The 144,179-nt window shown below is 42.4% G+C and overlaps 2 protein-coding genes across 16 annotated transcripts; one reads left to right on the forward strand and one right to left on the reverse strand.

Annotated features, from left to right (window-relative positions):
• Positions 1-23,386: 23,386 nt before the first annotated feature.
• On the reverse strand, positions 23,387-36,291 carry THAP12 (THAP domain containing 12). The gene is made up of 5 exons (XM_082758349.1): positions 36,096-36,291; positions 29,384-29,504; positions 27,684-27,791; positions 26,667-26,703; positions 23,387-26,389 (listed from the first exon to the last, which is right to left on the reverse strand). Exons 1-5 carry the CDS (start codon positions 36,182-36,184, stop codon positions 24,441-24,443), a joined length of 2,304 nt encoding a protein of 767 aa, XP_082614475.1. The 5' UTR covers positions 36,185-36,291; the 3' UTR covers positions 23,387-24,440.
• Positions 36,292-48,584: 12,293 nt separating this feature from the next.
• Positions 48,585-88,437, forward strand: EMSY (EMSY transcriptional repressor, BRCA2 interacting). 15 transcript variants are annotated; one of them, XM_082784460.1, is made up of 21 exons: positions 48,585-48,735; positions 49,696-49,809; positions 53,292-53,391; positions 54,014-54,088; positions 56,348-56,523; positions 57,639-57,791; positions 61,075-61,334; positions 65,828-66,104; positions 68,037-68,342; positions 70,481-70,630; positions 72,187-72,360; positions 74,435-74,571; positions 76,079-76,252; positions 77,165-77,363; positions 78,245-78,409; positions 78,617-78,775; positions 80,622-80,681; positions 81,738-81,892; positions 83,289-83,852; positions 84,691-85,197; positions 86,724-88,437. In XM_082784460.1, the coding sequence occupies exons 2-21, from the start codon at positions 49,779-49,781 to the stop codon at positions 86,916-86,918; spliced, it is 4,017 nt and encodes a 1,338-aa protein (XP_082640586.1). In that variant the 5' UTR covers positions 48,585-48,735; positions 49,696-49,778; the 3' UTR covers positions 86,919-88,437. The 15 variants fall into 15 exon arrangements, with proteins under 15 accessions (XP_082640586.1, XP_082640577.1, XP_082640590.1 ...); XM_082784451.1 differs by having other exon boundaries at positions 49,696-49,804; XM_082784464.1 differs by having other exon boundaries at positions 49,696-49,804; positions 84,835-85,197.
• Positions 88,438-144,179: the final 55,742 nt, after the last annotated feature.

The raw sequence follows: 144,179 nt of genomic DNA on the forward strand, positions 1-144,179 counted from the left end.
TTTTGCAGACTCCATCCCATGTCTCCCCACAGGTTTGGGGTGCAGCCTGGGTGGCAGAAGGACATCACAGTGATGGGGTGGGGGGCACGAAGCTACCCTGGAGAAATGGTTCTGGACCTGCTAAGCCCCGATGGACCATGGGGTTGGAAAACCCCAGGCAGCCTCGCCGTGAACTGCTAGGGCTGGGAATGATTGCAGCCTGGGAACCTCATAAATCATGTGGAAGTGTAGAGTTAGGAGTTTCCTCGGACAAACAGGGCTAATTGCAGAGCTCTGATTGCTGCTGCAAGGCCACGTAACATGCTTAGATGCTGTCAAACCCGGAGCATGGAGGGGGGACATTGGCCTTGGGGGCAGACGGACTAAACCCCAGTAAGGAGCTGGACAGCTCAGATGAACCTAACTCTGCCCCGGGATCCTACCTCATTGTGCAAACCCAGAGCCCTACAAGTTGTCTGGAAGTGCCCAGGTTTGCTCTTTTCCACGTCAGGATTTAGAGAAAAGCAGCTCAAATTGCAAGGGAAGGTGGGCTTGGGGCAGGCATCAGCGGGAGCTCGGTGCTGCGAATGCTCCGGGCTTTGTGGTAGAGTGATCCTTGGGTTCACTCCCCGCCCGAGCCGAGTGACTCAGAGTAAAAATAATTAAATATGTTAATAATTATCAGGGGCCCCTTTGATTAAAACAAATAAAGCTTGTGGTGTGTAAGCAAGGAGGAATGTGGGGGTTTGCGGGGCTCGGCTCGCAACCAGGAGCCAGCAGCAGGCGCGGCTGCGCTGCCTGCATCGGGCAACGGGGAAGGAGCATGGGGAGAAGCTCAAGAGCAACCCAACTGGAGATCCCAAAAGTGCCCAGGGCCCTGCTGTAGCATTCGACCCATCCTTGATCCCAATGGGTAATCCCATTGTGTCTCCAGGCCTCAGCACCCAGCAGGTTTGGGTCCAGGAATTGGCATCACACAAGCCACTGGGGGAAGCTGGCAGGCAACACGGCGAGGCAAAGATATTAAATATCGTTAATTGCAGTCTGAAAGGTGTTCAGTCAGTAGTCCTGGGCACCCAAAGGGTGGAGAAGGGCACCCCTGAAGGGCGATTTGGGTCTCATGGGGCTTTAGGTAGGTTTCTACTTAGCACAGAGCCTGTAGGGTGAAGCTGTGCTGCTGAAGGGATTTCTGTGCTTTCCCTTGCCCAAATGCTGGTCCTGCTTGAGGTGGGATGTGGTGGGAGCTGTGCTGAGCTTGGAAAGTGATTGCAAAAGGAATTTGGAAGAGGTAGGCATGTCCCTTCTCTCCAAAGGCAGCGTCTGCACCCTCTAGGCTTTCAGGGTAGTGGCGATCTGCACTTTTGGCTAAAGGAGTAGCGGGTGCCAGCACAGAGCAGCACAGAGCTGCAATGGAAGAAACCTTTCCTATGGCTCTTTTGATCCCTCAAGCTTACAGGTGATAAGAATCAGGCCCTGACCCCATGGGGAGGGCATTTACAGGCAGAGCGAAACGCCCCTGTGGGGCAGGAGGGGGAGTTGGCACCGTATCGCTCTGGGGATCGGCGATGCTCTAGGGAATTAATACCAAAAACCTCCTGGCAAGGAGTGTGCCCAAAGGGGTGCTTACACACCGTGGCCGTGCTCCCCAGCCTTAGCTTCACTAAAGCATCAAAGCCAAGCTGAATGTGATGCCTCCACCACCCCCCTCTGCCATGCGGTCTGGGTCTGGTATTTTGGATCCTGCCACCCCTCCAATAAAACAACTGATGTCCTTGTGGTGCTTTCCAGGGGGAAACAGAAAATGCTTTTGATGTTGTTGTTGTTTTTTTTTTTTTTTCCTTTTTCTTTTTAAGCCCTGTATGAAAAAAGGGGAGGGAAGGGATCTCTGCAAGCAACACTCTTGCTAATAGCAGAGCACAGTGTCCTTGGTTGCTCATTTTTGTCCCACATAGCTTCATTTATTCCCTGGGAAGGGGAAAAAAAAAAAAAAAAAAAAAAGGAGGTTAGGTGATGCAGCTATAGAGTATAAAGCAGCAGCTCCTGAACACACGGTAGTTGTCGTGCAGCTGGGGAGAGGACATGTATTTGGGGAGGATACCTGGCCGGGGTGCAGCCAGCTGTGGGCTGATATTCGGGGTAACTGCGCCACCTCATGGTCCCCAGAGCCAAACGGTGCAGAAATGGGGCTGGGACTTCAAAAGTGGTGTGGGATTCGGCGGAAAGCATCCTTCAAGAGCTGCAGCAGCTTTATTCACCCCTTCTAGTAGAGCCAGGTGGGGATTTTCTCTGCTGGTTACTGCCTTATTTTGACAGTAGCCCCTGTAGTCTCCAAATGAACCACAATTCCTTCGAAAACAATGACCAAAATAAGAGCTAGGGATACAGACTGTATGGTTTACAATCCCATACAGACTCTGGGATTGTTCTCTAGAGGGTACGCACCGCTTCTTCCTCTGGTCCTGCTTTTAAAGTCCTGCTCCCTGGGGTTCCTGCTGCCCCCCTGCAGACGTGAGCTTCCATCCCATTACATCGGGTCCTGGAGAAGGGCTGTCCCACGTTATCACACCCTGCTTCCCTTTCCTTTGATCCACTCCACGTAATCTCTCTGGCTTGGCACCCCAGGCAGCCCTTCTTTCAGCCTCCTGTTCTCACCCTGCTCACACTCGCAGCTGATTGTGGCCCTTACGAGCTGTCACTCGGGCAGTCACGCCTGGATTTTCCCCTGTTTTCTTTTTTTTTTTTCCTCCATTGGAGGGCTGGATTTTTTTTTCACTGACTTGAGACTAGCACAAGATAGTCACCTAGTGCTCTCCCACAGTGAAAAGGGAGAGAGGGGCATCACAGGGGCTAAGCAAGCCCACCCCAGAGGTGGACATCTCCCCATCTCCCCTCTGGATGGATATCTGCCCTCTGGAAATACCTCTCTTGCCATTAGCACAGAGAGGGGCCTGTTCCTATGCCTATTAAAAGCCCTTAGATAGACAAAGCTGACCTGAATCCCAAATTAATGCATCCTATCTGCCTCCTGGTGTCCTCAGTGATGAGCACCCGCACCTTTTCCACTCCCCTTCATCTTTCTGGTGCTTCTTTCATGCTGCAGAGACAGCTTCCACTTGCCAAGCTGATGCAGGAGCAGTCCTTGTCTGCAGGGAGATAACCATAAAGGTCACTGGTTATTTATGACAAAGTTACACACACTGTGTGCCCATCGCTGGCTCTTCCTGGCATGGGTAGTGCCTGGCACTGTAAAACCCATTTTATTTAAAGTGCAGGCAGAATAACAAACACCTTAGAGTTTTACTGCATCCTAAATCCAGATACAGCTATTATTTTGTAAACCTTCCCCTCCAGCATCTGTTCTTAAAAGAAGGGCTTTGGGGAGAAGCTGGGATTTGCACCAGAAGGAATTTTGCAATGGGCTCGGAGCCCTTTATCATCTTTCTGCCTCGTTTTCCCCATCCCCTTTCCCCATCTCCCCTTTTTCTGCTGGTGCCTGTCTGCTTTCAGGGAGCACCGTGGCTCAGGGGGAGCTGGATGCTGGGCTCAGATGTGATGCTGCAGATCTCCAGGGGTGCAAGGAAAGGGATTTCCCTTAGGGAAAGGGATTTTTTCCTGTTTTGTCTGGAAATGCTGTCCCAGCAATCAGCAGGTAAGAAGCTCTTCCTAACAGGGCAGATTATTAAAAGATGGGGTGTACTTGTGGTCTGGAAATCTGATCTCTGGCTTGCCCCAAAACGTGGTACAGAACCAGAACAAAATCCTAACAAAGTAGCTTTCCTTCTGTACAAACAGTGTACGAGGAAAAGGATGGATGAGTTGGGGAAACAACTGAAATGCAGCCAAGGGAAATTATTTTGTGCCATTGAAGAAAAATCTCTTTTGCATCCTTGCCTTCAGCATGCACCCTGGGTAGGATCTCCTGCTTTGAGTTCAGCGGTTCTGCCTGGAGCAAAGAATCAGGGAAAATTGTAAAGCAGAGAGGAGTGACTGATGGCTTGGCTGCTGCCAAGCTGCTTGACTTCATGCTTCGGTGAAGCCGTGGGATGCAGGGCGTCTTTGGAAAGCTGCAGACATCAGCCTGGGTGAAAGTGATCCGCTAAAAGCTGCTCTGTTCCCTCCCCATCTCTTGCCCTGCCAGCCCGAGGATCAAGCTTTGTGTGTGACAAGGGACAGAGCTGAACGAACCCATGGAAAGGTAAAATGTTGTGATCTGTGCGACTCATCATACCAGAACACCTGGAGCAGACACTTTACTATCTCAGCTTTTTCCATGCCAGCAGAACGATCACTGCCAGTGCCTCTTTCCTGGCTCCATGGCCAGGCAAGAAGGAAGGGTCTGTACCAAACATCACTGAAAACAAGCAAATAAAAAACAACCAAACCCACAAAACCAGCTTGGTCGCACCCCATTTTCCCTTTACACTATTATTATTGGCCTTTTTAGAGCAATTATGACTGTCAATGAGCATCAGAGCATCCCACATGGAGTCCACATCTGTCTGCTGTCCGTGGGGGGATGGCAGCTGCTGGATGGGTGACCAACAGGGACAAGTAAAAGGCTGTGACACGTCCCCATTTGGGTCTCAGTGTTCTCCCCTGCCTTAATTTAATGAAGTAACGAGCTAATTTGGTTTCTTTATACCTGTGGCTTTAACACCTGGGCTCCATCCATGATGCAAGTGGTCCAGGCACTGCAGGTTTTGGAGCATCTTCTAAGAACCACTGAATAAAAGCCAGCAATCTGCATGATGAATTAATCAGGCTAGATAATTAAGCTAGACACATCTAGCCTTCAAAAGGAAAAAGTCCCCACATAACACCTTTTAAATTCTAGGGTAATTATCAGCTCACTATGGCAAATCCCAGATAATGCTATTAATGTCAGTAGTTACAACCATAAGCTGTCTTTTTTCTTTTTTTCTTTTTTCTTTTTTCTTTTTTCTCTTTTCTTTTTTCTTTTTTCTTTTTTTTTTCTTTTTTTCTTCTTTTGTTTTTTTTCCCATTTTTTTCTTTTTTTTTCTTTTTTGTTTTTTTTTTTTCTTTTTTCTTTTTTCTTTTTTAGTCTTTCTTTTTTATTCTTTCTTCTTTTTTCTTTCTTTCTTTTTTTCTCATTTCTTCTTTCTTCTTTCTCATTTCTTTATTTTTTTCCTTTTTTTTTTTTCCTTTTTTTCTTTTCTCTTTTTCCTTTTTTTCCTCTTTCTTTTTTCTTTCTTCTTTTTTTCTTTTTTTCTCTTTTCTTTTCTCTTTTCTCTTATCTCTCTCTCTTTTTTTTTTTTGTTATGAGATTGACTATGTAATTCCTGGGAATAGTCTCCATGCTGGCACATGATCTGCACCCACAACCTTACTAGTTCTCTTCTTCAGTGTGCCACAGGACCTCATGCAGCTCAGCATCCCATCCCCCAGGACTTACCACACATTTAAATATCCCAATCCCTTTCAGTCAATATTGATATTCTGTTTTAAGACGGTCGAACAGAAGAACAGGGATGCTAAGTGTGTCCCCTGCATCACACGGCAGCTTGATGGCAGAGTGGAAGTGAACCCTTTTGCAACTCAGAACGTCACTCAATATTATGCCTTTTTTTTTCTTTTTTTTTTTTCCTGACTTTAATCATAAAAGGCAAAAGGGGAAAGTGAATTTGGACTCAAAACCACACCAGTTTTAGGTACAGCTTGTCTTTTAGTGGGAGTAGATGAAGAGAAGGAAGAGGCACGCCAGCTCCCTTTCTCAGGTCTGTTATTCAGAGCTATGATATCAGACTCGGGGACCAGCCCAAGCTCTGGATCCCACCTTCTTTTCCTGCAGTCACAGGTTTTAAACTCAGATTTAACGTGTTGTGTCAGCTCAGGAGATACACCGACCACATCTGCCAGCCCCAGAGCTGATATCCCACGGTTGTTTGGCAAAGCCCCACCTATCCCGTGCAGCACTTCCCTTCTGATAACAGCTGCAGATACACGGAGCAAAATAATGGAAAGGGGGCAAAGCTCCCTAATTCTCACCATTATCTCAAGGGCAGCCTGTCAAAACAGGAGTTTGCTGATATCTTCTCCCAAGCTCCTCCCCTGAGATACGCCGCGGAGCATCCTTGGAATTTCCCTGCACTTGGCCACTGTCGTGGGAACAGGGTGAAATTGGGAAGGTGTTGTTTGGGTGGAAAGCTCCCTAGCTTGGTCAGGAAGGAATGGAAATGCAGAGCTGTCAGCTGAAAAAAAAAAAAAAAAAAAAGAAGGAAAAATGATGAGGATTTGTTGAAGCCCTTTGCTGAGCTTATTGTAATGGTGGAGATTGTAGCCCTGAGACTTCAAGTTCCCCCACAAAGCTTATGCTTTGCATAAGCCTGCTCCTGCCTGTCCTGGGGGGGAGAAGGACTCTTAGGGCAGGAACTAGTCCCTATAGTGATATCAATGGAGGAAAAAAAGCCATTTTGGACCAGTTTTCAAATCTTGAGCACAGGAGCTTGGAGCCAACACCTTCCCCAGTCATACAAGCAGTTCCTATGACATTCCTTATCTGTTTGCACCTAACAAAAGGGTGCCTTGCTCGGACACCCTGAGCTCTATACGACATCCTACAGCCCTTTGTGCTGGCTACAAGATGCTTTGAAAGAAATGCTGCCCTTAGTCCACAGCACATGTTAAGTGTGCATGAGATCCAAGGAGAACAACCCCCTGGAAAAAAAAAAGCCAAGAGACAAACAGGGAAATGGGAAGGGGATGAGAGTCAAAACATCAGAGTAAGCAACAAATGCTCCAAAATAGGAGCAAGGATGGATGCCAGCATGTGTTTTATTCCCACTCTAACAGCTGAAAAAAGGGAGATAGCTGAGAAAGTTCACCTGGACTTACAACACGAGGACTACCTCTGTCTTCCAACAAGACATATTATTAATGAGAACCAAAACCCTACAAACTACAGTGACAAGCAGGTTTGGTCACAGCTTGATTTCCACCTCGGTCTCTGTCCGACTCATGCAGTGCACTGTGAAGCCAGCAGAGACATCTAGTGGCAAAAATAACACAAAGATGTGCAGGGGAAAATATGGGAGTGTTTGCTTCATCTCACCGACAGCTCGATTATCGCCAGCTTTCCAGGACACATAAAAAAGACCGGTTGAGGGCTGAAGGTTGTATTTTTAACTGATCTGTTGAAAAATGTATTGGAACGATACTTTCCTAATTCTCCCAAACCCCAACTTTATGGAGATAAAACACCTCTACAACTACTGTGCTTCCTGTCTGTCCTCAGTCTCCCAGAACATTGCTCGCCCCCATCCTCTCTTGTTTTTGGAGGAGCTTGGAGCTATGGTGTCTGGTTCTGGTTATGTTCTTTGCTCATGTGTGAAGGTTTCTGTATGCCATTGCTGCTGGGCTGATTGATGTGATCTTGTTATCCCTTCGCAGAACAATTTTTTTTCCATCTGTTCTTCGCAAATATGTTTTTTGTTAAGAGCTTTTCAGATTTTGGCTTTGATGGCACTGGGTTTTGTTTAAAGACTCACATTACCTATTATGTTGAACATCTTTGTGCAGCTGTTCCATTTAGTCCCAGTCTGTTCTGCACTGGACACAAACCAGCCACTATTCAGCTATGGCAACTTAAAAAAAAAAAAATAGGAAAAAAAAAAGAACAAAAAGGAACATTATGAGTATAATAAGCAATGGCAAAATTCAACTTCTTAGTGGAACAGGTATTACAGCCAATTTACCTGCACTGAAAATGTGGCCAATCTTCATGAAAGCCTGTGGTCCTTAGTCTAGATTTATTTTACAGGCACAGAAAATGGATTAAAACATAAGGCTGCAAACTAAAGATGAAAGTCGTGAATGTAACCTGCCAGTCTAGGTATAAATTTCAAGTTTTATGGTGAATTTGCATATTTCAGGTACATCTCATGAAAGACATTTGGCCAATGACAGGAGATCGTTGCTGTGACAGTAAAACAAGACGAGAAAATCAGGACCCTGATGTTTATGGATATGCAGCCGTGTTCCTACAGTGCCTGGAGGATTTAGGAACATCAGAGAGTGAGGATGTGACTGTAAGCATCCAAGAGCTAAAGGAATCAACCTAGCAGCTTGCTTAGCAAACCCCTGCTCATCACCTGGGCTCCAGCACCCAACCATGCGTGTGGTCCTTCCCCGACCCATGTACAGAGTTTCAGGTCTTAGCTCATTGAATGCCAATCACCTGCAGGCTCTCCCACGAGTAAATCAGTTTTGAAAAGCAAATTCAGGCTCTGAAGTCAATTAGGCATCACGAAGTCAGACTCTGCAACACCTAATCTCCTGCTGGTTGGGCCAAAGGGGGAGTTAGGGATCTCCAAAGTAGTTGAGACCAGATATTTGATTTGATTCCATACCAGCTGTGAAACATTAGAAGGTTTGGAGGATTCAGTGGAAAATGAAGGCAAAATGAGATTTTTTATTTTTTTTTGAGTTACCCTTTCAACTTTGGTAGCAATTTTTTTGGAGGCTGGGGTGGCTATTTTTGGTAGTGGTTGCTGACACGTTAAGTTTCAAAGAAAAGCATCACTTTTACAAGTAGCATCCACATCAAATCCACAAAGCAAATGATGGAGACCATTTTAAAATCACTTGAAAGCTTTCAGCCACGCTCACAGGTATTCTATCAAATATTCTGATCTAGTAAACTACTGCATGGACACTGCTGCCTTTCCCATCAAGTCCTTGTCCCCAAGCCTGCTAATTCCAGCAGCATTTCTCCGTAGGCTGTAATCCAAGAACAGGGTCTCTGCAGCTCAGAGCCACACACTATTGATGCCTACATCTCTTCTAGTAGCTGAGATGATTCAGCAACTGTTTTCTGGCCTGGAAAAGCATTTACACAGCACAGTCCATCTCCAAGCACCCAAATACTCACCAAAACACGGTGGTTTCAACTATGCCAGCCTAGAAAGTGTCAGAAAGTAGAGACAAAACCACACTGCCCTCCATCCCAGGAGCAGAGACCCTGCTTGTACAAGTTTTTTCCCACTCTGAGCCTGCTTGCATCTCATCATGCCAGCCTGCCTCCAGCTGCTTGCTGTATTTCTTTGCATTTAGAGACTGTTTGCACAGCAAAAACAAGGGTTGGTTTGTTATTGTGGGTCTTTTGTTTGTTTGGTTTGGTTTGTTAAGCTACCTTTGGGTTAGGCGCGTGCCAAAAATACAAATAAAGAACCAGTGTCACAACCCTTTCTAATGCTAAGCTGTAAAATTGCCATTCAGGGACAAATTTAGAGAAATTCAGTGCTATTCCTAATGCATTAATCTGGAACCAGCTTTAGCAATCAATCCCTAAAGACAGGCAAAGAGAGAACCGACAGACAATCTCTGAACCTTCAAAATCAGGCCATTTCTCTAAGGATTTAGATTTGGGTACCAAAGCACACAATCACTCATTGAACAGCGAGAAAGCGATAATTTTATTCTCATTTCTAACCCAGTAAACCCCACTACTACTATCCTTAAGCCCCTTTGGGGGTGTCCCAGTGCTGTGATTTCTCAGAATGGCTGGAATCCTCAGAAATCTGAAAACACATGAAAACAAAACAAAAAAAAAAAAAAAAAAAAAAAAAAACACATTTTGATGGCAAACAATTTCAAAGGCAGTAGCCACGAACGTCTAGAGAGAAAACCTTTCTGCAAGGGCTGCAGAACAACCAGCTGAAATCCGAGGCATCCACGATCAGCAGGCTCATAAGAAAATCTGGATGCATTTGCCCGTGGCAGATGCTGTCCTTCCTGGCTTGCCGAGAGCATCCCCACTGCTGCTGAGCACATTTCGATTAATGCAAAGAAGGTGAATGTGTGTAACTGCAGGTGGCTCTCTGTGGTAGGCAGACAGCTCCACGGAGCCACGCTGAAGGCTGCCAAGGAGGAATTCGGAGTTGTCTCTGTTTGCACAGAAGGCCCTCAGTGACTTGGAAAGCGTAGTAGAAGGAAATGTTTTCCCCGTGACATACGAGGGGCTGCCTACGAGCAGCATCCTTCCAGCAGCTGGGCTTGAGACACGTTGTCAGCAGCCTGGGAGTCCTGTTGGGCTCCCAGCATCCAGAGTGAATTTGGAGCAAGAAGGCAGGGACAAAGAGCCCTGTACCTCTGGTCATGCCTCAGCGAGTCCTCGTGGAACTGGGTTGGAAGACTGAATCCTTTAGAATATATTTAATTTAAGCTGCTTATGGCGAATAATGGCTACTTTCGGAGAAATATAGTGAGAGAAGACAGCGCTGGGTTCCCAGGTTGACATTTCCACCGTGCTGGGACATAGGGAATGAATTTGCTTTTCAGTATTGCCACGTTCAGGCAACATGAAGGGGTGGCTTGGAGGTGCTGCAGGACACACGAGGCTCTTTCCAGTGTTCCCATCGTTCACAAAACCCACCTAAGGGGGGATCTGAGCCTTCTTTTTGAACCAAAGCTTTAAAAGCAGTTTGTTTTGGCCTCCTCAAGAGCCGCAGGCCAAGCGAGCTACAGGCGTTTGTTCCGAATCCATAAATCTCACAAGCCATAAAGTGGTTTCCTAATCCTTTTATTTTACAGGGCACACATTTTCCCCGCGAGCTGTGCCCCTTCTTAGCTGCGATTTGGGGGAAATCTGCAGAAGGAAACCGTTCCAGCTGTTGGAGCTGGCTTTCTCCAGCTGCTGCATTTTCCTCGTTTTCTGGGCAGCCTGCTTGCACAAATGAGGTGCTCCAACCTGTCACAGCTACCCTGCAGGGGGAAAAAAAAAAAAAAAAAAAAAAAAAAAAAGCATCAGCAGCACCACAATTGAGTCAATATTGGAGCCAAATAAAACCTGCTGTGGAAATTCATTTGACAAATCTTTCTCCTTAAAAAAAAAAAAAAAAAAAAAAAGTCTGAGAAATGAAGCGTTTTGTGGAGAAAAAAAAAGGGGGAGAGGGGACACACCTGAGCAAACAGCTTTTAAGATCCGTGGGTCATCTTCCCAGTAGGCAGGATCAAAGTGACTCTGTTGGAGTGCCTGATGGAAAAGCCACACATAAAATGGGATCCTGGAGGTTTAGGAAATAAAAAAAGAGAAAAACAGGGAAGGGCTCTGCTGAAGTTCCCTGTGACCATCACTACTGCAGCAAAATCTTGCCCTTACCCAACTAACTAAAGCCCTATCTCCCTTCCCATTTCTTCCCCTGACCCCGTGTGATGACACTTTGTAAAGAAAAAGGGACCCACCAGTAATTCTTATCCACAAGGGGATACGGGGAACACTTACTCCATGAAGTAAAAGCAAACAGATCCAAGAAAGAGCTGGAAAGGAGCCTGCTGAATACAGCACTGCCTGCTTTGCCCTCGATTGCCACAGTTGTGTAGTGCCCAGAGTACTTTAAAGCACTGCAAAACTTTAAAAGTTGCTGCAAAATTGGTGTCGTTTTGAAACATTTGTAGAAGCAAACGGTCTTGATCACTAAAACGTCTTTTGTAAAGCAGTGAGGGCTTTATTTTAATAATTCCCTACCCTGCAGTGTGAGTTTGCATGTTCAGGAACAGCCAAATCTTTGAGCTGAATCATCTATTAGGAAGTGGCAATGAAATAACACCACACAATGAAGATACGCACATCGTTTTTATGCAGCAGACACGAGCATAGCAAAGTGCTGAGAGCACAGAAAAAAAGTTGCCGTTTCCCACCCGGCTCTGCTGATTTGCATCCCCTTGTACAGAACCCGAAACGTGGTGTAACTTTACAGAAAGACTTTCAGGGTTTAATTGCAGCATCTGGAAAGTCTGTGCAGAAACACGTTCGTTTCAAGGACTCCAGGAAATCTGCACACACAACCACTTGGTGTTTACCTTGGACCTCACCTGCGTGGGAAGCAAAGCTCATTCGCCCGTTGCACTCCTTCTGAGAAATTGTTGTTGCCCTCTTTTTTCCTAATACACAATTTTCCTTCTTTGCTTTTTTAATATAGGAACGAAACATAAGAATGTCAGGTCTAAGGTGACTGCTCTGTAATAAAACACGTGCTTTTATTCCACGTGGAAAAGGAAGGTCAAGTTGTCCAAGTACCAACAAATGGTCTTCCCCGCACCCTGATGCAGTAACATTCAGAACTGTAGGATCACAGAAAGGTTTGGGTTGGAAGGGACCTTAAAGAAGGGACTTTCAAACTAATTCCAACCCCCTGCCACGGGCAGGGACATGTCCCCCCAGCGCAGGCCCTTGGGCACTGCCAGGGTTGGGGCACCCCCAGCTCCTCTGGGCAGCCTGGGCCAGGCCCTCAGAGGGCAGAATTTCTTCCCAAGGCCTCCCTGAAGCCTCCCCCCTGCAAGGCTCCAGCCGGTGCCCCTCGTCCTGTCCCCCCAGCCCTGACCAAGAGTCCCTCAATCCCACTGGCCATGTCTCTGACAAAGATATTAAACAGCGCCAGTTCCAACACCAACCCCTGAGGAACAGCACTTGTCACTGGTCTCCACTTGGACATCAAGCCATCAACTCTTTGAGTGCACCTGTCCAGCCAATTCCTTATCCAACAAGTGCCCCATCCATCATTTGTAACATATTTATGAATAAACTACGCCAAAAGAAAAGAAAAACCCAACCTCAGACAAAAGATTTGCTCACTGCTCTGCCATGCACTGCCTCTAATAAGATGAGCAGTCTAATAAATTGAAAAGGAAAACAACATGAAAGTAAGCTTGTCTTCATCTTTACAAACATCTTTAATTTTTTTTTTGGGCCCCTCACTCCCAGAAGGACATCGAGGCCCTGGAGCGTGGCCAGAGAAGGGCTCCGAAGCTGGGGAAGGGCCTGGGACACAAGTCCTGTGAGGAGCGGCTGAGGGACCTGGGGGGGTTTGGGCTGGAGAAGAGGAGGCTCAGGGCAGAGCTTATTGCTCTCTGCAACTGCCTGAAAGGAAGGGGTGGGGAGCTGGGGGGCGGCCTCTGCTCACAGGGAACCAGGGCCAGGAGCAGAGGGAACGGCCTCGAGTTGTGCCAGGGGAGGCTCAGGTTGGCAATGAGGAGACATTTCTGCTCAGCAAGAGCGGTCAGGCCTTGGGACGGGTTGCCCAGGGAGGTGGGGGAGTCCCCGTCCCTGGGGGTGTTCAAGGAGAGGTTGGACGTGGTGCTTGGGGAGAGGGCTTGGTGGTGACATTGGTGGTAGGGGGGTGGTTGGAGCAGGTGATCCTGGAGGGCTCTTCCAACCTTCATGATTCTGTGGTTTCATTATCATGTGATTTCATTTCTTTCTCATTATGAAAATGAGGTGGATTTGGGCAGTACAGACATGATTTTACACCATATTCATCCAAGGTTTTCAGCTGAAACTTTCAGTGAACTTGGAAAATGATCTGTGAACTGCTGTGTTTTCCTGAAGGGTTCACGTATAAATGAAACTCAATGCTTTTAAGCTGAATTATTTTATTTTGATTATATCCAACCACACAAGTTTGTTCTAATATGCCTTCAATTTAATCTTGATAGAGCTAAAAATTATAAAATGATGTTTCACACTAGATTACGACTGTTTATTTAAAAGACAGCATTTTTAATTATTCAGGGTTATTCTAGAATCAGAAGTATGGATTATGTTATAGCTTTGTTCTTAAACTTTCTGTCAGCCCAGAAGACATCACTCTGTGATGGCTATGATAAAGTCAGATACCCCTAAATAATAAAAATAAAAAATAAAAAAAAAAAAAAAGAGAGAGAAGAAACTGCAGACTTGTAACTCTTTGTGTCTTTAGCACATTCAAACATCTACCATGCAGCAGCTCTGGGACGAGCAAGGAATGCAAGACATATTTTTATCTAACCTAGCACAACTCTTACATGTAATAAGATATTACCAGCATGTCTGTAAATGAAAATCCTTGTGGAGTTACGCTTAGCTCAAGGAAAGTATCACAATACTTCAGGAAATGCTGATTTGCTGAAAATGAAGAAAAGACCATATTAATTTTTTTGTAATTAGATAAACACAGGAGGTAGGTTTCTGAGGCAGCTGTGGATATTGAGTGTTTTGAATGGATTTTACCAACCCGTGCTCCTTTCCTACACACATTTTCCTGTCTCTAACCTGTTCCCACCTTCATTTTGGCAGAGATGCTCAGTTTTAGGATGAGAGTGTCAGTGCAGTGAGGAAGATGTGAAGTGGAAACATTCATAAACCGCTGTCACTGTAAGAGGAGACAGTCACAGGAGGCAAAGATGCTTACGTAACCAAAACCACATGGAGAAAGTTTGAAAGATTCATCCTCTGCTGGTGATCCTTCCTTGTCCTACACTGAGTGTGAATCCAAAATGATACTCATGTTAGAAGGGATTGTCATCTTTTATGAATAACATGGATTGTACGTTCATTTACCCCAAACTAATTCCCCTGCTGCGCCTTCTGCTTTATACTTCATGTCTTGTTTTCACTGTCTCTCATCATGTCATATCTGTAAGCCTCCTGGACTAGAGACATTTATTATGGCACTAGTCAGGACTTAGGGAAACCTTAATTTCATGTCCTGATTCACTGACATTTTTTCACGTGACAAAGATGTAGACAATAATAACTTCAGGTATCTGATAATTGGGCTTTATATCCTAGGGATTTTATGCAAATAAATAGCTCAATGAAATTAAAAATATTTCAGGAATGGAAGTTGCATGAATATCCATGACTATGTGCATATGGCTTTTTGTACACAAAAGAAAATGAGTTCACCTGTGTCTCCAGCCAACCAGCAGTCCTGGAGCTTCCTGATTTCCAGTTTGCTCGGAGCGTGGGCAGAGCACGGGGTGAAACCTGCCCACAAAGACCAGAGACCTGCACAAGACTGCAGGCCAAGCACTGTGAGATTCACAATTTATGCAGATGAGTAGGAGGAGGAATGTGATGACAAATCAACATTGTAGAAGTTGAGAGTCAGCATGGACATGACGACGTGCAAAAAGCAAAGTGTATGGATCCATAGGATCTGATATGTAACCCAAATCCTCATTGCTGGAATACCACGTTGACTGTGTGACCAGAGTGGTCAATACTCTGCAACACCTCATAACATTGTTGATCTTTGAGCAAAGAAGCAGAGAAATGGAGCAACTAAAATGTTGCTAAATGGCTAAAAAGACATTTGTGAGGGTTTGCTATGTCTTTAATTTAAACAACAGGTAATTACAAACAACATGGTGGTAAACCCAAGAAGCAGCAAACAAAATAACAAGTGCTCCATGTACATCCAGGCTGAACAGGTTGCCACAGTCAGTGGGCAAAGCATTCCTTGGGTTTATACCATTTAGGATTGTAGTTTACTAATTAACATATAATACTTTCCTGTACTCACAGCAGAGGATTCACACAGGACACATTCCAGTGTAAAGCCTAGAAGCTTTATTCATCAGTCCTGGTTGTTTGAAGGGCACCTTCTCCCATAGGACTGTAAGAGTTATTCTCTTGGCTGGCTTCCCTGCATAGCCAAGGTACAGAAGGAAAGCACAAATCTTTACAGCTGGTATTGGAAGAAGAATGAAGAGGAACTTGCTGCTTTTCTAAAAGCGTGATCTGTAAAAGCAGTGGTTTAGGATGGGGAAAAAACAGGAGGCTAAGTGAGAAAATAGGTTATTTTGTTTGTTTAAAAAGTGACTCTAACCAGAATTTTCACAACTGGAAAGAAATGAGAGCACATTCAAGCACTAAAGATGAGGAGTACTAAATGCCTGCCTCTTCTGGGAAGTCTATAACATCTCATAAAGCCAAGCTGAAAGGACATAATAGCACTTACTAAAAGCCAGCACTAGAAATATGTAGTGTTTTCAACAAGCAGTGCAATTCCCAGCTACACAACTTAAGAGTTGACCACAAGACTTGTTCTGACAGGGCTGAACATGGTTGCTGTGGAGAGAGACACAACAGGACCTGGAGCAAGGGAGTTTTCTTGTAGATTTTGGTCATATCACTTCCTCTTGAAGTTGCATGTACATTTTTAAGGATACTGTTTGTTGGAGATTCAACTACTTTTTCATCTCCCTTCCTAGTTACCAGCCATATCCAAGAGATCCAAGAAATGTGTTTATATCTCTTTAGTTGTTAGCAGCTCATCTAGCAACCATCATGAAGTAAATACACCCTCTATATAAAAAAAAAAACTACAAAAACTTATTGATTGCTCATCAACTTGCAATTTTATCATGGTTAGAATAAAAGAGTTCAGTAAAGATCAGAAGCAACTTGAATTAGAATTGAGAAGAGAATGCAACTTTGTGGACAAAAAGCATGAAGGACTGTTGGGCTGCATTTGGGAAGGACAAAGTAATTGAAGTAAGAATAAAAGAAATAACTGAAGAAAAGTAAATATAGTAAATGAAGAAAAAAATAGCACATTCAATATTTAATATCAAAAATGGAATTCAGTGGAGTTCTTCTATTCTCCAAACCATAATTAAAATGGGAAGATGTATTAAAAAATATCAAATTTTGGGGGAAAGATATTGTCTACTTTATTATCTACTGAAAACCACATGGGAAATCCAACATAATACCAAGATAGCAAAACAAATACAGACCCAGCGCTCTCCTCAGCTGTTGAATTTTCTTCCTATACCAAGATTCTCAAAATCTGTGCGTTTCGGTGCCTTGAACTGCATCTGGCCAGCTTGAAGCTTTAAAGCTTCTTTTCACAGAGCAGGGTAATGCTAACCACATTCTAAAAATCACAGCCTCGAGTTGAGAAATCTAAAGCACAGGCATGCAAGAACTCACTTTTGAAAAGCATGGCTTTAAAGGATAGCAGTGGAGGCCTAAAACCACGGGCTACATGGGCAGAAAAATTGCAGCTGGCTCTGGAGAGACCTGTCCTCCTTGCAGCTCTTTGCATATCAGTGTTGGGAGGAAAGACGTGTGGTACCTTAAGCATTCCTTGCAGAAGCAAATAGTGCAGGAAATGGCTGTGTCAGCATTCTTCTTGTCCTTGAAGAGCTTCGCAGGAGCAATGGTGTGCTCCCAGCTGGGCCGTTACATCCAGGTTCTTTTTTGTCCTGCCTGAAAGGTGCAAAGACTCAGGATCAGAGCTGCGAATCTGCTCCATTATTCCCTTTTTTTTTTTACAAGGAGAACGTGAAATACTCTGGAAAGTGCAGGAATACCTGAAGTCAAATTATACATGTTACAAGTACTTTCCAAATCCAACTTTTATAGTACTGTAGAAGGGCACTTTTACGTACATTAAAAACCACACTGAAACCACGGGTTTCTCAATAAACACATCTACAGTGATGATACACTTGTGGGATTAAAGTTTATACCAACAGCTAAATGGGGAGAGCTCTGCTCACCTGCCAAGGAGCAATTCCTTCAAGCTTACTGCCGTCTCTGCTGACATTGAACAGAGCACCCTGCCTTAGGCATGACATTTGGAAGGTGTAGCTCTGCATGGCGTACCTGAAAACATAGTCATTGCTCACTTCATCTCTTCCATCAGCGCGGAAACTATGTGATAATTAACATTTAGGTTCATGTGTTTTGCTAATTGTTGTCTGCTCAGCTCTTAGGGTACAGGGTTCAGGAGGAGCTGTGCAGTGTGGACAAAGCCTTGCAGGAATGAGGTGTGAGCACTTCACTGTGGGCTTGCTTCTTCTTAATCATAGCTGCTCAACAACGTTGACATCTGCAAGACAAATGAGTAACTTCTTTACATCTGGCTTTGTATATTTTAGATACATATATATATAGAGAGAGAGACAAAAATGAACCCAAAAATGACTTAGAAGTGCTTATTCATTAGGCAAAGTTCTCCAGGGTGCAAAGACTCTTTTCTCAGCGAGGTTCCTGGCACTCGTGGCTTTCTGTTACTTTTTTATTATTAAAAAAAAGGAATTAAAACCATATTTTTCTCATTTCAATAAGTACCTTTATGATGTCCAAGCAACTCCAACAATGATATCATCTGTCTCTTTCCTCAGGAGAGGAATTCAGGCCAGACCGTGATATTCCTGCTTATTTCTGGAGCACAGAGCCTTACACCGAAGTGAAGGCAGCAAGCCTCAATCCTTGGAGGGGAAATGCATGTCACAGCACCGTCCGCTTAATACCGTGCCTCCTAGAGATCCCTCCCTCTTCTGGAGAGCTGTTCAACGCTATAAATTAAGAGCTAAGGCCTGAATCCTGTTAAGCTGATCTGTGCGGGCAGATACCCAAGGCTGTTCTTCAGCGGGACGTGCTTACCAGTAAGGATCAGCCCATATGGATCCCATTTCTCCACGAATATTCCTTTCAGGATATGTACAACATGTGGCATAATTGGGCTGCGGTCCTTGAAGTGGCCTCCGAGTTAATAAAACAGATGATTCACCTTCAACTTGTTAAGTCCCCCAGCTTAGGTCAAGTGTGCCTTCGGCTGGCTGCCTGCACGATGGTGGATCCACGGGGATGTAGTAAGGGTTTAAGTTCTCCAGGTTTAACTGCTCCAGCACCGTCAGCCTCCTCATGGCCGCTTGCCTTCAACATGCTTTGTGTGAGGGAGCTTTCCAAAGCTCTCCAGCCCAGTTCTGGGCTGCCTGATGCCACTGTGGGCTGGTGGATGGGGATGGAGAAGGCCAGGACCTCATCTGGCCTTGCGTAGTGCTCCAAGCCTGCGTGGCATACACCAACTAACCCATACCCTTGATCAGCTCTCCCACGTACCAACCCCTCTCCTGCTTTCTCCACGACCCAAAACCAATTCTCCCTCCTCCCCAATAGCTCATAAACATCTTTCCTCACCACCAGCAGTCCACCTCCCTTTACACTAGAAGGTAAGGGACTGCAAAGCCAGTTTCCCAAGCAGCTTCTCTTTCCTGAAGGCACTGCCTGTTTAGCTGTGGTCCCTTCCTCCTGCCCTTTCCCCTCTAGACGTGCTGTCTTGAGGATGCCCTTGCACGCTGAATCCTGGATTAGGCTGAATTTTGCCCATGCCTGTTGTTGTTCCTGGTGTATGGCTTCTGTGTAGGGGAGAGAAAGCAGAAAAAGCCACCAAGAACCTTCAAGATACAAATCAGAGCTTCCAGCATCAACACGGCAAGTAGTTTTGCCATCCCATCTCCCAGATTTGGTAAATGTAAAGATGGTATAAAAAGAAAGTAACAAGGATGCCTGCAAGAACATTCGCCTGATGGGATACAAGAAAGACATGGTTTCCCCATTTCCCTCCTCATTACATGCTCCCACCCATGGTTACGCTAATCACAGCCTCGGCTGCTGTCTGAGAGGCTCCAGACTGGGAATTTGACCAAATAACCACCAAATGAGGGCTTGAGCCAACTCATCCCTGATCCCTCCTACCCCTGGATGTCCCTAAGGACGTCTCTCAGGCCCAGCCACTTTGGCCAAGAGCTCTTCCTTAATCCCCCTTGGGTGTCGTTACAGGCCTGATGCTTCGGGGTCTGGTGAGCGCTGCCGTCAGCCTCCGAGCAGCCAGAGCTGGGCTTTTTCCACCAGGTTTTAACTGTGGGAGAAAAGACAGCGGTTGGTTCTGCCTGGAGCCTCGAGACACAGTGTCCTATTCCCCAAACCAGCCCTTCCCAAAGAGAGATGGAAGAAACGAACCTTCAGACCACTGACCTGAAGAGGTTTTTGATAGGAACCAGCTCCTGGATGCATCCTGCAAGCATCTGACGCTGGATTTGAGGGATACAGAATAAAAATTGAGGTGAGTCAATTACACAAGGAGCATTTTCTATCAGGTGTGCATCCACCAGGCGATGAGGGAAAGAGACCACTGGGGGGTGACCTTGTATTGGTGCCTCCCATCTTTATTTCTCAGAAATAAATGCCTCCTTGGAGATGTTGGAAAGCCTCCTGGACACAGTTCTGGACAACCTGCCCTAGGCAGGATGGATCAGATGGACCCAGAGGTGTCTTCCCATCCCAACCATTCTGTGATAATGATCATCTGGGAAATCTTTACATACAAATAAAGATGTTTCCTTGTTCCCCCAGCCTCCTTCCAACATCCTCATCAGTTTGAGCACAGTACTAAGGGAGATGGGTCAGTGCAGCCAGTTGTATGCCAAGAAGTAGGCAGTCTCCATCTGACAGATTTTGGGGGAAGAATTCAGGAAAAAGTACGCAGGGCTCTGAGACGTGTCCTTAAAGGGCAAGGTGTGCCTGACAAAGATGAAATTCACCTGAAGGCGAAGTGCAGTCCACAGTCATGACAGAAAGCACCCCAAGTAGCTGTTAGGGAGAAAGACAATGATAGAAATTCTCACTGGATGGAAGAATCCTGTTGCTCCACCAGGATCCAGCCATGAAGCTTGAAATTCCTCGGTGCTGGAAATCAGAGGGGACAAAAAAGCAAGCTGCTGGTGTTACATTCTTCACCCTCAAATGCCACGTCCCATCGATGGTAGATGCTGAGGTCTCTTAGCAGCCAGAATCTACCTGCCAGACAATCACACTGCGGTTCTGGGGCCGTGGCAGGGGTCTCATCTCACCAAGCTGCCCTTCTGGGTGTTCTGCCAGGAGAATTTAAGTCCTTTCAGTTAAGTCCTTTCCCAGATTCGGAGATATTTGCTGGCTGAAGCAGCAGTGATAGAAGCTAGGTTTTTAGTAAAAAAACAACCTTTGCTATCCCTGCACATTTTTATGTGGCTCATGGAGCATATGGCAGCTCTGAGACCATCCTGCAGTCCATACCCCAAGTACCATGAAGTGGCTGGGAACCTTTTGCAGAACAGTTGCCTCTGCAACACAAGAGCATCGACATTTACTGTCAGATCACTTGGGCATTCACACTGCCAGCTTACTCGATGACTCGTTTAACTTTGGGACACTACAAAAAGAGAGGAATAGGGTGCTATCGCCCAATAAATCCTACTAGCACCTTCCTACGAGGGCACTTCCAGAGGTTACCGTGTTATCAGCTAAAACAGAAGACGCACAAGCTTGCTACATGAAAATAAATAATAGAAGAAACAGACAACTAGGGCAATAAAGCAGCAAACAATTACTGTGCTGTGGAACAAGCCCATAGACTTCCCTTTGATTAACACAACCTTATTGTGCACAAGGCCAGCTTACAATGAACACACACGTATTTTATAACTGCTGTAGGTGTCTCCAGTAATTTCCAGCTCTATTATTTGTGCTGATGCCTCACTGCATATGTACACGCACAACAGCGGGGAGAATGCTATTCTGTATGTTGTTTTTTTTTTTTTTCTTAGGGAAGCTAGGGAGCATTAAAGGCCTGGCTATTATTGAATGCTAAGCCTACTTTGGGATAACACCTATTGTTATGCTAGGTTAGGAACCGTTTCCTGAAAGCGATCCAGCAAGGAGATTTATTTTCATCTTTTCAGGGTAATTTGGATGTTTCTGGCAACGCTGAGATTTGCAGGGTTTCACAGAAACAGGGTGCAGGGGGAACAGGATAGCTGCATCCAGAATCATTAAGCGGTTCTGGTCCTCTGCTTCCTCCCAGCAAAACCTTGGCAGCCAGACAAGAAGTTACAGGGTTTCTACAGCCAGCAATAGAAAAAGCACTGCAGGAGACAAAGCTACATGCGACTTTTCAAAGCTATAGTACAGGAATTTTGTGCATGGGAAAAGGAAAGAATGTATAGTCTTAAGACAAGCGTTGCTTTCACAAAACACCATCAGCTGAGGAAAATCCACTTTCACTAAAACCTACCAGTCTCTGAGGAAGGATACTTAAAATAATTTAAAGCAGACACACTGCCTCATCACATGGAATATTCCAAAAAGCAAGGTCAAAGCAAAGTAAGTACCTCAGGTGCATCTTGGAAATACACACTGCCCTGTATTGGTAGGATTATTTAAGAGGACAATTCCATCTGTCTCAAAAATCTGTTACAAAATTGAACCAAAAATTACTTTCAGTGATTATTTTTCCCATTTGCACATACATCTCTATCAACCTCTGGCCTCTTCTAGCATCAATGTTGTCTTTCAAATCATTAGTGGATTCTCGTTGGGTCATAACCTTTATTTGCACCCTCAGCAATAAGATGGGAGCCACTGTATTTTTGGTAGATGGTTTTCTTCCACGCAATTCTCCTAAATAAGGGGGGGTACCTACCACTGCAATCTGCTAGCCCTGTGCACCATGCAAAGCCATCACTATTCAGACTTCCTGCTACAGGTTAACTGATGCACTGAAATGCCTAAAAAAAAAGGAAAAAGAGAAAAAAAGAGGCATTCTACAGCAAAGGGACAATTCAAACAGCCTAAGTAAGGAGCTTTTGATTGATTACAGCAGCCTAAGGATCTCTGTGAAAGGCAGTGCAATGATCAAGCACAGCAAGCAATTGAGGTGCTCAGAGCCAGCTAATTAGCAAAGCTAGCCACAATTCAGCTCCAGAAGATTCTGGTAGCTAAAGGGGCATTTTACAGCATTTCTCTTCAATTTGTCTCAGTGCATCAGTCAAAAGATCCCATTTACATAGAGTCTTCAGCTCCTTTGGCCGAGTAGATGGCACTGGGTATCAATTTTCCTTCTCTGACTACACCTAAATCTGGACTCATCCAACCTAACTGTGCCAGCTGCACTGCAGTATTTGTTCTCTCTGCATCATCAGCGATGAAAAGTAGACAAACTGGAACAAACAATCAGAACAAACCAGAGAGCACCCTTAGAGAGGGCTGATGAGGCTCACCATCTCGTATCTCAGAGGCCACCACCATCTCACATTGCTGTGTTCATTCAGCAGAGGAACTCAAACACTCCCAGGGTGGAAAAGCTTTTTTTTTTTTTTTCATAATTTTAATTAAAATTGTAATTGAGATGTTCTTTAAAATAAAATTAAAAAAAAAAACACATATTTGTCTGAATTCTAATATTAAATTTTCTTTTTAATAGAAGTCAAAGATTTTGTCTATTTTCATATAGCCAAAGGAAAAGAACAAGCTATTAGTTAGGACACTATTTACTGGTTGAGGCAACAATTGCATTAGCAGGAAAGCATGGTAGTTAGAAAGCAAACACAAATAGCAGGGGAAGAAAAGATAAACGCTTTAAAAGAGTAATTTTTAACTACTCCCATGTAAATAAAAGCTCCTGAAAGCATTAAGACGCACACAGCCACTTTAATATCTAAGTTTGTTGTAACTCAAGTGTTTTGTTTTCTTTTCTTCAAATTTATTCTTATTGTTTGACTGTGCTAAAACCCTGAGAGTTGTATTTTATCCAAGTCTCTACAAGCAGTTTTCTGTTGCTGGAGTTTTTCTCCACTGTAACAGGAAAGCGAGTACATAAAAGGACAACTAAGTGATAAAATTGGCATGCATCAGGATAGCTGCAAAACTGCTAACTTCTCAGCCATTTCAAACGTAAGCCATTTCCACCTGTCAGTGTTTCAGTTGGACAAAGTTTCCACAATTAAAAGCTCTGTATTTAGAACCATCTCAAAATAGTTTAAAAAAAACCTTCAGCAGAACCAACAGACCATAAGCACTATTACACATTTTTTTCTCGTGTCTTAAGACAATGCCACTCACTAGGATTGTGAAAACAACAATAAAAACTAAAAGGTACCTTACAAAAGCGTAGGCATTCTTAAAGAGGCACTACTTTACTAATAAATTCAATACTACATAAAAAGCAATTCACATTTTATTTAAATTGCATTAAACTGTACAAAAATGTTTTATTCTTGCCAAAAATATCAGCAGTATTTTCAATCTTACTTCTAGACAAACAGCAAACTTTTATTTTATTCTTTCCAGGGTGAGTTTACAAGTAAACAAATAATAAGATGCAAATTTTTTGCGTTGAACAAACAGACTTCAATGTGGTTTTTTTTTGGAATAATCTTGATTTTTAGTGTCTTTAAGGAATTTCATTACTCCTGCCATGCCTGTTAAAAGCCTAAAGAAAAAGGTTGTGTGTCTCACACAAAGGAATGTAAACAGTCAAGAGATTAAAGAGGTTGACTCTTCCAGTGAAACCTTAAACGTACCTCTGTACCACCAACATTCGCTTTACGCAAAGACCAGTCCACAGCATGAGGCTTGTGCGGTTGCTGGATTCACTCTCCAAAATGCCAATTGAATGCACATCAGTTAAAGACAAGTTTACGAAAAAAAATCTCTCAGTAACAGAAGTGAAATGGATTATACCCTTAACATTTTCAGTTTTTTTTCTTACCCTAATTCATGAGCAAATATGTAACAGCCCCATCAGATCTACATCACCACAACGTTCTTTTGCCAAGATGCAACAAAGTAAGTACCTAGTTAAGTCGATCAGATGCAGAAAGCACTTCTGCTAAGAGCATGGGCTTATTTTCAGGCTTGTTTGTTCACATCACATATTTAATGCAGACTAACAAAACGTGATTTGGGTCACAGAACACACCTTCTTAAATCTGAGACCTAAAATGGAAATACATTTGCAGTAATTTATTTATTTGTGTGTTTATTTATTGGGATTTCAAAGTCATTTTTTCCTTCAGCCTTGAAATCCAGCGAGCAAAAAGCTGTTTCACCAGGCTGGCTAGAGCTTAAAAAATTAAGCATCTTTTGTTACTTCGGAGTTGTTTGAGGGAATAAAGTCTTCTTGAAATTCAACTTTATCTGGATAGAGTTTAATGTAGGTGTCCACCATTAAATCTAGGTCGTGTTTTATATCAAAGTTTATGTTTAACAAAGCTAGGTTGCTGGACCTTTGCTCTGTCAAGGTGTTTTTCAGGTACGCCTTTAAGCGCTTCCGTCCTACTTCGTATTTCTCGTTCTCCACCTTCATCACTGGAAGTATGGACAAGACTTTAAGCAACGCGTAAACGTTAGGGAAAAACTTTATGTCAGGCAGGTGAAGTGCTTCATAAATAGTAGATGGAAGTTCAATATCTTTCCCTCGGTGCTTCCACTTGATTCTCCAACAATGAAGCTCAGCAGAGAGAGTGTCCGGATTAGGCAAGTCATTTTTGTACATGTCAGCGTGATGCTCCTCAGACGTATTGAATTTGAGCTGACCCATGACTGAGGGCACTAATGATAAACATTTAAGAGCTTTTAAATGTTGTTCTGAGAATATATCTTTTAATTCTTGAATTATATGTTCCAACGTGGGGATACTAAGGACCTCCTTGTAGTAATTCTCTGATGTTATCTCAGAGTCCAAGTTACCCTGTTGTGCTCTGCGAAATTTTCCAGGGAGTTTAATTTGTACATCCAGTTTTGTAGCCAAATTTGTTGCTTCCTCAAACCAAAACTCATGGTAAACGTCGACATTCTCCACCACTTCGTTCAGAGAATGCAACACCGCCGTTAGGCTGCTAGCTGCAAAGAACACATCTGACGTTTGCCCCTGGAGGTTTCTTCCAAATGCTCTCGTAAAAGACAGAGCATGTTTCAGAATTACAATAGTCACAATGAAGTCAAAATCCGTTATTGCGCTTGAAAGTACAAATGCTCGACCGGCAATGAAGTTGTTCCACCTGACAGACGTGTCACTGTTTACCGCATCCAAACACAGCACCAAGGCTTGTATGAGGTCCACTAACACCTCAAAAGTATCGTGCCTGCCTGTCCAGTGAGAACGGCAGATCTCCTTCAGCTCATTGCTCTTCTCCTTATTGTTCTGAAAAAGAACAGAAATTGTATTGTCCAGTTCTTCCAACAACTGCGGGGACTGCCGAAAAAGACAGCAAACTTCCTCGATTGTTCCCAGTGCCGTGGAAACTCCAACAACAGGAACGGATTTTGCCAACCAGACGTTTAAGGCACAAGAGGAACACAGCGTATAAACGGCTTGCGGATACTTCTCCAAGAGTCTTGTAGCCACAACTTTCATTTTAGAAGCAAACCCGCTGGAGACAATGTAGGCTTGACCTCGACAGTACTCCATGTTTAGTCCCCACTTTTCAGTAATAGTCGTATGGAACTTAACAGCTAAAATGTCAGGATCAGCCTCATAAGGTAAAAACCCAATGAATTCTTCTCGTAGATTGTGAGAATCATCAACAAATCTCACCAAGACTGGCAAGTGTTCCTCTCCTGCTATGTCTACCACTTCGTCAGTAACAATAGAAAAGAAGTGCGAGTCTCTTACTTCCCTCAGTGTCTCTTCTCTGATACAGCTCTCACAGATCTCAAGCATTTGTTTCTGCTGAGTTTTTGAACAATACTCCAGATTGACCGCAGTCATCTCAAACCGTTTCCTCAGAACTTCATCTCCAGAATTTATTCTACATTCCAGCAGAGCCTGAAAGTTATCTGAGGCAAAAATACCTTCTGGAAGCTCATCAGCATTATGGCCATCCAAGGGAATATTTTGTTTCCCCATTAGGATCAAAATTTCAAACAAAGATTTAAGGTAGTCTTTGTTTTCTCTTTCTTCCAGTGTTAAAGGAGTGGCTTCTTCTTCTTGCTCTTCCCCGCCTTCCTCTGAGACAGTGTTTTGTGCATTGCTTTCATTCAGCTCTTGGGTTGCCTGTTCCCGTTCAAAAGCTTCATCAACTACAAAACGTAAAATACCGTGTTAAGATAACATGACTAAAACATAATATTTGCTTTTCCCTACTATCCCCATTACCATTAAGTTACTGGAGTTGAGACAATGTTTCCACTTGAAAAGTGAATGAGTTGGAATGAGTTTAGACTGGCTACTTGAATCAAGCAGCAACTCAATTATCCTCCTGCTATACATAAACTTAAAGTTACATTTTTTACGTTACCTTATTAGCCTTAAATTTTTCAACATAAAGTTTTTCAAACAATTATTTTGCCCACTTACTCTTTTGCTGCTTCAGTGTTCTTATTTCATCTTCACTCTTAAAAAAAATAAAATAAAATTGATGTCAATGTCTACCACATGACCTTAAGATACTAAAACACATCAAAGATACGAATATTGTAGATGAAACCATATTGAGATTTTTAATAGTTAAAAAGTGCTAGAAGGTCTAAGAGAAGGAGGTTCTTTAGGTAGTTTATTGCTGTCACAACATAACTACTAACAACAAAGGAATACTTTGTTGCTACTACTAAGGTTCCCATACTTGTATTAGGAGTTTGTTGAATCTGAATTATGAGCAAATTCATTTCATTAAGGAATTCTGTTTCAGTAGGAACACGCACTATGCCAACAGAAAGAACTGTCTTAATCGTTTCCTAAGATTCAGTTAAACAACAGACTTATTAAACTCATGAAGAAATATTTAAAAATCATATTTCTCTGACATACAAGCTGAGTTTAGGAGTTGAATTCCTCATAATTTTCAATATACTTAAATCCAGAGATCCATAGACATTTTGTGTAAATGACACAAAAGAGCCATTGACAAGTCACAATTACATGAGAAACTGCTTGATCTTGGTTTTACACATGATCATCTTTTGAAAACAATAAGCTAAAACATGCACGTCTGAATTACTGCAGACTTCAGAGGAGAATCAGGTGAATTGAAGATGAGAGTCATCACATAGCCAGAATTTCAGGGTAGCATGCCTAAGTTGTATTCAGTTAGCGCTGCATTAACAAGTAAAAGGAAGTTATACGCTTGCTTTCGAAGACAGGATCAGTTCTCATCTTCCAAATTATTTTATTAAATTTTTCTGAGTAGGTAAGAGTTCTACCAGTGCAATACTTGGGTATTTAACTTACTATCAGCAAAATTACACCAGAATAGCAGCACAGAAACTGCAAACACCCAAGTGCTACGTATTATTAGACATTATATAGTTTCATATGAACTTCCTTGCCTTCACTTTTATAACATAAAACAAAAAACCTTACATAAAAAAAACTTACCAGCTCTTTTATCCTTTTTCTGTGTCTGCTGTGGGGATTGTTCAGGTGACTTGTAAGATCAAATATAGTTGGCACGGCATTATCCCGTAAAACTGTTCTGTAAGGACTCTGTGAAGAGACATCTAGATTAGCGATGCCTTTAGGAAATGAGCATGGCCTCTGAAATTGTGTTTTTCAGGCAGCATGGACAAAAAAATCCATGGCCTCTGTGTAATTTCATGTTTTTTGTGATGTGCGTACAAAGAGCCTATAAAATTTGGTCGGTACTCAGAATTTTTTTCCTGTTTATTATTTTCACTTTCTGATGCATCAGAACAAATAGGAAGTTGTGCTATGCAATTCGCATTTCAGGGATTTCATGGGAACACTGAAAACTAGAAGAGATTTAAAAAAAATGAAGACAAAGCACTACTACTTTTTCTTCCCCTTTATATTCACATCACAGATTCCCAGTATCATAATTCCACTTTACTTGAATATTAAGATTTTCTAAAAAATAAATATTCTGGACATACAGACACCTATGCCTCAGAAAGCAAACTGTTTATTACTAGTGCTTTGTTTATCATCACTTGTTTCACAGTTCTAGAAACAATCACACAAACAATTTTGCAACGTTCATCTGCTTCTTTACATCAAATTATACATACCCACAAAAAACTCCAGTGAATGACCATACTGAAGGAAAACACATCTGTCAAATGAGTAGGAAGAAGGCTTCCATGTGGTCATGTAAATGTTTCTAGCAGTTAAAAGTGTTTTAAATAACATGTATTTGAATATGCTGTGAACTTGTGTCATCTAAACTGGGCCATTTCCATCAAGCACAGACCTTTGACTGATCGTGTTTCTACATGTCATTAGACTGAAGTGGATTTCAAACAGAGTTTCACAAAGCTTCATTTTGCATTCAGAATTTCTTCCAATATTCATCTGTTGGTTTGTTTCTGGGAAGCTGCCTAATCAGAGACCCTGTCACGTGTAATACCAACAGGGGCTCCAAGTTTGACCTACGTATTTTAATTACCCCACAGAACCGACTTTATGTCTTTCAGCCTAGAAATCAAGACTTGGTACAAAGCCACAAATCCATTGGTTCCTACTGCTAAGCAAGTTATTAAAATCAGCATCAGTTTAACAAGAAGAATTGAAAGCTATTATTTCATTAACAGGAAACGGTAACATGATTTAACTGGATAGAATACAGCAGGAACCAGAAGCCTGACAAACATACGGTGTGTGTAAACCTCATGGTCACAGCCGAGTGCAATTTAACTGAATTACACCACATACTCACTTCAGTAACAGCACATTAGTGATTTTAAGTAATTAGGGGTATGCAAGCTTACATTCTTACACGGAATACATTATATAATGTTGTAACGTCTAGTGACAGTAAACAAAATAAGCATGGTTTTGCAAGAGGAAAGAACTGCAATGAAGGCCACAAACAGATTAAATCAGCTGAAGCAGTTTCTCTTCCCAAACTGCTCATTTCCACCTCATCCTTTGTGCCAGTACAAACATCTGTGAGTCTGTGCGGTGCCCTGGACCATGACAAGGATGTCACTTAAGACAAGGAGATTCATTTTCCCAGGGACCACGTACCCAAGGGACCAAAGATTAAAATGCAGCATACTGATTAAAAACCTTAATTACATTTTGCAAGGTGCAATAAACAAATGCTTGGTTTTACTCACACTTCTGCATATCATAGAAGTCTCAAAATGTTTAGCGCACAGTCTGTAGTGCTTGTTGAGTTGATCTGGAGTTTTATCTTCCAAATCTGCCCTTCGACAGTTCTCCACCCATCTTTGACATCTGCAAGTAAGCAAAAAGAATAAATTAGTTTTCAGTTTAAATAAAATCCCTTTCAATTTCAAAACTTACTCACAACTGGAGTGCAGCAATCCCTGCCCTCCACACAGGGCTGAGGAAAGCTCTGTGCACCTTCTCCTGGAAAGTACCATGACATCTTTTTTAAAATCTGCTTTTCTCCCTTTGTTCACCATTTAACAGCAAAGTCATGAATCTTCTTCCTCTTGCCTTTGTCTCATACATACAACATGGCAATGCAATTGCTCACGAAGCCCAACCATCTAATTCTGAGCAAGAATTACATTCAAAAAAAAGCTTGTAGACTAGATACAGCCACGAATACAGCCATGGTTTTTCAAATCACTGTGAAAATAGTTATATTATCTGCCTACCTTTAAAAAAAATGATTTTTTTTTCCTTATCTATTCTGATCACCTGGGAATTTAGAGTTGAATTTCAGAAGGTGAAATAATAAAAATTCAAAAGCAACCATTCCACAGACAGCGAAGCCTGAAGTAAGTTTTCATTAGATTTTTATGACATTTGTTTCTGCTTTAGATTAGTTCTCCGAGATAACAACACAAAGCTAAAGAAACATTTTACCAAGTAATAGCGCTCCTCTTAGATATGCAAGATAATTTTTCCTCTGGTGAGTAAACGACTTTCAGTAATTGATGCAAGTGTATTAGCCAGCTTGTATTGCCCCCAAGGGGGTCTGCACAGTTACCTCTGAGCAACACCACGCACAGACTGACTCTGTACAGCTACTCCAGTACAACTCATCTATTTTATCTGTGCAGTAAATATACACATATAAATTAACGAGATTCCAGCAGCCATTAATATCTCAGTATTTAAAAGATAAACCCAATCACTTCCGTCCTGCAAAAATCATTCCCTGAAGCATTATTGTCATGTACACGCACCTTGTGGCATCACAGATCGACCACAACAGCACATGAGGAAATACAGCTGAAAACACAGATGATTAAAACCTTCACATGAATGTAGCTGATGATTTGATCATTGTTCTAACTACGTAATGAGGTTGCAGAAGCTCCCGGTCCTTCTAGGCTAAATCTCCCCCCTGTCAAACACAAGAAGGCCAGGGACAGCTACATGGTAAGGAATCCTGATGCTATCACAGTAATGCTACATGAAAAGTGAGGAATTTTCATTATATTCTTACTGTACTTTACAACACATCTCTCAGCTACATACTTCTCAGCTTTTCAACTCAAATTTCTTAGCTAATAAATTGCTAGAAGCTATAAGTAAATCTATTATTCTTTTTCACTACAAAAATGAAATTATTGCTCACAGGAGCAAGGAAGGAGAACAATAATGAGCGATTTTTCAATAATTTAGGGATGACAGTCGTTTCTCCAGGTGTTTTGGTGGGCGACCTAAATGAAGAAACCCACAGCTCTGTGTGGATTCCCCACCACATCTACTTTAACTGAGTACCTAAAGAACAACTGTGCAAGTGAAAAAGGAATCTTGGATCCTGCTCCCAGCACTGTCTGTGCATTGTAACTTTAGCTCATGCAAAACGTAAAAATAACACTGGCAACAAGTACCATAAAACAGGGATAACTTCTACCCGATTGTTATTGTAGATCTATACATAATATCCTGAATTATGGCTTAAAAGAAAAACATCTTCTCTTGCTCAGCCTTTTGGCAGCACGGACCTTGCACTCTTGCATTCTTCGTTTCACCAAGCAGCATAAACACGGACCTCTCACATGGGACACCTTTAATGTGCAGATTATACTGAATCTGGCTTTAGTACTTTGAGCAGTTGCTCCAGTTACGAGCCAGTTAATTAAAAGTAATCACATCAGGCTGCCACACAGGCTGATGAACCTTCCTATTGCGGTGAGGGCTTCAGTCCAGAGCAAGAGCTTGACCTTGGCAGATTTTTTACCTGCCTCTCTCCAAGGACTCAAGGAAGCCATGGAAGACCACCACGGAGGAAAGTCAAAGCTCCTCATGTTACTACTCCTCTGAATCACCTCCTGGCAAACCCACGGCAACAAACTGGTGGCAGCAATAATGTGTCTGCAGCACACGTCCCAGAACTGCCCCATAGTTGTTGTGGACAAAGTCAGCCTGAATCCCTTTACCTCTGATGTTGCCATCCAGAAAACAAGTTAAGAAGATGGTAGCAGCAGCTAGGCACCAGATCAAGAAAGATACCAAAAGCTCCTCAGAGGGGTCTCAGGAAATGAGTTTCACAAAGATAAAATCAACCTCCAAATACACCTCTCCCTTCCTGACTTCTCTCCCAGTTATATTAGAGCAGCTGCTGCCTTCTGGGCTGGTCAACTCTGAGCACAGAGTCCCAAAGAAGCCTTAGCACGTACAGCCTGAGTTTGTGGATCCTGATCAGGCACAGGCACCAGGCTCCTCAACCTGCTGGAGCAGAAGATCAGTAAATGGAGCTCCAGATGTCTAGGAAACTTTACTGGCAAAGGCTGGAGTGCTGATGTTTTCTCAGGTAGCCACAGGATAAAAGGGAGATGGTGGAGGTTAAATGACTGGACCCAAGCTCTTGGATACAAACTCCATCTGAGACTGCAATTGGCACCTCAGTCAATCTACGAGTTTGTCTCCTCAACAAGTTCTCTCCAAAGAATGAGCATAAGAACAAAGAAAAAAGAGGTCAGATGCCTGAAAACACACAGCGTAGCTGTGCTGCTTGGATAACACCATGCAATTAGAAAGATTTTAGAATAAAATTAGGTACAAAACTTTCTTTGCTGTTTAAGCGTTCAACTAACTCACACTGTACACTGTGGTGCAAGTGCTTCAGTTGCAAAATATTCAGCAAAAATTAAAACGCATTGCAGTACAGTATTTTGCACCACTGTTTAGACGCCATTCATCAAGTTTTAAGGAGGTTTCCTTCAATCACAGATTTAACATTTTATTCAGAGATCTGCTGACACCTGATAGAAGCTCAAATGGCATTTTATTTAGGTGCCGATAGAGAAAATCACTTCTATTACCTCAGCATTGGTCAACGAAAGAACAGTATCTCTGTTGTGTTAGAAAGTATCTTACATTTTGTTCCAAATACACCTCACCCTGCCACCTTGAAGAGTCAGAAGCACAGGTGGTGGTTAAACACACAGATCCTACTGTCTGCCTGGGCTGCATGAAATGATAAAATACCCTTCCTTACTGGCATAACAGAGGCTGCTTACTTACTTACACTCATGTTTGATGTGAAAACGCTAGACACAACCCATTACATTCGATTGGTTCTTTTCCAAAGCCTAACCTGTGCACCTGCTCTTGCTTTTCTCAGATAGCAACAAGCAGTGAAGCCAGTCTTAAAGTTGTGCCAGGGGAGGCTCAGGTTGGCAATGAGGAGACATTTCTGCTCAGCAAGAGCGGTCAGGCCTTGGGACGGGTTGCCCAGGGAGGTGGGGGAGTCCCCGTCCCTGGGGGCGTTCAAGGAGAGGTTGGACGTGGTGCTTGGGGACAGGGCTTGGTGGGGACATTAGTGGTAGGGGGTGGTTGGACCAGATGATCTTGGAGGTCCAACCCTAATGACTCTAGGATTAGAGCTCTTAGCACTGAATTGGAAAAAAGTAAAGGCAATTACTCAGTTATTGTAGAAAACCTGAAAGCAGTAAGGTTGTACAGACGATTCACCTAGAATTATGTATTTCTCAATGATTTTTTTTATTAAAGTTTCACTCTAATTCTGCTAGCTGCCAAGAGCAAACCACATTTTTGGCACGAACTACTTTGTTTCCCATTCCCATTTGACCTACAAGGGTAAGAGGTCTCTATGACAGCAAGCAGCACTGCAAGGCCACAGCAGTAACATCGCCTGACATCTACAGTTACTTGCAGAGCAGTGCTGCAGTTCATGTTAATAGTTATTAAATTGAATATACGATCATTTTGGACATTTTGCTACAGGTTTGGACATAAAAAGTAGAAGGTATTAGGGAAAAAAATGTAGCTAGCATTGTAACTGCATGTTTTTAAGAGCACAGCAGACAAAAAACGCTAGAAAGAGCTCAGGTATAGGCTCTCCTTCCTCTGGAAAGAAACTGTCTAGATCATCCTTCAGGGTTGATTTTACCTATTTTCTGCTACTCCCTTAGAGGAATGTTAATCATTTTAGCCTGAACTACTTCACGGGGATTATGAAGTAGTCATGAAAAGAGAAAGCTCGCCTACCAGTGCCTTTGTAGACACGTAAGCCAGTACACCCTGCCTAAAACCACATCCTTGATCTACTTCTATGGATGTTTCAGTAATTTATGTTGTTTAACTTAACATAGATGATGCACATTTTTGGATATATTTCTGTCATATATTTCTGTGTATTTCTTTCAGATGTGTCAAGCACCTGGAGGAAACCAGCAGGTGTCACGTATCCATCGCTGGAAGTTCAGCCTTAACTGCCTGCTGTTAGAACTGCCGCTGCTCTAGGGATGACACCTTCGAAAAGCGCGAGGAGCAAGTGAAGTCAAGAGGTGGCAGCTAGACACGGTGAGCTTCAACATAGGAATTTCTACACCTAAACGCAGGATTTATTTCTTGCACCTGTCCCACTCCTCTCACCCATTGTCCCAGCCCACCTCACGTGGACTGTCCAAGGGGCTTCCACCACCTGACGCAGTGCTGGCCCTGTTCCTGCACCCCTTCGCACCCCCCCACACACGTGCGTCCCCCCAGACCCCATGTCCAGGCACCCCCTGACACCCTCAGCCCCCCCAAATCCCAGCTTCCCCCTACACCTGCCCACAGAGCCTCAGCTCCCCCCAGACAACCCCCCTCACACTCTCAGGTCCCACCCCCCAGCCTCAGCTCCCCCCAGACCTCCACACACACACCCTCAGCTCTCCCCCAAAAAAAATCTCAGCTCCCCCTACACCCCCCACACACGCCCTCAGCTCCCCCCTCACACTCTCAACTCCTCCCAGGCCCCCCCTTCAACACCATCAGCCTCCCCCAAATCCCAGCTCCCCTACACTCCCCTCACAGAGACTCAACTCCCCCCAGACCTCCCCCTTCACACCCTGAGCTCACCCCCCAGGCCCCCTCCTCATCCTCTCAGCTCCCGCCCAATACCCTCATCTCCCCCAGGACCCCCCCCACACACCCTCAGCTCCCCCCAAACCCCCTCCTCATACCCTCAGCTCCCCACACACACACACAGAGCCTCAACTCCTCCCCAGACACCCTCCCAACACCCTCAGCTCCCCAAAGACCCCCACACACACCCTCAGCTCCCCCAGGCCCCCTCCTCACACCCTCAACTCCCTCCCCCTGCCTCAGTGCCCCCCAGACCCTCTCTCACACACCCCCACACACACAGAGCCTCAGCTCCCCCCAGACCCCCAAACACACACCCTGAGCTCCCCCCCAGGCCCCCTCCTCATACTCTCAGCTCCCCCCCAACAGCCTCAGCTCCCTCCATGACCCCCCACACACACACCCTCAACTCCCTCCCCCAGCCTCAGCTCCCCCTACACCCCCCCTCACAGCCTCAGCTTCCTCCCAGCCCCCCCTGGACCCTCCCCTTTACACACTCAGCTCCCCCTCATCCTCTCAGCTCCCCTCCAACACCCTCATCTCCCCCAAGCCCCCCCCATAACCTCAGCACCCCCCAAACCCCCTCCTCATACCCTCAGCTGCCCCCTACACACACACAGAGCCTCAACTCTCCCCCAGACACCCCCTCATACCCTCAGCTCCCCCCTAGGCCCCCTCCTTATACTCTCAGCTCCCCCCCAACACCCTCAGCTTCCCCCAGACCCCTCCTCAAACCCTCAGCTCCCTCCCCCTGCCTCAGCGTCCCCCACACCCCCCTCACAACCTCAGCTCCCCCGAGGCCCCCACCTCATACTCTCAGCTCCCCCCAACACCCTCATCTCCCCCAGACCTCCCCCCACAGCCTCAGCTCCCTCCACGTCCCCCTCCTCACACCCTTAGCTCCCCCCAACCCCCCCCCTCATACCCTCAGTTCGCCCCACACACACAGAGCCTCAACTCTCCCCCAGACCCCCCCTTCACACCCTCATCTCCCCCCAAAACCCCTCCTCATACTCTCAGCTCCACCCAACAACCTCATCTCCCCCCAGACCCCCACACACACCCTCAGCTCCCCCAGGCCCCCCCTCACATCCTCAGCTCCCCCTAGACCCCCCCCCAAAGACCCTCAGCTCCCTCTCCAGTCCCTCATCTCCCCCACACACCCCCTCACCCCCTCCAAATCCCCTCTCCCCCATCTCCCCCCTCACCCCTTTATCTCCCCTCATCCCCTCACTGCGGGGGGGGCACCCAACGGCCGTCCCGGCGCATGCGCAGCCGCCCTCCCCCTTCCCCCCCTCAGGCCGGGGGGTCCCGCAGCGCCCCGCCCCGGGCACCACACGGCGGGCGGCCTCCACCGGGAGCCCACAGCTGCTCACAACCCCTTTTATTTTTTTATTTATTCCCTTAACGCTCCCCCTTCTCCATTTTTCCCCCTTTTAGGATGAGGCCGAGGTGTGGGGGTAAAAAAATAAGAAAATAAAGGAGGTGAAGCCGCCCCCCCCCCCCTCCTTCAAATCCCCATCCCCTCACCTGACGGGGTCGCGGGGGAAGCGGAAGAAGGCGAGGTCGGACTGCGTGCTCTTGCGGGTGCAGTTGGGGGCCGCGCAGAAGTTCGGCATGGCCACAAAAAATTAAAAAAAATAATTAAAAAAATAAAATAAATAAAGCCCTCCCCCTCCCCCCACGCCGATAGAGGAGGAGGAGGAGGAGGGAAGCGGCCCCTTTAAATCCGAAGGGGGGGGGGGGGGGACAGGGGGGGCGGAGGAGGAAGAGGAGGAGGAGGAAGATGAAGAGGGGGGCGGTTGGGGGGGGGGGGGGAGCGGCTCCACAGTGCTGTGAGCGGCCGGGAGGATTCACCGCCGGGACGGGGCGCGCGCCGGGGCCGCCTCCTTCCCACAAGGCGCCGCGCGCCGGCGGGGGCGCTTCCCGCCGAGCCGCGCGCCTGCGCGGTAATGGGTAAAGGGGGGGGGTGTTGCGCGGGAAGATGCGCGGCGCATGCGCGGAGAGGAAGGGTGAAGGCAAAGTGGGGGTGGGGGGGTGAGGGCAAGGCCTAGGGGTGTTAATAAGGGGTTAAATCCCTAATTAATCCTTCCTTAATCAATAATTAAGGCTCTAGGCTGCTTGTAGACGCTCTGTAGGCTGAGGAAGAGCGAAGACTAACGTGGCAACCCCCTCCAATGGGTTAATTCCTCATGGCCAATAAATTCAGGCTCCTGAGGTTTTATCACCGAATCACAGAATTTCTAGGTTGGAAGAGGCCTGAAGATCATCGAGTCCAACCTCTGACCTAACGCTAGCAGTCCCCACTAAACCATATCCCTAAGCTCTACATCTAAACGTCTTTTGAAGACTTCCAGGGATGGTGACTCCACCACTTCCCTGCGCAGCCTGTTCCAATGCCTCACAACCCTTTCAGTGAAGAAGTTCTTCCTAACATCCAACCTAAAACTCCCCTGGCGCAACTTTAGCCCATTCCCCCTCGTCCTGTCACCAGGCACGTGGGAGAACAGGCCAACCCCCACCTCGCTACAGCCTCCTTTAAGGTATCTGTAGAGAGCGATAAGGTCGCCCCTGAGCCTCCTTTTCTCCAGGCTCATCACACCCTGAAGTTTATCTCACTAATGAAACTCATCCATTAAAGCCACAAAAATTACTTTTAATACCTTTTTTATTATTATTATTATTTTAAATAAAAATTAAGTATTGCTGGTGGTCAGTTAGCTAATCCTGGTCACTCTTGGTTCCCAGCTCCTTCCATTGGCTGGCACAGCCTGCTTTCCCTGGGAGGCAATTTAATTAATTAATTCCTCTATTCACTTAACTGTGGTGCCTTCAAGAATCACAGTGCTTAAAATCAAGAAATCTGCACTTGATACTAGATAAACAAGTTGATTTATTATAGTTTCAGCTAGTTTATAGTTTGCAAGTGCAAACTGTACAGACAATATAAGTAATACTCAAACAATATGAATAATGTTCAAGTATGTGCTATATTGAGTAAGTTTACCCTAAAAAATGAACTTCAGTTGCAGAATGAGGTCATGACCTTTTTATCTGGTGTATCCTGTTTTCTCTTTTAGGGAAGTGTTAATCCACAGCCTGGACAGATATTGAGACAAGCCAAGAGCTGAAAAAGAGTATTATAAGTAATAAAGTAAATGAAACAGGGAGTATACCTACTGTGAAGACTTCATCAGCTCTATCATAGGCAAAAATAAAACAGAGCTTAGAGGGAAAAAATAATAATAATAATAATTAAAAAAAATAGGAAATAGAAAAGTAGATAGTTAGAAGAAGAGGCTCATTCACCAAGAATGGCCTGCTGGTAATTTGAGGAATTAGACCCAGCAGCTCTGAAATGTATAAATGGTGATGTCAAACAAGAATTGTTTCAGATACAGTAGCACTGTTGTGCAAGAGTTTAGCTTTGATGTAGACATCTCTTACATACCTTTAAAGTCATGTGAGAAGAATCCTGACAAGGAAACTTAGCGGGATTATGGAAACATAATCTATATATATGAAACGGGCAAAGAATGTGTCTTTCAAAACAGTGAATAAAGTTGTTTGTTTGTTTGTTTTTTAAAGAAAAAAATGTGGGAAAAAAAATTGATTCCTTTTGGACAGCCTCAAAACTTTTCAGCTTATTTTGTTAGTGTGAGTTGGAGAAAAATTGTCTTTTAGGTAAGGAAACCTTCAAAAAGCCCTTCAAACTAGGAATATAAAAACATATCTTGTTGGACTCATTTCAGTAGCATGAATTTATCGGCATGTTAATTCTTTGCCAGAATTCTAGCTCAGCTCTGATCATTCCTTTTGAGTAGTTTTGAGTAGTCAATTTAAACTGATGCTAAAGATACATTTAGCTGCAACTAATTGCTCTTGCTTCTCTAGACGATCACAATATGCATATACATTGAACATTGTTAAGAGAGTTAATCAGGTGAGAAGTAACTTTTTAAAATACACTCAGTTATCTTTAATAGGTCGGTTCTAATTCAGGTAAATTTGTTCTTTGATTTCCTATGCAGATTGCATGAATGTTCATGCTCATGCAGGAGAGAGCAGGATCATTTTTGGTTGAAGAAATAGTTGAGGAGCATGAATGTACAATGTTAAGGTGAAGCTCTGTAATTTAAAAACACTTTTGAAACCTGATTCAGCATGAAAAAATAATTCTTCACCCTTAATTAATTAAACTCACAAAATTGTGAGTTTATTTTACCCAAGAGCAAAGGGCCTTTTTCCTTTCAAATTGATTCACCAAACAGAGGAATTGTGTGTAGAACCTACTTCTGAGGATTCTGAAAAGCTGAACGAGAAGATTATAATGGCTGCATTAAAAAGAAATTAATCCTGGCACGTATTTCTAAATGGCTACTTCTCGTCAAAACTTCAGTTCATATTCTATCGTTTCAATCACCATAGAAGCATGTTGTAGCTGTTACGTTCTGGATGTGTATATATATGTATATAGGATTTCCTAATTAAGTGGGTGGAATGGCTTATGCTTAAAGTTAACTTACTGAAGTTTGCTGGATGGTACTTTTATAAGGAGAGCAATTTTTTAAATGATTTCCATTGAACGGAAACAAAAATCAATTGTTTTAAAAAAAAATATTACTCAAAGTATGTTCTCTTAAAATCAAATTAGTTTACATTACTACTTAGACGGAAGTTCCAAAAATTAGCTTCTGTTGTGGAGTACAGACATCATTGACACCTTTTCTGTGTAGCCTCTGAAAACTGCATGCATAATTTGTATGTTGATTTAAAAAAAAAAAAAAAAAACTTTAGATTATTCAAGTATTGTTCACAATTACATTTCCAAACTTATCTCTATATTCTCTTCACATTTAATAGAGATTACGTACTGTAGTAGTAGTGTTGTGCAAGTCATCTGTATAAATTATTAAAGGAATTGTGTGTGTTCATACAGATTTTTAATTGCTTCATTTCTCCCCTCTTAAAGTTATCTGTCTCTTAAATCCTGGACTCTGTGTAACATTACAGTGGTTGCAAAAGAATCTCTTTAATGTATTTCTGGAAATGAGCTGGGTGTCTCTTTGACAAGGCGAAGCTTAGTATGCCTTCATTTTCTAATAATACCATTCAAGTGTGATTGTGGTGTTCTGGAGGCTTCCTGTTAATAAAACTTTAAAAATGCTTTACAACAGAATATTTGTAGTCTAATTTGCTGTAATGATTCTTTGTTACATAATCTGTCACAAGCCCTACAGCCGCATTGTTGGTGGGATGACCTGTGTGTAGGAACTGAAGAGACATCAGGTTTATCCCACAGATGTATCTGTGCTCCCCTTTGAGACAGGCTGAAATTTGTGATGGCAGGATGAAAAACAAGATCCTCGTGTCTAGGGCTTGCTTATGATTTTGGAGAACTGGAAGGCAAAGGTGGGGAATAACCAATTCTTACGTACAAGAGGACCTCTGAGACCATGCTGGTGGTGTACACACAACATAACTGCAACTGTAAATTGGAGTAATGCAGAATCCTGGCACCATCATCACAGTTAGCTTTTTGCAAATGATAGTTACAATATCTAGGATGACATTTTAGGTCATCAGACCCATCTCCCATCGCATTTTCCCTGTTTTACTGGAATCTGTTTCATGGAAGTCGTGGCTGATTCAAAGAACACTGGGTTTTGAAGGTTTAGTATCACGTCTTTGATACAGGAAAACACAGAGGGTGATTGGCTTTGTGCCACTCAACTTTTAAGCAAGGGTGCAGTCTGTCAGTGAGGGTCTGCCAAAATAATGTGATTTTGTGTGCTGCCATAGGTTTCCAGATGACCTGTACTGAGCTATTTACTCCAAGCTGCCTGTATTCTGGACTACAGCTCTTCATCCCCACGTAGGATGCAGCCTTCTCAGTTATGCTCTGTGCTCAGTCTTCACTTCCACCTCAGCTGCTGCAATTTCTGAAGCGTTCCTCCAGCCAAAGCAGACGATTGCAACGTTCTGTGCTGCTCTGTGGGCAGCGCATGCTGGCGGAGCCGTATCTAGCTTCCTGGCAGAGATGCACAAAGCAGCAACCAAGCAAATTCCTGCCCATCTGCCCCTGTGTGCAGGCGTTCATTTTTAATTGTTGATGCTAACCTTAATTTACAGCCCTTGATTTTCCTCAATACCTTGTCTTGATTGCACAATATATTGATATGAGTACATAGAGACAGAAAAACTTCCAAAACAAATAGTAGCTAATCAGGCACTGTCGGATGTGTGTTTAATACGTGTGCCACAAGGTATGTTGCCATTTGGCCAAGTTCTTTTCTATATCTTCATCAATCCGTTTTGCAGACTCTGCACCAATGTGTTTCCTGGAGAAAAGGAGGCTCAGGGGCGACCTTATCACTCTCTACAGGTACCTCAAAGGAGGCTGTAGCGAGGTGGGGGTTGGTCTGTTCTCCCACGTGCCTGGTGACAGGACGAGGGGGAATGGGCTTAAGTTGCGCCAGGGGAGTTTTAGGTTGGATCTTAGGAAGAACTTCTTCACTGAAAGGGTTGTGAGGCATTGGAACAGGCTGCCCAGGGAAGTGGTGGAGTCACCATCCCTGGAAGTCTTTAAAAGACGTTTAGCTGTAAAGCTTAGGGATATGGTTTAGTGGGGACTGTTAGTGTTAGGTCAGAGGTTGGACTCAATGATCTTGAGGTCTCTTCCAACCTAGAAATTCTGTGATTCTGTGATTTTCTTTTCCATGGGTGTTTTCATCTTGCCTCAATACCATGTGTTTAAGTAAATTTTCATTTGGAAGGTGTTCTGGCATGGAATCCTCCAAAATCAGCTGGACGTAAACAGTTTATAAGTGATCATATTGCTAGGAAAAATACGGACAGTGGCTGTCCAGATAGGGAAATGCCTGGTGTCATCAGCCATTAGGTATTGCAGTCTTTAACCATTTCTCCTACGGTCAATGGAGCTGCTTTAGTTGTGCAGTCTCTGTAACGTGATCGAATATATCCTTTACAGTGGATACAATCCCTTGCTTCTCCAGAATTCATTTTTAGTGCATCCAGCCTTGTAAAAATATTTATGTCTAAACTGGGAACAAGTCATTCAATCACGAGTTGACTTCAGCTTATAAGCAATGCCAAGTGTGCTGGGTGAAAAGTGCAGCTGGAGAGAAGGTGCAAGCTTACCTAAAATACAACACGGATCAGTTGCTATAGTGGCTAAATTCTGCTGCATGCTAATCTGGGTTAAATGCCCTAAATTGCAGCCGTGTTACCCACAGTTTGCAGTACATGTATGTGGCCACAGGAAAGGACACGAGTTACAGTGTACCAATATCTTTAATAATTTGATTTTTTCCATGCTTTCTCTCTTGAGAAGTGCCTTTGCTCCTTTATACATTCTTAACACATATTGAATGCTACAACGAGAATGGAGATAAGCATCCATCTCTCTAGATTGCAGAGGGCACTGACTTTAATCTGCTCTTCGACATGCTGCAGAGTGACACGATGAAGTTTTTTTTTAATATTATTTTAGGTTATATAATCAAGTTTTTTGCCTCAGTGTAGCGAAGTGTTTAAATGGGTGCTTAACTTGACGCAAGGTGGCGTTTGGATGGGTTTAAATCTTGCTGAATTTGGCTGCTTTCAGCACTGAAGTTCTTAAGATTTGCAAAATAAACATATGCATTGAATACAGCATGTCTTGCTCAAAACAGGCAAAAATCTCTATTAACTGGCAATGCACAGCTACCTTCAGGGAAAGAAGGTGAAATACTGTTACGGATTTAAGTACATCTAGTCCTGGGCCCACAGTGACAATCCCTGCATCTGACAAGGCTGCGTATAAAAGGGCTCCTCTGGCAAGCTGCCAGCGACTGAATGTTGCTGAGGCTTCTGTTCTTATCTTAGCCGGGAGAAAAATGTGACAGGAAAGGGTTTAGGGAAGAAGAAAGAGTTTAGGAGTCTAAGGGTGACAGAATAAAACTAAAATGGAGATGCTTATGTCAGGAAAATGTATCGAGCCACTGAATAATCTCTTAAGAGAAGTGTGAACTGTTGGCTAGGCCAAGAAAATTGACCAAGAAAGGATTTCACTTTTGTTAGAACCTGGGCTGACTGTTCCTCTCCTATACAAAATATAGAAGATATTTTAATAATAAATTTTAATAATAATATTTTAAAACATCTTTAAATTCCCTAAAATTTTAAATTGTCCATGATGTTGCATTTATCTTAATATAAGAGTGTAGTGGGAATTTGGTTGCTAGCAGTCTGATAAAACCATTTTCTTGATTTTCCAATTTTACTTTTGAACTTACCAGTGTGAAACTGGAAAGTCGAAAATTTACAATTTACAGCAGAAAAGCAGCAGCTGCAATAGCTGCGCGTGTTCGCCCTGTAGTAGCGAGCTGATTTTATTTCTGCTCTACCCTCAGAAGACTGTTCTGAAGAAAAGGGGTATTTCGGGGTTTGTAGCAGTCCAGTTCTAGCTTGGATCAATGCAAGTCTGTCAGCTGGGTGCCACAACGAGAATGGAGTTCGTAGTGGCGTGAGTCGAGGTGTAGTTAATAATCCAGCATGAGCTGCAGTGAGGCTGCTGTGCTCGTTTCGTATGAGCCCCCAAAGAGCTGAGAGGAACAGCTTTGCTGCTGGTGACCTGGGCTGCATACAAATTGCATTCTCCAAGTGAAAATCATCCTCTCTCCCCTGAGCTGTGCCATCTCACTGCCGGGTCCGAAACTACAGTGTGTTGTCTTCTCCCTTCCATCGCCTTGCATGCTAGAGGGAAACATAGTGAAACACGGATTATTATTTAAGCTCCCAGAAAGTCTGTAATTAATTAGAGCAGTGCCTGTAAGTGATGAGAATCAAATTAGTTAAACTAATAGGGGATCTGAGGTTGTTAGGTCCTGGAGAATATGAAACAAAGTAGGAGTTGTTGGTGGTCACTATATTTCTTACTGGAACTGTTTCTTCAGGGGGACAAATTATCCTTAAATACATATAATTGTGCAATTTCTTTAAAAGATGAGCAGTTTGCTGTTATCAATGATAATGCATGGCTCTTGTATATCAGTCTGCCATTAGGCTTTTAAATTCTTTATAAAAGTGGGAAACAGAGGCACAAGAAAGGTGAAACAACTTGTCGGTGGGTCCCCGTCAGATGAAGAATCCTCCAGGTCCCAATGAGCTCCAGTTTTATCTGTGTCAGTCGGCTGTAATAGGAAAGAAAACAGCAAGCTGTTGTTGACACGTTTATACCTAAGGAACCAGTTTGTATGACCAGCTCCTGAGTCACTTGTTGAATTTGGTTGGACTGTCAGTAGATTTACTGCTTATCCTGGGGCAGAACTGGCAGGCAGCACAGTTGCATGAGCCTTGCTCATGGAAATAAGGTGAAACGGAGCTGCTGTCAACAAGTTTCTCTCTTGTTTTCCTTTTGGAAAAGTCAGAAAGCGCACTGTAATTTTGGGTCTCCTTAACTGGTGACTCAATCAGTAACGGAGGATGTAGGTAATGGGAGCTAAGCAAGTGATTCATGGAACAGATCATCTTTATGGAACAGGTCATCTTGAGTGCAATCACACAACGTGTGCAAGATAACCAAGGGATCCAGCCCAGCCAGCAGGGGTTCATGAAAGGCAAGTCCTCCCTGACCAACATCATCTCCTTCTGTGAACGGGTGACTCTTCTATGAACAATGAGGGAAAGGCTGTTGATGTAGTCTACCTAGACTTCAGCAAGGCCTTTGACACAGTCTCCTACAGTATTCTCCTGGAGAATCCAGTAGCCCATGGCTTGGATATGTACACGCTTTGCTGGGTTAAAAATTGGTTGGATGGCCAGGCCCAGGGAGTGGTGGCGAACGGAGTGAAATCCAGCTGGTGACAGGTCACCAGTGGTGTTCTCCAGGGGTTAGTGTTGGGGCCCAGCCTTTTTAATATCTTTATTGATGACTTGCATGAGGGAATTGAGTGCACCCTCAGTAAGTTTACAGATGACACCAGGTTGGTGGGACATGTTGATCTGCCAGAGTGTAGGAAGACCCTGCAGAGAGAGCTGGACAGGATGGGTTGATGGGTAGAGGGCTGAGGTCCAACATGGCCAAGTGATGGGTCCTGCATTACTGATTGATGATCTCCTGAACATGAGCCAGCAGGGTGGCCAAGAAGGCCAACAGCATCCTGGCTTGTGTCAGGAGCAGTGGGGCCAGCAGGGCCAGGGAGGTGCTCGTCCCCCTGGGCTCTGCTCTCTGAGGCCGCCCCTCGAGTGCTGGGTTCAGCTTTGGGCCCCTCACTCCCAGAAGGACATCGAGGCCCTGGAGCGTGGCCAGAGAAGGGCTCCGAAGCTGGGGAAGGGCCTGGGACACAAGTCCTGTGAGGAGCGGCTGAGGGACCTGGGGGGGTTTGGGCTGGAGAAGAGGAGGCTCAGGGCAGAGCTTATTGCTCTCTGCAACTGCCTGAAAGGAAGGGGTGGGGAGCTGGGGGGCGGCCTCTGCTCACAGGGAACCAGGGCCAGGAGCAGAGGGAACGGCCTCGAGTTGTGCCAGGGGAGGCTCAGGTTGGCAATGAGGAGACATTTCTGCTCAGCAAGAGCGGTCAGGCCTTGGGACGGGTTGCCCAGGGAGGTGGGGGAGTCCCCGTCCCTGGGGGTGTTCAAGGAGAGGTTGGACGTAGTGCTTGGGGACAGGGCTTGGTGGTGACATTGGTGGTAGGGGGTGGTTGGAGCAGGTGATCTTGGAGGGCTTTTCCAAACCTAATAGTTCTATGATTAACCTTTGGAAGGCAACTAAGAATATATATATAAAAAAAGCTAGCATTTTCACATTCTGCATTTTCTTCTTTTACCCACAATGAATCAGTCTATTTCATATGAATTTGCTGAGAAAATTTCACCCATGAGACATTTAGCCATGTTTCTGTGCTAATGAAGTCTAAACCACCCTGTCTTTATTTTCATTTTTTTTAGTATATAATTGGAAGACTCTTGACATTTTGTTCATCGGACGTAAAGAAATTCTGTCAAGTATTGGCCTCATTTGGGCAGCCTCCCTGGATTGCTAAAATACCCTATGCAGTCATTCTGAGTCAGGGTAGCCTCTTATGCTTTTCAGGATTCATTATTTATGTTTTCTTTTCTTCCTTGTCCACAGTATCTCGGCCTCCCCATTGTTACAGGTAATGGACAATTGATTGTAGCTGAGTAGGTGGGTCTGAAGTAAATGGCAACTGTGCTGCTGTAACTACAGGCAGAATTTGGCCTTCAGACTTTCTGGACCTCTCCTGCATACTTCTCTGTCTGGGTCTTTATTCTTAATGAAAATAAGAAGTATTCTTGGAAATCGTGTTATGACATCTGCGAAAACACGGCAGTCACAGCTTCAAGCAGTTCATACATAACTGGCTCAGCTTTTACCTCTCTTTTGTTCTGTGCACAGAAGGAAATGAAGCGTGTATGATTTTCCTGAGCACATACATATGTATTCATGTGAGTGTTGCTGTGCATTTGTCATACCTCGCCTGGAATAACCTGATCCCATTGGCCAGTTTAGTCCTCATCTGGAAGAAAATCAAAGATCTAAAAAAAAAAAAAAAAAAAATTACCTAAGCAATCTCATTAAGTTTAATGAAACTGCTGATCCAGGCTGAGAAAACACATTATTAATGCTTTCTCTGAGAAAAGGTGAGCTGTGTTGTTAGCAGAGATTTCACTGGAGAGTGTGTATGAGGACAGAGTGCATTCATCAACACACAAACTTCAAGAAAACATTCATCTTACAACTTAGATATATTTTGTTTCTAAAAAAAAAAAAAAAAAAAAGTTGAAGTAGTTTCTTGCTCAGGGAACAATTTACTCTACAAACTTAAGGGACAGCTGTTAAACACCTCATGCAATAAAAATGATTCTCTGCTAGAGCATCACAGTTATGACTGATGACTAGACCTCAAAAGGGCTATATTATTCTGTTAAGCACTGCTCATATTGAACAGGATAATTGTACTAAAAGTCACATTTCCAGGCAGGTTTGCAGTGGAGCCTCTGATCTGCAAAGGAAAGGTGCAAGTTCTGGCACCATCCTTGTCTGCCTCTTCCTCAGCTCTGTGCAAAGCTTATGGCATTTGGTTTTGTTAGGCAATATTATGCAGGGATGATACTATTTGCCCTCAGCCACTTCTTATTTAAGAAGGCATTGAAAAAGAAAAAAAAAGGAAAATTGTGCTAGCTCTTCTGTACCATTCAGCATAATTATTTTCAGGTACTTGAGATTTATACCGCTGTGGAGAACAATAGGAAATTGCAAGTGAGAAAACATTCATCAATGATCACAGGGAAGAAACATTTTTATTTTTTTTTCTGTAGTTAGGTGGAAATAATAGCACTTGCAGATCTGAAAATAGGTGTTGCTGATCAAAGCGCACCATTCGCCTTGTCTTCACCTCAAAAAGCTTCCAGCTGTTTCTGGCCTTCTGAAAGGAAACTATAAAATGAGATTTTATTTCCTCGCTGCAAATTGTGGGCAAAATTTAGATTTGGGCTGCGCCTTAGAGATTGCTCATTTCTAAGATTTTTTTTTTTATTATTATTTATTTTTTCCTGGAGAACTATGGAAGACACCGTACCCAGCATTTACCTTGTGGCCACTGACATCGAGAATCCTTCCTTGCAGTGCTGTGAAGCATATCAATGAGCCCTCTCTCGAGCAAGCCACCAGCTTCCCGAGCACTGCATTATACACTTCCCCAGTAAAACGTCTAGACAGGAACAAAGGGAGTTTCTCCTGCTAGCATTTCCAGCAGAAGCCTCCGCACAGTGGAGCTTTCAAATTATATAGGTGGAAAAAAAAGAAAAAAAGGCTCGATTCCTTTCGTTTTATGTGATTTCCTGTTAAAAGACACACCACGGGTGAGGCAGCTGGTATTGAATTTCCGTAAGGCAATCAGGGCACGGGTGTGTTTAGTGCAGGTGTGGACCCAAAAGCAGGAGATTTATGCAAGCTGGAACACCCATGGGATGGGTGCCACGAGGCGGGACACCTTCCCTCCTCTTCATCCAGCCCCAGGGTGCACATTTCCTTCGTAAAATCAGAAAAGCCGCGAGACGAAGGGCGGAAAAAACAAGTGCACATGGCAAAAATGAAGCCCTGGGGGCCAAAGCTTGTCCCGGTGGTGTGTTTTTTCAGCAATTGCTTCACAGAAAGTTTTGTGACCAGGCTTTTTTTGTTTGTTTTCTTGTTGTTTTACCAATAGGCTTTTTTTCTTCTTTCTTGCCGTGACACGGCAGCCACAAACTGACACCACATCACCTTCAAGCCTCAGCTGTGCCCCGGAGATGGTTTCTTTTCCTATTTCTAATCTGATCTAAGGACTGTTTAGAAGATATAATTTATTGTGTTTTGTTTTATTTTGTTTTGTTTTTCTGTGAAAACCACGGATGAACCACCCGTGGGTGCTACCAAGCCCAGACCTCCGGATCCATCCCTCACAGCTTTTGGGCTGCGGGGCGGGTGAAACGAAGCCGTGTTTTGGGTGCTTTTGGGGCACGCACTTTATTACCACTTTATTTGCACAGAATCGGGCTGACTGATCGCCACAGCGAACCGGTGGCGATTTTACGCCAGAAAACGGCCGGACAGCCTCCACCTCGCCACATTTCCTCGCACAAACAGCGGTCGGCGGTTAAAACCCGAGCTCTGCGGGGCGTGACGAGCCCGCAGCCCGCCGCCTCGGGCTCCCTCAGCGCCTCAGCAACGCGCGCGGGCTTTTTGTCCCCTCTCGCCACCCGTCCCCAGCCGCCGGGCAATGGCGGGACGGCCAGCAGCGCGTCCACAACAGCGTGTGTGCGGCGAAAGACTACAACTCCCATGAACACCCCGCGGCAGAGCGCATGCGCACAAACACCCTGTGTCCATCTCACACCCCGCGTTTCTCCCATCTCAGCCGGGGAAGGGAGGGGAGCGAGGGGACTACAACTCCCAGCGTGCCCCGCGGCGGTAGCGCATGAGCAGTGCGGCGCGCCGCCATCTTGGTCCTGTGAAGCGCTGCTGCCGCCGCCGCCGCCAAACAAACCGGAGCGCGGCACCGGGAGGAGGGGGAGGGGAAGGGAGGAAGAAGAGGAGGAGGAGGAGGAGGCAGCCGAGGCCGGGCCCTGCCTCTGAGGAGCCCCCTTCGATGTACCGGGCACGGCCGGGCAGGTGGGTCCTGCTCGCCGAGGCTCCGCGCTCCCCGCGGCTCCCGGTGCCTTCCTCCGCCGCCTCACCTCAAGGCCCGGCCCGGCGGCAGCGCCACGGTCCCAGGCCGCCCGTTGCTCGCTGAGGGGGTCCCCTCAGGGCTCTTTTGCCCTTTTTCCCTTCCCAACCCTCTTTTTCCAGCCCCTCCGGTTCTCCTCCACCACCCCCCGGTACCGGGGAAAGGTGGGCGGGGGGCTCCCGGTGGCGGCTGCCCCCTGAGGGGAGCCAGCAAGGCGCTGGGAGCTGCGGTGGAGCCGGGGCTTTTGTTCCCGGTGCCCGCCTCCCGCCGTGCTGGCAGCTCCCCCCCCCCTTCCCTTCCTCCCGCTCTCCTCCGGTCCTTTTTTCCCGTTTATTTTCCCCGTTATAACGAGGAGATGCCCCCCCCTTTCCTTCTCCTTTCCTTCCCCAAAACCTCGCCGCCATGCAGTGGGGAAAGGGGGTGTTCCCGTTTTGGGGGGGAAGGCGAATTTCACCGTGTTTTTGCTTTGCTGGCATAGGAGAGGCTCGTGCTAAATGTGTTCCCCGAGGGGAAAGGTGGTGGTGGTGGTGTGGGGGGGGCGTGCGGTTAGCTGGAAGAGTTCCTATAATAGGTGCTCTGTGCATAAAGGGAGGGAGGAGACTGGAGAGCATCGATTCGGGGAGCGTTTCGGCGTGAAAAAAAAAAAAAAAAAGGGCTTGAGGAGGAGATGGGAAACTCGGGAGAAAGGCTCGGGCTGGTGGATCAGAGGAAGGGAGGATAAGAAGCCCGTGCCCTTGCGGAGCCCTGGATTCCTGCACGGTAACACATGCCAGCACAAAAGCTGGAGCCGGAATGGCAGCGAATGTGTTGGTGGAGTTGTGAGCAGACAGTGGAGTTTGCGTTCATCAGCCTGGGAGCTGGATAAATGGTGGCCTCGCGCTGACTGCATTTCTGTTCCTTTTCAGCCAGGCCGAGCTCTGGGGGAGCACAGAGGCGAGGGAAAGATGCCTGTGGTGTGGCCAACTCTCCTGGATCTCAGCAGAGATGAATGCAAGAGGATCCTTCGCAAACTGGGTACAGTAAGATAACAGTCTGTGGGTCTGTATGTTTGCCCTTCCCAGATCTGCCTGCCCGCTGCTTTCGTGAAACACTTTAATGCGTCTACAGGCAACTTACAAGTCATTTCCTGCCTTTTGCATGTGTCATTGGTTTGACAGCCTGGGCTTAAAATGATGGTTGGCAGATGCTCTGCCTGAGCAAAAGGAGTAGAACGGAATTGGTTTGGTTTGGGTGAATCTCTCACGGACGTCCTGGTCCATCTCTGCCTTGAAGTTGCAGTGCTGTATTTTTCATGGCTATTAAGGTGTGAGAGGTCTTCGTTTGCTTTTCAATTCTTTATTTGTACCCCAAAATCATGGAATCCTACTTTGTTTGATGCAGCGAGATTGAGCACAAGTAGCAAAGGTTCTGGTGTAAAGATCTGAAACAAGAACCCAACAACCCGTGTGATAAGTTGTGATTTTTCAGTCTTCGGGTACATGGATTGTCAGGGAAATGTGAAAACAGCGTTATCACCTCACTACAATAAGCAGCAGGAGCTTTTGGCATTGTTTCAAATCTAGCTCAACATCTGGGTACCTTGCCCAACAGGAAAATAAATATATTGTGAGATTTTTCACATTCCATTGTTGTAAATATATGAGTACAAGGAGATACAGCACTGTCTATATAATAAAAATATTTGCTGTTTCCAATACACACACACACACACCTTTGGGTGTCACAGGGGAGGAGATCTTTTGTTAGATCAATGATCTGACGAAGCAACGTGCTTCTTGTATTCTTCAGGAACTGAATTTTTGTATTTAGTTAGTTTTTTTTTCCCCAGTTAAATGATGCATAGGATTAGAAGGAAAGGCTGTCCTCTGAGGAGCATAATGTAGGAGATGATGTCAGGAAGAAAGCTGAGACTGCCACAAACTTCCTGTGACAGTTGAGTCACTTAGCTCCTTGTTTGTATTTTACTTGGAACTTAAAAGCTTGTGTGCTGTGCTCCTTGGCTGTGCAAAGGTTCTCAGACGTTATGAAGCCACTGACTTTATTTTCTGAGAACTGAGAAGTTATTTTTTCTTGATTTCCTCTTTATTTCTCTTCTCGGGAATCTGGGATTCGCGTTCTGTTGAAACAGACAGTGGCACAGACGTTGTGCACAGCACCAAAATGAAGCTGTACGTCCGTTGAGGTGACAGCTCTACGTCTTAAGCAAGGCTCAAGAAGTACAAAAACTAGGAGAAAGTGCGGGATGCCAAAAAATTCAGACCGGATCTGTGCTACTGAATTGTGTTCACGTAGATCTGCTGGCTAGAAGCGTGGAAAAAGGAAAAAAAAAAAAAAAAAAAAAAAAAAACAACTTCCACCCCAGCTGATGGCGGTGTGCTGGCAGAACCCTGCTGGTGCAGCTGAGCCAAACAGAACTGCAGCTACACCTCCTTCAATGACATAACCTAGGCTGACAGGAAAAAAAAAATAAAAAAAAAAGCTTTTTTTTTTTTTTTTTCTTTGCTGGCATGAGCTGTGTCCCCACAAGGGGGCCCTGCCAGCGTAACAGAGGATCGCAGCTTGTAGCAGCCGTGGCTCTTGGAGGGTAGGTAGGAAAACTCTGGGTTTATCCAGACACAGCAGGAGGCTGCAGGGGGAAGGAGCAGGGGCAGGGGGAGCGAAGAGCTGTCTGCCAGCCGTGCAGCAGATCGATATTGCTGGATGCAGAGCCCTGCCTCGCCAGCTCCACACAGCTCCACGAGTGAAATGCCACGGTGTAGGTGAGGCTGAAACGCATCTCCCAGGCGTGCAGTACCTAGCGGTGTCCTAGGTTCGTAACCTTGCACCTGAAATAATGCTATTTACTTGTAAAAGCCAATTTTTGAAGCTTTTTTTTTGCCTCTTTGACGTGTTTCATCTTGAAAAGAGAGCTCACCGGTTTGTGACCCCTATATAAGACAGAAGGGTGAGGAAGCTGGTCGTAGCTGCTCTGTAATTTACTTAGCTTACCAACTTCCCAAAAGCTGCAATGTGCATTTAAAAACCTTCGTGTGAAGCATCTCCATTGAAATTGCAAAAAGGAGAAGAAAAAAAAAAATCTGTCCTTGCTAAGTAATTATATGGTTGTATGTGGGGATTACTTTACGTTGTTAACAGAGGAAAATAATTAGTTTCTTAAATATTGTAACACGGTTGTCTAAATAAATGTTGATATTAGTAATAACCATTCCGTTAATTAGCAAATGTTTTATAACCGAAGCTGTAAATGCTTCTCTAGGTCACTCGGCATCCCTGTGCAGGCTGCTTAGCCAAAGCGACTCTGCTTTGGGTTTTGTCTGCTTAATCAGGACAGGAGAGCAGGGCTTCTTTTCAACACAATTCCTCAATTTGATTTGTAAATGAGCCCTTTGGAATCCTAATCTGGAAGCTTTTCAGAGCAGCATCCTCTTCTTTATTGTGCAGGAAAGTTCCAATGTGGTTTTGGGCCCTTGTTAGCTTGTGGCCTGCCCCTTTGATTTGTGTTTTTGGTTAACCTGGGATCTGTTGTGGGGTTGGGTCGGTTTGCTGCAGAAAAGGGGTGCTGAATGAAAGTCATCTGCAGAAGCAGCGAAAGAATTTGTCCTGCTGGCTCGCAGCGTGGTTCCCAGGAACATTTTCTTAAAACATTAACGCTAAGCCTAGAACAGCGAGTCATTCTTTGGGAATCTGGCAGGCTCCAACATCACTTGCACTAGGTGTGTTTTCACCCTTCCCAATAGGACAAAATCCAGAAATTCCAGTAGGCTTTAGAACTATTATTTTTTTGAAAACACTGATGGAATATTTCCATGAATCACCTGGTGTAATCGATTTGTTCCGTCAGAGTTATGTTTTTGCGTGCTGATCCTCACGATGCTTCTACGTTTAAGAGTAGCTGGATTGTTTCTTTCATGCTCTGGACAGGTTTAATTCACTCGCAGTGCATTGTTTTCAGATTCGAGCTGTTGTACGTATCAAATAAATGGGCATAAAAGATAATGGTGAGCATATTTAACAAAGCAGAGCTTATGTTCTCCATGCTAATGAAGGAACAGTGTTAGGAAAAAATCATTTGCTCTCTTGGTAGTGTATTTCCTCTGCAAGCCAGGCACTTCCATGGAACTGTTAATAATAAGTTAATTCATTAAGTTTCTTCTTCTATTGTTTCTAGAGAATTCTAAGGTACCGTCCAGGTTCAGGGACTGTTTCTTCAAGGTCCCTGACTTGAACTGCCAGCTCAGAGCTCGAGATGTTCGGTTGGGTGTATAAACTAGATAATCCTCTGTGATGATAGAATTGTTTCATAGAAAAGCTGTCCACTGCGGCGTAATTGACTGAGAGAGTTCTAAACCATCAATCTCTTTTGAAAAGCACTAAATAATTGAAAGACGTGTTCCTTTTAATGACTTTGAAAATTAATGGAAAACTGTCAGTAATACTGAAAATAATGTTCTTCCTTTGCTGCGAGCGTTAAATAGAAATACCATTTGCTCTAATTCCTCAGAACTGGAGGCATATGCAGGTGTCATCAGTGCCTTACGTGCACAAGGAGACCTTACGAAAGAGAAGAAGGATCTTCTTGGAGAGCTCTCGAAAGTGCTTAGGTAATCCTGACCTTTTTAAAATAAGAACAAGCGGCCCGTTCTCTTTGAAGGTAGTATGTGCTTTTTCTATCACTCACATCCTAAAGCAAATCTTCATTTAGAGAAGTAATTCTCCATCTTGTGGAGCTTTGATTCCAGTTTGGCTTTGAATAAAGAAAACAACTGTTCCTCTCTAGTTGAAGATTTACTGTTTGTTGATGGTTTTGGAGATATCTAGCATTAGAAGCATCACAGCTAGCTCGTGAGTGCATGCTGGCTCGGATTTTATTACAGGTAGGATTTGAAGATCTTCAGGCTCAGGATGCAGCAAGGAAGAACGCTGCATGTTTGCTGCAATTTTTTCTACCATGTACTTTAAATTTATTGCACTGTTTTGCAGTGGTACCCAGTGAACAGTAATGTTCTCTTCATTCTTCAGTAATACTTTGTGAACAATAACACATTCATTCTTTCTCTCTATGATAGCAAAAATTAAGTGACAATCTCTTAAATGTAACTGCCTGTTCCCTTTCGTCTCCCTGACTGGATTATTCATAAGTTTCATTTTAGCTGGAAGTTTTAGATAAATGTTCATGTCTCCCTCTGACTAAAATATATTGACTTTTTTTTTTCTTTTTAACAGTATCTCAACAGAGAGACATCGCGCTGAAGTTCGGAGAGCAGTAAATGATGAACGACTCACGACTATTGCACACAAGTAAGTTCTAGGTTATTTTCTACATGATTTCCAAAGGTGCCCATTATGCTATTAGCTGAATGATACAACTTTCAAAATTGATGGCAGTTTAAAGAACAGTAGTTAAAACAGTATATGGCCAAAGGAGTTACTGTATCTGATTGAGATCAGGGTGCTGGAAAGGATTATTTTAGTACTCATTACTCTCATTTGCTGCACAAGCACAACTTAGGAGACAGTCCTTTGTCATGAGGAGCTTTCCATAAAATAAACAGAAGAAACAGAATAGAGGGAAAACAAACAGCATGAACAGCTTCTTGTGTACAAATTTCATCTTTGTTTTATAGTTGTTTTTAAAATTTAATTTTATTTATATCCATTCGAAAACGTTATTTTAAAAGAGCCTTAACTGTAGAAAGACAAAGGGAAGGGAAGAGGTGGGAGAGAGCAGTGGAAAACAGTCATATATCAGCATAGAGGGGGGAAAAATGGTCAGAGTGGAGAGAAAAAAAAAAAAAAAAACAACACCCTGCAGCAAGCTGTCTGATGACATCAGTGTCCACTGTTCCCGGCTTGATGCAGCTGCTCTGCTAGCATCAGCTGGGCTCGTTCCTCCTTGCGTTTGCTTTCCCAAGCTTCATGTGATTTTGAGAGGTGGAGAGGAGCAAGGGGGCAAGAGGTTACGTATCTCTGGAGGTAGTTAATAACCTGACCTTTAAGAAACATGCTTGAAAAGTGATGGATTTTAAGTGTTTGTTTTTTTTTTTCCATATTTTTTTCTGTGTTATAACCATCGATTTTGAATTTGACTCATGTAGCTTAGGTGTTACGGGGAGGGAAAAAAGGAAATTGGGCAGGTAGCAGGCTGCTTGGAGTTAGCAGTTGTCAGAACTGAGACTTGCCAAAATCAGCATGCCTCTGTAGTGCTACAGAAGGACGCTTTAGTGTTTTAATGCTTATGTTTAAAGGGTTACAACTTGCTGTTTACCAAACAAAATCCCACCAACTTCTTTAGCGAAAGAGAAAAAATAATAACTAAGTATTTAATTGTCAAATCTGGATTATTTTCTTGAACCAAGTATCCTTTTTAAGTAGTAGTTCTGTTTTTAGCATTTTACAGAACAAGCGTACAGTTTGTCCTGATGTATCGAACTTCAAACGGATGAGATATTATAATCCAGACAAGGTGCAACTATAAAGTGCTGCATCTCTTTATTTTTCCTCTGGTAAATTCTTTGTAAGTGATGGTTGGTAATATAGTATTTGATTTAAATAATTCTCTAACTCACTAGGAAAGCAGTCTTTGCTAGCTTTGCTATGTGCAACATTTGTAGTCTTGTTTTTGATTTAAAAAAATGTATTTTTACCTCAGCTGATGCAGCTCTGCTTATACGATGTGAATATGTATGAAGAATGCTGAAGCATATCAGAATTTAACAATGGAGCAGATCCTCTGCATTTTACGAACTAATTTGTGGTAGATTTTGCTGCAACTTGCTTGCAATAGTTCATGTGGGAAGTTGGTTTTCAGAATATATTAATACATTAAACGGGTTGGTTTGTTTAAGAACGACATAACAGCATTGAAAAATAATCTGTAATTCGAGTTTTGCTGATTTAACAAATGACTGGTGTAAAACAGTCGGAAACAAACACCTCTCGATCTAGATGAGAACAGCATTTTTGGGAAGCATTCTAGTTTGTGTGTAAGTACTCAGGTTAAGAGAAAATCAGAGCAGCAGGTTGGTTTCTCTTGAAGAAGTCGCACAGGTACCTAAGTCATTTCATGTCCTTTTACTTTGGGACTACATGAATAAGTCTGAGAAACTTCTGCTGAGGTAAAACAAGATCTGCATTAGAAGCTGAGGGTTTTCTCCTGTGATGTGATCAGTTTGTGTAAAATTTTATGAAATCTATTGGATATCTATGTATTGTCATCTAGAAATAGTATATTAATTCTACCTGAATAGTAGATAATCTGGTGTGGGGGGGGTTTGAACATGACATCCACAGATCTCTGGCCCGTTAAGGGCTGTTTGTAAAACAACATTACAAATAAAAGAAGCAGCAGCCCTCAGGTTTGCTATGGGAGGATTTTGACAAATGGGGAAAAATGTATAAGTGCTTTCAAGAAATGAGGAAGGTTTTAGATGATTTCTCTAGTATGGCTTTAGTAACAGCCTTTTAAATTTTCATTGTTGCAAAAAGGAAGTTAAATAAGAGTACTTAAGCGTTTTGGAAAGTCAGCAGAATACTTAAAGAATGCGCATTTCTGTTTAGTATGTCTGGACCAAATAGCTCTTCGGAATGGTCTATAGAAGGTCGTCGACTGGTGCCGCTGATGCCACGACTCGTTCCGCAAACAGCTTTTACTGTTACTGCCAATGCTGTTGCCAACGCAGCTGTTCAGCACAACGCATCTCTTCCAGTTCCTGCAGAAACTGGAAACAAAGAAGGTGAGAGAACGCTGAGATTCTAGCACAAACTATGGGAATATAAAAATAATGTCACAGTATAAATTGTTTTCTTAGTGTTAGGTATTGAAGAAAAAAATGAATCTTTTTTATTGCACAATGTTTGTAGAAAAATGTATATATTTTTCTTTTAAATATACCTTTGTAGTGTGTGTAGTGTAAATCTGAGAGCTTTGTGTTAGTAGTGAGTATACAAGGAACTGGAAGTGGGGAAAAAAAAAAAAGGAAAAAAGCCACGAAGTGAGGAAATTCACTGCTTAACTTGTTAAGTTCTGTAAAGTATAAAACCTTAGGTTGATGGTTGAAGGCTCTGTAAAGTTCTGTAAGTCCAGAATATTTTGTTTTAAGAAGGTAGGTATAGATCTCTGTAGGTCTTGATGCAAGTCAAGGAAATTTTGTTGGCTTTCTTTTTATTTTTTAAAAATGGATCAAGTTAAAAGATTGATTTCCACTTTTCCTGTGGCTTGAAATAATGCTAGTACACATTCCATCTGATTTGGCTGGATGGGCTTGAAAGCAACTAGCGAGTGTGTAACACTTCTTGAAATAGGCTGCTTTTTTTTCTGTTTTTCTGAGAACTGTTGGACCACTGTGCTATTACTTGTAAGCAACATTTAAAAAAAAAAAAGCCAATTGTTCATTATTCAAGGAATGTTTTAGTTCCTCAATGGTACATCAGTTGAAGAAGAGGCACAAACTATTTTCTATCAGTTAACAGTCTAGATAAGCATTGTAGGTCACTTATAGAAAAGCAAGGATCAAATATTGAGTTAATAATAATTTTTAAAATACATCAAGCTGGAACGTAAAACATCTGATTATGATAAAGAAAAAGAAGAAAGCATACCATAGAATTGGCAGCACAAATTTCTGGGCATGGGAGAAGAGAAGGTTAGATTTCTACCTTTGAAGGCAGTTAATTCCATGGCCATGCTTAGGTCAAACCCGTGAGTTTTCAGCAGTAACAGGATTGCAGAGGCAGAGATGTGGATAATGACCCAGTAAGTTTTTGGCTTCTGTTTCAGTTGCTAAGCTAGTGATAGAATTACAGGATCCTGCACTTCAGTTATATGGAAGGTGTCTTTTCTCCTCTTCAGTGGTGGTTTGCTATTCCTACACAAGTACCACTTCAACCCCAACATCTACCCCTGTTCCAAGTGGCAGTGTAGCAACAGTGAAGTCCCCCAGACCCGCCAGTCCAGCCTCCAATGTAGTCGCCTTGCCAAGTGGAAGTACTCTTTACGTCAAAAGTAAGTGATGCTAGTAACTGATTAACAAAAGGGAAAGAAAAGGACAACCTTGTGGCTGAAGCATGGAGCGAGTTAGATGCTCTGGCCTGTGGCGAATCATTTAATGCCTTTATGCCTTAGTTCAGTCTCAGGACTGAATAAATTGATTCCCTTTCTCGGAGAAATTGTGTTCAGGATAAATCCACTGACTGTAAAATGCTGCAGGGAGCAGTAGTGGCAAGGATAGCAAGACTGGAAAGTATTTTGAAAGTAAAACATAGTCGTTGCTATATTTTCAGTGGATTTCTAATCCAGCTTGGTCAGGTGTTGCCTCCAAGGTGGCACTGCATGCTGTTCTTCAGAGGACTCCCTTCTTCCCTCTCCTGCTTAAGTAATGCATGGTTGTCATTTAGTTGAGTTAGAAAAGATCCCTCCTTCCCCCTTTCACTGTTGACCTAGACCTTTTCAGAACACAGTAGTTTGGAAACTATGCATGCCCTTATTTTAATTAGAGATTCAGGTATTGCGCTGTTCCCCAGGTGGTCAAATCTAGCCTTGTGCTGGGTAAGGATTTGGCTCTTTGCATACTATATGCAGCTAGAAGCTTGAGAGAATACAGAGATTTCTGAGTTGTGTTTGAACAAATTACAATATTTATAAGTCGAGTCATTTTGTGATTTATTTTGAAGCGGATTTTAGTGAAGTTTGCATACCTAGGCAATTATGAAAATCCCATCAGATATGAAATCCCATCAGTTACCCATCTTCACATATTTTTTATTTACTAGGTTTGGAAACCCAGGGTGTAATGTTTAGAATCAGTCTTTCTTCACGTTGTTTTGTTTGATTTTTTTTTTAATTTCTTGTCTAATAAATCAGCTAGTTCCAAAAGCAGAGTATGTCCTCATAAATATGTTCAGCTCATCCAAGATAGTTTTATCTAATAATTAAAAATGCATTAATCTGTCCTTATTTGAATTTTGGTGCCTATTAAAATGCAAATGATTTTTAAAAAGATTAATAGTGAAGTTGATCAGAAGTGCTATTTGCTGTTTTTGTGGATGTTGAAGACAGTTAATATTTAAAATTATAAATATTAATCTTAGTGCTATATGTGCATGTTTGTATAAACTTCTGGCTAGCCAGAAGTGTCAAATTGAACATAAACCCAATGTTAACTGCAAGCCATCATCTGTATCGGCTGTATCAACCCACAGAAGCCATTACGTTCAGATTTTTCATTTTTCTGATTTATTGCACTAATCACTTTGGCTTTAGTTTGAAGATTCGGGGGAAAATGTTCTTAACCTCTTAAAAATTTAATTTAGACTTCTGTTGAATGATTACATGGTAATGAGTATAAAACCAGTCTAGACGCACAATAGAGGGATGAAAGGTTCTCATTTTTATTCCATCCATTCCTAGATTTTTATCCCTCCCCACACACACTTGAAGTGCTTTATTCTATTTTTTTTAACGTAATTGTGCATCTTCCAGAGCATGTTGTTACCAGTCACATTTTAACCGATTTGGTTAAGAGCAAACCCAGGAGGCCTGAGTTAGGTTTAGGTTTGTTGTTTTACCTCATTCATGTCACAGTCTGATGGAGCTATTAACCCCTCCGTGCCTCTGCTTCCTTGCAGCGTGAGTTACAGCCCAGCTCTGTTACCTTTTAGCTAAGGGCTTGTGAAATATTTGGCTCAAGCACAATTTCTGCCATGAAATTACAGGAATAGCATCCTTACAAAATCCCAGCAGTGAAAACAAGGAATGAAACGAGCTGTACCTAAGAACAAAAGATAAATATTCAGCTAGCTTAATTTGCTGCTCCTTTTGTTTTGTGGAAGTCTACAAATACTTCTTACCTTCAGTATTTCTTTGTAACCCATCGAAGTACCAGCCAAGTTGCACGTGGATTTGTCATTCAGGTGGATATTTGGATGCTTTTTGAAGCTGAAAGCAAGCTCAAAGTAGAGCCTTGGCTTTTCTGTAGTTCAGTTTCATGATGCAACCTCCAGCCTCTGAAGTGTACCTGCAGATGAGCTGTTCCTAGACTAACGCAGAACGCCAAGTTATAAAATTGTCATTTTTCACATGCTGTGCCACTAGGCCTTCTCTTGTCCATATTAATTCCTGCACTTTTACTTTCTGAATACCAGAATATTTAGTTATTTTAATTAGAGATTGACCGTAATTAGATCCTGACCCTAATTAGAAGCTGACTGCCAACCAAGTTTGCTTGGGTTACCAGCAAGACTGTTTTTTACCATCATTTTCTGTCTGTAAGCCACAGGCATACAAAAGAAGGTCTTCAGTCTTGTTCTGTATAGGGGAACTGAGTCTTTCCTGCATATCTTTTGTGTTTGTTTTTTTTTTTAATTGTTTATCCCTAGGTGATGGTAAACATAATGCTTCCTTAATAATTGTAAGAGATTTTCAAGGTAGCTATACTGTGTCTTTTTCTAATGCATAACAATTAATGAACCCCTTGCTTGCTTAGGAAAGTTTAGTAGGAATTTAAGATCCCTAGATCGTGCTTTCTAAAGAGGTGTCTGTTGCTCAGCTGAGTGTTAAAACAGATTTGTTTCTACATGTGCAGAAGTTGATTGTGGGGATGAATGAACTACTTAAAGGCCAGACTCGCCTTGTTTTCCACAATTTGATGTTAGGTGATGTCTTACTGCTCCACACAATGCACCAAACAAAGCAGAAGCTTATAAAGTGAGGCTTGACCTTCACAGCTGTATGTTATGAAAAAAAAATTAGATCTCAAGATGCTGCATTGAGGTGAAAAGGAGGTTACTGTAACAATAAGCACGGCACGGAAGTAGGTGCAAAGGTTGAAATCAGAGAAAACTGCAGGAGGATAAACTTCAGTTGTCCAGTAAAACATAATCAATAACTGCAGGGTAGGGTAAAGTTTTAAACTGAAACATGCATGACATTATGCCAAATGTAGTGTTTAGTTTCATTAGACAAACTTCTGGGGACAGAATGAAACTTGTGTGCTGGCTCTAGTGTTCTTTTAATATCTTAAAAAGAACGAAGTAACCCAGTGGCTGACTAGCTTGGGTTCTGAGGGGTTGTTTCTTTGCTTTCTGGCACTGTAAGTGTGGTCTATATTAAGGACTAAGACCATCTGTGGTGTGTTATGGGTTAGTTGTGACCATAAGATGTAATTTATATATTTTTTTTTTCTCTTACTTTAAAGTGTGTGCAGGACTCAGCAAGTCTGAAGTGTTTTAGAAAGCACTGGGAACTGCAGAGGGGGAAAATATAATTTAGCAAAGCACTTCTCTTCCAGGTGTCAGCTGCTCGGACGATGACGAAAAGCCCCGCAAAAGACGGCGAACTAATTCTTCTAGTTCTTCCCCTGTTCTCCTGAAAGAAGTCCCGAAGGCAGTGACTCCTGTCACTAAAACTATCACAGTGCCTGTAAGTGGCAGCCCCAAGATGAGTAATATAATGCAGAGCATTGCCAACTCCTTACCACCACACATGTCGCCTGTGAAAATAACCTTCACTAAGCCCTCAACACAGACAACAAACACGACAACACAGAAGGTATGTGGGGGAAGCTGCCAAATGTTCCTTTATTCTGGTTTTATCAATGAATAAGATGTGATGTTTGACTCTTCCTTTCTGTGAACTGTCTAGCTGTTTTTTTAAGGATTGCGCTGGGGATAAGGTAATCCCTCTGTAAAAAGAACAAAGAGAAAACCGAAGTCTTGTATGAATTTAGTTCACCTGTGTGTGAAGGGACCTGGATTGACAGCCGTGGAGACTGAAGCCCTCTTTTTATCCACAGAACAGGTACAGCACAGGCAGCGGGAGTGCAAGCTTCCCCCAGACTGCCCCACCAATGTGCCTCAACCCTGACCTGAAGGGACCACTTCTAGGGATGAGAGGGGATTCAGTCTCCATGCTCATTCAATTCTTGGCCTCTCTGGTGAGACTGCCAACAAGGTTGCCAGTTAGTACCATTTGTGGTGTTGGGTTTTGTGATATGGACACTAGTCCACTGAGAACTGGATCACATAGGCCACTGAACAGCCTTCAGATGGTAACAACTATTGGTCAAAGGTAATCTTTCTTATTTCTATTTTCCTTATTTGTAATTATTCTTTGCAGTAGTAGAATTCCAGGAGAGGTGGCATGGACCTTCCCTTGTCATTCCTTTTGTCTAGAGACTACTTCCTGGGGGTCTGTAAGGCTTATTCTCGGAGCTGATCAAAGACAGGGGGTGGGTTTTATTTTCCTTTCAGTTCTAGTGTGCCATTTCTCATTCTACATTAACAGTATTATTGTGGTCAAAATCAACTTCATGAGCTCAGTGTGCCCAGGCTTTGTGAGAATGCAGAGTACAGTCTGTGGGAGAGGTTTTCCATAGTGAAATTTTGTACTGGACTCAGATTTTATGTGCCTGATCTATGGCACGGCTGTTTTCCCATGCTTTACAGTGTACTTCAGATGTCTCTGCTTTTTTGTCCTTGAGGTTTAAAAAAGATTAATGCGTCAGACCAAGTTAGTTCTTGGGGCAGTTATTAATTAAGGCAGACTTGGGAGAGGAAAAAAAATGAATTTGGCGTTGATACCGACAGACTGATTGTAGGCTGGCTGCTAACAAGCATTTTTTTCCAACCGTGAGAGTTAGACTCTTGAGCTCAAACCTTCACACACTGTTTGTTCTATTAGTCTTGTTAATTGTTTTATGGCTCTGTTTGGATCAGCGGAGTTCCCATGTCCTGATTTGGGAAAGTTGAAAGACAAGGAGAGGATTTACCTGAAGTAACGTGCAACAAAGAGGTTGCTTTCTGGCCTCTTCCCACTTCAGAGCTCTTTGTTTTCATTTGATTCACTGTGCTTTAACAGAGTCCTTAATCAAAACTCAGAACACACGCATAGAGGTTTGTCATGGAGCACACATCATCAACTAAAATGTCCTGCAAACACACAGCTGGGTTAGAGTTTCACCTCCCTAGCCTGTTGCTCTTCTTAGCCTCATCTTCTGTGCAAGAAGACTTTTTTTTGCCTTAAATGTCTGTAGTGTTATACTAACTATGCATGTTGTATATTGTGGTAGTTAAAGGTGGAGAGTGCTAAAGCTGTAAAAGGAAGAGAATGGAGTGTTAGTAGGGCCTTCTGCAGTTGTGCCTCTGCTTGTTCTGATATGGAGATTTTAGGTTTTGGTTTGTGTAGTATTTGACTCTCTTGCTAATCTCCTGATAGGAAAATCGTTTTGTTTCATTAGGGAGCCATAATAGCGTTTGTCTGAACTTGTCACACTGCCCTCTTTCGTTGTATTTAGGTATGGTAAAATATGTCACCGGATAATTTTGGTGAGCGAGATCCCTCTTAGGAGTTTCAAATTAAATGACAGACTTGTTAGACTCAAATTGGAAACGTACTATTTTAAAGAAGTGCAGTTGGGTATGAGTGAAGATCTTGGATGTGAATGTAATTCTTAGTTTCTGCATGCCAGCTTTCAGAATTGTTTTGACATCTCAGTAGGCTGGAGGAAGATTTGTCGTAACAACTAATAATGTCACAGCTCCAATTTCTGGATCCTCCTAAAATAAAGCCCTCTGTCTGGGACTCAGAAGGAAACTAATTGAAGCTTCTGGCCATGTAGTGTGTTTATTTCTCCAGAAACTAGGTTTTGATATTTCTCAAAATAGAGTTGGTGGGACAAACCTCAGTGTATGTAAGGGATTTATTTTTTTATTTATTTTTTATTTTTAACTTAACAGTTAAAATCAACAACAAAAAAGACAACTTGCTATTAAGACACTAGCCAGTCTTTTTGCTGTGGAAAGGTGTGATGCAGTTTTCGTACCTCTGACAAGTTCACTTCTAATTTTTTTGACTTGAAAATAGTATTTCAAAAATGTAATTGTGACTTGAGCTTAAATGTTTGTAAATTTTTCATCAGAAAATTCTGCTTTCTGGATATGCTTCACATGTGAAGATCACTAATTTTTATTCCATTTCTTCTCTAAAAATGAATATAACAGATCATACCGATCCCAACCTGCTCAGTCACAGGATAGCAATCAGTGTTGAACTATAATTCTTTACCAGCTTTTCTCCTTAAGTGGTTAAACAAAGTGTTATTAAGTGATAATTTCAAACTGGATGGTTTACCTCTGGCTTTGAATGAAGAACAAAGCTGGTCAGGAGCTGTGATGATGCCCAGAGGCATCCTGCGTATCTGTACTTAGGGGAGATGCTGAAGTTGTCCTGTTGCACTGAGTTTTGTAGGAAGGTTGGCGTGAGTAATCTGCCTTTTTTGCAGTAAACTGCAACTCGTCCTTTGTATTCCTCAATCACTGATCCCAGGTGGAATGGAGCTGGCCCTAAAATTCAAAAACTTGGAAGTATTTCTAGTGTTAAGTGACCATGTAAGACACAGAATGAAACTTCAGAGGCACATCCCAGGATCTTTTCACCTGCAGGATTAGTACCAGATTGGAGCTGTGCACTGCTCAGCTTGTGTGTTTGGCCATAGCCTAAGAGCAATTTCGGAAGTGTTTTGATTAAATCAAGCTTAGGCAGGAGGCAAAAAGAAGAGTGACACAGCAGAAATGTTCTCCCAGGAGAAAGCAATAAAGTGGTAGAGCAGCAGCTACGGAAACCTTGTCCTTCAGGCAGTGGTGAGGTGTGGTCAGCCTCCTGTTATTCATGGAGGTAATAAAGTTTTGGTTTTCCTCAGATCAAGATGTGAAAGGCTCAGCTAAGTGGCAGGTCCATAAAACTGGGCACAGCAGGAAGGGGAGACGCAGGCAACCATGGTGGTGAAATTTGCTGCTTTTATTCCATCCATGTGGTTATCTTTTTTTTTTTTTTTAATTTTATTTTTTTAAACAAAACTTAAACTCCTAATCTCTTCCTGTTTGGTTTATCACTTAAGTCTATTTCTGGTCCCATTATCACATTATTTCTTTTCTGTGTCAGGCAGCATTTCTGTAGTCCTGGGTAGTAGTGTAAGATTTTCAATTGGAGCTGACCAAGCTTTTCTTTCTTCCTTATGTAATCTTTTTTTTTTTCTCTATTTGATTTTGTTATGTGGAATCGTGAATAGGTTTTGAAGTTCTAGGATTTTACTAAATGACACTTTTATTGGGATAATCGCATTACTGAAACCATTTCTTCAAGTTCTTGCGTGGTAAACTGAATGTGTTGTATTTCTCTCCAGTGTCCTTTTCATTTTAACTGTGTTTTTAAGTACGAGGAGGTACGTGTAAACAGAATAAAGCAAACCTCCTTACATAAGCAGTCCCTGTATTAAAAATGTAGGAAATGGTTAGCTTTCTAGGTCAGTTGTGTAAGAGCAGACTTGTTCCAACGTTATAATGGATTCTATGTATTTCAATGTCAAATCAGATTCATGGGGTTGGAATTGTAACTCGCACTAGGAGTAACGTTCATTGTCTTCAGACAAATGTTTCTCAGACAGATAGGAAAGAATTTCTGTTACTGAGAGCACTAATTGAAGCAGAAATTGTTTCTGAGCCTAAACCAGGCTTTTCGCTGATGAAATATTGTTGTTTACAGCATTATGGATCAAAAATATTGCCCATTACTGACTCAGCAACTGTTTGTTAAAGAGAAAAAGACATCTCTATTCTCTTCATTGCTGTTTCTTGATATAAGTGCAGGGTTTGGGAGAATGGTGTTTAAAACTTGCTTTAAACCCCTGCTGTGCTGTTGTTGTTGGTTTTGTTTTCAAAATGGGCTTCAGGCTACCTGGCCCAGTTAAATGAATCCAAGCAGTTCATTCCTGTCTGTTTGTCTTCGAACATGAGATAATTCTACTTTAATTAATAGCAATTGTGTTTTTAAAAAGACTTGTAATTTTATGGAAATGTTTATTAGCTTTTTTCAAACCAAGGGAATTTTTTTATTGCCAGCAAACATTTGCCAGTCTCAAATGGTCATGAAAAGCATATATCCGTAAAACTAAACACTCATACACCGATATGTTGCTGCAATTTTATGCTTTGAAACAAGTGCAAAGAACAAATGAATTTCTTGTTGTTTTTCTTTTCTCCTTTCAGGTGATAATAGTAACCACCTCTCCAAGCTCAACTTTTGTACCCAACATCCTTTCCAAGTCCCACAACTATGCAGCGGTTACGAAACTTGTCCCGACGTCAGTCATTGCCTCAACTACTCAGAAGCAACCGGTGGTTATAACTGCTTCTCAGTCCTCTTTGGTCAGTAGCAGCAGCAGTAGCAGCAGCTGTTCCACTCCCTCCTGTACTGCAAGTACTATTGCAGTGACTGCTGTAGTATCATCAACGCCATCTGTCGTTATGTCAACAGTAGCACAAGGTATGGCAGTAACTGTGTGTGTGTAAAAGCTCTTTCACTGCTGAGTTAGACTTGGAGAACAGCGTAGAGACGTGCTTTGTGTTTACATGTGCTGAGTAAAGAACAGGATACATGAAAAAAGTCTGAGGAAATAAATCCAAAGTACTCCACAAAACGTGTTGTTGGACACGGCTCTTTCCCTCCTCAACAACTGATGTGCAAATCCAGTTCTTAAAGAGAATCTGAGATAGCGTGGCACAGCTTTTTGTTTAGTTTGAAAAAAAAAAAAAAAAAAACCTTCTTGTGGCATTAAAACATTAAAAAAATGGCTTTTGAGAACTTTATCTGATGCACAAAGGATGATCATTTCCAATATCATTTGGAAATTATTGTTTCCCTCAATGCCCAATTTATAGAAATATACAAAATTAACACCAGCTCACTGAAACTAACACTTGACATGCCTAATCTTAGGATACTTCTTGTGGTAACTAGTCTTGATGACAATTCTGAAATGTAGAGAAGTACTTACACCTTTTTATCTGTGTATTTTCTCAGCATCTTAACTTTCAGGTCCTTAAAATTAATACCTGAGTGAGCCTGAATTTAAAATTCCTGGTTTTCTAATTTCTAACTTCATCTATGTGCTAGCTTGACTGATTCAGCTGTAGAACCTCCAGCTGTTTGGCTGGGAAACTGTGGAAAAATGAAAGGACCTCAGCGACCAGCACTTACTGTGCCTAAAAATGACAAGTGTTACACACCAATTTTTCCTGGTCCGTTATTTTCTATTCTTGTTCCATTCCACAAAAAATTGGGCAACTCAGGAGGTATTCCACATTCCCTATTACTTTTACTTATTAGGTCCCAAAGGTAGCCCATCAGTTTACAGAGCATAAAAGCATACAATAGAACTTCAAATAATATGAACTGTGGATTTTTAGTTGGATTTAATCTTGGAAGAGACAGCTACAGTTCTAAAGTAACCCATGCAGTTAAAGATTCAATGTCATTACAGAAAATACTGATGAACCATTGTGACAAACGAATAATCATTTCCCCTGTGAAGCAAGTGAAATTTGTGAATGTAAACAGCTGAGCAAGAAAATTGAGAATCTGTCTTAAGTGATGTAGTGAGAAGAAGGCTGCTTATTTAGATTGCCAGAATTGTAGCTTATTATGGCTGTTAGCACTGACACTGCCATCTATAAATATAGAGAAGTAAAAGAGGAGATTTTCTTTCAATGTTCCCCTTAGGCAGTTTTTAACCAAGCCCTTGCCAGTGTAAGACATACTTTGTCTTTTTTGGTGCTTATGGATGGGAAGCTTAGATAAAGCCAAAATTAGTTGGAAATGTTGTGACAACAGTGCAAGACCTAAGTATTTATGTATGTGGGAGCTTTGTTTTTGTATCCTATTGCTTTTCTTTATTACTTGTAAGATTGTTTAACCTATCAGCATAAAAAAATGTTCCACAATTTTCTACGTAACATGATTACTTGATTCATTCCTGTATGGTGACATTGTGTTCACTAAGGGATACTCCCTTATATTGATGGATTTGACATTTGTCATCCCTAAGCTTGTTGCAGTCTTCATTGTTTTTTTTCTTACTATAAATATTTTGCTTTATTGAAGATTAAAGTCTGGCTTTGCAAAGATTAGTGGAGTTATTTGTACTACAAAAAGTGCAGGAAGGAGACTAAGACTATTGAGTCTTTGCATTAGCTGCCGTAATATGTTTTACTGTCACGCTGAAAATCTGCATAAAGCTCCCTTGACTCTGTACAGAGCGTTTCTGATACAAGTAGGAGCTTTTTTAAGTAGGAGTTTTTTTTTAATGTATATTTATTTGCACCTTTCAATAGTAGAGGCAGTTTAAATGCAAAAGTATACAAGAAATTGTAATTTTATATCACATAATTCAATCTTAAACTATTTGCTCTTTTACAGGTGTGTCTACGTCGGCGATTAAAGTTGCCTCTACCAGACTACCTTCCCCCAAAGGTTTGGTTGGGAATCCAACACAGATCTTAGCACAGTTCCCCAAACAGCATCAGCAGTCCCCCAAACAGCAGCTGCACCAAATACAGCAGGCTCAGCAGCAGCAGCAACAGCAGCAGCAACAACAACAACAGCAGCAGCAGCAGCAACAGCAGCAGCAGCAGCTGGCACAGTCTTCTGTAGCTCAACAGCAGCCACAGCAATCTCAGTTGCCACCTGGCATCAAGCCCACCATTCAGATCAAGCAGGAATCAGGTAGTTGGAGTTAATCTTTGGTTGTATTGCTGATTGATGAGGTCTAACCCCACACCTCAAGAAAGCAGGGCTGAATTCTGTCGTGAATGTACATGGGGAGCTGTCATTAAGGCACAAGTACCTGTGTACTGGATTGTGCATTAAACACAAAAATAGGTAGTAAAGGATATCTTAATGTTTTCAGCTAAAAATAACTGAAGAATTAGGTTCTGTCATTCTTCTTGCTTGACTCAGGTATTGCAGACTATGCTTTAGGAATTAATGTTTTTATCTTTAGACATTTAAAGGTATGTAAATATCTTCAAAAGTAACTTGGTTGGCAACTTGAAGACACCAGTTTCCTGAAGATCCAAGAGCTGTTCAACTGTATCGACTGGAAAAAAAAAAAAAAAAGTTAATCTGCGCTTTAATTATTTTCTTGTGTCCAGAAATTGAAATCTATTTCTGAGATATTTGTCACAGCAAAAATGCAATTAGATCTGAGACTGGGAGTTGGACTTGATTCTTTTTATAACATTGATCCGTTCAGTTGGCTTTGGGCAAGTCGCATAATCTTTCTGCCTTGGCTTTACTCTGCTGTAAAGTGCAGTTCTTAGTGAGATGTGGTAAGAACTGATGCTTGCAAAGTTACCAAATTCTAAAGCAAGAAGTGCTATAAAAGTGCAAAGTATTTTTATGTCCATATTTTTAGATTAGTCATGTGGTCAGTATTTGATTATTTTGTTTGTATTATCAGGCCATAGAATGGGGAAAAAAACAACAAAGCAAAGCAAAACAAACAAACAAAGAAAACAACCTTACCCCTATCCTTTAATAAACTTCCTCTTGGATTATAGCACCATTGCCTGGGAAAAAAATATCCACTAATGAGGAAACATAGGAGGCCTCCATCCTCCTGTTACTGGTCAATACTTGAGCAATAAGAGCTTCACTCTGTGCATTCTACTATAGTTTTAGGCTCAGAGTGTTTTTTAGTTAAAGTATCTTTGGAAATAACCATTTGATACCTACTCTGTGAAAGATGTGAGCTGATTTTCATGGAGACTTGGCTTTTTGCACTGTTCAGACAAACTGGATAAAGGCTTTGGTCTTCCCAGCTTCATTATGACACTTAAGTTTGGAGCTTACTTGCTTTGTACTGCTTTTATGGTCAACGTAGAAAGAAGCAAATATCTCTGGAAGATGTTTCATGTCCTGAATGGACAAAATTGTTCGCCTAGAAATAATTGTACAAATATAAATGTCTGCATTTAGATGGGCTTATTTCAGCCTGGGTGTTTCATGACATTTGCCCAACACAATTCAATTCATTTATCTCAACATGAAACACCGCTTGAGATGCAAGTGGCCTGGGGGTACTTCTGAAAAGTCAACGTGAATTGTGGTTTGCAACTGAGAAGTGAATCTCCCACGTACACTACTCCTCTACACAAACTGAGAGAAAGCGAGCAGAATCCTTGCCATAATAAGGTGTCCCCATCCTTTTGTTCTTGCTGCTTCTACTTAGTTTATTTCATCCCAATTCCTTTGCAACTTCAAGATAACCAATAAATCAAGAGGAGAGATGATAGTTCACTGAAAGCAACCTTGTGTAGCCAGTGTCACAGTTGCTTCCTTATGCACATCAGTACTCGGTGTGCAGGAAGCTTTTGGTTTCACAGGGATGAAATTCAACTATGCTCTTAAAGGCGTATTAAAATTTACAGGCTAAATATGTGAAGAACTACTTCATTTTTAGATCCTTCACTGTATACAATCCAATTTGGTATTGGTTGTAACCTGTTGGTTCCTGGGAAATGTGTTCTACTTTTTGAGTCATGAAAAAAATTGATATCCAGAAAAGATCAATAAAACAAATCAATGATGGAATGGAATCCCATGCCTCAGTGGGAGTAGCTAGGAATTGAAACAGGCACGTGAAAGGCAAAGATGATGATTGTCTTGTTATTTGCAAAGAAATCTGAAAAGAAAAAAAACAACAACAACAACAAAAACCATTTTTTTCAGGATCAAGAATACTTGGTCTCAGAATAAAAGCCTCGTGAGGCTACTTGCCCACTAGGGCTTGGTCTGAGAAAACATTTCAGAAAGTAACTTTTCGTGCCTGTATTTTAACAGTGACCTTTCTCCTTTCCTAGGTGTTAAAATAATCACTCAACAGGTGCAGCCCAGTAAAATCCTTCCCAAACCAGTTACAGCGACCTTGCCCAGCAGTAGCAATTCACCTATTATGGTGGTTAGCAGTAATGGGACTATCATGACAACTAAACTGGTCACTACTCCCACTGGTAAGTTATGGTTCTGAGAAGGGAAGGGAGGGTAAACCCAGACATGCAAATAATAAAACAAGGTTTACTAGGGTTACAAAAAAAAAAAAAAAAAAGCACTTCTCTCTTGTAAACAGTGAGCACAACAGTGCATTCACAAACGTTGATAATTGTTCTAGATTAGGATTTGTAGCATTGAGTGCTCTTTTATTCCCTTATGATCCCTTTAAATTGATTCACAAAAGCATGAAAATTCCATCGCCATTGAGTTTGTTTTAAAGGAAGTTTTCTTGCAATTTACACCAATACTTTGCACTTCTGTAGTATCTTGTATTACATAATTTACATTAATTATTTTTTTTAGGTGCCTTAAGTAGATAGGTCATCGTCATTCCTAGTTTACATATGTGGAGTTTAGAAGACAGATGACTTGCTCATAGTCTCGCAGTGAACTTAAAAAAAAAAAAAAAAAAAAAAAAAAAGCCTATAAATTGAATTTTAAACTCAGTGTTTTTCTGGGGATCTAATTGTATTTGTGTCTTATTGATTGAGGATCAGAAATAATACAGAAATAAATAAGTAAAACTTGTGTGAGGAAAATTTGCAAGGCAGCTTTATCCCAGTTTTCTGAAAACTCAAATTAATTTGCATGCTGAATTTTTAGCATGAGTTGGGGATAGTAGTATAAACTAACAGTTAATGTTCTTTTTTTAAACTTTACCTCTTAAAATACTTCACACAGGCATTTCAAAGCATATAAAAGTTGTAGCAGTTCTGTAGTTCATTTAATTGGTAAAACCTGTATTCTGCTCCGTTGGATCTGAACATGTGGTTTTCCTGTTGAAGCAAGTTGTTTTGCTGTGTGATTGGTAGCAATTAATATCTGTAGAGCGTTATCTGCAGCCGTACAAGCAGAATGGAATTGCAGTGTTAGTGTAAGTGTTGACTCCTGCTATTATTTTGAGCAAGTTTTTTTTGTGGACTCAAATCTCTTTCCATTCTGAGGAACAGAGATTTAAAAAAAATAGTAGGTAGGACTTATACAACTACTAAACCTGTAAAATTACGTTGTCATTGTAAAATTGCACTTTTCACTTAGAGATATATTTAGATCAGTCATTGTCAGCGTTCTTAAATGATTTGTCTCATGGGTAAAGTGAGAGTATAGGTATCCTTTGAGAGAGAGGGATCCATTCTGGTAGTTTCATCAGAGAATTCTTGGGCATCTGACAGAGCAAGAGGCAAACATACAGGTAGAATCTATGTAGCTATTGAACAGTTTTAAAAAAAAGCACAAAGCCTTCGGGACAAGGATATGAATTAAAAAGTAGCAGTTATAAAATACAATATAATATTTTACAAAACTCTTAGACTATTTTAAAGCTGGCATATACTTGAATATTTCTCTGCAGGTTTAAAAACTGCCTGTGGGATCGTAAGGGGTAGTGATAAATTTCAGCTTAGGAGCTCTTGGAATAAATTCTAGTGCTTTGTCTAGACTAACTTATTTTTCTCCATAAATACTAGTGGGGAATTATGTTCTAACAACAAACTTCATTGTTTTCTCTTCCAAACAGGAACTCAAGCAACATATACGCGGCCAACAGTTAGCCCCTCTATAGGGGCCCGGATGGCTGGAACCCCAGGGGCTGCAACATATGTGAAAACCACAAGTGGCAGCATCATTACGGTAGTGCCAAAATCACTGGCTACGCTGGGAGGCAAGATTATCAGCAGTAATATTGTTTCTGGTAGGCATATGTGTTGTTTAATATTTAAAGTTTTGTCACAAGCAAGTTTTCACTTACTTTAATTGGGCTTTTCTGTGGGTTACGTGCTTAAATAAATTTTAGGGCTTTATTGGAGAAGTTAACTCAGAAGAAAAATAGCTGAGGATAAAAATGAAAATAGCAGGTGGAAGGTATGGAAGAAAAGTACTCCTGTGGATTGCAGTGATTCTCATATTTAACATGGAAGCATCTAATGTGAGGGAAGCCTGAAAGAAAAGAGAAATGTGGAGAAAAACTGCTATATTGTCTCTTGTTAGAGGGCTGGAAGGTCATAAAACTGTCCAGTTCAAAACATTCGGTAATGTAGATGGTACTATTTTTCTTCCACTGCACAGCCAAAAAAAAAAAAAAAAGAATAAAATTTAATTTCGTAGCTTGTAGAGTTAGCTACGCAGTCTCCTCTTTCCCTCTCTTTTTTAATAGTGTCAGCCTGTCTTTCCCTTACCATCCTTACATCTTCCCTCACAGCTTTGTGCAGATCCAGCTGCTTGTCTTTGTCAGTCTGCTGACCACCCTGTACGTTCTCTGTCCATGTAACCACAGTACATAGGGTCTCCTTAGGGTCAGGACCAAGCATACTTGCACCAGTTGCAGTTCTCAGTGTCTGTTTTGGACTTTGACAGTGCTTATGAAGAGAAGGTCTGCCTCATATTCCTAGCTGGGTGCAGGTGTGAAGCAGGATTTGCTGGGTCTGTGCTTCCTGTCTCCGAATTACTCGGAACTCCCACTGTTGCTGATTAACAGAGACCCAGCCTGCCACCAGCCAGCTCCTGGCACAGGCAGTTTGGTAAACCCACCCTGGAGCGTAGTCTGGTCGAGAGACTTCAATTTTTCACATCCTAATTTCTACAAAATAGTGTCTGGGATTAATAGAGTGGCTTTGTTGGGAACAAGGGACTTTTTCAGCCTGTTGCAGGTATGGTGAGTGGTGGGGTGATTTCCAACACAAGTTTGGAAAGGATATCTGCTTTTTTTTTAACTGCTGTTGATTCATACTCTTTTTTTTTTTTTTTTTTTTTTCCCAGCTGTGGGTGCAGTTTCCTAGCCATCTAGATAATTCCTGTCACTAAAACTTGATGATGGTCTTGTCCAAACAAATCTTCCCTTTCTCAGAATTAATACAACTATTAATCAGAAATACCTAATGAAGTATCAGCAGATATGACTAGTGGGTAGAAGGTAGTGAGAGGAATCCTTGGGATTGCAGCTATATTGACAGAGGAGTACATTCTGCAGGGAGAAAGTGAAAGGGATGGTAAAAAGCTGCCTGAGTACATCTTTGGAATGGCAGTCTGATAACATTAATTACTTAAATGTGAGCATGTGTACTCTTGTAGATTGTGGAAGGTTGTCTAAATTTATCTCTTGCTGTAGGTAGATAACCTGATGCGGGGAATGGAATTTAATAAAAATTGGGAAAGGAAGAGAAATATTCAACACAGCACTTAAAAACAAATAAAAATAAAAACACTTACATACTCAACTTTCAAGAACTGCTTTTTAAAACAATAGCTTTTTTTTTTTTTTTTTTTTTTCCAGTACACTGTTGGTCATTTATATTGCAACAGTTCAGTTCTGGAAAGTGAAGGCTTTTCTCTATCTCAGTACATAAGCTCTCCTGCAGAGGTTATCTGTATGCTCTGAAGTCATCTCAGTCAACTTATCTGTGCAAATAGGACCTTGACTTGAGTATTAGTGTTGCCCTTATCTCTCCTAACACGAGCCTTTGAAAAGTTAGACGTGTTAGATTGAGAAACTTGCATTAGTCTGGTCTGTAATTCATGAGAAGGGGCAGACTGCACTAACACAGAATGAATTACTCCTGTCCTGCACATGCGTTTTGACTGTAGAAGAAAGGTTCTTAAACTGATCTTTATATGTTGAGTTGGCAACACGTACAACAGGAATGTATGCTACCCTTTGTTTTGTTGTGCTGTCACATTTAAATACCCTTGTGCAGCTCACCAACTTCTGAAATGAAAGGAAATATACACGTGAGAAACTTCACACTGCTTCTTTTCCCTTTAAAATTAAGGAACTACAACCAAAATCACTACGATTCCAATGACATCCAAACCCAATGTGATTGTTGTGCAAAAGACTACTGGGAAAGGAACTACAATTCAAGGGCTTCCAGGCAAAAATGTTGTCACAACGTTGTTGAATGCTGGGGTAAGTAAGAATTTTGAGTTTAAAGTCTATGGCCAAGTGACAGGATGTGTTAGCTGCTGTGTTCTTTATGCTAACATGCCAATTAAAAGCAAATTGTGCATGAGCTCAGTAACAGATACAGCATGCTTTAATGTTTGGGGTGTTTGGAGAGTGAGTATGTTTTATAGGATATGAAAGATCTTTAAAACAAGCTGGAAGTGTTCCCAGAGTTAAATGAAAATAAAAACTTTTGTGCTTACCCTTCTTCCACTATTAAATGTTTTGTAATCTTGAAGGGGTTAAGCACAAGAAAATAAGTAAAATTTTACCCTGTTAGTGGTCTAATGAGAACCCCAGTCCTGTTATAAGCTTGCATATCCACCTGTGTATCTTTTGGGCAGAAATAAGCTGTCCCTTCACACCTTTGCCTGTTCAAGAGTCCTGTATATTGCTAAATTAGTTTTTGAATAACCTGATGTGTAGAAAGAACAAAGTCAAGTTTCCAGCTTCAGCTGGGTTTTCCTTCAAATGCTAGCAAAAATGATGAACCTGCTTTACATTCCTAGCTAAAACTGTGAGATGTAATGCTTTAATCATGGAATCTTTTAAAGTCTACTTGGCTAGCAGAGCTCAGTAGGATTTTTTTTTTTTTGAAACCTGATAGGAAACTTTTTTTTTTGAAAATTTCTGCTTTTGTAGTTTAAATAAGAAAAAAAACTAAAGCCATGCTTTCACAAAAATGGGAATCTTGTGATGTTACACAGTAAGAAACATGAGAATGTGATGATATTTCTGAAACAACTATGGCTCTTGGGATTTCCAGCTACTTGACGGGAATTAGTAGGAGTGCTGTGAGAACTGCCAACTAACGTAGTTCCTCGTATGGTTTGTTACTGTGCAGAACTAAAAAAGCATGCTCAATTTCTTTGCTCTTCTTAAGCTATCAAGAGTCTAGTCATGTGTCAGAACTATTCCAGAATCAAATGTTTCCCATGAAACAGCTGTGAATCTGCATTTTCTTTTTAATAAATGAAATTTTACTTAGGAAAAAGAAGTCCAGACATAATTAATGTCTTGGTCATGAGGATAATACAAAGATCTCTAATTTATTTTTAGAATCTCAATTCAGGTTTTATAGATGTTGTGCCAAAATTAGCGTTAATAGAAACAAGAAGTTTTAAAACAACATTCGCAAAGGATTTGAAGAAAGTTCCAATTTAGGTGAATTCTTTGAAGCAATTTCAAAAACTTCTCAGTGTCATTTAGTTATTCTTTTTACTGAGTCTTTCAGAGCAGCTCAAAAGGTAAAGCAATGGAAAAGGGGATTTTGGTAGCTTTTCCATTCAAAGCCATAGGGTTTTTTGTTCTTGGTCTTTAAATGTTCTTTGTGTTAAATACATCTAGTTCTAACAGCAGCAGGTTGATTTTGTGGTACACACACTCACCAATAACTGTGTATTTTTGTAGAGAAGTGGGTCTCGCTGAACAATTTCACTCAGTTAACCTGTAAACTTTGGCTTCTCTACAGGGGGAGAAAACTATTCAGGCAGTGCCAGCAGGAGCAAAACCTGCTATCATCACTGCCACAAGACCCATCACAAAAATGATTGTTACACAGCCAAAAGGAATAGGGTCCACGGTCCAGCCAGCCACCAAAATCATCCCAACTAAAATTGTTTATGGTCAGCAAGGGAAAACGCAGGTACAGTGAGGACCCATTTCTGTTTTGAAATGTACCCCTAAATTTTAACGGGAAATAGATCATTTTTTCACTGTGTTGCCACATCTGTTGCAAGATGAATATATGCAGAATGTGTCTCTGGGGAACGAGACTTAGGGAGGTATTGAGGTGGCCTTGATTCTGGCTTCTTGAGCGCCGTGTTGGTGTTCGTTAGCTGTTCTTGGAGGCCTCGACCAAGCCGAAAGGAATTGCTAAATCTGTTACATAGCTGAAATTTAAGCTATCTGGCAATGGCTCTGGATGCCTCTTAAATGTTAAAGCTAATGATCAGATTGTTAAAGGTAAAGATGTGGAGACTGGACGTAGGCCATGCGTCAAATGTGAGAGCCTTATTGGAGCTGCTCTATCACTGATGTATGTTCAGGTTGTCCCTGTAGCCTTGTATTGTTGGTGGGGCTATAGATAGAGAATCTGGCTTGTTTCTGGACACTGTCAGTTAAGACTTTTTTTTCTGGTTGCACTTTGTATGTAAAAAAACCTAAAGTTACATCAGGTATAATATTTCATGTCTTGATCATTCGAGACTATTGTGGGCTAAGGAAGAGAGGTGCTTGTCTTTATCAATCCAGTGCATGTTCCAGCTCACCCGTGTAGCTTTTCCCTTGTCCACGCCATTGTGTCAAGCCATGAGGAATGACTGTTTAGTGCTTCATTGTGTTAAGTGCTCCAAATTACTGAGATGTGCATTCTTGTGCACTGCCATTTACTGGTTTCATAATCAGAGCTGCTGAATTTACAGGTAGATTTCTTTTATCGAGTTACCACTATTATACGAGTCTTGCACCTTGATCTTTTTGTGGCACGCTGTTCTCTGATTGCTCGGATCTGTTTTCTTGAGTCCTCTTACTGTACGCAATCTGTCTTTCTAACTAGGTCCTCATAAAACCAAAGCCAGTGACATTTCAAGCGACAGTTGTGAGTGAACAAACTAGGCAGTTGGTAACTGAAACGTTGCAGCAGGCATCAAGGGTAGCAGACACAGGAAATTCGTCTCTCCCAGAAGTGAAAGAAGAACCACAAAGTTACACTGATAGCAGTTCTTCTTCCACAGAGTCCTCCCAGAGCTCTCAAGGTATGTATTCGTGTTTCATAGCATATGAATGGTCTTTCTCTCAAACATGCCAGCAAGATTCATATATTTCAGTGCATCTCTTTAGCACAGTTCTTCACCCAGTCTTTTAGCAGTGAGCGTCAGCATTTGCTGCCCTTGTGAGCTTATTTAACTTCTATGAGTTGTTTACTACACGCAACATTTTCCTGTGCAAAAAGTGGGAATAATGTTTTCTTCCCGGCTTCCAGCTTGCTCGTCTGTGCAACTTCTCATGTGATAGAGGAGAATAAATAGATTTATCTATAAATTAACACCCAGCCTTTGGTCAGGAGTGGCCATAAGGTATATCACTGTGTTTAAAAACAAAACAAACAAAAAAGCAAACAAGCAAATGACTCTCAGTAAAACACGTGCACTTATTTATGTGCTATCAGTCACTTTCTATAATAATTCCTATCTGTTGGTCTGTACTACCATTTTAAGTAGCTTTTAAAAAATGTCAAAGATTCAGCAAACTTAACAAAATATATGATGTGTAAATTGAGAATGCTGAATACATGTTGATGATCTGAACCACTAAAACTTGTTGAAAAGCTTCAAGGTGAATTCAGCATACAAAGAAACCTACTGAACTTTGACTGTTCAAACCAAAGCTTTTATAAAGAACTGAAAAACAGGATCTTTTTGTTGGAAACCTGATAACATTAGCTGTGTTTTACTTCGAGTCACTTATAATTAAAACTAAACAAGAGAACTGAAGAATGAGATGATGCATCCTTGTCAAAGTTCAACCTGATTTAATTTTGAACCCTACCTCTGCTTTGAGCACGAGGTTGGATGAGAGACCTCCAACCCAATTGATCTTATGTCAACCTGATATGCTGTTGTTCTCTTTTGAACAGATTCTCAGCCTGTAGTCCATGTGATTGCGTCAAGAAGTCAAGATTGGTCAGAACACGAAATAGCCGTGGACACAAGCCCTACAATAATTTACCAGGATGTATCCAACGAGTCTCAGTCAGCTACTTCCACGATAAAAGCTTTGCTAGAACTTCAGCAGACAACAGGTGTGAAAACGCATGTGGTTGTTTAAGATCACTTCAAAGCACTCAGCTGCCACCTGTTTTAGCAGCAATTTATGATATCTTCTATAATCACCTTAATTCCTGTAAAAGTCCATCTGAAACAATTACATAATATTCACAGTGTATTTAATTAAGCCATTGCATTTGTGTCGGAGATGTGTTTTAATGAATTCTGCTTTTCTTCTAAAGCAGTGAAGGAGAAGTTAGAATCGAAGCCAAGGCAGCCCACCATCGACTTGAGCCAAATGGCTGTCCCAATCCAGATGACCCAAGAAAAGAGGCATTCTCCAGAAAGCCCTTCAATTGCTGTAGTGGAGTCGGAATTAGTTGCCGAATATATCACAACTGGTAAGTGACTTAAGGTAGCATGATTGTGGGTTTGCAGTTGAAGTCTGGGGACTTCATTTGAAGTTTTCTTACTCTGGAGTTGTCTTTCACTTATTTCCTCTATTAAGGATTAGAGTGAAACAAATTCTCTTCCATTCCTGAATGGAATTGAATTTTCTTCCATTCTTGAAGTCCTGTGCAGAAAGGGGCAGAAACTGCATCTGCTTTTCTAGGGCATGCTGGAGAATGTCTCAAACTGAAACAATTGGTTGTTGCTTTAGGGCATCCTAGTGGAACAGATATTCTGTCCTCTGATCTGTTGGTGAGGAAAGGCAGCTCCGCTTGTCCTTAGGGAAAATGTCTAGTAAGGAAAAAGTAAAAATGAAGTTCATAGAATCATAGAATATCCCGAGCTGGAAGGGACCCGTAAGGATCATTGAGTCCAAGTTACAGGAACTGCACCAATTGTTTTGAGAGAAGGCAGATTTTGAGTTATTTTCATCCATAATTGCAAAATGTTACTTGAGTGCAAGCATTAACTAGGTTGTTCAGACAGGTGGGCATTTAGTGTGGTAGCGTAGATCTCAGCTTCATTGTTTGCTGAGAGGATCTGCTAAATTTGCACTTTTAAAACAATTATTTAAACTGGAATTATGGTTGGGAATCAACCCTTTTTTTTTTTTTTTTTTTTAAACTCTTGAATTCTCCTATCTGGTTATCCTTTTTTGTCTCACCCAATGAATCCCTTCCACTGGACAGCTCTCTAATTGTATCATGCATCTCTGATGCTCTCTGCTACCCCCAGAACTCCAGTTATGAGCTACCTTTCATATATACTTGAAAGGATCAAATTATGTGTTTCCTGTTTTAATTTCTTAACTCCACATTATTGGTCTCCCGACTTACTTTATTAGGAAAAAAGCGTGTTGAAAATACGCATTGAAAAAGAGGAATAAGTACCTGTCCATAACTTCAGTGTTCTCAGTGTTAAATGTCCAATCTGATCTTTTCCTTTTTTTAATTTTCCTGTTCTCACCTCCTCCCCTTGCTCTCATCCCTTGTATAATCTAATTTTAAGCACTGTGGAACTGGGGGTGGAGGACTAGTGTTATTCTAAATAGCACTTACTGTATCTGGCTTCAGCTTTGAATGTTTGAGTCATGCTCCCTTGGATCCCTGTTTAAAGAGACTCCAAAGTACCATAAATAATGTTAAACTGATCTTCAATTAACAAGTCAGTCATGTTCACTGACATTCAGGGTTCTAGTTTTTGCCGGATCTTCTTGTAAAAGCTCATGCAAACTAGGGGGAGAAGAAGGAATTCCAGGCAGTATCTCTGTAGGTTTGAGTCTTTTCCTGCAGCCCAGAAGCCATATGGAGTATAAAAATTGAAAGCTTCCCCAAACTGTGATTACTGCTTGAAATGGTGTTTTGGTTTTTTATTTTTTTAAACTTTGAGATGATTTAGAGGAATCTACCAGAGAAGTGCAGGCTACTGTGGGTTGACTAACAACAGTCTCTGTTAGAGCACAAAACTGGTTATTTTGCTCTCAGGTTTCTGCCCCTTCCCTTTCACTCAGGTTAAGTGCACCCTGGCAGGGCATGCAGGTAATGCAGTGTTTGCTTTCATTTTAATTTGTGCTTCCCAGGATTCATCAGTAATCCACGGAGGTGTATTTTCTGCTAAAATTCAGTCGTGAGATAGCCTACAAGCTAGAATCTGTTGTGAAATCTCCTGCATGTGCTTAGACCGAAGGATTTAGATACCTTTGAATCTGTTTGGGAGCTGGGATTCAACATGTGCTTCCGAGTGAGATGAGGGGAGCAGTTCACACGTCTTAGTGTCACTATTTTTGTCTGTCTGCAGACTCAGGAAGACAACACTGTATTGGTTCACATTCGGAAGAATATCTACACAACCATATAGGTTAGAAACTTTACTTCTAAATGAAGCTTTAAATTGTGCAGGAACTGTTGCGGGATATCCACGACGGACCTGGCACAGCATGCAGGCTGGTACTGATATAATCCAACTCCTCTCCTGGAGTGGGAAAGTAAAATTGTCATATTAATTCAAAAATAGACCTTTCTTAACACTCTCAGCAAGGTCTTTAGTATCTTCTAACTTTCAGTTATTTTGTATCTGGGTATAAACTACTACTTATCCTTTGTTTTTTCAGTATTGTATGACTAAAAAGTTAATTAAAGCAAATATTTACATATTGGTATGGCCAGGCGTATAATTTGGATTCTTATCTTATCAGTGACTGCAATATAGAATGGTTGTTTTTTTTTCTCACCAGAATATCATTACTCTGTCAATCCACTGTTTAATTAACAGAGCCCTAACTGTAGCTCCAGAACTTAGCTGTAACTGCTCTAACAAGAGTCACAGACCCAAGACAAGGTCTCCACTTTTTGCCTGTGATTTCTTATCAACCTTGCTCGTTTTCTTTAATACCAGAGCATTTTCCAATTGCTAATCTTGCAAATTTAGCCTATGCTCTGGAGCATTTCTTGTGATTTATCAGTGATAGAAATTCAGTGAGCAAGGCTTGCTGTTCTTAATTGCAGTCAATTGTGCAGGTGCTTTTAGCACCTGTAAAGATTACAGAATAATTTGTAGTAATTGTACACTGTAATTTGCTGTGTGCTGTTGTGCTGGTTATATAAAAATGAACCTAGCTGAAATTATAGATCCTGTATACAAGGTTGTTGTGTTGGGAGAGGGAAACCAGAGAGATTTGGACCAAGCATGATTACTTAGGAATTAAAGACAAAAGCAAAACCCCTGAGATGCTATTTTAAGAGGCTTCTCAGAATAGCTGTGCACTTAAAGGTTGAAGCTAGCATGCAGTAAAAGATGCATTTCAAACGCACATTTTTATTTCACTCATGCTTTCAGCTGAAGGTTAAATAGAAAGCAAGTAATTAAGTTCTTCAGTCAGTTCTGGAGAAGTGCCACTCACCTCTTTACTTTCAGTTAGCCATCGGTCCCAGCCCCACCAGCAGTCATCCCAGCCCCAGAGGACTCTGCTGCAGCACGTGGCGCAGTCACAGACAGCAACGCAGACTTCTGTTGTGGTGAAATCTATCCCCGCATCCTCCACAGGCGCAATTACCCATATCATGCAGCAGGTTGTACCCTTTCTTTTCCGAGCAGTCTATAAACAGTGAATTTTGTATGGGACCAGGGCTTGTTCAGAATGAGCATGTTGGTGCCACTGAAAATGCCAAGTCTGAGGGCAAATCCGTAACTTCAGTTTAACGTTGCCTGTTTTGGTGGGGAAGGTGGTGATTATTTTCCCTATTAAAAGGGAAGCAGTTAATGAGATGACTTGAGAGTGTTAAGCAAGAGGTATCCACAGCCACCATGGAAAAGACTTTCCTAGCTCAGTTCTTGCTGTCTGTGTGACACCTCTTTGTCAGCAACAAGCTATTTCTTTCTAAATGTTGTGTTTTAGGGGTTTGTGTTCGTCAGATTACATTGGTGTTAGTGTAGGGAAAGAGGAAGCAGAATCTGAGCAGTCCACAGAGCACAAGCGGCTTTTGGATTCAAGGTCTTTAGTTTATGAATTATATGAAAATTTCTCTTCTTGCTGAATCAAAAAACAAGATTATATTTAGACATTTATGGTAAGGATCCCAAACAATTGTGTAGCTTATCCCAAGCTGGGGAGCTTCTGGAGAAATATTACTGAAGCCATACTGCTGCCTTCATTCAAAAACTGATGTTTTTTGTCAGTCAAGTACAATTGATTCCCACCCAGCGAATGCACGCTGCTCAACTCTGCAATGCTTTAACCTCTGGCAGCCTCAGCTGTGGCCCAGGACAGTGCCACGTTAGGGTTATAAACCCCCCCTGCAAAGAGGACGTTGTCACTGATGTTTGTGTAGGCTGCTTCTTCCTGCTGGAGTCACTAACTAGTATGTCTGTACCATGGTTTACAAAGCACAGTAACTCTTGCTCCATCAGAAAAATTAAACATTGTTTGTGTGATGCCCAAGAAAAATTGTAATAAAATTTTGAGGAGGGAAAGAAAAAGCAGGACTTGTACTGAAATAGAAAGGATAGATAGATAGGTACATGGTGAGCTGCAGCAGAAATCATGGAGTAGGTAGCAAGGCTTTCAAGAGGCATAGTAAGAATTTGTGTAGATGTTCTGGTTTTGTGTAGATGTTCTGGTTGTGAGTAGCTACTGATTCAACCACCTGCTAATCCCTGTGCCTTCCTGCTCAACTGCCATGCAGTTCTAGTGGTTTTGAACCTTTGTCTGATGCAAGCAAGGGCTACCCAATCTCCATTGAGGATTAGTTATGTAGTTAATGTTGTCACTTGGGGACTTGCCACGTTTTAAGGTGTTAAAAAATAGCTGTTGATTGCATAGAAACAATGAATTCTGCATAAGGGTATACATGAGTTGTTAAATAAGTTGAAGTAGTACAGCTGAAGAATTAAAATTGTTCTTAGATTGTGTGGCCTTATAATTTGGATTTCTCTTTACTAACTCACTCTTCACTTCTTCTTCCTAAGGCCTTAAGCAGTCACACTGCGTTCACCAAACACAGTGAACAACTTGGAACGGAGGAGGGAGAAGTGGAAGAGATGGACACCTTAGATCCTCAGACCGGCCTGTTCTACAGATCTGCCCTGACACAATCGCAGGCACAAAAACAGCAAAAACTGAGTCAGCCGCAGCTGGAACAGACTCAACTGCAAGTGAAAACTCTGCAGTGTTTCCAGACTAAACAGAAGCAGACAATCCACCTGCAGGCCGATCAAATCCAGCACAAACTCCCACAAATGCCCCAGCTTTCCATAAGGCATCAAAAGCTAACCCCCCTGCAGCAAGAGCAAGCACAGACCAAACCAGATGCACAGCACCCCCCCCACCACATGATGGCCAAAGAAAGGCAACTCCCTACCTTAGTGGCACAGCCACAGCAAACTGTAGTACAGGTGCTTGCAGTAAAAACCACGCAGCAGCTGCCCAAACTGCAACAGGCACCAACGGCACAAAAAATCTACGTGCAACCCCAACCCCCCCAGAGTCAAATGCAGCTACCTGCCTCTTCAGAGAAACAGCCAGCGAGCCAGGTAACGGAATATTGATAGCATGCAAAATACACGTCGCTATTCAAGGAAAAAATCAAAACACCAACCCTGTCGCTGTAGCAGTGTTTTGTCCTGGCAAGAGAGAACTCCTCATTCCGCTGGTGTTAATTACCCCCATCAGAAGGTTGACACTAGGAAAGAGAAGCACATGTTATAGGGGAAAAAAAATCCATAGAGCTCACAAACGTGTTTTGTTGGACAGTTTTTATGAATTTCTGCCACCATTGGTGCATGGAATTTGTCCCTAATTATTTTCTTTTATTTTTTTAGATATGACACGTTATTAATTTCCGTTCCCGTAGCACTTTTTATTTCTGTGGAAATAAAGATGAATACACTGCAGTCTCCTAAGGCTCCATTGTACGTCTTCCTTTGTAGTTTACATCTTCCTGAAGTTAAATGTCTTTCATGTACAGGAGTAATTTGATTTTCCTTGGGAGGGGAAAACAAAAAGACTAAGAAACATGGAGAAAAAAATTAACTCCAGAATTTTTTTTAGCCCTTTCAGGAGTACATGTGAAAACAACAGGGTTAACAAACATCACAAGGGGATGTAAATCCCAAAGGAAAACGAGGCTGCTGTGGTATTATACTGCTACAATCCTTACGTAGCAGCCCAAAGAGCTGCTTTCCCCCAGGCTTCAATTATCTGTTACCATATCATTGCTAATTCCTTTGTTAAAACACTGAGTTTCAACTGTCTTCCTAAGAGCAAGTATGTTGTTTGTGCCATACTGTCCTTGGAAATGATGATTAGATTTTTCAATAAAAAAAAAAAAAAGTCTAGCTGTAACATGCACAACAAAAATTTGATTTTCAGGTGCAGCATCCAATTATAACGCAAGGATCCACAGTTACAAAGATAACTTTTGAGGGGCATCAGCCTCCTTCTGTTTCAAAGGTAGCAGGTGGCAGTTCCGTGCCCCAGCTGGCACTGCCGGTCACGAGCCTATTTCCCACGCAGGCATCCACGAAGACAGCAGTAGCAGACGTTTTGAGAATGTCTGTGGTGGAAGGTGATACAAACGTAGAAACTGTGATAGTGGAGCCCCCCAGCAAGGCCGCGTCCACTAGCACACCTGCTAGCGAAGCAGAGGCGTCACCTTGTACCCAGGTGCCGAGGGTGGCTGCAGTAGGGATGACGGCAACTTCCACCCCCCAGCAACAGCCGTGTAAAGAATCCAGTTCAAGTCCTCCTGCTGCTGGTCCTTCTGTAACAGAGAGGAAACTCGATGCACAAGGAATGCCTACAACAAAGCAGTTTATACACATTCAGAATATATCACAAAAGAAAGCCGAAGAGAGCTCATCAGAAATTGTTATCCAGGTAAGCGAAGACCAGAGCAAATGAGACAAAGGTTGAGCAGAGCAAACTCGCTTTGTCTAATGTGATGATAGCAACTGAACAATGTTCGAGTATTTTTTTTCTTCAGTTTTTGTGTTTTTTCACTCCTATGCTTGCAATGGATTGCTACTTCAAAGCAGGTAGCTCTTGTTAAAATGAGTTTCTCCGGCACTATGTCATTCACGGTGTTCCTAGTGTCTTCCTTTGTTTTTCTGTTGAGAAAACAAAACAAGCTCATCTCTTACAAACCTCCCTTTGAAACGGTTAAAAGTGTGACCATCACCGCTTACTATGGAACTGTCATCTAGAATTTTTTGATACCTTTTAGAATTACCTCCGAGTATAATAATTAGGGCAAAAAAAAATGAAGTAGTGGGTTTTGGTTTATGTGGGTGGGAGAGTTCAGCAAATATGGTCTGGATTCACAAGAAAGTTTGTTAACTTTGCATATGAAATCTTGCCACTTTGGAGATAAAATGACTATAAATGCTTTGAATCGTTGCCTACCTGATGAATATTTTTAATTGGTTCTGTTGTCTTTGATATGATGTTTTATGATGTAATACGTGGTCAAAATGTCAACTGGTGAAGTATTTAAGTCATCTGAGGACTCGGTGTTATAGGATGAATCTTTGTAGACAAGTTGGCACTGTATATGTTTACAGAAATGGTGTGGATTTAAATGGTTTTGTTGTGTATCGTGTTACAGTGAAATGCTTTTGACGGGGAAAAAATAATTGTGTACAGAACTTTCAAATTTTTCATATTACTTTGTCAAAATCTTTATTGCAGCTAACTTTTTGCTTTTGTAGAAATCGTTTTTGTACTAATTCTTAGTCCTCATTTCCCTAAATAGACGAAGGTAGATTTCTATTTTACTTCAAAACTGTGTATTTTGAGAATCTGTATCGTTTACCGTTGTGGCATGCTACAAGCTTTTCCAAACCAAAATACTGCCCAGAACCTTGAATTGTATAAAGATGTAGAGTTAATTCCTAGAACCAACAACAGCATAAGCAGAAATAAATAGCTTAGATCCATTTTGTTTCCTCAGCCTCTGTGCTACTGCAGCTCTGAAGCAGGGTCAGAGCTGGTATCGTACCATGTACAGGAAATACAGCTAGTCCTTAAAACTGAAAGTCAAGTCTGAAACAAAATTAGAAAAAGTTAAGACCGATGAGAGTATTCTCTCTGCTTTGCATGTGGGGAGTGATGGGTGGTGGATATCGGTAGTTTAGCTGCTGGAAATCTGTCACAGACCTGTAGTGAAGATCCAAGCCCAAGAGCAGTGCCTTACCAGCAAGAGCATTCAGGTTTTTATCTTTTTATCCTGTGAAAGGGTGCTCTGAAGCTTTGGCTAATGTAGCGTGAGATGCAACGGGCCTTAGCTAGGGAGGAGTGCTCTTGGAAACCAAATTGCCCCTTTCCATGAGTACCTGCACTTGCACAGACGCCTTTACCTGCAAAAGCTGTGCAAATTAAAACTTAAATCTCTTTCTTTCTTTCAGACCATCCCACAATATTCCATCCCTTGTCACTCCAGCTCCAATGTGGTAGTGGAACCCAGCGGGCTCCTGGAACTCAACAACTTCACCAGTCAGCGCCTCGATGACGAGGAGACGGCGATGGAGCAAGACGTGGACAGTAGCACCGAGGACGGCACCGAGCCCAGCCCCTCACAAAGTTCTGCTGAACAATCCTAAGGAATTGGGACACGGGAGTGCACTTTAAAATATCTTGGGATTCGAGTTTCCAAGATGCCCTCGTATTGTGATGTCTTAGAGCACTTTGCCTATTAGAGTCGTTCATTGGACCCTTGAAGCATCAGTGTGTTTTAACAAGACAGTATTGCAAAAGCTGCATCTTAAAAATCGTTTCCAAAAAAAAAAAAAAAAGAAAAAAAAAGATGTAGTTACTGAGATATAGTAAACCTGTGACAGTGGAATGTACTCCTGTTAACAAGCAAATCTGCAGCGAAATCTACAGCTCGTGCTATCGAAGCCTTTGCCCAGGTACTGAAAGAGCTTTCAGTGAAAAGGGATCCTTATTTTGCTGTGTCTTTTTGTTAGCTGTTGAGCAAAACACCATCAAAAAAAAAAAAAAAAAAGATGTTTAATAAATATTTGTATTTTTAAATAGCATGTGAGAGAAAAAGTGTCTCTGACAGTGCTGGAAAAGCCCCAGGAATTTTGGAATTGGTTAGCTTTCTTGCACTTGTGCTCACTTAGAGTTAAGATTTTTTCATAAGCCGAAAAATATAGTTTATTTTTTTAAAATTCTTGTTGGTGAATGTTTGGAAATAAGCAAAATCACTAACTGATAGCAATGTGGCTTTGCTAGTGGATTTTTGTTTTCATGCTTTACAAGAATTAGGGTAACAGTGTATGAGGTGTTTCTCTGTGCCATAAGCACGTGAAATGCTCATCTACTCTAGTTAATCTGTGATTATTTATTTAAATATGAAACTTAAAGTGAGGCCAAGTTGTTTAAAAAGTTCCTGTTAAACAGGCAGGTGTGTAAATTCTAGTACAAAAGAGGTGCGGGGGATGTATTTTGTTATAAATCCGTTTTTCAAAATTGGGGGATAAGCGGTTCAGCATCTTTCAAAGCTGAACCCCCGAATTTAGAAGTGAGCTAAGGCTTTTACAAATCTGTATTTTACTCTTACATGCTGTTTTTAAAGTGACCGTTTTGGGGAGTTTAAAAGCTGAAATCGGTGATGCAGCGGTAGGTTTCGGAAATTAGCCTTATGACTTGGCTTGTCGAAGCAATACATTGGGTTTTTTGTGATAGTTACAAGCCGCAGAGAGAGGTTTGGGTTTGGATGGGATAACAGAACCGGTTTTAATACATTCTGCTAATGAAGACAATACTTTTTTTTTTTTTTTTTTTCTCAAATGTATATAAAAACACGTTTTTAACTGTTTTGTATAGATTTCATTATAAATAACTAAGCATTTTAAGACTTTGACATATCATTTAATTGTATATACATCTATCAGCCTAACTGCCCACTTTTTGGTGCTGAAGTACTACTGTAAGTAGATTTCATCCAAAGTCTAATACAGTTTTTGCGTCAGTCTTTTTTTAAGCTGTGATTTTACTGTTTATCTTGTAGTTAGACTAAATTCCACCTTGAGTAACTCCAACTAAAAATACAAAACCTAAAAAAAAAATACTCATCTTACTTGTGCTGAGTATCCAGCTGCATAAGAGCATGCAGTATCCCCTAGATGGTGCTGTTCCTTTATAAAATAACCCAAGTTAGATGAAAAAGCAAGCTCCTGTGACTTTCATGCAGATTTTTTTCCTTCTGTTTTCTCTTCCATTAATATCACAGAGTCATCTAGGTTGGAAGAGACCTCCAAGATCACCTAGTCCAACCTCTGACCTAATGCTAACAAGTCCTCCACTAAAACATATCACTTAGCTCTACATCTAAACATCTTTTAAAGACCTTTTAAAGATTAGTTCTAAAATCATGCAGTTTATTATGTGGAGAGGTATCCTGATAAATACAACATGAGGAAATGGTGGAGTGGGAAACTATTTTTTGTATTACCTTTATGTTGGAATAGGTACTGATTTGATTTCTGTGCTACTTAGGATGGAAGAGGATATATATGAAGTGAAACACAGCTTAGGTATTCACCTAGTTAAAACAAAATCACCCTACCTGTATGCTGCTGTAGGTGGGTCAGGTTGTGGTAGCTATTTGGGAGCTGTTACCCTTGTTTTAGGGAAATAAGCAACAAGAGGGACTAAGTTTTGATCCAAAAGTTCCCCATTACTACAGAATGACAAAAAGCTATTAAATACAGATTCGGCTGCCAGTGAGATTGGGCAAGTAGCCTGTTAGGCTTTGCAGGTGCCAGCATAAGGCATCCTCTGTAGTTTTCCATACACGGTTCCTCTGGCTTGGATCAAGTTTTCATCGTCACCTTGGATCTTGTTCCATTTTGAGCATGATGTTTTATGCAAGGATTTTGTTTGCACCTTTAACGATGACTTTACAGCAAAGGCACGAGCGGATCTGCAGTGGAATATTTGACAGTTCCTTGAAGACAGCAAAATCCTGAAAAACAAGTAGGCTTTTAGCGTTTCCATGAGAGGTAATTGTTGTGTAAATTGGCAAATTGAAGCACTCTGGGGGGGGTATCTAAGGATTGTGTAAGGCATTCAGGAAAAGGACTGTTGAAATCAGTGTATTCAGGTTACCTTGAAATTCCTCTCTCCATTCTTTCACGGAGGAGATTTTTCAGATTCCCTTACTTTGTTGTTCTAGCACTTTAAACCACATAAATAACTTTAGTAATGAGGAATGTATGAGATGAGCTAAGCATTAGGGTCAAGTTGTTAATTTTTTCCTAGTTACTTGATTTCTGAGAACAGTTGCAACAAGACATGATGATGCTCGGGGCTTTTGGCCTTCTCTGCATGGATTTCGGGCACTCATCCTGCCCTGCAGATGTGCAGAGTTTTCATACCTGTCCCTGAAGTCCTTCCTTCATCCCCCTGCAGCCTTGCATCCGTTCTCCACAGCCTCATAAATATCACCGAGCTGCTAAAAATAAAAGATCAGCGCGCACAGTAACATTTGCATATCCCTTATCCCTAATAAGCTGCATCGTCCTTCCTGAAATAAATTTGATGACCGTCCTTGGAACAGAATAAAGGTGAGCTACGATGATGATCATAGTCGGTGCTCCTGGGAATTGGCAGGTAATAGGCTTGTAGCTCAGCGGGAAGCTGGGGGTGAGTTGGAGAGCAAGTGAAAAAGGACTGAAGAGTTGCCTTGAATTCAACATTTTAACAAATGTGCCCTGGCACTGCAATAGTACATATGTAAATCAATAAAATCTGATGCAGTAAAAGTTGGAGGAAGTAGTGAAATAAGGGAGAGGTTTAAGGATGTCACAGAGGGCTACGTTTCCTGAAAAGGTTCGACCATCGGGATAAATGCATGTTCAGTCTTTCTACTGACAAAACAGGATTTTGAAATTTGAGAGCAAAATGGAAAACCAGAAGCTGCTTGAAGAAGTGAGGAATGTCATCTTACGTGTGGAGGACCCTTTGAACAGAATGCTTGAGTAAATAGGATTTAAAAACAAAACAAAACCAAAGATCTTTAGAAAAATCAAAGTCAGGAAAATTTGAGACTGTACTTTTTTCCCTGGGTGTGTGAATAGCTGTGAAATCTAAGACGTGTTTCAGAGATGAAACACCAGTTTTGGATTCCCCACAGGGGCACAGAAAAGGCAGACAGTTTCAGCTTGGCAGTGTTCAATCCTGAAAAGGCTGTTCACAATTTTTAGGGTGCTGAGCTAGAAGAATCACACTACTCAAAGGTTTGTCTGTGTTGGCCGTGGTCTGTTTAGTGCCCATCTGGCCATACCAGGCTTGGGACTTGCTCCCTTCCCTAGGTTCAAGGTAAGCCATTAGTGCTAAAGAACAGCCTCTGCAGTTTTCTCCAGGCCACGGGACTTTGTTTTCCCCTCCACCAAAGCCTGTCCTAAAGCCATACCGCAATTTGTGAGTCTCGTTTCTTCACGTAGGAATGCAAGACTTAGCTTATGGTAAGTTCAGAGGTCGATATGATGAGCTTAACAAAGAGAAAGCTAGGCAAGAAGTGCTTTGAGATGTATTTGTGGGTTCCCGAAAGAAGAGAAAGAAAGAGAAAAAAAGAAGAAATTTTCTGCAGTGGCTCCTTAGTCTGGTAGGCATGCATGGAGATGGAAACATGCAAAAATTGTTTGTGCTCTCCCAGCAAACACGGGCTGCAGGCTGAAATCCAGTGACTTCTTCTGGACATTTGCACGGGCATCTTGAAGCTTTAAACGATGGAAATTCATTGTTGGGTGACACGTTTTGGAACTCAAGGCACGTGTGGCTGGAAATGAAGGTAATTGGTGAGTTTGGGTGGGTTGTGGCAGAGGTGGTCGTTCCTATGGCGCTGGGCTGGAGTGTTGGAAATGAGTACCTGAGAACCTGGTGGTTGTCCAGCAGAGCATTTCTAGAGAAAAGAGTCTGAATTATTTGGGGTTGGGACGATATAAGCACTGGAGGCTATTTGAAGAACAGTAGTGTAGCCTCGAATCATTTTTGGAGCATGAGACTCTTAGTTGTCAATAAATATTAGATCAGTTCCTACTTAAAATTGCATACAACTTTGGCTTTGCCCAGTAGTTGGCCACTTCTGATAAATCTGATCATTTCTTTAATGACAAATATCTCAACATTTTTCTCAGCTTTTTGTTTGTCCGTAAACTTCCCTTAGCATTGTGGAAATTTCCTGGGATCCCATTTTCTGTAGCCATGTTTAAGTTGGGTTTTGTTGTTTAAGAAATAAAAGAAAACCTCATATTGCTTAACTGGGGTGAGTAATTAGGACTTTGGGGTTACCAAAAAACCCTTCAGAGGGCAGCAGGGCACATCAGCACGTCTCTCATGGATATTGTGTGGGACTTAGAAGAGGTTTTGTCAGTCGGGTGCCCAAATTACATTGCCTCCTCTCTGATGGAGCCTTGGCTAAAACTTTGACAGTTCTTAGTGGGCAAACCTGCCTCATTTACTGCTCGTTACAGCAAATCCTGTTCAGGAACTGCTGTGCCTCGTTACAAGCCCAGCTTTTTGCAGCTGTTGGCCAGAACAGTCCTGGATGCTCGTAGGGCCCCAGGACTTTGGGACTTCACATCAGTCTCTACCAGAGACCAATTGAAGGCTCTGAAAGTCTCTTTGCAGAGGCGTTTATTTGCTATTAAGGATTTATTATTTATTTTTAATGCATACACAGTGCAGAACAGGCTGGTTTTCTCTACGTATGATAGTGTCATTGCCACACTGAAGTTGTCACCATGGCCACTGTCTCCAGCAGTGTAAACCCTTTGAGACGAATGTTTCATCCGGCCAGGCTTTCCCAGCAGATTAATTAATCCTTAAACGTCAATAATTAATCCTTAAAATGCTATTTGGCATTGCAGCCTTTTCTCAAAGCAAAGCAAGCCAACACATAAATGTCTTCTGGTTGCTTCAGGTCTCTCCTAATTCTCTGAGTTTGTTCGTAGGTAGATGCTCTCCCTCCAAGTTTAGTTCACAGCAGTGATTTGTGCCAGCTCCTCTTTTTGCAGGAAAATCAACTTCTTGCAAGTTTATCTGCTCCAGCCCTGTGCTCAAAGCAGGGCCAGCTGGGGCAGGCTGCTCAGGACCAGAGCCAAGCTGGGTTTTGGAAGTTTCCAAGGATCCAAACTTGATGACTTGCTCCAGTGCTCAGCCACCCTTACGTGACACGATGGGAGGATTTCAACTGCGTGATACAAAATCCCCTGCTCTCAGGGCTCTGGGAAATAAAGGCAGTTATAACCTGGAGGGATGATAGCCATGGGTTTTGGGAAGTGTGAAAATGATACCAGGGAATAGTTTGAAATTATACTGAGAAATGATGGAATAAATTTTTCCTGCCATGTGTCATATGGAGAAAGTCTGCCTCCTCCAGCATCAGGCTCAGGCAGTTTCTACAGGGTATGTACATGTCCCAAGGGCTGGAAACCAGGACTTTGTTCAAGGCTACGAATTTATCCAGAAATGATTTTCTCCCAGAGATACCAGAACTCATTATCTTTTTTTTTTTCTTTTTTTTTTTTTTCTTTGTATCTTTTTTGTTTGTTTGTTTCCTGTCAAGATTTCTTTCTTTGTTTGAACTAAATGTCACAGCGAGATGTCATAGCAAGCTGGGGCTATTTATAGTGGAAAGCAGCAGTACCTCGACTTTCAAAGTCTCTAGCGCTGAATTAAAAGCACAGCTTTTCTGGTCAGGAAATGGCAAAGGTTTGTTTTGAAATCAGCAGTAAAAACAGAGCCCGTAGGATAAACAGCTACTTTGGGGTACTGTGAGGGAGGGAAGAGCCTTTTTGGACAGCGGGACTGTGTAAAGAAGTAAGGATCCTGAGCCAAAAGCGAGGAACTGCTGTTGGGATTGCCCTTCTGCTTGTCCTGTGACTGAAGAAAGTGCTCTTCCCATGCTAGTGGCACCTTTTGGGATCTCTTCTCTTTTTCTCAGTTTTAAACCCTTCTCGTGGTCCTGCAGGAGGATATCACCATGGATGACATGGGAATCCAACACAAGGGGTCAAGAAGAAGCTCCTCAATAGCTCTTAAAATCTTTACTCTTCACACCTTGCTTCACAAGTTCTCAAAGCACATAGGATGCAACCCCCTTCTCATCCCATCTGGGCATTTTTCTTAATATGAGGTTGTAGTAACAAGGTAGGAAAAGTCACCTTTAAAACAGCGAGAAATTCAGCTGATTTTTTTTTTTCCAAAGCTGTCCGTTTTGTTATTTAACAGGAAAATAGAGCCTACGCTTTATTTAGAGGCACCACAGTGCTGCTTTTGTAATAAGCTAAAATAGGAACATGTGAACTCATTAGGGGGGAAAAAAAAAAAAAGACCTAAATTGTGGTTAAAATCCTTTTGGGAATGAAAAGGTTTCTGTTCAATTGTTTTTCATATGTGCTGTGTTTTCTGTTTTTTCCTTAGTTTGTTTTGGACATGAAATAGAAATACTATATTGGGTTGAGAAGAGGTTAAAAACAGCCTGAGAACAAACCACAAGAAGTAGGAAGTAGCACAAGTTTAGTGAGAACAAAGTTTTGTAGCTCCAGCGTTCCCAGAAATAGGGATATTTGTTTTCCTCTCCAGACTCTTACTTGTGCATACACCCTGCAGCCACATTTGGACTACGGTGACGCAAGGAACTAATGCAGCTTTGTAGTGATCTCCTACTTTCTAGCATCCTTAATATTAAAAAAAAAAGTGTCCGGACAAGGATTTGGGCCCTCAGAAATGTGTTCTCAATTGCATCAATCTACAACCAGGTGCAGCAGTTGTTAGCGAGCACCACACATCTTCCTCTTTTTATGTGAAAATACAAAATATAGATCCACGGGTGACCACAACATGGTTTTATGGCATGATTTATGGCTTTTGCGCTACCCTACTATGTAAACGCACAACACGCAAGCCTGTATGTGTGAATTTGAGAGTGCCTCCCCTGTAAAGCAGTGATTTTGGTCAAAGTGAAGCCTGGCTGGCTTTGTCTTGAGGCCATATGAACTCATTTGGTTGCTGATACTGCTTCAGTGCCTCCTGTGAATTCATCCTGAGGGATAGACAAGTTTTCCTCCAATAGATGGGGTTGCAGAGACCAAAATCATGATAAAGATCTGCAAAAGTGTCTAAAGACAAAGAACTACAAAACAGAGTTGGTTGAGTACAGAGAGCACATAATAGGGCTTAATGACAAATTATTGAGTTGGAGATCAATTTCCTAATCTGATCAGATGCTCTACTCTGTATGTACCGTGGGGCTTAGAATTGCTTCTGTTACTATAAATGTCGGTACAGATGCTCTATAGAACAATATTGTGGGCGAGTCTCGAAATAAAATAGGAATAAAATAAGAATAAAATAGGAACCTGAAGCTGAAATAAACTGGGGCTGGGAGCCAGGCAGTTGCAGACATTGAATCTGAGGGTAAACATAACCTTGGCCATTTGAATCTTCTCAAGCAAGGTACAAGAAGACACATGGACAACTCTGACCCCAAAGCTTTGCAAGAGTTGAGCAGAAAGAGTGATCTGGACACTTGCTTGCCTTGTGGTGCTTGCCAAGTGGCGAGTGGGATGTGGGAAACAATGGAGTGAAGATGCCAGCAGGACAACTGGAGGGGAATGGCTAAAATCCCTGTTATAGTGAGACACGGTTAGTCCTGGTTTGTACTCAGATGGGCAACTTGGTGGTGGCACGCTTGTTTGCAAAGCTTACAGTAGCTCTCAAAGTAAAACAAAGATATCAAATTCCTGACTGAGGTGAGCTAAGCACTCCATTACCTCATTCCTCCTCACCTTCCACCCTTAGAAAATAAATTTTCTGAAGTTTTTAAAGCCACTGAGAATCACTTTTCCTGTCTGACAACTTTCTTAAGAGAGTGAGCTTTATTTTCATCCTGAATCACACCCTGGTTCTTGGTTCTGGCAGAAAGGATGTCCTTTGTGTGCCTGCCAAGGGACTTCACAGTTACCTTTTTCCCTTCTTCTCTCCATTTTCTTCCTGGACGTCATGTTCATGCTGCAATAATTTCTACAGCACAGAGATTAGCACAGAGATTATGTAATGAATGGAGGTTTTCAGGTTGAGTCTGGGTGAGATTCCCATTGGAAATCACCAAAAAGTTTTGTAGACTGCTAAGATGGCTGCAGAAAAGCATGAGGCCACCTCCTCACCAGAGGTCAAACAGACCTGGACCCAATGCCTCAGAGAAGAGAGGCTGCTCTGGGATGGGATTTTAGGCAGGAGTGTGCGTGGCACACTGCTTGCACAGCTCAAAGCAAGACATTGTGTTGCACACGTGCATTGTCTTTGGAGACATAAACTGTCCCACAGGTAGGTAAAGGCCCCCAAATGGGGCTGGTGAGAGACAGAGGAGTCATCTACGGACCTCTTTTTGTAGCCCAGGACTGGTGAGCTCAGCAGGTCAATGCCACCAAGAGGTGTGATGACACCAACTTTGCAATTACTGCCACAAACTTAGAGTCTCCTGCAAGCAACCTAAGATCCCTTCTTCCTTTGCTTCACGTTTTTGTGGCTCTTTGTCAATACCATACAGTTCCCTGCAAATGAATGAGCCCATCCTACAAAAACATTCACCTTCCCTGGACAGCCTAGTGGCTACAATGTCCCATGGATATGTTCATTAAAGTAATGACAGCTTCTTTGTTGTTTTTTGAGATCATTGGTGATCCCTGGAAGACAACAAGCAGTGAGGAAGTAGGGATGCACTTGGGTAGCCCAAGTTCTGTTTCTGTGGAAAATGATGATTGTTTCTCCTGGAGACTTAGAATTTTTGTCCTTTTTTTTTTCTTTTTTTTTTTTAAAAAAAAAAAATTTCTTTTATTTATTTATTTTTTTTTCTTTTGGTTGATTTATCAAAATTCAAATGCTTGTAATTTGAGTCCTCCATTTATTATGTTCCGCTCATTTTATCGTACTCATTCTTCTAGAGAGTTCATCCCTCATTGTCAAGAAAATACTGAAAAAAAAAGTCAAGCGAAATGGGGCAGCCTTGTTCCTGCAATTCACGCTGTCTGGTGTGTCTTGTCGAGCAGACTTGTCTTCTGCTTCCCTTGGCCAGACACGTTGCGTATTGCAGTGCAGTAAGTAGTAACTTATGTTAACATAACACTATTGCTGCCGTTGGAGTCCTGCCAAAAATATCGTTAGGTTTATTTGTCAGATTTTAATACCAAAACATAAATAATCCAACCCAAGAGGACTTAGTGTAGATACCTTCTGGTTGGCTTGGCAGGGACCCAGCGGAGCTGTGTTGTTGCAACAAGCTCCATGCTGAGCATGGTGTCCCGGCTACGGCCTTGATCCTCCCAATTTGTGACCGTGGTGTCCTGACTGTGGTGTCGTGGTGTGTACAAATTCATCCTGTCCTTCCACACACTATTTGTTTTTGAAAAGTTTTTTTTTGTAATGTCATGTGCTGATCCGTCTTCATGGATGGATCAAACCTCATGAGGTTCACCAAGGCCCAGTGCAAGGACCTGAAGTAGGGCCAGGGCAATGCCAAGCCCAAATCTGGGATGGGCAGAGGATGGCTGGAGAGCAGCCCTGAGGAGAAGGAGCTGGGGGTGGTGGGGGGTGAGAAGCTGGACCCTGCTGTGCGGCCAGGCTGAGAGAGCTGGGGGTGGTGGGCCTGGGGAAGAGAAGGCCCCAGGGGCAGGAAAGCTGGGGAGGGACTCTTGGTCAGGGCTGGGGGGCCAGGACGAGGGGCAGCGGCTGGAGCCTGGCAGGGGGGAGGCTTCGGGAAGAAATTGGGAAGAAATTCTGCCCTCTGAGAGTGCTGAGGGCCTGGCCCAGGCTGCCCAGAGGAGCTGGGGGTGCCCCAGCCCTGGCAGTGCCCAAGGCTAGGTGGAAGAAGCTCTGGGCAACCTGACCTAGTGGCAGGGGTTGGAATGAGATGACCTTTAAGGCCCATTCCAACCTAAACCATTCTGTGGTTCTGTGATTTTCCTGACCAAAGAGGAATCACCATGGTGAGTTCTTCAGTGATGGGACAAGATTGCAGATTGTCCAGTGTGATAAGCATCAAAGAAGGTGCAAAATGACCCAAGGAATTATCAGAATCTGCCTGCAGAAGAACTTGGGGGAGAACCCATGTGCCGAATGAGCAGAGTTCACACAATGAGCACAGGATATTTCTGGTAGAAGGGCTTGGTTTTAGGAAGCTTGGTGTCTGGGATATCAGTGGCATCGTTCCTGGCAGACTCTCCAAATCTGAAGCATCAAGGTTTTTTGGATGTTTACCAAAGGATGCTCTAGTTTCTCCTCACCTTGGGTTGTGGTGGAGCAGTGGGGAGGGCTGAAATAGGATGGGAAATAGTCATGGGGAGAATGACTCTGGGACTTGTTCCTGTTTCTTCTCCCTTACAGCCTTGTACTAGCACACAATTTTAATTTCCGTTACTATTTAGGTGATGCCACTCTCTTCCGAATTATGTAGGATACTGCTGGATTGTGGTAAGAAGAAAGTAAGGAGTCCACGAGATTTCTGACGTCCCTGACAGTGAGGAACATGTAATATGAATGGGTTAATCTGAGGAACTAAAGGCCAGTGTTACTTTAGATTGTCATGGGCTTATGTGACATTGCTCCAAGTTCTGTTTTCTTTTAGATTCAGCTGCTGAGCATTTATTGTTCCATTGAAAATAAAATTGTTTTCTCAAAATAATAGAACTTGATTATAATGGGAGAGGAGAAAGGTTGCTACTTGGGAAAGACTGACTCGTTTAATTGGATGCTTCAATTCTGAAACATGAGCACATAATTATTTTTTTCTTTCTATTATGGCCTTGTATTTGGATGCTGAAGGGCTGAACTGGCAGATGACTTACGTGAGTTTTGTCTCAAACATGTGATTTGGGGGGAAGGACAGACCTAAGAGCATATACTTATTGACGTAAAAGACAAATCAAAGGCTCAGGTGTCTCTATCAGATGCCACCTGCATGAAGCCCTGTAGGAATCAAGCCATGTTTGTCCAGCCATGCTGTGAGCTCTCTGCTGTTTTGCAGGAGCATAAACAACCCTACGCAGATGTTTCACATTGAACTCAAACCAGAACAGCACAAGCTGTTTACAGTGGGATGCAGAGTTTCCTGCAAAGAACAATAATATTTAATCACTCTTTTATTTTGCACTTTGAGCTTGGTAGCAGGCTGGTCTCCTTCATGATCACATGACAAAGGAAATGGCTCTAAAACGAAACAATACAAATTACTACCAGAAAAACCCCAAATCCTCTACTCTGGTCATGCCATGTACCATGGCATTATGGACATGAATCCTTCACTTCTTTCCCAGACTCAGCTGGAAGAGAAGTGATGCTTTTTACCAATCTGCCTTTATTTTCTCATCCTTCTCTTCATTCCTTGACATTTGAAATGATGTCTAAGAGTGACTGAAAGGTGCAGGCCCAGTTTAGTTCTTTATGTGTTTTCTGCAACTCTTAATGGGTGACATTATATAAGCGATTTACATAAGAATAGAAAAGCTATTAGTTGAAAAGAAGCATCTTGAACAGAATGTTCTCAGAAGTCCAGAACTGAAGAAACTGTGATGGATTAAAATATTTGTGGGAAATCCTCCGTTATTTGTCCTTTTGAGAAGGAGGAAGGATAGCTGTTTCCTGTAATGGAATAATGTGCTTATGTTAACCACTAAAGGCTGTGTGGAAAACACGTGTAAGAGAAACAAATGAGGGTTGGAGAGAATGAGAGCAGTAATTTATTCTCTGAAATCATAATTAAATTTTGTCTCTATACAGCCATCATGCAAGTAAACTTTGCTTAGGATGGCAGCTCTCCTGGAGAACCTTACAGGATTTTCTTTGAGAAATGGAACTGAGCAAAGATGATATTTCTGGATATGTCCAATGCTTTTTTCTGTTATGTTCTCATGGTCTCTAGGAACAGGTGGTGGAAACTGTAATGGAGTCTTGGAGATGGCAAAACTGGAGCATCCATCAGGGTCCCAAACACCAACTTACTGTGAGTCACAGAGCTGACACGGTTGGTGCCTTGGTGTTCATGACATTTCCAGGGCTTCAACCCAGCTTCCATTTCAGAGGGCAATGTAGAAACCTCATGGAAGAGAAAATTAACAGCTCCCAGTTCTGGAGAAGCAGAGATGAACACACAGCTGGAGTGGAGGAAGAGAAATTCTGATTTGTGCAGAGATGACCTGTCTCCTGGACTCTGCTCATCCAAGTGGACTTTCATATGAGAGCCTCTGAGCAAGAAAACTGTTTGTTGAAGCAAGGAAGACCATATTGGATCCAAATGACTAGGAGACCATCCAGCACTGAGTGATTTTACAAGTACTGAGTATTAAACAAGGAGTGCTTTTGCACTGGGGAAGATGCATCGCTATCACCACGCTGTTCAGATGGTGGAAGGGACAGCTTGGAAACCTGCAGCCTCCATGTCGGAAAGGATGCAAAAGTCCCTTTTATACAGACTTTGGAAAAATAGATCCATGGTTGTCCATAATCCTTTACCAGGACTTTACCAGGACTTTACCAGCTCTTTCATGAGCTGACCCAAAGGTGCTGTGCAAGGTTAGCTTTTCTCCAGTGTGTGGGCATAGATGGAAATGACACACATGTAATTTTTACCAGTGGAAAAATTCTATAATACTACGGTGATTTGCACGTGTGTGAGAGAAATTGCTGTCCCTTCTCTCTCAGTGTTTTTCTTGTCCTCAGGCCTCTCTTCTCAAATAAACCCCAGCAGGTTGCTGACCAGCTTCCCTCCTTTGGGCAGAGCAAGCCTTTGTGGTGAAAATGGGGTTCTTATCATCTGGGTTAGAGAGTCTCTATGACCCCAGGCAAATAAATCATTTGTTCTGCTCTTTTCTTTCTCTCAAAGAAAAAAAGAAAGAGAGAAATGCATCTTCTGGAGTCTTCCCTCTGGTCCCCAGCCTTCTTCATGTAATTAACCAACTGCTGTGTCTTTCCTCGGGCTAGTTTGCCATCCTGAGCTGCCGATCTCACTGTTCATCTGGTGTCCTCGTTCAGCAGCTTCCCTGCAGGGCCCTGCAACTTCTTTCCTTAATTGGCAACTTTTAATTGACAACTCATCACTTTCTTCTTGCCTGCTGCCTCTCTGCCCTGCAACATCCCCGGGTGGTGCCCGAACAATAAAACACGAATGCTGTCCTCATCCAGGGCTCTCCCCGTGTTATCTGCTCCCCAGAGGAAGCCTGTACCATCGGTGACCAGCAGTGCTCATTTTCAGCCTTATTTTGCTATTATGGATATATGATCTTCATTACCTAAAATCGTTATAGATACATCATCTTTATTACCTAATGTAGTTATAGATATTTCATCTTTACTACCTAATTCCAGGCCAAGAAGATGAGTCTGACTGCAGAGAGCTACACACTCTCGATCAACAGTATCTTAGGGGCTGCCAAAATGAACTGCCAAAGCTAGGTGGGTAAATTCTGGACTGTAGCATCCAACTCACCTTCTCCACTGCTGGTTTCAGCTGGGAAGATAGCTCTGCGTGCCATAAATGTTACTGTTTATGGGCTGCATAGCTGACCCAGTGAAATATATTGTTTCTTCCAGAGAGAACCTGTTTCCTGTGCATCCTTAGAGGTCATAGCTGCAACTTTACAAGTATTAATATGTGATGTCCGAGGCTGGTTAGGTTTTCGTGGTTCTGATAGGAGATAAAGTGGTTTTCAGGGCAGAGTTAAGAGCATTTGGCTGGGTTCATATGGTGTGTACATTGATCAGCCCATACTGATGGCAAGAGAGCTACACTACTAGATCTTACCTGCTCAGAAGCCTCAATTCCCATGAATTAGATGTTGATATTCATTTTTCAAATGTAAAGAAAATTACTTGTTGCCTTACATTTTATTGTGCATGTGTATACTCTCTAGGATAATCTGGACTTTTCAAGAAGCCAGAAGCTAGGTAGGCAGCACTCAGAATCACAGAATCATTCAGGTTGGAAAAGACCTTTAAGATCACCTGGTCCAACCTTCAACCTAGTCCTAAAGTCCACCATTAAAACATGTCACCAAGTTCCACATCCACAATTTTCTTGAAGACCTCCAGGGCTGGTGACTCAACCGCTTCCCTGGGCAGCCCGTTCCAATGTCTAACAACCCTTAAAGAAATTTCTCCTAAAATCCAACCTAAATTTCGAGTAACATGCTCATGGAGTACACATCTGCTGGAGGCTGGGTAAGTGTGCTGCTTTCCGAAAGCAAATGTCAGCACGTCCTTCTCCACTGGAACCACCGTGGTTTGTGCAGGTCAGCAACAGATGACGCTGAGGTGCTCTGGGAGCTTTTGCAGCAGTCAGGCTTTGTTAGATGCTAATAGCATTAATTTTCCTTCCTCCTGGCCTCAGCATCAAGGCCATGCTTACACACGCAGCAGGTCAGCCAGAGTCACTCTGCCGAGCCACTTCACTTGGGGTGGAATATGAGACTGTTAACAACAGCCGCACGTTGTAACTTCAGTTTACAAGGGAACAGCAATCTAGGTGTTGACTTTGTACACAAGACACAGCAGCTGGTGCTGTGTGTCCTGCCAAACCTTCTGCTGCTAGAGACTGGGAAACTGCTGACTGTGTTTGCAGCAAGGTAGTTTTTAGAGATCCAGGGTGATTTAATAGGGGGCTGATGTTAAAAATTGTCTTTTCCCCTATTCCCAAATGATCTTCTCACCACGTAGGAGGTCTGGAGGTACCACTTTGGGGACTATAACAGTACTGAAGGTCACCCTGCTTGCTTAGGTTTCAAAAACCACTTCTGACTTTTCTGCCTCATTCCCTACCGTCCTGGCTTTTGGCAGTACGCATGCTCCCAACAGCTTAATTTCACTGTCTACAACTCTCCCAATAAGCCAGACAGGGTCAGGGTGTCAGGGTCCTGAGGAACATGGTCCAGTGATTGCCCAGACCTGTTGTGTTAGCGCAGCAGTTGCCATCAGAACAAAGCAACGTGAGATATCTGTTCGCAAACTTATGGGTCAGAGGAAATTCCTCCTGGGTGGAAGCAATGGAGCAAAAAAAAAACCTACAAAACAAACAACAACAACAACAAAAAACACACCCAAACAAAACAAAACACACCCAAACATACAAAAAAAAAAAAAAAAAAGGGAAAAAAAAGCAAACCCTTGCTGAAATGTAGTTGTGAATAATAATTTCTTTACAATAGAAATCAAAATCTCTTGTGAAATCAATCTCTTCGTGTTGTTGGGTTCTTTGTTTTAGGCTCTAAATGGTTAACTTCACATCTTAGTTGGTCCTTCTCATCCTTTTGTGGCTGATCAGAGCACACTGCAGTGAAATCCATGTGTTAGATAAGGTTTGTAAGGTAGCCTAGACGTGAACAGTGTTTTATAGATCACAGATAAGACGTACTCCCTGTCTAGGAGACTTTGAAATCTGAAGTAGCTAAACACATGGCAGAGCATGAGAAAATATTTCATGGTAAGGATTATCCGGGGTTACCTGTGATTAGAAAAGAGGAGTGCTGAATCATAAGCAGTGCTTTGAAGAAAAGAGAATGTTTGACAGATGAACAAAGGGAAGGGGCAAAGGCACAAGGCCAAGAATGTGAAGAGACAAAAAAAGAGAAATTAGATGAGAAGATAGAGATAAGCCAGTGTATTTTGAAATGAGGGTCTATCTAAATCTTGGCCCTAACAGGAAAAATGAAGTTTTTTAAAGGCAGGATTGGTGAAGGTAGGAAAGAAGAGGTCTTTGCACAGCTCTGTTTTGAACTTCAAGTGCATGGCTGCATACTGTGCGGGGTCTTGGTCCCCAAAAAAAGGAGGACTCTTCTGTGAGACCCAAAAAAAGGAGGAGGAAAGTGTGGACTTGGGAATCAAAGAAAAGACCAAGTGACATGTTGCAGCAAAGAGAGCAAAGGAGAAAAAAGAGTCAAAGGTGTGGGAGTCGATGGGAGGAGGAGAGGTGGTTCTGGAAGGAAAATGAGTTATTTCCTGGAAAAAAAAAAAAAAAAGAAAAAAAAAAAACAATAGTATTTGAGTTGCAGGTCCTGGGCGTGCGGTGGGGTGGGGAGTGCCAGGAGCAGCGCCAGGGTGGAGTGGAGAGGCCAAAGCCTGGTAGAAATACATCAGGAGAGAAGGTGGATGGAAACAAATACAGAGGACCAAAACTGGGAGCCAGTTGAACACCAGTTTTTCTTTTGTAGGGAAAGCAGCGCACAAGGAAAAGCCAGCACACAGCCCAGCTTCACGATGGTATGGATTCAGGAAAGGGTTTGGGGCAGCCACCCAGGTGTGGGACCTGGAAAACAGCCCCCGAGCAGCAGCTGCAGACACATTGAGCCATCCCCAGCAGCACAAAAGCAACAGAGGACGGCTATCAGCAATAGCTGGGGGAGTAGGTGGATGGGTTAAACACAAAAAATAAAGAAACCCAGGAAAAAAAAGTTAAGATAACAGTGTTTTTTTCTGTTTGTCTGTGCTTGGTGCAACAATTCCCAGAAAAAAAAAAAAAAAGAAAAAAAAAAAAAAGAGTAGCAAAATAACACCCTTCCACAAGCCAAAATTTGATTACGAGTGGAAAAACAAAGTTGTCTTAACAGCAGCTGCTGGTTTATATGTTGGCCATAAAACACTGAGTATTATGAAACATCTAATAATATTTAGCAACTGCAGCAATCTAGTTAATTTTTTTAATAGATATTTCACTGACATCCTGTTTATAAGATGTTCCTGAGCATCTGCAATATTACAAAGATGTATTGTCATGACAATGTGATTAGAAGAGAGATCTGCTTGGGGTGAGGGTGATTAGAGTTTTTTTTTGGTTTAAAGACTAGAAAATAAGTGGAAACAAGATAAAGCTATGGGTGATATTAAGATAGGTCTTCAGCTAGTCCAACTTGGTCTGGGTCATTTAAAGTCTAAACTCTGGTTTGCCTTTCCATGCTCAGTTTTAATCACGCTCATGTAATTTTACTACACCTTGCAATTATTTGCCCATCTGCTTTAAGTTTTTTTTTATTATTATTATTATTTTATTATTATTATTTTTTATTATTTATAGTAAGTTTTATTTTTCTGATGTTACCCAAAAAACATAGGTTTGGGACTGAACTGGAGTGCTTCTAGAAGAAAAAAAAAAAAAAAAGGTCTTTATTCTCAGAGGTCTTGACCAAGAAGTTTGGAGAAAATTGGGCATCCAAATGAAATTAGCCTGTAGTGCCCATGTTCAGTGTTAATTTTCCATTTTATGAAGTTTTCATTAGGAAAAGTTCCCATGCACAGATGCCCTAGGACACATTTGTGCACAACACAGAAATCTCATGCTGCTTGTGGGACTTGGGGTGACTGGAGCATGGCCAAGCACTTACACAACCACTTGAAGGATTGCAGATTTACCATGTGAGCAGGAGAAAGACTCAATTTCTTACTGACCTGAACCCTGATCGGCTTCATTGACTTATCAGATGTGGTAAGAAGGTGTAAGCCATCAACAAATTTGTCAGGGTGGGCAAGGCTTGTTGGTATTTTTGGTGCTGGCACAGCTGATCTCATGGCTTCTTGCAGCAAAAAGCAAACACAGAGCAAGAAGAGAAGCTCAGTCTCACATCACCTGTACCTCTTGGTGGCTGTGTTTTGCAGGTGTAAGGCAGGGATGTGCCTCTCTAGAGCCTCTCCTCTGCAGATAAACAGACAGCTTCTTTCCCAAGACCTTTTTGGCAGCTTCCAACAGCTCCGACTTTTCCAGCAAAGACCCAGTGGAAAAAAAATCCCGCACCCTGATCGGTTTGTACAGCAGTAGCAGTGTTTGCGATAGCAGCCAAACAACCTCTCCTCTTCTGGTGCGTAGGGGTGTGCAGGAGTGAGTCCAAAATCAATAATGCTCAGAAACATAACAACAATTAGCACACATACATAATTAAACCTCCCTGCCTAAAATATCGGCTCAGAGCGCATATTTACCTACTCGGGCTTCCCACTAAAAATAAACAGATTCAAGTCACAAACCTACTGTATGAGTAGGTGGGGGAAAAAACACCGCAAGCGACACACAGCACATACAGGCTCCCTTCCCATCTCACCCTGCCTTCAGCAGGCTGGGTCGAGTTGCTGGATAATTCCTGCCAACAAATACCAGGTCAGCACATCTGCTTTGTGTCCATGTTGTTATCAAATATCCATAGCTTCTGCAGCCATGTTTCCATGCAAAGTTGTCAGAAGTTATTCTTCTTTTTTACTTGTTTAGTGTTTTTTTTTTTCCTTTTTTCCTTTTTTTTTTTTTTATTCTACTTTTTCTATTATTTTTTTTTCTTTTCCCTCGATTTTTCATTTCCTTTTAGTATTCAGTTAGAGACAACAGGGTTGTCCCTAGGTTAAGACTCAAATCCTAAATCTATATTCTGGCTTTGCCATTGACTCACTGACTTTGCTGGAAACAGGTTCCACTCATCATATGTGGGGTAACATCTGTGCCCATGAAAGTTTTTTTCCTTTTTTTTTTTTTTTTTTCTTTTCATCTCAAGCAAAATTACTTGAAACATGTCAGCACTGCTCCTTCGCCTCCTTGGCTGTTGGCTTTATGCAGCCAAGCTGAATCTCTAATCTGGCAAAAAGGGGTGTTTGCACAGCAAAGCAAGGGAAAAGTGGAATGCTGATGGACCTTATGATGTTCGTTGTTTGATGTAAGAAGCAGCAAGCCACTCAACATCTTTTGATGACACCTCCACATTCAACCCAACTAGTTAAAAATGTTGCATTTGCTGTGAATCCTTTACCCAAAGACACGAGAAATAGATTTGGACTGTCTCTATCTTTTGGGTTGAGATTGCACAAGAACTGTCCCTACCAAACATGGTGTCAGAACATCCTGTGCTTTTTCCCAAACTGTGCTTGGTGGCACTTCAGGAGAGGGAGTGATCATCCAGGGCAGGCATGTAGCAGAAATCTCTCTGCAGCACTCACTGATGCTGATATCCAGACTGTGAGCCTCTTCGTGATTATTTTACTAAACCGGATTATGCCTGAAAGAGTAGGCAGGGTTGGATATTACTTTTCACAAGTTATCTGATCATCTTTTAGAGTCTTCATACTCTATTTTTATTTTTTCACAAAGTCCTTGCCCATTAATTTTGGTCTAGATAATAGACTGTCAATTATTTTGGACCACAAACCTTCAAAGTCCTTGACATTTCATATGGAGCAAGATGTTTCTATTAAACTTTAAACTGGAAATATTATGAAGATGGGATAATTCCTGATCTTTTATGCATCACTGAATGTGTCTTTGCACACCATGTCTTGAGAAACTCTGATGCAGGGCATATTCTCATGTAGGAACTTGGTTTTCATGTTTATTTTTTTTCCTTGCAAACCCTGCTTTTTGTAAGGGTAAGGCAGAGAACGTGTCCCTTAGTGATTTGTTGTGCAGGTGTCCTCATGTCCTTTCTACACCAATGATGGTAATAAAAGGCTGACAAGTGAAGTTTTGTGGTACTCTGGGACCCACAAACTTCCATTGGCAGCATTTCTGTCAATGGAAACTGGACCTATAATCAACCATTTCCTAGACTCCCAACCTCTTTTACAAGGTCAGGTGGATCACAGGGCTGTTCCTCTTTCCAGAATTAACCATCACATCATCCCTTCCCACCATATTTTAATTAATTTCTAAGTATCTTTTTTCCCTCTGTGTACAATTACCTTTGTAACAGCTCCCTTACCAATATAAACATCCTGGAAGAGTTGTGCTCCTCCCAAAATGTATTTTTTCAGTTCTAGAAGACAGGGAAGGAAGAAATGACCTATGCAATATTTTCTTTGGTGGACTCCATAACTAGCTAATAAAATTAAATGAGCTCACATGCTTTATTTCTTCTTCTTTTTTTTTTTTTTTTTTTTTTTTTTTTTTTTTTTTTTTTTCCAAATTTGCCCACATACTGCTCTGCATCAGTCAGGCAAGAGGACTACTGCCTTTCTTCTCCCATAGACCCAAGTCAGAAACCCAGCCTCACCATGCTGTACTTCCTACAAAAAACTGTAAAATAACAATAAAAAAAATAACACAGAAGCTTTATTTTTACAGCTTTCAAATGTAAAAATTATCCTTAAAAACTAGGAAAACAAAAAACTATCTCCAGAGAGTGATAGTAATTTGTTGGAAGAGATTTGCATGTGCTCTTGGTCTATTTTTTTGCTGTGTAGAAAAGGTAAAAACACATAGATATTTATTTCAAACATGTTTTCATGAGTAAATAGAAATCCGTCCTAATTGATGAAGACCTAAGATTTCTTTATAGGATTCACAGCATGTTATATGTTTTCCTCTGCCTGGTCTCCTTGCGCTCATCTTCTAGTTTCTCTTTCATTTGGGAAAGGGTGCGTTTAAGCTAGCTCCAGAGCCTCAGACAGGAGGATCATCATATGATGCACAAAGAGGTTGGCTATAGTTTTTGTGTAAGGAGGGTGAGCAATGGGGAAATGGAACTGCCAGGTGTCAGTGGACTGATGAAGGGAATCCAGACAAAGCACCATTTCAGGAGCAATGCATGGCCAAGCTGGGTGCCCAGCTGGGCAATACAAAACCCCCCCAGGCTGGCTTCTTGGGTTTTAGGCCATGCAGTGGGATGAATCACAACACCTTTTGTACCGCCCAAGTGCCCCTCTGGTAGAATGGGACTCTAATTCCTGTTGGTCTTAATAGAAATAGGAGAGAAAATGAGACTCAGGAGTGTTGGGTGCAGCCTAGGTGGGAACTCAGGGGGTATCCAAGCTTGGGACAGAAACCAAAAAATTCTTGCAAATTCATCTGAGATTTTTGAAAAGCTGAAGACTTGAGTTTACTTCAGAAACAACAGGAAAGTACAGTCACATGAAGTGCAGATGATCCATTACTTCACCTGAGTTGATTCTCCCCAGCCACCAGACTTGCTGTGGTGTACTTGGGGTCCCTCCCTGCACATGCACCCAAGTTTTCTGCCTACGTTTTTGCCAAGTTTTTCCTGCCAAGTTTTCTGAGAAGAAATGTCTCCTCATTTCCAATTTGAATCTCCCCTGGAATTAGAAATCAAGCTTTGGCATCCGGTGATGAAGTTGGTGTAGTCTTCTGTTGGATCACCCATTTCATTCAGGTTGTAAATTCTTATCTCCCAAAAGATTATCAGAAACAACACCTTGGTGCATCTCTACAACCTCACAGAGCAACAGGTGGGTGCTCCAAAATGTGGTACACAAAGTGCTGCAGTCCATGTCTCCTGGGCGAAGGGTGTGGAGCTTTCCTCTTGAACCTTTTGTGGTTGTTACGTGCTCTTTTCCTGAGATCCACACAAGACCAGTGTTACAGTCTCTCTCTCTCACTCTCTCTTTTTTTTTTTTTTTAATGAGAAGAGAGATTCTTTGTGGTTTATTTCACTTACAGCCAGAAAATAAGAAATAGACCTCTTAGTTAAAAATTAAAATGAAAATGAAAAATGCAGAGTGCAGGAAAATGAGCGTTGGATGAAATGTTCCAGACTAACTCTGAGAAAAGCAAACTCCTATTTCTTAATGATCTTTATTTCTTAATGATCCATGGCCCTGAGCATCTGTCCCAAAATATTCAGGCTCCGGGCTGCCAGCAAAAGAAGGACTGGAGGTTAAGGGCTTGGACTAAATAAATTGTACTTGGCCAATAAAGGCCCTGGCTAAAGGGCTTAATGCAAGATGGATGAATATTCATCTCAGAGAAGAAAGTGATGCCAGTAGTTTGCTCAGATGTAACATTTTCACTGGAAATTGTGAATTTCATTGGAAAAATAAAGAACCCCATAATGCAATTTGCAAGTCACATCTGCATATTTTAAAATGAAAATAATAATAAGAAAAAAAAAGGTTGAGAGTCAGCTAGTCTGTAGTGAAAGGAGGTGGGCTGGGACAGCTCTTAGCAAACTTTCAGCTGAGGTCTTGGCAGAATGGAAAATAAGGTAATTAATTAATTGGGTAATACAATTTCCAGCACAATGCACGATGCATGGCTCCTTTGACAAGGCTGTGTTTGTGCGAAGTGTTGTACCTCGTGGTCTTTAACTAAACACAGGTGAAACGCTGAGTTTATTCACAAAGGCTGGGATTACTTCAGCTGTCACCACGGAACAGAAAGATAAACAGAAGAAATAAAAGCAACAAAGCTTTAAAAATACTCCTGGGCCTTTAGCCCATCTGGAAATCGCTCGGCGGTTTACCAGGAACTGCAGACGTGGAGGAAGAGGACCGTGGAGGAAGAGACTGAAGCCAGCTTGAATCCACCCTGGTGGAAGAAATGGATTTCCTTTCCCAAACCCCGAGACGTCCCAATGAAACACCCCAATGACACCTCTTGTCCCCATAAAGGTTTGGAGTCAAGGCAGAGAGGCTGAAAAATATCAAGAGGATGATTCTCTTGGCATGGTGGCTTTCATTCCCCCTCACAAAGATGCTAAGAAGGATGAAAGCTAGTTCTTTTTTTTTTTTTTTTCTTCCCAGGGAAATTGCCAGCGGTTTACAGCTAGAGGAGATTGACTCACCAGTATAAATTGAAGGGTGTTTAGAGTCTGAAACAAAATAATAATGCAAATAGTTGGCTTGTCAGTAAGAGGGAAGTGAATTTTTGGCTCAGGCTGACTGGTAATAAGTGGGCAGGAGTAATCATAAAATCTGACTGTTAATTATATTAATCAGTGTATTAGGGCAGGCAGGAAAGACCGGGCTGTGCTTCAATGACATACACAGGGAAAAATTGCTTCAGGGCTCTTGTTAATTAGCAGAGGGATACAGTCAGTGATGTATCATAGCTCCGATCCTGCACGCCAGTGAAATTCATTAAAACTATTATCAAGTCACGTCAAATCTCAGTGCTTTGTGCTTTGTTCCCGGAGCGGTTGTCATTCTTTCCCTCGTTCCCCCAAATTCACACCAGTACAATTCCACAGGAACGAAAACTTCCATCAGAGTAAGTGTGTGTGGTGAAAATTTGGGGACAATTGGTGCCCTCACCACTCCTCCCAGTTACCCCATGAAAAAAAATGCAATCGATACGGTGTCATCCCACATACGAATGGGGGTGGCTCTGTGGATAGCAACGACTGCCTCGCTAATGACTAAGGAAATTGATTTCTTCCTCCACTTCACCGGGAACTCAGTGCCACACAAGGTTCATCGACATTTACCGAAATCTCGCTGCCCCTGGAGTTTTCTTTCCCAGAGCAATTTCAGTGTATCTGAGAACTGCTTGTAGCATCGCTGTGACTATTAACAGCCAAGCTTTGGGCTTTTGTTCAATGCCATGCCTAATTATCTCTTATTGCACAATGCAGAACAAAGCTGAGGGTTACCTTTTCACGCAGGGCTAATCCTGACCTTTGCTACCTGTCTCTTTTTTTAGCACGGTTTCATTGGCTTTCTACCCAAAGTGCTGCACACATCTCAAGGTAAATGCAAGTCTTTGTGCCCAATTATATATGTGCATTGATTGGCTTCTTCTCTCCAGCTCTTTAATCTTATCTCACTGTAGTAAAGTCCCACGAGTCTTTTTCTCTGTTTCTGGGTGTTTGCTTTTGACCAGGAACAGCAGGTGAATTGGGATTGAATAATTATTTATCCGGAAGCCTGCACTGCACGGTGGTTTGTAAATGTCACAGTCTTTTAATCTGAAAGACAAATCTTATCTGGTGTGTGGGAATAAGGCATAAAAGTTGCTGGTCAACGTGATCTTTTCGTCCTTTAGCAAAGAAGCCTCAGGCTCCAAAGCTGTATGTAAATCATTGTTTTTCACCACATTTACCACTTCATGTACCATTAAGTACAGGAACAAGAAGGAGGCCCCTGGGAGGGGCACAAAGACTAGATTTTGGTATCTTCTACCCCAAAGGTACCAGACTTTGCTCCTGTTCTACATGGGGGCTGCAGAACATAAGGGATCAACACCATGCACAGCCACTGTCAGTATTTTGAGGTGCCCTTGTGCTGCACGGTGCTTGAGTTGCTGCCTTGGCAGGCTGCTGAGAGCCTCCTCGGTGGTTTCACCTCCCGTGGTGGTTTCCAGGCTGTTCATCAGAAACAGCCACCAAACCAGCCCCTGGGGACGTCCCCACCTTGCACACGGTGAAATCAAGAGGTGTGTATCTGGAGGGGGATCTGCAATGGTCCTTGCAGCAATGTCAGGGGCTGAAACCACGGCTGGTGCAAGCCCCATCCCATCCCCAGCTTGTGCAGGTCAACAGAGCCATGAATGATGGAGAAGCATGAATATACCCAAGCTAAGGACTGCCCCTGAGCTCAGATGCTTAGGGTTCACTTCACTCATCACTGCAGTGCTGTTGACTGTTTTGCTGTTTGTTGGTGTGCAGGTTTGGTGGAAGAGGATTGGAGTTGCAGAGGGTTGGCTTGGCTTATAAGGAGTTCCATCAATGCTAGAGGGACATCCATCGGGGCTGAGGATGGGGCTTCCTATAGCCCAGAGGTCTGCGGGGTTGTCTCAGCTGTAGTCAATTACAAGGACTTGCAGGTGGTGAAGGTTCGGCAGGATTTCAGTGTGTCTTCACCCAATTTGTGAGATTCATTTCCGAGAAGGGCAGGATGTATTTGCCAACACGCTGCCGCCTTCGCACACAGTGAGAGTTTGTTGCGAGCCTCACAAAGCCGGTCTCGGTTGGCACGGCCTCTGCCAGCAGATGTGGAGGGGGAAAAAAATCCCCCAAACCTGTTGGTGCTGCTGTGCTCCAAGATGAATGACGCTAGCACTGAAATTACGGGCAAGCAGTCAGAGAGGTATGATGTTTCCTCCGGTGGTAAGGTCCCCATTGCATAGGCTGCTTCCATTTCTTCATTTCCTCTGCTCTGGTCTGATGGTGCATTCTGCTTTCGGTCTTATCTAGCAACCTTCAGGTCTGCAGAGCAGCTTTCATTTTAATTACGTTTACCTGTGCCTAGTTTCAAACCATGGCTGAGGTCGCCTCGCGTCTGTGCCTGGCGGAGCCGAGGTCCTCGTTCACAGAAAAGGGCCTGAAATGTAATATTGCAGCATCCCACCCCATTAACCACTTCTGAAGCTCACAGGTGAGGCTTGGAGGTAACAAGCATTTGATTTCTTCACTCCTAAGACCTCTAAGGGATGTTTTCAGCCTCCAGCACGGGATGGACCCACATCGGGTTTTGCTGAGGGCTCAGGTTTCTTAGGCTGCTGTTCCAAATTCAGCTGAAACTGAACACAAAGACACACAGCTGCTGTCTAGGAGTCACCTAATAGGAGAGCTTAACAGATGGAAGCATACAGAGCATTAAAAAAATCAAAAAAATGACGTTGTAATGTCCTAAGCTGTGTGCTTCTGCCTAGATAGAGGTGTCATGCTGTCCCCCTCCAAACTGTGAGGGGTCCCAAACTGTGGGTCTGGGATGTGTCTGCAATGATCAGTAGTTTCTTGCTATGACACTGTGGCTGAACTCAAACAGTGGCTGCCAAGATATGAGGGAAATCATCTTGTGCAAGTTTTTGCTTTCTCCAAGTTGTTCCTTCTTAGCAAGTTTCCCTGGGCTGTGCTCGGCCTGAGGAGAGCAGGCCACCTAGGCCCACACTGACTCACGCTTTCACCTCACATTGGCAAAAACCACGGAGAGCCAGGCCAAACACACTTCTTGCACAAAGTCCAACCACTTCCAGCTAGATTTTCTTCCCTGCTTTTCCAGTCTTTCATGAATTCTTTCCATTCTTCAGATTCAGTTGCTTAGGACTCATCTCACTGCTTGTGGTTCTGATGTCACTGTAACTCCCTGGAGGTGCAAGCTCTTTGTGTTGCTGTTGGTGTAAAGGTGGTTGGATCTGCAGAACTTGTTGCAGGGTTTGGTATGATCCCTCCTCTGTCTTCCTACCAGATCCACACCATCTCTTGGTGGTAGATAAGGAATCACAGCAGTGTTTTGGGCCAACACTGGGTGCATGGCCTTCCAGAGAAGAAGCGATAGAAGGCAGCCTCGGGTTTTGTTCTCTATCTTGTAATATGCAATCACGGCATTGTTGCAGCCAAAACACAACCACAGAGCTCTGATTGGGTTTCCTTTGTGGAGCAGAGGGCTCTCAGATACACTGGGGGAGGCCACCACATGCTTTGGAGATGATGACCAACACATCTTTCACTGCCCAACTGAACTTTCACTCAATGTGCTGTTGGGGAGAGGAGCAGCGATGGGGGCTGTGGTCTCCTCAGGAGCCCTGGGGAGTTCAGAGGTGCTCTGCAAAGTGCTTCTCAGGATGACTTTGAGGTCGGGGTTGGTGTCTCCAGGCGTGCACAGCCTTTCCATCACCTCTAGCCCACACTGGATCAGGCCCAGGATGCATCATTGCAGCTGCAATGTGCAGTGTGAGTCTTTGTATATGGGGCCGTGTTACCAAGTGAGTTTTCTTTTGAGAATAGAACTGGTTGTGCAGCAAGATCGTAGGTTTACAGGGAGGGGTAATATAAGCTGGTTAATTTTTTTAAAAACTAGACACCCCCACCCTTTTCCTCTTGAGTTTAATTTTTACAATGGTCTGTCAGGTTTGTTGCCAAATATCAGTTCATCACTTTTGTGTGTGTGTACATGTGTGTGAAACGTTTGCAGCTGGGGACTTTCCATGGGACGGTTTGTTTGGAAAGAGTGATGTAAATTGTAAATTACGTCTTAATATGTCTTAAAATATCTGAGCCTGGGAAAACACGTCATTTTACTAAAGATAATGCGGATGCTCAGAAGCTCAGCAGGTATCTCGTGAAAACTCACACCAGCAATGAAAGTCATGGTTATTTTTAAGACTGCTTGTTAAAAGATATAGGTGACCCTAAAAATGACATCATTAAATTTATGCATGAGATAATTATTATTTTTTCTTTTTAACTTCCTACTGGTAACATGACCATATAAAAGAATAGTTGAGTAGAAATAAATGACAAGTAAACATTTTAAATGAGATTTCAATAAGCAACTAGTAAATTTGCTACATTTCTTTCAATTTATTACTCAAATACAGAAGAAAACACATTCTGTATCGAAAACCAACATCGTGAGCAAAACATCCTTTTGTGCAATCCGTTGCTTTTTAGGAGAGTGACGATGCTGAGAGATTTGGGGTTTGCTGTCCCAGATGATCCCACTGCTATTCTGAGTATTTCCTAACAAAAACAGACAAGATGGTAAACCAAATTGATAATGTAAATTCCTATAATTCAGTGAAAGTTCATCAGAAATCTTGGTTAAATGACTTCTTACCAAATTAATGTTCTCTGGTTTTAAAGGAAATGGCATAAGGGATGTGTATATTTTTGTACATATTTGTTTACTCTAGACTTATTATGCAATAAAAGTAAAAACATAGTTTGCGTCTTGAAGGAATTCATGGGATTTTTACACATAGAGGATATTTAAAATGATTTATTGTTATTATTTAGAACCTCCTCAAGGGAAATGGGCCATCATCTAACTGACACTTACCTAATTTGAACAAAAATCTCTACTGTCTTTACCACAAATTCCCTACTGAAATGCAACTGCTTTTGAGATGTAACATTCACAAGTATTTCATAGTTCATTGCCCCAGACCTTTTACATTCTGTAGATATGCAAGTGGAAGAAAATTTAAACCACAGAATTTTCTAGACCAACATTTTAAAACCAGGTTCTCAAATTAGGCTTTTAAATCTATCTTTAGATACTTGAGTTTGAAAGTATTTCAAAGGTGCTGAGCACCTCTGCTTTCCATTGACACAGAAAAATTCTTGACACTTCTCTGAATGAGATCACATTTCTCAGAAAGCCTAAGTATGGCTGTAGGCACCCAGTTTTGACTCATTTGCCTGAAAATTTCATGGTAAAACTGAGTTTCCAACACAGAGACTGTAAATAATTACTGAAGCGAACCGCAATGCTATGGGGTCTTGTGAAACAAATGCATGGTAGTTGTGATCTGTTATAGAGGAATGAAGGTTTACCAAGGAATTTGACCAAAAAAAAAAAAAAAAAAAGTGCCAAAAACATCTCCAGGAAAGGTAACTGACTGTTATATTGGAGAATTATATTTATTGATTTTCTAATGTGCCCATAATGTAGGGGTTATTACAGAGTCTTTACAAATCATAGCAGAAGACAAGGAACACCAGAGCATCGCTCCCCTTCATGATCTGAATTCAGCTGGGACCAGCAAAGAACAGAGCTTTGCACCAGGGTGAGGAAAAAAACCCTTTTGGGGTCTTCGGGATGAAAACCTTATTTCAGTTGAAGACACCACTCCACAGTTTCAAGCTTTCTGGTGGTCTCACTCCAGAAGCATTGCAAATTCCCTCATTGCTTGCAGCTCTCTGTGCTGTGCCTGCTGGAGCCATCCCTACAACAAGGAATAAACCCCAGTCTCTAAGATAAGGACACCTATACAGCTGCGAGCAGTTCTTCTCTTTGCTTTTGCAAGTGCATACTGCCCCAGATGAACACCTCTGGGGTGATGATTTTTCCCACAGGAACCTGGCCACTGTTGAAATATCCTGAGACCACCAAGCACAGACCAATGGATCATCTAGAGATGACAATATGCTTTCGTTACCACCAGCTTTCTCCTAAAACCCACAGTTCGTAGCACTGGTACAACTGGGTGTGCTTTGAGTTCAGCCCCTGGAGCTGATACCATTTGTCCCAAGTCTCAGATCCATGGGGAATTTGTCAGATTTCCATTCCTCCTGCCAGGAGGAAGCACCAAGAGCAGTCCAGGTGCTCTGCTGTTGTTTTGAACTCAGAATTGCAGCAGCAACTGTGAGAATAAACAGTAAGACAAAAGGTAAATTCCAGGATATTTTAGGTCAGGTTTTCCAATCGGGGTGTTTCAGCCTTCCATGCTTTGTGGAACATATTGTAGGATGTGAAATGATTTGCATCTCCTGTAAGCCTTGTACACACAGCGTGAGGCTCATCCCCCAGAGATCCCCCATAGTTTTCATTGTGGCCGACAATCTTATTGCAACAGAAAGTTGCTACACATCCTGTAGTCCACAATGTATTGACATCCTGTTGCTACAGAGATTTAAAAATGATGAATAACAACTTCTGAGTCAGTTAAAGTAGTCAGATCTCGGACCAGAGTACAAGCTTTTAATTATATTGTATTATATTATATTATTTATTTCATTTTTTGTTAATTAAATGAATGTCACTTTTAAATGAGCTTCAGATTTTGCTGCAATAGCTAGCTGGCTGTCAGGTCTTGGGCAAACCCTAGATGTGATACCTCACACACAGCTTTAGATGTGTGCTGTGTCGCTGTCTATATATGACCCAGTCACCCATGACTCCCTTTGCAGTCAGCAGGGAGAAATAGTCACTTTTCGGTTGCAATTCATCTTATTTGTTTTAGATGTCTGCTTCCATGGGAGGTAAATTGCACCCCAGGAGTGCTGGCATCTCCCCTTAGTTAGAGGGAGAGCCCAGGGTGACTCAAACCCTAATCAGGGGGAGAATTTTGGTCAGACTGATCCCAGTCCTGTTATCTGTGCCTCTATTTTGTATCTGTAAAATGGGTTTACCTGGGTCCATGTGGTCACTGGGTGGATGTCCAAGTTCCTCGAATGCAAGCGGTTACTTGTAAGTGGCAGCTGCTGTTTTTCTCTGTGAAGAACCTGGGGGGTTCAGAAGTGATGAAATGCAATGTGGGATGTAATGTGTTTCATACAGTTAGGCATTCATCAGTTTGTGGTACTGCTTAAAAGTCAGAAGAATGAAAAATGAAACTGTAGGAGCCCACATCTAAGAGATTCCAGTGGTATTTGAACTCTGGTTTCCATCATAATCATTCCAAATAGACTTCAAGAGAGATTTAGGAAGCCCCACTTTTTATTCTTAAACATGCAATAAACATATCCTCAGGTTTCCCCAGAGAATGTGGCCAGGGGTGTTTTGCTGTCTTTGCACTTGTTAAGCATCAGAGATGGAAATGAAGACCAAAGATTGGGCATTGGTCTATTTGCAGTTCACTAATGATAATTTAGTTCCTGCAGTGTTTTCCAGAAGTTCCTGGGATCTACTTAAACAACATAAAGCCTTTCTTCCTATGGAATAAGACACATTGAGGTTCGATAACACTATTTATATTGGCAAAATTTCTCTGTCACGCTAACAGATATAAATTCAGGTTATTACAGGTAAACCCACCCCCCATCTCAATCAGGAAGCTGTCCAGCTGCAAAGCAATCACTACATCACAAGGTTTGGATATGCTCCCTCCAGATACTGACTTAGGTTGGGTAGGGGAGGAAATCTTGACCTTTTTCTGCTCCCAGCGAAAATACACCTAGTCATGACACTGGAAAGGTAAAGTGAGTACAGGCTAACTCAGTGCAGAGCAGAACGTGGATGTGAAGTGCTGACTTCAGACTAAAATGATGACAAATCATTAAAAAGGGTTTTAGCAGACGCTTCTTATAGAGTGCTGAAAAGAAAGGAAAAAGAAGAGAAGAGAAGAGAAGAGAAGAGAAGAGAAGAGAAGAGAAGAGAAGAGAAGAGAAGAGAAGAGAAGAGAAGAGAAGAGAAAAAAAAGGAAAGGAAAGGAAAGGAAAGGAAAGGAAAGGAAAGGAAAGGAAAGGAAAGGAAAGGAAAGGAAAGGAAAGGAAAGAAATAAGGCATTGAGAGATTGCTGCTTTCAGTCACTCCCCAGGAATTTCCCTTCATGCAGCATTAAATTCATGACTAAGACTTCTTTTCCGACCAGTCTGTGCTGTAATGGAGTAAATGAAAACAATCTTGACTGCGTGGAGCAATAATTGTTTGCACCATTAGTATTTATTTTTTTCCCCAGAACATTAAGATTATCAGATTACGACTGGAAAAAAATCATGTAGGTAAAAAAAAAAATAAAAATAGCACAAATATACATACACCCAAAATATCCCCAGGCTCAGAATTGCAAACTGCTCCTGCTGAGTTGTTGGAACTGGCATGAAAACCACTCCCACACTGACAGTGTGGCTGGACTGCTAATGGCAACACCTTTGCTGTTGCTCGAGGAATTTTGTTTTCTTCCAGAGCTTTCTTTTACAGCTAAGGACCTCAGGAGCCACCTCAGGAGCCTGAGGTCCTCTGCTCCAGCCCTACACAATAGCAAGAATAGGTTTCCATGCTCTGTTTGCTATAGTTTATCTACTATTACCTGCATTTCAGCAAAGTACCTTTGAACACTTTTCTGCAGCAAAATATCTCACATTATTTGTGATCTAGAGCTGAGTTTTCAAGAGAAACCTTTATCTTTAGGTTCCAGTAATGTCTGAAGACTTCATCTAAGGTCATATGAAGGCTTTTCTGTATGAGACATTCTACAAATATGGACTAAAAATGCATAACTAACAAAAGTAGTTAAAAATATTATTTTTTAGAGGTCTAGGGCATAGCAAATATGTCCATTGTAGATGGGACCTGATCTTTTAGCCCCGAAAGGAAGAAGATATAAAATATAAGATATAAGCATAACTTGAGAAGAGGCCTGAATAAGAAAACCAGATTGTATTTCATCATGCCCTAAAAATAAATATGCATGGAGGGATATAAAGTTGGGGAAGGTGGATAAAATGATTTTAAATGATTTAATGACTGGCAAGAAATCTTCGCTTTGTATTTGTCAGGGTGAGAGTAAAGGACATTGGAATAACAGAAGCACAAAGATAATGAGAGCATCGTACCTGTGTGGGTAGTTAGGAGGAGCCATATCGTGAATGTGTGTAACACAGAATCTGCAAAATGACGTATAGCCTGGATGGAAAAACTCAGAAAGTCTGAAGCCGAAGCCAGCACTATGGGAAAACTCTGATGTCTTCCAGGCTTTCAGGTCACCCTGACCTCAGCTTTTTTACGGCCTTAAAAATGTCCATTTCCTTTAATGGAATAAAAGCCTTTTATGGCTTTTGGCCACAGTCCTGAGCTGGTGGGGAGAGGGATCGTGGCACTTGTTTGTCTGCAGAGCCACAGAGCAGGGTAGCTGGGTGGCTTGTGCTCATCACTGTACACTCTGCTAGGTATGCTTAGGACGTCTCTTTGTGTGCTCGTTCATTGGCCTGCTCATCTGTAAAGGGTGGCTGATAAGGAGTCTTGATTTTTTATTTTATTTTATTTTTTTTTTGTAGGTTTTTGAGATATCCTGATGTAAAATGCAGGTTCTGTGTTGATGTGTGTTGTCCTCTTCCTGCTCCTGTGATGCTGCTGTGTCAGGAGGCTACAGCCTAGGGAGCATCTTATAGGCATCCTCCTGCAGGCTCCAGCAAGTGGTATCAGACCACATAATAAACAGCCTTTTACACAGGTCTTATCTCTCTTATCTAAACTAAATGGCATCCCAATATGTGGAAATTAACAACATGTGTGTTCCATGCTAATGCTTACTCAGCCATTCCCTGTATGTTTTTCTAATCCGGGTTCACTAAGGGGACAAACATATCTTGTTTTATTCTCACAGCCTGTATGATCTGAATAAGGTACCTATCTGATGAATTAGATCAGCAGTAGCACAGGTCATAACTGAGAAGAAAAAGTTCAGAGGGAAGCCTGAGCTGTGGCCTGCTCCCCAAAAATCTATGAGGAAACATCTAATTTGCCATATTCTAGTGTATAAACTGAATATTGCTTAGATGAGGAGGTCTGCAACCAGTTGCTACAATAAATACCAATTCAGAGCCAAGGCTACAATATAAGACAAATTTCCTTCATTAATAGGCGTTCTCCAATGATAAGAGCAACCCCTTTAACAGGAATGTTTCAATGAGAAGTCTTGCCATTAGGGAGAATTCCCCAGCTCTTTCTCTTTTGCAGCCTCTTTCGTTTTCAGAATTGAATCGCACACACATCTGGTAACCACTTTCTGGAAAGGCATGATACCCAGTGCCTACTTAGGTGGTCAGATTCCCGTGTGTTTTATCATTGATGAATTTAACTCATTTTGGATGTCTACTCCTATAAAAGTTAGCCCCTCGACCACGTGATGGTGATAAATGATGTGATAAGAGAAATACAGCCACTAAATACAGATCCTGCACTACCTGGAGCTCTGGTTCCCTCAAATGTAGACACTGTCCCTGGAGAAAGAGATAGAAAACCAGGCATTTTGTGAGCATTTCAGCCACTCAATTTTTCCCCTCACACTGGAAAGTTTGTTGCACAACACTAAATATTAGAATTTTGGTGTAGCAATGAGATAAATCTGTGTGGTTTTATCTTCTGACAATAAACTTTGAATCCTTAACTGTTCTGTTTCACAGACCTAATTTGATCAATTTGCAGAAGAAATAGAGATAGAGTCAGCAGCAAGAAATATGACAGTCGCTTTTGGCTCAAAACTACAGGAATAAACATCTAGATTGGTATGTCTGTAATTAATTAGTCACCACTTGAGCAGACCCCCAGAAGTTTTTTCTCATTGAAGTCACCAAAACACTGAGTACGTGCTCAATCTGCTGTCAAATCTAGCAAAGTAGGGAGGGACACGCTAAATCCTCCACAATTCAAATGGAAATTAAGCCCTTTGCTTACAAAAACTGGACTCTTCAAACAGGATGTGCCCCACAAACCCTGGAGCGGATGACCAGAAAACAGACAAAATATTCCTTCCTTGCATGAGCTCCTCATTCAAAATCCCATCACCCTTTATCCAGCGGGAGCGTCACCCACAGCCCGGAATGCACGGTCATATTTCTGTGTTAGAGAAAACCCATTTCCTCCAGAACATCCTCTGGGGAATGCCCAGCATAGCCAACCCACAATGGCAAGGCTGTTCCAAGAACTTAATTCTCCGGTTACGAGACCCCTCGGAGCGAGGCGGTGCCCTCTCACCCTGCCCAAGCATTCACATCTCCGTTCAGCTCACAGCCACATTCCAGAGGCTGCCCACAGCGTAAGCCAAATATTTATCCAGCGGTCTGAAGCTTGAAATGCAGAAGATCTAAAAGGCACGATGGTTTGCTGGTTTTTCCAAATTCCCAGCAAAACCGGCTCCGTAGACCACAGAGATGGTGTGCGTTCGCTCTGTAACACATTCGGTTACCACTCTGGACACGAGAAAAGCACTGGATAAATATACAGGACAGTCTCCTAGGAAGAGTAACCCAAAGAAGGCTCCTCTGGCCTTCTTAATCCCATACCTCTGTCTCTGAACCCACAGCTGGGGAAGGGCCTGGGACACAAGTCCTGTGAGGAGCGGCTGACGGACCTGGGGGGGTTTGGGCTGGAGAAGAGGAGGCTCAGGACAGAGCGTATTGCTCTCTGCAACTGCCTGAAAGGAAGGGGTGGGGAGCTGGGGGGCGGCCTCTGCTCACAGGGAACCAGGGCCAGGAGCAGAGGGAACGGCCTCGAGTTGTGCCAGGGGAGGCTCAGGTTGGCAATGAGGAGACATTTCTGCTCAGCAAGAGCGGTCAGGCCTTGGGACGGGTTGCCCAGGGAGGTGGGGGAGTCCCCGTCCCTGGGGGTGTTCAAGGAGAGGTTGGACGTGGTGCTTGGGGACAGGGCTTGGTGGTGACATTGGTGGTAGGGGGTGGTTGGACCAGATGATATTGGAGCTCTTTTCCAACCCTAATGATTCTCGGTTTCTAAAACGCAGCTGGATCACAGTCCACTGAATGATAACTGCGGCAGGTTTAAAAAAATGCTGACATTTGAGCATCAATAGGTAGTTAGTTCAAGCCATGTTTTTCTGTCTGGATAATGGCAGCGGGAAGAAGATCAGGGTGGAAACGTCTCTCTAGGAACACAGAGCGTTTTTTTGGCTGCATGCACGCTGCACACTCTTTCAAGATCTGTTTATTATTCGAGGCTGCCATGGAACCTTTCTACACACAAGATGCTTGAGATAAGCTCATCCCAAGACCTATGTGTGAAAGCAGCTGCGAAGGGGAGAATTTTCTGTCTTGGGAGGGCATGGTGAAAAAAAACCATTGCAATGAATTACACTTTTCCCCGGGAGAGAAAGGAATGCATGGAATGATTGAGCTGAGCTGTGTATAACCCAAGGCTTCACGCCAAGGGACGGAAGATAGTCAGATCCCTTTTATAGCTTAGCCCCACCCGTCTGGAAAGACACACAGCAGAGCAGCTGAAATAGCACAGATGGAAAATGCCAGGAGTCAGAGAGTGAGGACAGGGAGCAGGGAGAGCATCTAAAGCAGCGCTTGTGAGAGGTTTGCTCCCAGGAGAAGGCAAAAGGTGCTCGGAGTTTGCACAGCAAGCACGTTTGTGCAGGCTGGGAGTCCCTGAGATGGGATTCTGCCAGGACATGAAACACGTTGTGCTTCAAAGTCTCCATTTCTTCAGAGACGTGAAGGCCTGGGAGAGATGAAGAGTATCAGCTGTCCCTGTTAGATGCTGATCTCTGCAGGCAAGTTAGTTTAAGGAAGGAGGGATTTGAAGATGGCCTGGAGGGAAGTCATGGAAACGGCTAGCACAATGCTTGTTTGTCATGGAACATCGTGACAGCCACCAGGGTAGTGGCAAAAAGTTGTGTGAATGTCTATGTGGCTGGCAGAAGATATTTAGCTTCAACAGCAAGTAATGAACTGTGTATTTATTTGCAAGCTGTACAAACTCAAATACATTGCAACACCTGAAGGCTTGGAGTAGTGAACTGCGTGAAAAGTCCAGCCTGCAGAGTGGTATCCCCCGTAAGACCGAGCTGCTCATTTGAGTGCCATAACTTTCCAGGTCTTCAGGTTGCTGTGTTACTGTCTTACCTTTCTACCTTCCAGTTTCTCATGGCCAACCCTGCTTAATTTAGGGGATCTGTTGTTTCCTTTCCATCAAGAAACCACTGGACCACTTACCACTTCTTCTGTGGACAGTGCAAGAGATTTCCCTTCATCCTGTACAAGGGATCAGCACACTCACTGCCTCGTCACTGAAGACACTGACATCTTGACTTGGTCCTCTTGTCTCAGAAAACTTTTTCTGTAACCTAATAGAATATCCCCCTGCTTGGATGAAATCCACACTGCTATGATTTAGCTGAGTAGATTTATTACTATACTTAAAATTCCCATCTCACAATCTTTGTAATTAATGAACACCCAAAGAACATATTTCATGCAGGCTTAGAGCAGGAAAGGCTTTAAGGATCTCAGACCATGAATCTGCTTTTCGTTTGGTGCAAGATGCATTTGAAAGGGAGTTGTTTTTGCCTTATGATCAGAAACAAATTAAGTATGAAAAATACAGTGAAGTAGAGTTCAAGGAAAAGGGGAGCAGATAAGATGAGAAATTTATTTATGTGGTTAAAGCAGTAGACAGAACCTCAAGGGATCAGATTGTGTTCCCAGCTCTGCCACAGACTAGTCTGTGAGCTTGCCTAAGATGCTTTGCCAGATCTGGACTAAATATATTAGTAATTGTCTGCTGCTGTCGTGGTGGGCATGGCAGGCAGAACTGCTGCTCAGCCACTGTCTAGACCTGAGACCTAGACATTTCTGCTAGTTGGCACCAACACATTCATGTCTTCTGTAGCCAACAACTTGATCAGACTTTATGCTAATGCTGTAAGAAGGAGACTTAGGTTGGTCCCTTTTGGTACCCGATGATACAGGAAAGCCCTGAGCCTCAGCTGGATACATCCTGTACAAGAAAAAGTGGCAATGTGGGTGTTTGCATGGGTCCTTCATCATGGAGGTGACACAAGAGCTCATTCTTGCTCCACTGGATATGAAGAAGACACTTGCTTTCGATCCCCCACATGTCCAAAACCCCTATTGCTCTTCCCTAGGACACAAGCTGAAAAGCTCCTTACTGCATGGAACATTAAATGCATTGTAAACAAAAATAATAAGCAATCAAATAATCAAATCTAGTAGCAAGGATACAAAGTCTGGAGTTAAAGCAGAAGGAGTAGAAGATGTATGTGGCTAAGGCAAGTCCCCTTCTTGCAGCCTGACTGGTGGAGGAAGATCTCTGTTCCCCTGCATTTGAATATCTCTTCTGGTAGCAGGTTATCTCTGCAAATACTCTCTGCAGGGAGACCTTATCCCTTGCAGACCTCAGGATTTCATCATGTGGCAAGGGGCAGAAAAAGCTGCGGTCTAGAACAGTCACCAATTTGTTTTGAAAGAGTCAGAAGCACTCAGAAGTACACAACTGTCCAGCTCCTACTGATCTCTATAGGATTTGACTGCTCTTATGATCTGCTCATCTTATCTGCTGCAAAACGGAGGTGATGGCACAGCCTTCCTTTAGTTGGTGTACATGGGATGCTCTTTGGGAACGGGGAATCTCTTACCAAATCTTTACTGGGTGTTTGGAGCAGAAAACAAGCAGCTACTTGTATCTCTTGAGTATGCAGCTGATGATGTTGGCAGAAGTCCATGTGAGTGCCACAAGCCCTTATGGATATCTGTAAGAGCAATCGGAGTCAAAAGACTTGGCTGGGTGGCCCCATATCATTGTCATTTTTTTCTTCCAGATTTTTAGTTAGTAATTTTGTCCTGAGAGCTACTTGGATGCAGATTTTGGGTTTTCTCTTGCCTTGAAGCTGCCGTTATGTACAAGGGTCTGCAGAGTCAGTGGCAAGAGAAGGGTCTTCATCCTCCCATCAACTTTCACACACAGCATGAGTATTCCTGGGGAGCCATCACTAACATTCCTGGGCCACAGCAAAATATGGTCATTATGTAGCTCCAGAGATGACTGTCAGATATAAAAGGAGAAAGGGTGGGGCTGGGGGAGATCCCAGAGGACAGACAGTAGCCCGTTCCCACACAAGGACTGGAGGGCGTGATGCTGATTCCAGCAATTCGCTAGGGTAAACCAAGGGCACGTTAACAGAAGGCAATGACATGAATTAAACCGGGTGTCTGGGAAGAGAGACATTGCCAGAGATGGCACCAAATGCAGATGAAATCCTAGCAGTAGACCAATATGTTGAGAACTTTGTAGACGGCGAATCCCATGCCAGCAATCCAAGTGCTGGGGTCAAGGATGAAAATCCACCAAAATCATAAGCTGAAAGCATTAGTCATCGTCTGTATAAATGAAAACTGGCAATGTGGCAGCTGCCTCGGTCAGAGCTGTTTCATATTTGAATGGCCCCATATGGAGAAAGTTTGAATCAGAAATACAATTAAGCCAAGAGGGAATGAGACATTAAGCCACCACAGGGGATAAAAGGGAGAATATTTCAATATGTAAACAAGAAGAAGACTCCCGGGACGCCGAGACAAATATTAAAAGGACAATGCCCAACGATGACACAGAGCGAGAGAGGTTGAAGCAGATGTAGCTTCACGTCTGCTATGGGTTTTACATGCAAGCATGTCTGAAGGTCAATGAACAGGAATTTCCTGGCCAAGTCTACATTGTTCAGTTACTCCTGTTTTTAGTTTAGGGTAAAACTGGCATTTATTACTCGCAGAGCACCACAGATGTATCACAGAGCTGCCGGAAACAAGAAATGGGATCAAAACTTGGGAAATTGAGGCCAAACTCCTTCCTGTACTGTCCCGCCTCTTTATTGATTTATTTTTACTAGACAGCTTAACTGGGCCTGGGACTTTGCTTCTTTGAAGAAGACCCTCCCTCAGTCTGTCTTCTCTGCTAAGATACAAGCTCTTCATGCCAACAGTGAATGAAGGAGTGCCTTGGGTTCGCCCAGCTCTTCAATATGCCTGGGAAGCCGTTGAGTTTGCAAGGGCTGGATGTGCTGAACAAAAGCAGGGGTTTGGGTCATTGTGCAGACAGTGCTGCTGGCTTGGAGTTGACAAGAAAACTCTTCAAGCTATTTCAGAAGCATGTAAGGACATAAGAGAATCTGTGCTGGTGACCTTTTTACATTGCTCCTGGGGTGGAAGCTTAGTAAAGGAGAATAAAAGCAGAGGATAGCGATATTTAGGGACTTGCCAAGCTCCAGGTGGTACATTTGTGTTGAAGAGCCTCTGATGGACTTTTCTTCCCGTATCTATTCAATTCCCTTTAGGATATGTACAAGTGTTTGGTATTCATAATGCCTGATAACAACAAGGTCCATTACTAATCTCCAGACTTTGTGAAAACACAGAAGTTTGAGGTCCTCCTCATCCTTCTGCCTAAAAACATCATTTCATGACCCTAGTTCTTCCATTATTGGAAAGAATTGACAATTATTCTCTATTCAGTGTACCTCTTTGTTAAGACATTTGTTGTGTCTCTCTTGTGTAATCTTTTACCAGGCTGAACAGTGCAAATCTTTTTATGCACTTTTTGTGACAAAAACATTTTCCTTTTAATACTTTTCTTATATATCCTGCTTGAGGAGCAAAGCTCAGAGGACAAAAGAGTTTTCAAAATTTGTGTACTCTGCGGTTTCTTTATTGACATCAGCCTGTAGTTTTCTATCCCTTCCCCAGTAATAGCTTCCCCATGGTAACTTCTAAATGGTTTTTAACCACACCAGAATGTTCAACTGATGTTTGCATAGAACTTACTCTTATGGCACCAACCTCTCTTTTCTGAGTGCCAAGGGGTAGTTCAGGGAGTTTCACTTTATAGAAAAAAGGTTGTTTAAGTCAATCCACACATAACATTTACTGCCTTTGGCTTTTATCCCTCAACCGCTCTGCAAGATGATCTCTTTCTATGACTTTTTGCAGCTGCTTTCCTCTTTAGGATTCCTAGTAACTGAATGTCCTTCACAAAAATGTACCCTAATTTTTCCTTCCCCCTTTTTCAGATGATTATGGATGTACTGCATGTTCCAGTCTGTATCCCAGATCATACAGATGCTGCCGGGTGTTATACTTCCACTGCAAAAACCAGTCATGTATCTCTACCTCTCAAGTGGTATCAGTCCCTGAAACTTCACCTTCTATTTTGTGAAAATCTTCTGAAACTACTGTTTAACTAAAGGCTCATATGATTTTTTTTGTGTGTTTTTCTGTTGATGCAGCTGTAGTTGGCTGTTAGTGTGGACAAGGTGCTATTGATGGGAAGCAGTCCTCTGATAATGGGTTAGTCACGAAATTCTACATGTATGCAATACCAGAGAATACCAACTTCTTTATTTTATTTTTTATATAAAAATTTGCACTTCCAAAGCTGGAGAGCTACTGCTTGTCTAGCTCTCTTCTGCTTGTCTAGCTAACGGGCACCTGGAGATAGTTCTCTTGGAATGGGCATCTTCCTTGGGACATGTCTTGGAGAAGGAATAGGGTGTCTCTGTGCATGGGCAAATGATCTGGAGTCTCTCCAGGATGAAGCCTAAAGCCCCAGTAAGATCAACTTATCCAGAAAATGATGGATTAGAGAATGGAGAAAAGTTTCCAGCCCTACTACCAGGTCCCTGAGACCTCACCACTCCACTAATCCATTGTCTTAACAGTTTGACAGCATTACAGTACTAAGTGGCACTTTAAAATATTTTCTGGTTCACAAGAGAATTGAACTGTGTTTCCCCATCTCTTCTGCTGAGAGTAGCAAACCTCTGTTATAGTCCTAGCTCCTGCCTTGCACCCTCTTTCTCATGAGAGTTATCCTTTTGCAGTTCAGGCTAAGCACTGGAGTTAAACTCCACACACACCTGGAGCACCACAAACCTTCAGTATTTCCACTGAAACTTCAGCAAAAGTCCTGAATTTTCGCCAGCAAGAACAAGGTGACCTCACTCCCCTGGTATCAGCACTGAGACCCTTTCATCTTCCTCCACTACCAGAGTATATTGGCACCTGGATGAAAAAAAAAAAAGTAATATAAAAAAAATCTTGACTTGTACATTATCCATCATAAAGTATGTAAAAGTGGAGGTTCATGACAAATTTTCTATCTGCTTCTGTTATAGTAAAGAGTCTTCTAGGTCTTTACTATTCACCTAATTTATTTATTTTCAGGGTATTTTTCACGAAGGTCCACTCATCTGCTTTTGAAGTCTCCCAGGCTTTCTCCTCTGTGTGAGTAAGAGGAAAATACATTCCTGACTGTAGAAGTAGCTTTATGCCTCATGGACAATGAGAACACCATTTCAAGCCCTGCCTTTGTACAGAGACGCACGAGGCATTGATGAGGAACACACGATGCACTGTATTTTTCTCATTGAACTTACCATCTTTACACATCAGTATTCAAGGTATCCCTCCAGAGGGTTTTTTTTAAAAAATTTTTAAATTATTTTTGTTTCTAGTCATCTCTATGCAATGCAAAATGAAACATGCTTTGGAGTAATTCATACCATGAGATGATTCATAACATTTCTCTCTTGTAGAGAGACTAAATTTTGAAGTAATGTCAGATAAATACAGGAAAATTAACGGGCATATTGATGGATATTGTATCAAAGACAAGGGCTGCAGGCAAGATGTTTGAAGGCTCATAATTTCCATTAATAGATCTCTAGTCTTCAAATATGAAAATAAAACAAGATTAGATTCAGCCAACCAGACTGGAATAAAAACTGTGAGAATTACAGGTGTCTTCCTTGGCTCCTGTGAGATGGGATTTGAAGACACCATACAGAGGGCACAATAGCTCTGCAGTCCTCAGTGTTCCTGGGTGTATATTTTCAAGACAAAAAAGAAAGTGAATTTTATAGATTCTAACTCACTCTAGTGAGTTAGAAGAACAAACAGTAGAAATCCCAGTTTATGTGATACCTGACAGTCCCTCTATTCCTTTTTCCTAGCTCTGCCAGTGGTCAGCAGCAAGCACTTAGAGGAGGAGAGTGTAAGGGATTTCTTCCCCAGCAAACTCGTAGCAACTAGGACTAGGGCAATTCCACAATTGTAACATGCCAAAGAGGAGGCATGAAATGTTTCAGTCATGCTTTTCTGTCTTGCCCACAGTTTAATCTGTTTTCTTCACGGGCATCAGAAGAAACCTCATCCCCCTTATGACTGCTTCAAACCATGGCTACCACAAAGAAACCTTACTCCGCAGAGGGGAGCCTGGTCATTTCCAAATTGAATCTCTGGGAAGAGTTCAAATATAACTATTTCCTAAGTGTGGAAATAAACATGTTGTGTGGGTTGCTTCAGTGGTTAAGAACCTCCTGACTTACAGTCCAAGAAAATTGTCTTCCTGCTAGGTGGGTTTAAAACAAAAGAAATGTCTCCTTTTAGCTCTACTAAACCTGAAAGCTTCTTAAAAACCTCCAGCAAACAAAGAAACAAACAAACAACAAAAAATAAAATACCAACCATCCAAAACTGTCTCTTCTTGTCCGTGCTCCTACGTGGAACAGCTGTGAGCAGCTTGTTAGGAGACACCACTGACATATTTGCTTTTGGTTAACCCGTCCTCCTTAACAGAGAGAGAGCAATAACCAAACCTGAGAGCACTTCCAATGACAACCACCATGTAAACATATGGTTAACAAGGGGAACACTGGACGAGAAAGCTCCTTCCCCATCTGTTCTTCATAGAAACCCTCATTACCTAAATGGACCTGGTAAACCTTGTTCTAGGTATCTTGACAGGATGATTTATTACTATTCTTTCCCTAGCAAAAGGACCCAAAGCAAAAAGGAAAAAATAAAAAAATGGGGTCTGACCTGAACCACGTATCCAGGGATTCAGAATAATTTATCATTCCTCTTCTCTCTCCAGTATGTACAACATAGGTATCTCACTTCTTTGTCTTTCCTGGTTTATTTTTGGAATAACAACATGAATTCACAATAATCATAGGAACGGTTTCCTCAGCTTGACTTGAATCACCTTAATACACACAATTCAGGTCACATCAAGGGTCTGTTAATGTTTTCCCTCCCCAGCGCTGCTCTTTGAGCCCTTTGGGGTGCAAATCACCATGGAGCAGTGGGGTGGGCTGTGCTAGGACTTCACAGCATCACAGAATTACAAAATGGTTGAGGTTGGAAAGGATCCCTGGAGATACCTGGTCCAAACCACCTGTGCAAGCAGGGACACCCATCATGCATCAGACAGGATCACATCCATGTGGGTTTTGAATATCTCCAGAGAAGGTTCACAGTTCTCTAGACTGCTCTGAGCTCTGCCAGTTCTCAAACCACCTCTCTGTCCACTCCTCTGTCCCACATTTCCTGAGATTATCAATGAGGATGGTGTGGGGGATGACCCACCCATCCCCTCAGAGACAGGAGCCTTCTCACAAACCCCTGCTGATACCAGGGTATGACTGCCCCCACCCTGATATAAAGCCCAGCAGACACCTACGTTATGTGGGGTGTACAAACCAAGTGAGGCAAAGCTCTGGCTGCAGGACAGATGTCTCAGCCTGGCTGGAAGTGATAACAGAGATGAAGAATAAAAACCAGCCCCAAATCTGTCTTCTGAATGACTAATTGGGCTGAGTCTTGACTGAACACCAGATAGTGTCTCATCTACAGCCAGATTCGGTTATCACTCTCCACTGATGCTAAAAATGAATAGTGATCCGATAATCTCCTGTCTAGGGGAGACATGGTTTATGGTGTAAAAGGTGCATCTCAGACTTTTTAGAATCCCAGGAGTCCTGCAAGCACTGGAAATAGGGAAGCCAGGTTTCCTACTGAACTGTGGCTCTTGGTTGATTGCTTTTGGTGCCTGAAAAGCCTGTGAATTCTAACTTATATTTTTCTTGCTGTGGAGTCATTTATAGAGCCTCTTTCTCTTTTTCTCTCCCCTGTGTGGGTTCTCAGATCAGCATTTGTAAGGTCTCCTGCCCAGCTAGCTGCCTGTCCTCATGCAGTTGATGGTAACACAACACAGCTGAGACATGGGATAGACAAAAACACTCACAACACACTAAAGCTTTCTTTTGGTGGATTAGACATAGATAAAATGGCTTATACCCAAGCACACAAAGGAATCAGAGAAAGTTAATAATTTCCAAGGCTCTGGGGCTAGCCAGGACCTTTCTAATAATCTTATCTGAGTTGCACAACTCAGGCCAATGAACTGCACTAAACAGCTTTTGCATAAAGCTTTTTTTTTTTTTTTTTTGGCTAAAAGACATCATCTAATAGAAGAAACAACAAACTGGGATCAGCATTCAGTATGTAATTTGCTATTTCAGTTTGTGTTGCTTAATTAATTCTGTGCTTTGGTTCCCTCTGGGCAAAATATAAATAACAATACTTCACTGTTTCACAAAAATATTGTAGCTGTTAAATGCTTGTAAAGTCATTCAGATACCACAGTGGTGAGAGCCATGGAAAAATCTATACATAAATCAGCAGTGTTTATATTTCTGCTGATAGCAGAGATATCACAAAGTGGTTTTTATTTTGTTTTTATCCCCAAGTGTGGAGAAGACATCTTCTCTGTCATATTACACACTGAAAAAAAAATGGGCTCATCAACATAATAGTGCAAAAAAGGAGAATAAATACTTTTTTAGTAGCAATGTCATTCTTTGCATCTTCAAAGCACTTTTTAAATATCTGCCAGGAAGCTGACTTTCCATTCTGACATTCAGATTCCCAGGGTATTGTTTCTATTTTGGTGAAATGTTTGTTATGACAGCGTGATCTGCCTGAAGGAGTAACCTCAGCATTTGAGAACCCATCCCTAGCAGATCTGCATCACAAATTTCATTTTTAAGTGGCTTTTCTAAAATATATCTAAACACATGTGTTAATGATCCTATTCTTTATTACAAATTGACCGGGAATTGTCTGTACATGTGAGAATGATCCAAGTCTTTCTCCTCTGTTGTGTAATAAGGAGGTTGGAAGGATGCCTTATGGAGAGGAATTGGGATTTAACACCATAAACATAAATTGGGAGAAAAAAAAAGCTGAAAGATTAATGACGTGTGCTAAGGAGACTGTCTTCCTGACATTTGCTTTTTCAGAGGTGAAGAAGGGCACAGAGAACTGAGAAGAGAGAGCTGAGTTTTAGATGAGCTGCTCTGCAGGACCCGGTCCCTATCCTGAGCACGTAAAGCCAATAGCCACAGAAGAGAGTCCTCTGCAAGTCACTGCTCCTAGGGAGCTCAAAAATGGAGTTTTATGAGAAACCAGGTCCCCCAAATTCAGTCTAGAGTCACTGGAAAACCTTGCTAAGGACCTTAAGGTATTGGCCCTCCAAACTGTGAGGTGATAAAACCCTCCTTTCAGTGCACGTGAGCTGTGCAGCCTGATCAGTCTTGGCTTTTGGGCTGCTTCCTAGGATGGTGTGGCTCCATGAGTTAGCTGTAGAAAGGGTCAGTTTGCCAGGCCCTTGTTTATGAACCCAATAGTGAATGTCATCCAGAGGGCTTGAAGACAGTCGTCAAAATGTACTGCTCGGAGAAAGCTCACCTACAGAAATCTGTACTGCTCACCTGCAGAACCTCAGTCTGGAGGAGACCATGGACTTTTTTTTTGTTGTTGTTGTTGTTTTTTGTTTTGTTTTGTTTTGTTTTTGCTTTGCTTTGCTTTGCTTTTTTTTCTTGGATCTGAGATTTGAGGTAGAATTTACTCTCTTGCAATGAGGAAACACAGAAGAGGAGAAGAGTCTGCTTAGCAAAGTTGTCAACTTTGAAGCTTTGCATCATAGAATCACAAAATCAGAGAATATCCTGAGTGGAAAGAGACCCACAAGGATCATCAAATCCAGATTCTGGGTCTTCACAGAACCACTCAAAAATCAAACCATACTTCTAAGAGTGGTGTCCAAACACTTTTTGAACTCCAGCAGGCTCAGTGCTGTGACCACTGCCCTGGGCAGCCCATCCCAGTGCCTGACCACCTCTGGGTGCAGAACCTTATCCCTAACACCCAGCCTGACCCTCCCCTGTCCCAGTCCATACCAATCCTATGGGTCCTGTAGGTCCATACCATTCCTGTGGGTCCTGTAGCTGTCCCCAGAGAGCAGAGCTCAGCGTCTGCCCCTCCACTCCCCTCGTGAGGGACCTGCAGGCCGCCATGAGGCCTCCCCTCAGCCTGCTCTGCTCTGGGCTGAACAAACCAAGGAACCTCAGCCAGGCCTTATATATCCTTCCCTCCAGACCCTTTGCCATCTTCATAGCCCTTCTTTGGACACTTTCTAGTAGTTTTATGTCCGTTTTATGTTGTGGCATCCAAAACTGCAAAACTACAGACAGTGCTCAAGGTGTGTACAGGTGTCCCCCACTCTGTACATATATCCAGGGTTCCCCATGCCAGGATTCGCTTCCCTCTCCCCATCTAAGCAACAGACAGCACTTTTTTCATGAGAACAAACACCCAAGACTTCCAGCTGCAGCCCAGGCACTGAAATCAACCATGTCACAGGAATGGCCTCACTGTAGCCTCCCATTGTGCTGGCATGCTTCAGAGCAGCAACAAGCAGTGTAAACAGTTCAGTCTGGAGAAATAAACACTAGACTAAAGATTATTTAATGACTGTTTTTAATTAAGTAATTTACTAACCAAGGTCAGCCACACGAGGTCTGTATCCTGTGAAGACCTTGAGGATTACGGCCCGCAAGAGGTGTAAAACAGGATTCCTTTGAAGTGCAGAGGTTGTGCCTATTTACATCAAGATCAAGATCTGACTCTCTGAGTCTTCCACTCGCTTCAGTTGGAACACGGGCAGGCCCAGGTTTTGCAAGACTAAAAAAGATCAAAGTGGTGCAGTTTCTTGGAAATGGCAGAGGAGGGAAAACCAGTCCCTAAAGATTTCCTGCTCCTTCTGTAGAAGAATGACCAAACAGCTAAATAGAAAAGGTGATCAACAGGGTTCCTGTTACAGCCAAGCCTCCCTTTAAACATCTTTCTCCATCTGGAATATGTGTAATTGCTATCTTCCGCTTCAAACCGCAAATAAAAGGCACTGTAAACATTTTAGAAGGGCCTAGATTCATCCTACCTAAATATAGGCAATGAGCTGTGCTTTCCATGTTACAAGGACGTCACTCTAGGCTCACTTTATAATTAATAGAAAGTGTTTATTTTCTACTCCACTAAACCAAAGAGAGACAGGGACTAAGACCTGGGCTAAGGTTCATCTTTATTGCTTACAGTTACCACTCTCTATAGTCAACAGTTTGCATTGATTTACATAACCTGAACTCTGTGGCCCTAAGACAATGTAGGCAGTGCTGATCCTACCAGTGTGGTGTGGTGATGGGATGAAACCACAAAAGTGATGAATGCTCTGGGTGGTGGAGCAGGATGTATGGAGGAGTTGGGAGGTGCAAAGCTTGCTGAACCAGTGTTGGAGGACTGCATGGCTGGTTCTTGTCTTGGATCAAGCTCAGGCCTGAATGGAGTCAGGGAACTAGGGAACACTGTATAAGGGTGGACATGGAGGAGCTGAGGTCTCAAGCTCCTCTCTGTCATGCTTTTATTCATTACAGTGTGTAGTAAATATTTATTTAGGAGTGCATAAATATCCCTGGATAGATTCTCTAAGGCTTCATGTCCAAGGACTTCTGTTCATATTCATAGCTACTATAGCACCACATGTATACATGATTTAGTAGTGTTTTCCCTACATAGCAGCATAGTGTCTGTCATCACCTCATCTCATCCCCTTCTGATTACTCACATGGTCACCCTCCCAGCACAAGTGTGGAATAGGGAAGGTCTCCCATCCCATCAGGACAGTGTAGCAAAAGGAAACTGGTTTCTGTGCCCCCAGGAGAAAAGGAGCCCTCACATGGGAGCCTAATTGGAGCTAAAGAACTGCTCATACAACCAGAGACTCCTTTAATAAGTTGTGTTCCTAGATGCTCCAAATTCTTACATGATTTCTTGCTTCAATAAACTCATCCTGGCATGGTTGGCCTGCCCTTTTGGGGTCTCCAGGTATAAGACAGGAAATAATTCTTTATCGCTGGCAGAAAATAACAAACTATGTTTTAATGTCATGTCCATAGAGACAAAATCTGGATGACAGAAATTAAGATTTATTGAAGACAAAGAATCAAAGAAGATAATGTATCAGTAGATCATGCTCTAGACTTGACAGTTTTGATGGGCTGGATTTATTTTCAAGCTGCTTGCTGATTCATGATCTGCACGCCTTGGAGGATGCATTCATGATTGGCCCCAGATGTTCATCAAAGGGAATGAACAATGTCATCTCTGTGATAAAAATGGAGAAAATGTTGGAAGCTCCGTTGGCTGCAGCTGAAAAGTGAAAGGACTCTTACAGCATCTGTACACCAGAGTGTGTTCTTGGGAGAAATGAGTAAAAGGTGATGTGGTCTGTCTTGTTTCTTGCTGTTTGTTTCCTAGAGACCTACTCAGTCCTTTTGGGAAACATTTGGATTAGCAAGAATTTTGCCTCTGGGCCAGAGTGCTCTGTGTTACCATCTACATATGCTGTCTTTAAAGTCCTGCAAACCTCCCAAGGGATAAGAAATACCATCTTTTCATCTTTTTTTTTTTTTATTATTATTATTATTATTTTTTTCTACCTAGGTTTTCAAATTTTACACCTGTGTACCAGCAGGGATGACTCAGGCATGTGTCTTGAAAGATGGAGTAACTCATTGTATAACATGATGTCCTTCTACCTGAGGCTTAACCATACATGTAAATTGTATTGCTGTGGATGTAAGGAAAGAGCAGAGCCTCCTCTTAGAGCTAGAGGAGCACTCAGGGTAATTTTAGTACCGCATATTTACTGCAAGTGAAAGGAGGCGATCTGATGTGGCATACAGTAATTTTGTGCAAACACAAATCTTGACGGTAGGAATTACATCAGCTTATTTTTTTGGAAAAGAAAATTGCCCTGTCAAACAAACAAACAAACAAAAAAAAAACACCAAAACAAACAAAAAAAAAAGATCAACAACCAAAACCACCACCAACAAAAACAGCCCACGAACAAACAAAAAACCACACCAATAATTATAAGAAATTTGAAGATAGTTCAAGGCTAGGTAAACAAACCTGTTTCAGCATCACAAGTTGCCACGCAAGGGAATTCAAGGAGTGTAAAAGGTGGGACACACAGCAATGATCAAACAACAGCATCAGCAACCCAAATTAGATAGGCTGAACATGGGGTAAAATATTGGCCTTTTCTGTTCATAGTGGTTATCAAAAGAAACACTTGTTGAACCAATCTTTGTTGCTGTCGTTGTCCAGGTCAGTTAGAGAAGGCAAGGTAGGATGTTATTTTTTGCCACATAATTTTTTTTGCTATTATGGTCAGTCTCATAATATTTTTATGAATCTGGAGATTTAACCAACAGGAGTTTCCCCTCCTTGACAGACTTTAAAGAGCTGTGCCCTGGAAAAAGGAAAAAAAGAAAAAGAAAAAAAAAAAGCTAAAAAACTGCCACATGCTAAAAATTCAAAAAAATCTCTCCCAGATATTTGTTGTGACTACGGCTGTCAAAATTACATCACTGTTAGTTGATCAGAGAGAGTAGCTGCAAACCCAGATGTAGCTCCTTGTTGCTTAGAAAACTGTGGACTGTAGGAGTTTGATAAGTCTTTTTGCAGGTGATTTATAATCCAAAAGCCCACCTAAGTGAATGAGACACCTTCAAAATAACTGCAGCCTCTGTCTGTATTTCCTTGAGAAAGCTTGACCTCATGAGGGGGCACTGAAAATATGTAGTAATTCTTAGCTGAAATGTCTCAAGCTTCAGTGCTAGAATTTCCTAGGGTTCAAGCTGAGTTAAAGGAGAAATGAATAATACTCAGATAAGGGAGCCAGAAAGGTTAGACTGGTCAATTGAAAATAGTTTTAAATCAGAGAACATAGTTTACTCCCTCCACATTTTTGTCTTGAAGAGGCGTGTCGAGTGAGTTGTCAGTTTAACATAAGGGCCTACAGATAAATGCCATCAGACATCAATGCTCTGGAGGAAAGATCAGCTTTATTTCTTGAAGCAAAACCAAACAGCAGTGACAACAACAAAACTGCCAGGATCGGAATCTCACCAGTGCTAAGGAAAGTTCTGCCAGCTTTTGATGTGTCAGCTACAAGGGAGGAGGATTCCTCCAACCTTCGCTTTGAATGATTTTAGTGGCGGGGGGGTAATACTTTTAACTCTTGGCCTGGGAGTAAGTTGTGGTTCCACATTTGTTTCTCTACCTGATTTCTGTTCTTGTCATAGGCTTGTGTTACTCACTTGGGTGGATCTGGTATATCCTCAGCTTATCATGGTTTGTCACCCAGTGAATACCATTACAAATATTAGTTGTTCAAGTCCCAGTTCTGCTTTATTTCTCATTGCACTGGGAGCTGGACAGAGTGGGACTAGACTGAGTCAGTCATACCAAATGCATATAGCTAATTATCTGGTAGTTTCTTGTTTCTGAATATCTTTGGTTTTGCCATTGCCTAGGTCAGTAGAGAAGGCAAATTAGGGTGTTACTTTTGGCACATTACTTTTTTATTGTCTTGGTCTCCAGGCCTGTGAAGGGATCATAGTCTTACTTTGCCAGGCTTTGGTGGGACTCCTTTAGGAGAAAGACATTACCATGCTCAGAAACTAATTTTCCCCGCTTTGCTCTTCTACTGCCTTTTCTCATGGGGTTAGCTGATCACCCCATGGGTGTGGTAGGAGAAATAAGACTGATAACTAAGCATACCAGGACACATATTCAGAAAAATATTCTAATATTTGGGACAGATGAATTGGAACCATGTGTATCTCCACCAAATTTAAAGCCAAAGCAGAGCTGTTTATCTGTTGGGTTTTATGTACTCCTACCAGCAAAGATTTTTCACTCTTGAAAAACTGAAGTGCTACTTCAGGGCTTTTCTTACTAATGCCCTTTTTTTCTCCAACTAACTTATCCCAATGACACAGACATCTGAGCATGCAGATGGTGAGATTGCTTTGTTCATGCAGCTGCATGATGGGCCTGAGAGTGTGTGAAAGTCCTGGTAGGAAATGCTAATGTAATCACAGCTACATCCCCTGGAGGGGATGTATTGCAGATGCCACAAGCTTTCAGCACACAGACAGAGATACTGTCCACAGAAAAAGTGTGACTGTCACCTTTAAAGCAAGGGTTTATCATACTTCAGACTCCAAACCAAAGGCAGCTTGATTGCCCGTTTGAAATCCTTGGCACTTAGAGGTGGAAAGGACAGTCTGGGTTTAAAGGAAGGATCATACATTCTGCCTGAGAAATTGTGCCACGATTTACATCCATCCACCATCATCAGTTCACACTCTGAGAGCAGATCTCAGTGCTTCCCATCTTGAGCCATGACCTGACACAGCATGGAGCAGCCAAAGCAGAGAGAAAAGCAACACGCAGGTGATTTTTCATAAATGTTCCTCTTTTCTTCAGTTAGTTTCTCAGAGCATTATAAATGGGATAATAAGTGGTGTCAGGACATTTGGATTTTGTGTCCCATTCCTCTTTTTATGTGAACTGTTGTCTCTTGGCTGAGTTGAGCACTCTGTTATTAAGACATTTTCAATTCAGCTGGGTGGGGAAAGGGTCCTGTCCCCGGGCAGGCTTTCAGAAAACGTTAAAAGCACTCATGTAACACAAGCATCACACCTACAAGGCCGGGATACACCCCAAAGAAGGTGGTGGTGATGGCAAGGAGTCATGGAGATCCCCGGGACAGCTGTGATTCATACAACAGACTTCATATACATGGAGCGAATCCAGAATCAGGGATATAAAGTATACGTAGCCTATGGGCCACCAGCAATGGCTCCATGCCAGTGTTTATTTGCTATCCCATGTCAGCCATTCCTGGACATTTTTGTCAAAGTTTCTGAAACTTGAATGCCTTTTTTTTATTATTATTATTTTTTTCCAAGCACTAAGTTCATAAACTCTCCTCTTGGTAAAGCTGATAATCATCTGAAGCAAAGGGGCGTCTACCAGAAAACAGCCCAGCCAGTCTGGAGACCTCTGAGACCAGCTTAGCTGGACACAGCTGGGGAGTCTGAGAGAAAAGGACAGCCTTAGTTTACATAGAAACTTTTAACCCCCTGAAACAAGTCTTTAGCTGGAAAATACTCTCCAAAGTTGACATCTTTTGGACATGGAAAATGTACAGCCATGACTAATTTCATGAGTATCTCATTTTTCCTCTTTGCTGATTCTATTAGGATGGTTTTCAGAGAAAACCTGTGAGAAACTGAGGTCTAGTTCTTGGCAAAGTGTTGAGATCACAGGGCATGTGATTTTTTTCCCTCTTATTTTTTTCTGGTTTCAAAGCAGAGAGAGCAGCAACAGAGGGGGAGGTTAGTAATGAAATTATTTTGCACACATGCATGCACACTCTTAAGATCTCAGTGATGCAAACCAGATGTTCACTGTCTGACTCTTAGGAAGGCTCTAATTTAACTCATCCAGAGTTGCAAAAAATATGGATGCTTCTACCAAAGTGTTGCCAAAAGAGGATTTAGCTATTTCTAATGGGAACTATGCACTTATATCAAATCTAGTTGCTACAAATTAATCCTTCTGGTTTGAAATATTGCTCATTAATCAGTCAAAATTTCTGAGTGTCTGTTACTATTTGTAGGAAGATTTCCACTGAAATTTTTTAATTCTGTGGCAAAAGTTCCCAATTTCTTCTCTTGTGGCTCCAGTTCTAAAATTTAACTCTATTTTAATCTGTCTAATGTTCCCAGTTCAAAAATAATTGAATTTCCACCGGTCTCATAACCCTGCTCATAACTTCAGTGACCTTTCACTTGGGAGCTGCTGATGGATGCTTGGTTGTTCTTGTACTGTTCATCTGGGTCTATACTACCCTCTGCTTCTGTTATTTTTATTTTTATTTTTATTTTATTTTTTGACATATAACTCATATGGTATCAGTTAAGCTCCCTGGTTGTACACAATGTAAATAGCAGGATGACAACTCCAAATTACAGTTCCAGTGATAAATTTTTAAGTGAATAAATGTTACAATTCACTTCAGGATCCCAGATATGCTCTCATAACCCTCCAATAACCAATAACAAAATATTGCTAGTCAAAGTGAACCAAAATACAAGTTTTAATTTAAGAATGTGTTTATAACTCTGGTTTAAGATTAGTTTTCCTCTTTCTGGTTACCAGTTGGCATCATGCTGCTCTTCAGCACCAGACCACTGTCTGTTTAATATTTTGCTGCTGCTGAGATTCATCTCCTGTAATTTTGATGTACATGTAGTGGAGACATCCCAAGGAGTTCTGGTTGCCCAGGTTCATTTTATAGTCAGTGGAGAGAAAGGAACACTTTGGAGGCTCAACTGCCTTATTTTATGTATCTTTTGAGGAAGATGTGGATTTGACCTTATCACTGTGTATTTCTCTTTAGATGGATATCATCAGCTCAGCTGATAACTCTGACATGTGCATTGGGTCAACTGAATCTCACCCTTTCTACCTTTATGGAAAATTCAATTTACATTTAATTCAAAGGTCAAATTAATTAGTTCAGGATTGAGTGACATCCTCTCTGCTCTTTGAGGAGCAGACAGTGGTCCCCATCAGTCCTCCCACTACTTGTCCACTGTTGCTGAAGGACCTATTCTGTTTTAAGCAATTGCAACTGCTCTCTTGAATTACAACCACCCTAACTAAAGGCAGAGGTACTTTGTGCCACTACTGTTATGAAACAGCTCTAAAATCTGCTTGAAACTTCAAGGAAAGTTTGTCTGAAAGACCTCAGTCTGTTCCTACCTCTTAAAGAAGGCTGGAAGGAACCTTTCCAGGTGTTCTTCATACTTTGTGTGGCATGGAGAACGTTGGATGAAGATGGCTTGCACAGAGTTTTGTTTGCACCCATTTCCCAGGCTGCAGATATGGGTGTGCTCCACAGCTGTGGTATGTCTCCACGTGCCTGTGTCATTTATGGGAACCTTGTTCCTAGATAGTTAGAGGCGTGTGAAGAAGGATTAAAGAGGTTGATACATAAAGATTGGCATGGAAAGGACTGAGGAGGATCACAGGATAGGATTCAGTTGAGATGTGAACATAAAAGGAAACGAGAGATTATTTAGTGAGCTTTGCCAAGAGGAAATAGTAAAATGGGATGAGGCCCAAAAGAAAACGTCAGCCTGGCTTTCGGGAAATTGGATGCATTTTTCAGATGCCCCGAGTGGGGATTAAATGAGAAGTGCATTTTCAGATAAGACGCTGAATCGTGCAAGATAATCACAGTAAAACATGGAAGGGATCCCCAGCCCAGCAGCTGGGTGCCAAGGTCCTCTTCCTTGGCACTTTCATCTGTTTGACAACCTTGGGAAAACTACTTTTTTCTTTGTCTCCTTCAATTGTCATCTCATTAAACAGTAATGACTTTGGAAAAAGACTTCTGGGACTTGTTTTATTTCACAGTGCTCACCTTGAGGGCCCTGCTTTCAGGGTGCTATTTTTATGGCATCAGTCTCCTCCAGGGTCAAGTTTGCTCAGTATAATAGTGTTTTAGGTACCAAAGCTCTTTCAGGTAGCTTATGCAGGACTTTGAAGATGTGAGATCTTGCTCCAAGGATAGGATTTCCGCTGCTACCTAAGTTGGCAAACAGAAAACATGAAGGGAGGATATGGCCCTGAGTAGGACCAGTCCACCCACTACTGACCTAGTAGAAGGCACTTGTCAGGACTCCTCAGCTTTCTTCTTGTGCTTCTTGAATCCTTTCTCACACAGTGTGCTGAAGGGTAAAAGGTTCTTCCTTTTCACAGAATCACAGAATGGCTTGGGTTGGAAGAGACCTTAAAGATTATCTAACTCCAGCCCCACTGCTGTTGGGATGCCACCCACTAGATCAAGTTGGCCAAGGCCTCATCCAACCTGGCCTTGAACACATCCGGGGATGGAGCATCCACAACTTCTCTAGGCAACCTGTTCCAGTGCCTCACTACCCTAACAATGAATAATTTCTTCCTAATATCTAGTCTAAATCTATCCTCTTTTAGTTTAAGACCATTTCCCCTTGTCCTATCATTATCCACACAAGTAAAGAGTCCCTCTCCATCCTTTTTATAAGCTCCCTTTAAGTACCGAAAGGCTGTAATGAGGTCACCTCTGAGCTTTCTCTTCTCCAAGCTATCTCAGCCTTTCTTCATAGGAGAGGAATTCCAGCCCCCTGATCATCTTTGTAGCCCTCCTCTGGACCCTTGTCTTTTTCCAGACCATGAGGACTTCACATGACTGCCAGGACTTTTCAAATATGATGGGGAGTGGCTTGGCAACTCCATCAGCCAGTTCCCCTCAGGACCCTGGGATGCATGACATCAGGTCCCATAGACCTGTAGTTATTGTGTCAGGAGGTCTCAAACTTGCTCTTCTCTTACAGTGGGAGGGACTCTGCTCCCCCAGCCTCTACGTAGAGGTCTGGGGACTCAAGAGCCATGTGAAGCTTGACCACTAGTGAAGACCGAAGCAAAGAAGTTAAGTACCTCAGCCTTCTCCATGTCTGTTGTTACCAGTTATCTGTCTTCAATGGCCCTGTTTCCACTGTCTGTGCAGTTTCTTCTTTTTCCTAAGTTCAACCAGCAGGTCCTTGTTCAACCATGCCAGTTTCCTACTTTCCCTGCTTAATTTATTACATATGGGAATAGAGAGCTCTTGCAGTCTAAGAAAGAGTCCCCTTAAAGTGTTGCCAGCTCTGATCAGATCCTCTGTCCTTCAGGACCATCTCCCATGGGATCTCATCCACTCATTCTTTGAACAGCTGGAAGTTCACTCTTCTAAAGTTCAGGGTCCTGACTTTGCTCGTAGCCAGGCCCATATCCCTTGAGATCACAAATTCAAGCAGGCTGTAGTCACTGCAACCCAGGCTTTCTCCAGTCTTAACCTCTTTAATGAGCTCTTCCGCACTGGTGAGCACTGGGTCCAGCAACACTTCTCTGGTTGGTTTGTCTAGTGCCTGGACAAGGACATCGTCCTCAATAAACCCTATGAGTCTCCTGGATTGCACATGGCTTCCCACATGGCTTTCCCTGGGTGGTTGAAATCCCCCAGGAGAATGAGAGCCTGTGAGCACGAAGTTTCTTGTAGTTGGGGCAAGAAGACCTCATCAACAGGCTCCCCTTGGTCAGGCGGCCTGTAATAGGTCCCAAGCACAAGGTGTCCTTTGTTGGTAGCACAAGATGTCCTTAAGGTATTTGTGGAAGACACGAAAGGCTGGATCCAAGTCTCTCTTCACCCTCGGGTGACTTGAAGACTTCCCCAAAGCGTGCCCTGAAGACATGATAAAGGACATCCCAGCACCACATCTCCAACTGTTATTTTGTGGGGAAAGGCGGCATGTGATTATATTTACCGGGCCAGACCCTGAAGAGGAGATCGAGAAACATCTGTTTTGGGAGCTCTGTTGGATTTTAGGAGTGAGGTGGGTGTAGAAAGGCTGATACCAAGACTTAGACTGTCCTTTTTGTACCACCAAAAGACTACTGTAAGATGCTATGGAGTGCTACTACTGGGAACACTGACAAATTAAATTTTAGGGATCTCTATTCTTAGTGAACAACTAATTGGGGGATTTTGGCATTACACAAGTAGGCACTTAATCATTTGGTGGAATTTAGCCTTTAAACATTGAAAGTTACTTTTTCCTTTTTCCTTGAGACCCAACAGGGTAATGACCTTACAGCATGTTAAAAGAAATTAAAACTGAAACAAGAGCAGGATGTGATAATAGCAGTAAACAGTGCTTTCTTCCTCTCACAGCAATGCTGCTCTGCTCGGAACTTTGCCTTCAAAATGCCCAGTGAGAGGTTTGCTGGTAGGGACCAAGCAGGTGAAATATTTCCGAGTTGATGAGCTCCAAGAGATAAAGACAGAAGCTCATCTGGCGAAGAGATGAATCCTTTGTTTTTCCTTCCAGAAGAGCTTTCAGAACAGCATTATTGGGTAACCGCAATTCACATAAAATATTTGCTCTTTGGGAAATTAAGCTGAGAAAGTCTTAAATTTGGCAGAATATCCCAATAACCCCCAGAGAATATGGAGCATGAAGGGGAAATACCGTTGGCTCTGCAGTTCAAAGCAGATATAAAAGCTCCCTGAACTATGATTTGCTTTTATATGACATTTGTAGGCTTCAATGAAACCTTTTTGCG

This window comes from Aythya marila (genome assembly GCF_965140915.1).
Source record: "Aythya marila genome assembly, chromosome: 1".
NCBI classification, from domain to species: domain Eukaryota; kingdom Metazoa; phylum Chordata; class Aves; order Anseriformes; family Anatidae; genus Aythya; species Aythya marila.

What these genes read in the sequence shown, in the direction of transcription:
- THAP12 (XM_082758349.1), bottom strand. Translation starts at nt 36,184, where the DNA reads ATGCCGAACTTCTGCGCGGCCCCCAACTGCACCCGCAAGAGCACGCAG. An exon ending in CTTCTATGATATGCAGAAGT is followed by an intron (nt 27,792 to 29,383) that starts GTGAGTAAAACC and finishes GTCTCTTCACAG; the next exon opens with AGTCCTTACAGAACAGTTTT. An exon ending in GAAAAAGGATAAAAGAGCTG is followed by an intron (nt 26,704 to 27,683) that starts GTAAGTTTTTTT and finishes ATTTTTTTTAAG; the next exon opens with AGTGAAGATGAAATAAGAAC.
- EMSY (XM_082784451.1), top strand. Translation starts at nt 49,735, where the DNA reads ATGCCTGTGGTGTGGCCAACTCTCCTGGATCTCAGCAGAGATGAATGC. An exon ending in GTCCTCCCAGAGCTCTCAAG is followed by an intron (nt 77,364 to 78,244) that starts GTATGTATTCGT and finishes TCTTTTGAACAG; the next exon opens with ATTCTCAGCCTGTAGTCCAT. An exon ending in ATATCTACACAACCATATAG is followed by an intron (nt 80,682 to 81,737) that starts GTTAGAAACTTT and finishes CTTTACTTTCAG; the next exon opens with TTAGCCATCGGTCCCAGCCC.